Source organism: Pinus tabuliformis, chromosome X, assembly GCF_031772625.1.
Source record: "Pinus tabuliformis cultivar Carrire ecotype Pingquan chromosome X, CPIR1, whole genome shotgun sequence".
Taxonomy (NCBI): Eukaryota; Viridiplantae; Streptophyta; class Pinopsida; order Pinales; family Pinaceae; genus Pinus; species Pinus tabuliformis.
The window spans coordinates 1,646,346,396-1,646,490,574 of NC_142308.1; the positions used below are offsets into that span (position 1 = coordinate 1,646,346,396).

The 144,179-nt window shown below is 38.5% G+C and overlaps 1 protein-coding gene, 1 long non-coding RNA gene and 3 pseudogenes across 2 annotated transcripts; all 5 read right to left on the bottom strand.

The window, feature by feature from the left end:
• Nucleotides 1–13,592: 13,592 nt before the first annotated feature.
• On the bottom strand, nt 13,593–15,308 carry LOC149146346 (uncharacterized). The gene is made up of 2 exons (XR_016264231.1): nt 14,094–15,308; nt 13,593–13,836 (listed from the first exon to the last, which is right to left on the bottom strand). It is a non-coding gene; the product is annotated as an uncharacterized LOC149146346 (long non-coding RNA).
• Nucleotides 15,309–56,973: 41,665 nt separating this feature from the next.
• On the bottom strand, nt 56,974–102,459 carry LOC149146347 (uncharacterized; annotated as a pseudogene).
• Nucleotides 102,460–103,566: 1,107 nt separating this feature from the next.
• LOC149146348 (kinesin-like protein KIN-12E) lies at nt 103,567–104,858 on the bottom strand (annotated as a pseudogene).
• A 560-nt stretch (nt 104,859–105,418) lies between these two features.
• Nucleotides 105,419–112,304, bottom strand: LOC149146349 (kinesin-like protein KIN-12G; annotated as a pseudogene).
• Nucleotides 112,305–115,338: 3,034 nt separating this feature from the next.
• LOC149146350 (uncharacterized) lies at nt 115,339–116,181 on the bottom strand. Its single transcript, XM_089452731.1, has one exon. It carries the CDS (start codon nt 116,179–116,181, stop codon nt 115,339–115,341), a length of 843 nt encoding a protein of 280 aa, XP_089308857.1.
• Nucleotides 116,182–144,179: the final 27,998 nt, after the last annotated feature.

The following is a 144,179-nucleotide window of genomic DNA, read 5'->3' on the forward strand; positions in this document are numbered from 1 at the left end:
AGGAAAATTGTACCCCAAAGAGTCTTTTATGAATAGTTTAAATGTTAGTAAGGAGAACCAAAAGGACTTTGAAGTGGAGAACCATCCATCTCAAGAAAAAGGTATTATGGATTTATATAAAAAAATGTTTTGAGATTTTGTTCATGCTAAAGGCCTTTTCAAGAAGCAAGGGAGAGTGAACTATCAACCTTTCACAGTCATGGAAGGAGAAATAGTAGATACACGGTCATGTGACGTTCTAGTAGGTAGAGAACAAAAGAAGATATTGGATTTGTACAAGTTAGCCATCCAAAGGGGATTCATACCAGAGTCGAAGAAGACTCCAACAGGGGCAACCCACCTATTCGTAATCATGACCATATTATTCATTTGATTCTAGGAAGTTTTCCTCCAAACATCAAGCCTTACATATATCCCTATGCCCAAAAGAGTGAAATTAAACATATGGTTGTAGAAATGATAGAGGTTGGTATAATTCCACCTAATCAAAGTTCTTTCTCTGCTCCAGTAGTATTGGTGCACAAGAAGGATGGATCATGATGCATGTGTCCAGATTATAGGGAGCTCAACAAGCTCATTATTAAAGATAAATTTCTCATTCTAGCCATTGATGAATTATTAGATGAATTACATGGAGCAATTTACTTCACCAAGTTGGATCTTGGTTCTGGATATCATCAAATCAGAATTAAGACTGAAGACATTCTGAAAACAACATTTAGAACTCATGACGGTCATTATGAATTCTTGGTCATGCATTTTGGCCTTACCAATGCACCTTCTACATTTCAAGGTTTGATGAATTCCATTTTCAAATCCTTCCTTAGAAAATTTGTGTTAGTATTTTTTTGATGATATACTAATCTATAACAAGTCATGGAAGGATCATGTTCAACATGTTGATAGAGTGCTCAAACTATTGGACAAGAAACATTTATATGAAACACCTCCAAATGTTTCTTTGGAGTACAGGAGGTGGAATATCTAGGTCATAATGTATCTCATGAAGGTGTTAAGGTAGACCCTACCAAAATTAAAACCATTAAGAAATGGAAAATTCCCACATCCATAAAGAATTTGCGAGGATTTCTCGGGTTGACAAGGTATTATTGTAAGGTTGTTAATAATTATGGGAGAATAGTTGCACCAATAACAACAATACTGAAGAAAGATGCATTTTCTTGGACTCTATAAGCAACGATGGCCTTTGAACATCTTAAAGAGGCAATGTGCCAAGCATCGGTATTAGCTATACCAGACTTCAAAAAAACCTTTATTGTGGAATGTGATGCCTCAGGAAATGGAATTGGTTATGTTTTAATGCAAGAAGGAAGGCCCATTACTTTTGAAAGTCATCCAATCAAAGGAAAGTATTTACTGTAGAAATTTGAATAATATAACACTTATTCACAAAGATTATCCTGATTATACACTATTTGCGGAATGCATGCATAATACATAACCTCCTCTACCATTGATCATCAATTTGCAGAATTAAAAACAATCACATGCGCACATTGAAACATCAATCACACATATCAACATAGTATGTAATGGGGAAAGCATACAGCTGAAAACCCCCAACTATCTGTATATTATAATGATAGAGAACATGTAACAATACATAGTACAATACTCCTCACAAGTACTCAGTACTATCTCCACATGCTACACACAAACTAGCTCGGATCTGAACAAGTCACGGGTTCAAATCTCCTCCATTATTTGCCTTCCTCTATTGCGCAATCCAAGTTGAGAATAGATCAGATCCAAGTTTGAATTCCCTTGGTTTGTACTGCGCAATCCTCATTAGCAATCTCAATCAATGATTATGCAAATCTCATGCATAGCTATAGTCACAACTGATAATAGTCTCACCCTTTCACCCACCTCTAACACTTGTCTCCACTGAACTGTCCATGCACTGAGTTAACTGATGTATTCTTTAGTTGATTTATGAGTTAATAATTAGCGAATTAATTAATAATTAATTCACATCACTCATCATTAGTGTATTTGGTAGTTAGACTAAATACAACTAGTTCAACTAAGTCAAACTGAACACAACTCCACCAAACTCAATCACTTGAGTTCTAACTGAAGTCCATCATGCAATAGCTCAACTAACCCATAGGAAAAACGTATTTCCTTCTGGCAGTTGCATGTGCCACATCCATAGCTCGAAATGAAGTGCTGCAAGAGGATAAGATAATGTTTATAGTCCAAATATTATTAAGAGCTAATAATATTCGACTGTTCTATTTTTTTGACTGGCAGTCTAAAAATAGACTCCGCCCATATGTCTAAAAATAGAGGTCCATCTATTTTTTACCAACATGACCTATCATCCATAAATAGCATCCTGCAACTCATAGACCATGATCCATATGTCTAAAAATAGACTTTGCGACTTCTTTTCACTAAGATCCATCATCTTGTTGCATTTTCAACACTCCCTCTCAAAAAGATATGGATTATCTGCAACCCCTATCCTGCCTCTGTGGTATTCGAATTTGCTCTTGGTGAGCGCCTTCGTCAAGATATCAGCATCTTGATCCTCTGTGGGAATGTATGAAAGTAACATGATTCTCTGTTGCACACAATCTCTTATATGATGGTACCTAATGTCGATGTGCTTGGATTTATCATGAAATACTGGATTAGCCGAGAGTTTAATGCAACTCTGGTTATCACAATAAATCACAGTAGGCTCCAAGTGTGACCCGAACAACCCGACCAGGATCTTCCTCATCCATATAGCCTCGCATGCAGCCAAACTTGCTGCCATATACTCGGCCTCTGCTGAACTGAGTGCCACAGATCTCTGCTTCCTATTGTACCAAGAAACTGTTGTCGACTTGATACTGAAGATCCCTCCAGATGTGCTCTTTCTGTCCGTTGGGCTCCCTGCCCAATTTGCATCCGTGAAGCCACATAGCTTCACCTCATCCTCCTGTCTGTACCACAATCCATATCCCAATGTGCCTCTGAGATAACGCAATACATGCTTGCCTGCCTTCCAGAAAAACTTGGTTGGCTTAACCATAGCTTGTGAAAGCTGGTTAACAGCATAGCATATATCGAGTCGTGTATTGACCAGATACATAAGCGACCCCACCAACTGTCGATAAACAATGGCATCCACTACCTCCGCTGAAGTAGCATCCTCCTTCCTCCAACCTCCAAGAAGAGGAGTATCAACAGGCTTGCAACCATGCATGTTGAACTTCTCTAGTATCTCCCGGGCATACTTACCCTGAGAAACAAATAGTCCATCACTGCGCTGCCAAATTTCCAATCCCATGAAATAATGAAGGAGGCCCAAGTCCTTCAACTCAAACTCTCTAGCAAGATCCTCCTTGCATGAAAGTATCAACAGCTCATCTCTCGTCAAAATCAAATCATCTACATAAAGTACAATGATCAGCAACTTACCCTCCAGTCTTGGGACAATCTCCCATGCACTGTTTCTGACAATCGAATCATACTCTTCCACCATGGCATCTAACCATGCGGGATCCTCCATAACTTCCTTGAAAGAGGATGGCTCAATCACGACACATTTGCTCACAAGAGCCATGTATCCAGTGTACCGATCAGGTGACTGTCTCTATATGCGATGTGTTGTAGGTGGTCCTACAACCTTCTCTGCATCTTGAGCTAGTCGCTCAGCTTCTGTAGTGCGCTTTCACCCTCTGATGGTTGGCGTTGCATGAGTGGTCTCTTCCACTCCATGAACTTCATCTTGTGGCTGATCCACATCCTAAAGCTCATCCTTAGGAACTAATAGCTCCTCATCTGCATGCAAGTGTGGCTCCCTCTCAAGCGAACACTTCATGGCTTTCTCCTCTTGAAATTTGATATCCCGTCGCACAACAGTCTTGCGACTGTCTGGAAAATACACACAATGTTTGTGGGGCGTATCAGTGTACCCCACAAATATCCCAACCTCTGCGGTCGGCTCCATCTTCTTCCTGCCATCCTTCATCACATGCATGTAAACAGGAGAACCAAAAATCCTCAAATGGGAAATATCAGGCCTCTTACCAGAATAAGCCTCCTCAGGTGTACTCATGCCAAGTATCTTGTGAGGACAACGGTTCTACACATATACTGTAGTATTGCATGCCTCCGCCCACAAGTGAAGGGGTAGGCCCTGATCATGCAACATCGCCCGTGCAGCACCCACGATCGTTCTGTTCTTCCGCTCAGCAACCCCGTTTTGCTGTGGGTTATGGGGAGCTATGAGCTCTCTTCGAATCCCTTCTGCGCTGCATAAGTCCTTGAACTTGCCAGAGATGAATTCACCACCATTGTTGCTCCTAAGAGCCTTCACCTTCTTCCCCGATTCCTTCTCGACCAGTGCTTTGAACTCACAGAACTTTGAGTATGTCTCGCTCTTCTTCTGCATGAAGAAGATCCAGCACTTTCGAGAGAAATCATCAACAAAGATCACATAGTACTTGTGCTTTGCTGTCGAAGCTACTGCGAAAGGTCCACACACGTCTGTGTGAATTCTCTCAAGGATTGTCGTGGCGCGGCTATCCTTCTCGTAAAAGGTGGCTTTCACAAATTTTCCCAAAGTACACCCCTTGCGCTGATCTGACTGCGCAAGAGTGCCTTTAGGAATCCCAGTAGAAATCTGCTGCAGTATCTTCAAGGCTCCATGGTGAAGGTAGCCCAATCTCCGGTGCCACAGCTCACCATCATCCCGACTCACCAATCCTTCTACCTTGCATGCCATTGTTGTGCAGCCATCTACATGCAATTGATAAAGGTTCTTGACTCGAAACACTATCTTCCGGGTTTCTCCAGTTGTCTTACTGCGTAGGAAAGCCTTTCCCTCGTTGAAGACAAGATCATATCCCTTGTCTTCTAACATCGCCACAGAGATAAGATTCTTCTTCAATCCTGGAACATGCATCACTTCCTTCAATACGAAGGGTTTACCAAACTCCCTCTCAAAGGAAATGGTACTGATACCGATCGCACTGTATCTACCATCATCACCCATCTCGATGTGCACTCCAAGATCTTTCTCATCCAGATCTGAAAACAAATCTCGATCTCCTATCATGTGAAAAGACGCACCACTGTCCAAGAACCATACCGATCCCATCACACTTGATACCAAGCATGCGATCAGCGAAAAATCCAGCTCAAACTGCGAGGCTAAGGCCTCTCCCGCTGCAGATCCAACAGCTTGCTTATTTTTCTTCTTCTACGGACAATTTGTGGCATAATGTCCGTGCTGGTGACAGTGAAAGCACTTCACCTTGGACATGTCCTGCTTCTTGCCTTTCGCACCAGAATGAGAAGCTTTCTTGTTCTTCCCCTTCTTTGCTTTGGCAGCCAAAGCGCAATTTTCTTCATCAGATGCCTTTGATGAAGATCCGTCCCTGGTATTACGCCTGATCTCCTCTTGTACAAGATCAGACAAAGTCTCTCCCATCCTGGCAATTTCTCCCGACCATTGACAGAGTCCTGATAGGAATGCCAACTCTTCAGAAGACCAAGGAGAGCCAAGCTCACCAAGTCCTCATCATCGATAATCACCCACACACTTCCCAGCTCATCCCGACATTGGGTGAACTTCGTGAGATACTTGGGCATACTATCTCCTTTCTCACACTTAATGTTTCTGAGTTTATCCTTGAGCACCAACTTACTCTGGTCGCTCTTGCTTTGGAATAAATCTGTCAACGCTTTCCACATCAAGTATGGAGAAGCCCTTCCATGTAGGCTGGATACAATGTGATCCTTCACGCCCTCCAACAGAATCCTTTGACACTTTGCTGTCTTCTTTTGCCAAGCCTCAACTTGAGCAGCATCAGTAGGCTTTGGGACCTCAGCATCTATGAACTCCTTCAACCCATTGTCATCTAACACCACCTCCATCCTGTCTTTCCATGCAATATAATTCGAGCTGCCTTCAAGGGCATACTCCAATCGCAATCCGTTGAAAGACATTTCAACTTCGACACCAAGAAAACACTGCTGCAAATTCGAATTCCACCAGCTCAAAACTCAATCGCTTATGATCTAAAATTCGTGAGAACAAAGTATTTCTCATACAGAGATTGACTATATGGGCATTTATCGGATATCTCACCTTCCAAAATAAGGATGAATCCAGAGGCTACCTAGCCCGATTACATACTCTGCCTGAAGAAATAAAATGTAATCACTTTCTGAATAATAGATCTGATGATCAACTTCGCTCTGATACCATGTAGAAATTTGAATAATATAACACATATTCACAGAGATTATCCTGATTATACACTATTTGCGGAATGCATGCATAATACATAACCTCCTCTACCATTGATCATCAATTTGCAGAATTAAAAACAATCGCATGCGCACATTGAAACATCAATCACACATATCAACGCAGTATGTAATGGGGAAAGCATACAACTGAAAACCCCCAACTATCTGTATATTAAATGATAGAGAACATGTAACAATACATAGTACAATACTCCTCACAAGTACTCAGTACTATCTCCACATGCTACACACAAACTAGCTCAGATCTGAACAAGTCATGGGTTCAAATCTCCTCCATTGTTTGTCTGCCTCTACTGCGCAATCCAAGTTGAGAATAGATCAGATCCAAGTTCAAATTCCCTTGGCTTGTACTACGCAATCCTCATTGGAAATCTCAATCAATGATTGTGCAAATCTCATGCACAGATATAGTCACAACTGATAGTAGTCTCACCCTTTCACCCACCTCTAACACTTGTCTCCACTGAACTGTCCATGCACTGAGTTAACTGATGTATTCTTTAGTTGATTTATGAGTTAATAATTAGTGAATTAATTAATAATTAATTCACGTCACTCATCACTAGTGTATTTGGCAGTTAGACTAAATACAACTAGTTCAACTAAGTCAAACTGAACACAACTCCATCAACTCCTCAATCAACTCCACCAAACTCAATCACTTGAGTTCTGGCTGAAGTCCATCATGCAATAGCTCAACTAACCCATAGGAAAAGTGTATTTCCTTTTGGCAGTTGCATGTGCCACATCCGTAGCTCGAACTGAAGTGCTGCAAGAGGATAAGATAATGTTTATAGTCCAAATATTATTAAGAGCTAATAATATTCGACTGTTCTATTTTTTTGGCTGGCAGTCTAAAAATAAACTCCGCCCATATGTCTAAAAATAGAGGTCCATCTATTTTTTACCAACATGACCAATCATCCATAAATAGCATCCTGCAACTCATAGAACATGATCCATATGTCTAAAAATAGACATAGTCTAAAAATAGACTTTGCGCAAAAAATAGCCTGCGGGCCCACTTAGTGAAGGCGACTTCTTTTCACTAAGCTCCATCATCTTGTTGCATTTTCAACATTTACATAAAGCTATTTATGAGAAGGAAATGTTGGCAATACTACATGCACTTAAAAAATGGTGACCTTACCTAATGGGAAGACAGTTCAAGGTAAAAATGGATCATGATAGTCTTAAATAATTTTTAGAACAAAGATTATCCTTAGAAGAGCAACAAAAATGGGTTACAAAGATGTTGGGTTATAACTTTGAAATCATCTCCAAAAAAGGGAAGCAAAATGTTGTTGCAGATGCACTCTCAAGAAAGGATGAGGATGTGGAAGCATTGATTTGTGCCATTTCTATTATCCAACCAGATTGGATAAACGAAGCAAGGGATGAATGGAAGAATGAAAAAGAAGTGTGGGCACTCATTCCAAAGTTGCAGCAAGATCCTAGTACATCTGACACATTTAGCTGGAAAAATGATTCATTATGGTACACAGACCGCTTATACCTATGTAAGAATTCCAAACTCAAACAAAATATTCTTCTGGAATAGCACACCTCTCTGTTAGGAGGGCACTCAAGAATTTTAAAAATTTACCACAGGGTTAAAAAGGAATTTTTTTGGGATGACCTTAAATCTGATATTCAAAATTTTGTGGCGGATTGTTTGGTTTGCCAACAAAATAAAGTTGAAACAATTACCGAAATCTGACAACCTTTATCCATTCCAAATCAACATTGGGAGGAGGTTTCAATGCATTTTATCACAGGTCTACCCAAGTCCAAAGGAAAGAGTGTCATCTTGGTGGTAGTTGATAAACTTACCAAGTATGCGCACTTTTTTGCATTATCTCATCCATTTAAAGCTAGTACAGTTGCTACTAAATTTATGGAAATAAAACAAAAGCTACATGCAAACCCAAGGATTATTGTAAGCGATAGAGATCCCATTTTCACTGGAAATATTTTCACGGAATTATTTTCTTGTTTGGGTACTCAGTTAGCTCATAGATCATTTTAACATCCTCAATCTGATGGGAAAACTGAGATAGTGAATAAATGTTTGGAAGGATATCTTCATTGCTTTGTAACTAATAAACAAACACAATGGGTCAAGTGGTTGCCTCTGGCTGAATGGTGGTATAACACTTCCTTCCATACTGCAGCAAAAATGACCCCATTTATGGCACTTTACGGATATCATCCACCATCCATCACATCATCTTTAAGAGAAAATTCTAAGGTTCAAGCAGTGAAATATCACATTGAGCATCAACAACAAGTTCTTCAATTCTTAAAGATAACCTCACTTTGGCATAGAATAGAATGAAACAACAGGAATATCAACATCATAGCGAAAGAAGTTTTGATGTAGGTAACTGGGTATTTCTACAACTACAACCATACAAACAAATGTCCCTCGAGAAATCTAATAAGGATAATAAATTATCACAAAACTATTATGGTTTGTACAAGGTGTTGCAAAAGATTGGTACTATAGCATACAAATTGGAGCTTCCTGCATCTTCCTGAGTGCACCCAGTTTTCCATGTTTCATGCTTAAAGAAGGTTATAGGTGATAAGCTCATAGTTCAAACAATATTGCTAGAACTTGACAAGGAAGGAAAAATCATATGGGAACCTGAAGCAGTGACGGAAACAAGAACTCGACAACTACGAAATCGATCAATTTCAGAGTATCTCATCAAGTGGAAGAACTTACCCGCTGAAAATTCCACATGGGAGGATGAGAATTTTATACAAAAGCATCTAGAACTACTCAATCATTGAGGAAAAAACTTTTTTGAAGGAGAGGGGAATGTTAGGTCCCTATAATACTAGTGTATTCCCCCATTATTATTGTCATTGTAGCCCTTATTGTTATTTTTGTGCCCATGTTTTCCCCATATTGTTATTATTATGCCCCATATTGAAAATGATTTGTACATGATTTTAGTAGTTTCTTTGAGGAACACATAGTGAATGTTGAATGTAGATAATAAACATGTTTTCAAGCTTACTGGAATACTAATTGTGTTCTGATTCATTTATTTGCATTCATCATAGAGAATACACACATATACAAAGATTTGATATGAATTCCATGGTTGTGATGAGTTCTCCATATTATTTTATTTTCTTGTGACACTTTATAGGAGAAAATAAAGTACATGAACTTTGAACTTCAATTCAAAATTTGTAAGATTAACTAAGTTCAAGATAAAATTACATAATCATTTCACAACAACACATCTACAATAATAATATAAATATATGGTCTTACTTGCTTACAGCCTAAGTCATCTACATTCCCTTGGCTAGGCCAAGAACCAATGAACTGGAACATTGAGCCTAGAAGCTATAAAATACACTAAGCAATACTCAATAACAATAGATGGCCATATATGTTGATTTAAATAGAATATATTTAACGTAATAGAAAAGTATGATCACACTTAGATGTTCCCAGTCTCTGCACTACAACACAACGTAGTGTGACTATGGGCCCCCTACATAAAGAACAAAGGGCATCCCATTGGATAGGCCTGGAATTTCATTTTCCTTTGCTCTAGTTGCCCTTCGTCAAGTATAGGCCAATGTATGAGTTTTAAGAGACAAAACAATTTTGGGGAGTAGAGGTTAGGATGTTAGCAGGGTTCACGGCACCAACAGAAAATACACAAGAGGCTTATCAACTCAACACTTTGCATGAAACATATTCATGGGAAAATAAGGACCTCAATTGAAGTTGGCTACATCAGGACATGCAATCGATCAAGTTGGGGGGAGATGTTGAGCCCATGAATTGCACCCTTTGTTATCCATTTTCCTCATCTTGAAACTATCTTAATTGTCCTATGTTATCCTTTTCCTAATGATATTTTGTTTATAATTCATATTTTTGACCAAGAAACAACTTTGTCTAGAAATCATATTATTCAAGTAATAATATAAAATCATTAAGTATTTTCCACCTAATTTTGGATTACTTGTTATATGGTTTTCTAAAAAAATGCATTTGATTGATGAAGATGCTCAAAAAATCACATTATCTTGTTTTGATTAGTTGCAAATGCTCAAAAGATAATTTGATAATTTTTACTAACTCTAAGTAAATATCCCAAAAACAATATATAATTAATGTTTGATTCTGATTTTTAACAATTTAATACAACCCTAGTGAGTATCCCGAATTTGTTTTATATATTTAAGTTAAATAAAAATTATTGATGCAAATATCTATTAATTTTTTTTTTTAATATATTTAACTTGAATAAAAATGATTGATGCAAATATCTATTAAAAAAATAAAAAATTACCATTTTATATATGGAAAAAGGTGTCACAATGAAACACTAACCAGTAAAAGAGTATCTAGTCATTCAAACATTCCACGACTCGATAGCCCAAAGAGATATCTTATTACCTGCCATAATCGTACAATTCACAAGTTGGCAAGGTCCTTCAAGCATGCTTGTATTAGCCTCAGTGTTATCAAAAGTTAAAAGAAAATAAAGGAGTGGAAGAAGCTACTTAGTACACTAAAAAAATTCCTCACGCACCTATCCCAGGTTAGAAAATAGAAGTATGGTGTTCCCTCATTGCCATAATAATTCTAACACGAGTCCTTGAGACCAGCGGTCAAACCACTGTCATTATATCTTGAGATGTGCACCTTGATTGCGGCCATAAAAACTTCTCCATAGTAACCTATAAGATATAATAAGCGTAGTCTATTTGCTAGATTTAGATTTTTTTGAAGGGAGTTATTAAAATTACAAGTTTGAGTTGTTAATTTTTTTTAGGATAAGAGTCTTTTTTAAGTTTTTCATAATTAGAAAGTCTTAAAGTTAAAATTGTCATGAATTTAGTAATGATTTATTAAAATTACAAGTTTGAGTTGTTAATTTTTTTTGGATAAGAGTCTTTTTAAGTTTTTCATAATTAGAAAGTTAAAAATGTTCAATTAGTTAAATTTATATATATCAATTTTTTTTAAATAATAATAATAAAGATAAAAAATCACCAAATTTCAACTAAAAACTTCAAAAATTAACCACAACTATGTAATTGGCACGATTAAATTCTATCAGATCTACCTAAGTGCATCTCTTGCTACAACTACTGTTCTTGAAACATGCCAAAATCAGAATTCTGACCTTGCCCAAAATCTTCTTTACACATCCTAAATTAGGGTGTCTTTACTGATGTAATTAAAAACCAAAATAAGTACAAAACTTAATGCCTGAGATAGACTATAACGACCCTTAATTAAAGTACATCATGGAACCATATATCCTCAACAAATGTGCCATCAATCCACTAAACACGTGCCTCTTTATCCAGTCTTCTGCAATAAAGTTGCCTTCATTCTGCCAAATACCTCACTAGTGCAAGGAGTGCTAATTGTAATTGTACATGAAAAAGCCTAATTCAGAGTAAATTTTAACCAGGAGAATATCTGATTTGTCCTCTAGTGCTAATTGTAATTGTACATGAAAAAAGCCTAATTCAGAGTAAATTTTAACCAGGAGAATATCTGATTTGTCCTCTAGAATGGTAGCTAACAACAATTACAGGTTTAAAAGTGACCTTGGATTTTCTTTTATTCTCAACGTGTAAAATACTTAAAGCAAGTTTGATGATGAAATTTAGATGGCTGATTTTGGCATGCATATTTAGAATAAATAATAATGTTCATGGCAATGTTTTAATGTTAAATCACACTTAATGTTTAATGGACGTTTGATTTATATGTTAAATTAATAATATAATTAAATCTAAATTAATGGTTTTTTTAACTTTTTCGATTGTTTTATGTTTTATTGGTATGTTGAACTCAAATCACCAAAATTTTAGTATGATAATATATTGTGTTGTTTTCCATTGTTTATAAATAATTGATGTATAATTTATTTCAATCACAGATGCATGTTATTTTGTTTGAATAATTAAAGTACATATTTAATCCAAGCATAAATGTAGATAGAAGATATAAATTTATCTCCATTACAAGTTAATATTTCAATAAAGATAGTATTATATAGGCATTTAATTATTCATTTTTATTTTAAAGTATTTAATAATATTATTTAGATGCATTTATCACTTAATTATGATGATTAACATTTATATGATGTTTTGAACCATTGCTTAAGCTTAACCAATACATCATTTTACTTATTATGAAGAAGCATGTCTAATGAATGCAATTGGTAAAGAGAAATAATGAACTCCAAGAAAAATAAAAATAAGAACATCTAGGTAATAAAAGACACGTGCCTTGAGAAATGAAGAAATGGTTTGTGGAACAAAGCATTTCACTTTATATTGTAAACAAGAGAACAAAGGGACTTCTGCCCCCTCCCCCTAATATAAGCAAAAACCCATGTTCATCAATGCATTGAATTTTTTTATTCACTTGTATTTCTTCATTGCAGTTGTAGTAGCACTTGGAAGGAGAAAAGATGTGTCTGTGAAGGCTAACCACATAGTTGCAATTCATCTATTAACATCTAAAAACTTGTTCATGCATTTGTGCCATTAATCTAAGAAAGCCCATTTGGTTGTGTTTCAATCCAATAAGCCATAGAGCATGATAAAGAAAATTTTGGAAAACAATGTAGCAATCTAAACCTTCATCTAGCCATTGTGGATTGTTTATCCCATGTAGGCCATTTAAGGTTCACTAGCAGAAGAGAGATAAGATAATCAAAGACTAAGTAGCATTCAATTAGGGATCAAGTGAACAAGTGATAATATTAGTTAAAGAAGTGCAACCAGTACCTTGGCAAGGCCAAATTCACTTAGTACATAAATGCAACATTAAGCACATCAACACAAGCACTGATGCTCTTTTTTATGTGGAAATCCAAAATGTGTTGCAAGAATAACTGCAACATAGTTTCAACATACATTAGCACTTGGTTTTCCTTCACAAACCAAAACACAGTGAATGGGAAACTATATTTTTCTTTGGAAATCTAAAATACATTGGAAGAATAATTGCAACATAAACATTAACATTTTATTTTCCTTGACAAGCTAAAACACAATTAATAAAAAACTATAATAACAACTAAAAAAACATATTTTAAACCACAATAGTGAAATATTTTTTAACGCATTAAGATCTAAATTTCACATTACTCCGATATTAAGAAAAAATAGATCTTATTTTCAATAATATAATTAACACATTTTTTTAAAGATATGAAGGAAAAAATATTCCATTAAAAGATCTTCACAACACAACTGCAATAAATTATTTAAAATATGCAATAAAATGAATAAAATGAAGATAAGAATTTTAAGTATTAAAATGGTTTATATCACATAAATACCTCTCCAAACCTGGAGGCGTGACTGTAACCGATAATAACGTAACTACCAAACCATAAACCTATCTTGCATTTACGCGGAGTCATCCCACTAAATATCTCACTCGAAGGTGTGTCCCTACTATTACAGATGTACCAATCAGTGAATGGAATTTGGAATCACTATGCGCAGAATGCGTTACACAGTCCTCTGTTTTCAAATGTTTGAAATTATAAAACGATCATGAATCCGAAGAAGCAAAGCAAATTGCAGCACGAAGATCTATTTCTGTTAGCTATCTTCAGTGCAAACCATATACAGATCACAAATATTATAATTTCAAGAGTTTCTCACATACACTTCTTCAAATTTACAGTCCTGCAAGTCCTTGAAACCATGTGTATAATATGCTAAAAGTTATAGAAAATAGCTAAAAAAAGTTTAACCAGGCTTTCAATTCTGCTTACTCTACATCAGCCACGAGGGGGCATGGTCGAAGAGCGCTTGATTTCCAAATCAGAGGGTTCGACCGCGAGACCTCGCGGCGGATTGTTTATCAATCCACGCTGCTTCTGAGCCCAGAAATTACTGTGATTCGTTTCAGGGACGTCGAAGACCTGCTCGGCAAACATTTTCCCCTTTGCGCGACGGATCAAATCTAACAGCGTGTTATCCGGTCTGGTCGATTTCTCGGGCTTTGCGACGGGTAAACTTATGTGCCTTTTACTTGTCGAGCATGAAGACCCTGTGCAAGAGAAAATAGAAGGAAATTGAAACCACGTGGTGTTCTTCTTCTTATTATTATTTCCCCCTTCAGGCGCCTTTATACTAATTTTAGGATCAGTTTGCTGTTTTGTGCATTCTAACAGAGCCGCCATGAACGGATCCCCTTTGGATCCAGTCTCGACCTGGGCCACTTTCTTGGATTTGGGTCGAGGCCGAGCCGACTGGTAATTTCCCGCTGTTTCAGATGACCTCGAGAACAGGGGAGGCGGCCGGAGCTCATCATGATTTTCACCTCCAAAATTAATAGACAAATTACTGCGAGTGGCCCTAACAGAGGAGCCCTTATGTTTGGGAATTCCTGGTTGTTGCTCCCATGAAAAGGGAACCGTTGCATGCAACAGGGGAGAGGGACTTGACCATAAGGATGAATCATATGAATGGTTTCCAGACAAATTTTTCTCATATCTTAAGCTCATCTTACTAACCATAACCATCAATTCTCTGCTCAAATTCTACATAATTATTCGCTACAAACTACAAAATCAAAACCAATATGTAACGTCTGCACCAGGACAATCCCAACAACTATTTGAGGATGCAGAGTATGCACAGATTCCTATGAAGATCGGCCTACCAAAAAGAAAGACGAGGAGGAAACTGCCATGGGAATCAGAAAAGGTTTCTTTAGTCAGAAATAGAGCTGGAGAGGGATTTATGGTGGGATGTCAACTGTTAGCCATTCGAATACGTGAGGTAAGCGAATTAGATTAGGTTTCCTGACAAATGAAGGAAGAAAAATACATTAAACCTGAACTATCACAGGCCCCCCACAGCCGTGACTTCCACTACCTACCGTTATCAGGAAGAAAATTTGTGCGGCATGGCCTATGACCAGGTGGTAAGTTTCACGGAGTGAGAATCAACTTGGCTATTATTGTTATGGTCACTGAATGAAGTCTTAGTCTTCATGGTTATCCCCTGCCTATCATGAGGATAGGGTTGGAATTTCAAAATAGGGTTGGAATTTCAAAATAAATTTATTGGTTAAATTTATTTTTTATAATTTTTTGATTTGTTTGGAATGGTAATATTTGTAATCAAATTTGATGAAAATTTCAGGTCAAAATTTCATCTTAAAAAAAATTTTCAGGTCAAAATTTCATCTTAAAAAAATTTAAAGAAAATTATAATACTATTTCATAAATAAATCACCTTATAATAAACAACAATTTGTCCGTCAAATTCCATATCTGGAAAAACCCTAAGATTCAGCTTCTCGCTTCATCTCCTTTACGTGGTCGATGATGTGTGTGTGGGTTTTTTTTTTTTTCCACTTTCTAGCCGTCACGCAGAAGGTGCGAAGTCTGGTTTTATGATTTTCAAATTACATGGGCATGGCGTGATGACCACCACACAATACGAATGTTTGGTCCACACTGTAAAATCGTTTCAACCCATTTAACTTAAATAAGGGGACCAGCTCAGTCGTACCTGACATGTAGAATCCTCGACCATGTTCAGTACGACTATCACATTTTGTCACTCTCTCTACATAGAGAATGGTCAAAGAAAGACACATAACGTGGAAGGAAATTCCAAGATGCATATGTCACTATACTAAAATAGCTACGCCGAATTTGATGGCCTGAACCAAAATCCCCCTCCACTACTAAAATAGCCACGCCGATTTTGATGCCTGAATCAAGTTCGCCGAGATTGGTGGGCGAGAGTCTGAATAAAATTGGAATCCTACTAAATCGTAGAATCTTGTAATGGAATATCTTGCTTTTCATAAAATGATATTTATCTTGTAAGGGAATATCTTGCTTTTAATAAAATGATATTATAAATAGATTAATGAAGTGTGATTTTAATTACGGTACTTTAAAATTATGTTTTCTTTTTCCAAATTTATTTATTTATTTTTCTAAAAGTTATAGAAATTCCGGTTATATTTTGAAAAAAATTTGCAGAGATTTTTGCAAATCCAAGTAAAAGCTGTCAAAATTTATAATTTTAGGTGCCCTAAATGTTTTTGATGGTGCTGAATCCATCTCCACTATCAAAAACATGATTCAAACACTGCATCTACAAAAAATTTTGAAATTCATATGGGAATTCCTCCACCTCTGACTCCATTTTTATTAGAATGGCGGTAATTTTTCATGTAATCTTCCAATTTTAGGGGGGACTTGTAAAAAAAAGAAAAAAAAAAAGAGTTTTCTTAGGCATAAGCATATGTTATGAATTGTTCTAGAGGAAGATGTAAAAAGGTGCTTGTGATTTACCATGTGTTTATTTTGTTTTAAGTTAACAACTTAAAATACAAAAGCATGTAGAAGTGGAAGTATGTCTTTTTACATGATGAGTTATCTCATAGCCATGGATAGTATCTAATGATGATTGTCTTTACTATTAGATAACAACTAAGTTATGGTAGGTTTTGCCACCTTAAAATGAAAAAAGATTAGGTTATTACAATATATAGATATTTTTATTGCATTTTTTTTATAGTTTTCATTGAAATTTGGTGGTAGGTCATTGCTCTACCATCTCACGATTCATGGTTTGTGACCTTGCCATTACATGTTGGTTTGATCCAAATAAGGAGAAATCGGTATGCCAAATTACAACAATATTGGCTAGAAAAGGCACATCTTCATCAATGCACCAACAACACCTAAAGATAACAATCACAAACTGACATATTAAATAATTTTTCATATAGATAACAACCACAAGGCATCATAACACTTACAAATGAAGTGCATTCCCCCCATGTTGGATCCCTTACAAAGGGTGGCTAGCATTTATCCTCACTACAATTGGTTCTTTGCGTGAGCTAAACCAATGTGGATTCATTCCTCTAAGCTTGAAGCCATAGACAATTTATAGTTTATTTAGAGATTATTGGCCTCGTTAAGTGGAGACAATGGCAATGTTGTCTCTTCATAGTTGTTTCCAATAAATGTTTTAGAGTTGCTTTGATGCATTTCCCTTCTTCCCCTTTGAGGACAAGGAATCATTGTGGCCCTTCCCAACCTTAACAATGATCGAGGATGTGCATTGGCCCTCATGGAGCCTAGGGAGGTTATTTTATCATAGAAAAGGTCACTACATGCCCCCCTCTCATCATTCACTTCCTAATCCACATAAATATCATTGATTGTGAGAAGACGACACTTTTGCTATTTCAATGGTTTATTCATTTGTAAATTTTCATGGATATTCCACTAAATAGTTCACTACAGTAGATTTGATCAAATTAGATGAAAAATATATACTATAAGCGTTAATTTCCTTAAATTCTAGATTTGTTAATGATTGTTTTTCTACTTAAGCATGTAATGGATAAAATGTTGAAAATAGAGGACAATAAAATACATCATACACCAACCATAGTGAACACAATATATGCTCTAGGAAACCCTTACAGGAGAAAACCCAACCAGAAGGTGAGGCTACCATGCTCTCTCTTTCTCTATAATGGAAATAATCCATGTACAAAGGAGGAGGTACTCTCTGTGGAGTTTCCTAAAACCCATGGCCGATAGACTACTATAGATACTCAAACCCCTTCTATTATGCTCACTCACTCCTACTCTTTATTTCTCTTCTCCTTGTGAAACGAGATACAATTGAAAATGAAAGGAACTATTTTTCCTCCTAGTGGTCAGGTTATAACATAGTCTAATAACCAACTAGGCATCAAGTTTGACTACTTCAAGTCTCTATTAGAGTTACAACATTGACCCTTCTAGAATCTTTTCATAATCTTGACATGGCTAGCCCCTTTTCCATGAGTAATGGGGGTTGGCATGGCATCCTCTCAAATTATGGTGGCCAATCATGACATGAAAACTTAAGGGAGGCATAAATTTTCCATAAGAACTATTATTGATGGCTTTCTTGCATCATTAGAAACATTGTTGATTATATAATAGTGTCACAGGGCCTTATATTTAAGTGGGAAATTTTTACCCCAAAAAGAATTATTTAAGGCCTCAAAATGGCCATGGAAGATTTCAGACTTCAATTCTCCACTCCATACCCCATCAATAAAAAATACTCTTGTAAGTTTATTCCTCTAATTTTTCCACTCTAAAAGCATCGATATGGATAATGAATTATATAGTGATCAAATCTAGATCATACTTACTCATTTTGAGAGGATTTTGGTCCACAAAAGTTTTACTAAATGGGGTGAGGAAAATTTTCCTCTACCTTCTCCTTGAATTACCATTTTACTTTACTTGGAAGTTATCCTTTTGACCGAATTTGTGAAAGGTCATGTTGCCCCTATCTTATAGTTCTAGACCTATTTTGCAAAATTGCATCCTTCGTCCAACTCTGCATGGGCATCTAGAGCTAAGACATTTATGAAAGCTAGGAACTACTCCTATTCTCAATCCAATATGGAAGGCTCATAGAGTATGAGATTTTCCACATTCACCACTAAGTAAATGCACATGTATGGGGGTAGAATAAGTATCTAGGAATTATCTCCCACCTTTTTTGGCATCTCAAAATGACCATATCTGAAAAAGCATTGATTTTCTTACCAAGACTTTATAACCTCTCCTTATTCAACAAACCATACACTATCTCCCACTCTAAATCATTTCTTTGTTCTATGTTGATCATGCCTAGCCTTGTAATTTTCTTGTGACTTCTTCAATGTCTCTTGTACTTGAAAATGGATCAACCTGATTTTCTCAACAATTTTTTCTCCCCTTAAAGCATCCCCTTTGAGATCCTCCCTCACTCCTCCTTACTTCCCATATGCAATATCCAAATGTAATTATCCAAACTTATGCAAGAACACAACAAAATATATATATACACAAACACAAAGATGCACCATAAATAAAACTTCATTCCATTAGTATCAAAGAACTGAAATATGCTTACATACAGAAATGGAAATAAACTAGCTCAGGCGATGGTAGCTTATCTCTGAGAAGATATGTGGCGGCTACATGCCTCTGAACTGTGTTACAATGAGGTTCAAGGGACTTTTTATTATTGAACAACAAAGGAAAATCCTAAACAACCAAAACCCTAACCCTAGGAGATGGAATGCCAAGAGTTTGTGGGCCCCCTTGGGGATAGTTGGTCAGCCAACTTCCCAGGGTCATAACTTGGTCATATTATCTGTTTGGCGTGTACGATACATCATTGGAAATATCTCTCCAAGTATTATAGGATTTTCTATAGGCCCCGATCTACGACCATGGGCTTGTTGCAGACCTAAAAACAACGCCATTTATGTGGTCAAAATGATGTTATAAACAAGGAAACTGATGAAAGCGATTAGAGGTCTAGGTGGAATAAGCAAGTGGCCATCAAAATACACTTGGATCACTCCTCCCCCCTTAGGAATCAATGGTTCCCATTGTATGTAGAGCCTCCATGAGCTGAGGAAATATTTGTTGAACCTGGTCCCAGGTGAACCACTTTCCCTAGTGAAGGAGTTGGCCCACATTGACAACTCGATATAGTTGGATCCTCTGTTGGTGATTGTTCTTGATCTATGTGTCCATGATCCGATCAGTTGTGGCATGTTCCATGCAGTATGGGTTTAACTCCATTGGTGTGAGTTGTTCTGCAATTTCGGATGTGTCCAATAATGGTGGAAAGTATGACTAAAGGTGGTCCACATTGAATATTGGGTGCAGGCCAAGAATGTGGAATGATAAGCTCAAAGGCATTTTCCCATACAATCTTGGTGATGGCGTATGGCCCATATCGAAGAGTGCAAAGCTTTCAATGGGGCCCAACAAGGTGTTCCTTGTGTAGATGTAGCCAAACTTTGTCACCCACCTGGAACTTGTGTGGCACTCGATGTTGATCATGTCATCGCTTATACTTAGCATTGGCTCTATCCAATATGTCATAGAATTTCTAGCGGATGTGTTGAATGCACTCAATGAAGTTGTTATCCCTTTCAGCTTCGAACTGGACATGAGCTGAATTTTCCTGAGTAGTTGCAAATGGTATGGCCACATCAATGGGACATAGTGGTTGGAATCCCAATCCCACCTGAAAGGGGTTGTGGCTAGTTGAGCTATGGAGAGCTTTGTTGTAGCTGTGTTGGACATAAGGGATGCTTTCATCCCATGTGCGTGGATGCTTCGAGTTATACATGTGAAAAATGTGTATGATCATCTTGTTGTCGACCTCTATTTGCCTATCCATTTAGGGGTGGAAAGTCATGGACTTAGTGATCTTGGTATCCAACATTGACCAGAGACTTGACCAAAATGTACTTAGGAACCTATTGTCCCGATCTGAGATAATGGACTATGGGATCCCAAAGTGTACCCACACTCATTCAAAGAAGAGCTTAGTAGTGGCTTCTGTTGTGATACTCTTCTCGTAGGTCGCTAGAATGACCATCTTAGAGAATATGTCAACGACCATGAAAATGCAGTCATTTCCATGCTTAGTAGAAGGAAGGCCTAACATGTAATCAATGGAGATGGATTCACAAGGTCAACTAGGAGTAGGAAGAGGAGTATATAGGCCTTGCTTCTTGATGGTTAATTTGACAACGATGCAGGCAGTATAGGATCCGATGTATTTCCCAACATCATGTTGAAGGTTCGGCCAATAAAAATACTTTTGTAGCACTGCCACCATTTTCTCTGCCCTGAAATGTCCAATGGCCCAGCTATAGTGTGCCTCCAAAATAATCTTGGCACGCTCACTTAAAGGAATACAGAGGTGTCCAAGGTGGCATAACAGTGCATCTTGGAGGTGAAAATTTGGAACTCGCTTGCCTTCCAGGAGCATATGGTATGTGTTGTTGAATTCTAGATCGCTCTTGTAAATATGTGGCCACCCTACAGTCTTGTGCCCGTAAGAGTCGAGCACAGTGGTCAACGCCATGACCGATGGTTGACTAAGGCAATGTGAAACATTGTTGGCACTTCCCTTATTGTACTTAATGTTCAAATGGAAGTGTTGCAGGTATGTGGACCATTTCTGATGGTGATCATTATGTAACTTCCCCTGTATCTGTATGAACTGCAGGGCTCGATGGTTTGTGTGGATGATTGTTTCCTTCCCCATAATGTATCACTTACATTGTTGGCATGCCTGCAAAATGGAATACATCTCTTTGTCATAGGTGGGATACTTTCATACTATTTCTGAAAGTGTCTCACTGTAATATGCCACTGGATGCCCCTGTTGAGTAAGAAATGCACCAATAGCATAGTCAGAGGCATTTGCCTCAATCTCAAATGGTTCTTGCAGGTATGGTAATGTGAGCACTGGTGTAGAGCAGAGGTGATGCTTCAACTTAGGAAACACCTTCTGTTGGGATTCAAACCAAAATAACTTTGATTTTTCTCCTCCCTTGGTGACTTGATGCAAAACCCAAGTGATATGAGAGAACCCCAACACAAACCTGCAGTAGAATTTAGAAAGACCCATAAATTTGCAGAGCTCTGTTAGAGTGGTTAGGTTTGGCCAATCTCGAATGACTTGTATCATGGATGGGTCCATATTCACACCCCACTCATCAACGATGTACCCGAAATATTGAACCTCGGTCATACCACAAGTGCATTTCTCCAAATTCGCACACAGCTTGTGTTGCCACAGGGTTTGGAGGACTTGTTGAATATTGTGGAGGTTCTCTTCCAAACTCTGGTTGAAGATTAGAATGTCATCCAAATACACCACCACAAATGAGTTGGTGACGGGTCACAAGATGTTGTCCATCAGCCACATGAAGGTTGCAAGGGAATTCATCAACCCAAAAGGCATGACTAACCATTTGAAAAGGCCCTCCATGGATTTGAAGGTAGTCTTCCAGACATCAGAGGGTTTGATCGATACCTGGTGATAACTAGACTTCAAGCCAATCTTGATGAAATATTTGTCCCCCTTAAGCTAGTCCAAAAGGTCATCAATCCGTGGGATTGGATACATATTCTGGAAAGTGATCTTGTTTAGCGCCTGATAGCCAATACAAAGTCTCCAAGTACTGTCCTTCTTCTATACCAACACGATCGGGGTCCCACAGGGTGGTGTGTTTGGCTTGATGATCCCTTTCTGCAAAAACTCCTGAATCTGCCTCTTTATTTCATCATTCTTTAGAAAAGAGCATCGATAGATCGGTCCATTGGGTATCGATGCACCTGGGGTCAGATCGATGGAGTGCTTAACCTGACAGTGTAGAGGTACCCTTGTGGGTGAGGTGAAGATGTCCCTATAGTCCTCCAATACCTTTTCCATCTATTTTTTTGTGCAGAGGAGCCCAGTCTAGAGGCTGTGGCCACAATTTTCTCACTTCCTTGAGGGTGAATCATAAGGAAAAAAAAAATTCAGTCTGGAAACTTTCCTATACAAATTATTTCCCAAATTAATAATAACAGTGCGAGGCCTAGACTCATACTCAGCATTTCGCTTCCACAAGTATGAGTGGACTAATGATACATCACAATATTCAAGAGGAGAAAAATCACGCAATACCTCATTTGTGAAGGGCTTGATGTTGTAGGGAAGGTGGTATTATTTGCTGATGCAGAAATCTTTCCCTTGGTGAATCCACCCGATGGTGTACAATTGCAGGTGGGGTGAGGTCAGTAGGCCTAATCACTTCATGAACTCTATTTAAATGAGGTTATTTTGGCTCTTGTAGTTGACAATGAACTGCAACAAAGAACCCTTCACCCAAATTTGTGAGTGGAAGAGTCGCTCCCCCTCCTCTGGATATTCGGGCTCATCCTTCTGGATCTTGGTGTTGGCAACAGTTGCACTAGGCTCCACATCAATAATCTGCTTTCGTTTTGCATTCCTAAATGTTGGTTTCTAACTCAAAGTCAGAACATGCATCTAATTCGGAAGCCTCAAGCTCAGGCACCAATCACTGCTTGGCTCACCACTCACTTATGTTGTGAGTGGGGCTCTTATAGAACTCAAACCATTTCCATGTGTCCTTCTTTCCCTTCATGGTGTTGTTTTTTGCTTGCGGCTTTGGCGGGTTGTCTTGGGTCGCCTTGCCTTGGCTTTGTCCTTTATTCTGCAGTTTGGGGGCGCCTTTCCCTTGCTTCGGATTTGCAGATCAAAATTTGGCTTCTTCTATTTATGTTTTTGCTTGATCTTGACAGCGTATCGATAGGCCGTACCAAGTGATGAGATGTTCAGGAACTCCATCTCGTCCTAGATGTACTTGTGTAGACAGTTGCGGTACTTGAGTACCAAATGCTGCTCAGAATCCTTGATACCCAACTTTGTGTGAGGGGTATGGAAAACATTTGCGAACTCTGGCACATCTTGGTCTCTTCCCTGCCACAGTGTGGTCCACTTTATGTATTTATCTTCATAGCTCCCGACAGGGTAATATTGTTCCTTAATGGCATATTAGAAAGAATTCCAAGTGGATGCCATTGAAAACAATGAGGATTCCCTGTCATCCTTTTGTTCACAGTAGGTTTCCCACCAGTCCTTGACATGTGGGGCCGCTTTGAGGAGTGAAAAAGTAATATTTTCCTAATTGGAAAAGTGATGAATTGAAAAATATCCTTCCAATAGATTTAACCATCTATCTATTGTGTTTGCATCTATCTAGCCTTCAAATATGGGAATGTCAAAGTTGACTTGTACCTTAAAAGGAGTGGTGACACTAGAGTGGTTGCTGGTTGAAAATGTGTCACCTATGGGTAGTCGATGAAGGATCTGGGCAAAGTTATCCATCATCTCTTTCCTTTGTCACTTGGGGGCTTCCTCAAGCAATATTTTGAAAGGATCTCCTGCCCCCTTGTATTTATTTTCTTCTTCCATGGGAGGTTGTCGGGGTTTGCGAGGCTGGTCTTGAAAATGTTCAACCATTTCAAGCCCTAACTCCTTATACCCTGACCTCGTTGGGGACATGCAAAGAAAAATAGAGAAAGAGAAGACTGCGTTGATACCACTGATCTAAACTTATGTAGGAACGCAACAAAATATAGATATATAACTAAACACAAAGATGCAGTAGAAATAATACTTCATTCCATTAATATCAAAGAACTAACATATGCTTACATATAGAAATGGAAATAAACTAGCTCAAGCAATGGTAGCTTATTTCTGAGAAGAGATGTGGCAGCTACATACCTTTGAACTTGTAACAACCCCATAAAAAGTTCATGTAGTAAAAGTTAATAAAGGCAAAATAAGACCACGGTTAAGGGACACTTATTCCAAAATAAATGTTTGGCAAAGATATCCTAGTGGGCATCACTTGATGTGTGTTTTGGCTAAGGAAAGTTGGCAAAGGCTAAGGCAAAGGCATTAAAAGGAAAAAAGGCATTTTTGGCACATATATCTATGAAAATAAAGGAAATTAGGAGAAAAGTAAGGTGAAAGGTCACAGTTTGCATGTGGGGAGGAAATTGATGGAAAATAATGGAAAATGAAGAAATTAGAGGCCTCATGCATAAAAAGGCTTATCAAGATCAGTTCATGGCTTTTGTCAAGTTCGAGTTTGGAGTTCTCTCTATCTCTCTCTCTCTCTCTCTCTCTCTCTCTTGGTCACTTAAATTTTTCTTGGAGCACTCTAACTTTGGATCAAGGAAAAGAAGGTAGGATCAAGAAGCTTTAGCAGGAATACTTGCAGGTAACCTTTTGCATGTGTGATTTCCTAGCTAGTTTGGACATGCATGGCTTTTCATGTTGGTGTATGATTCTATTGCTGTTGATCACATGGTTTTTCTGGCTTATGACAGTGGTTTTCAGTGTAGCCTTGCCTTTTCTGGATGCATAGTATGCCGGGATGTTTATGTCAATTTTTGAGCTTTGGTTTGCCGTATGGATTTCAGAATCCGGGGTGGAGGTGGTCTCAAGTTCCATTCCCAAAGGCCTAGGAATCTCTTGACCAGTTTTGGTGGGATACACGGTAAAGCCTGAGGGAGATGTATTAGTTTAGGGCCTAGTGATGTGGGTTTGGATTGTGGTAAAGCCCGAGAAACAAGGAAACAAAAAGTTCCTCAAGGATAGTGATGGATTCTTGATGACGTTCCATGTTATATTCAATTTTTATCGGAGCACCAGTATTGGTGTGATCACGGTTTGATGAGGGCGGAGGTGGTTTAAGCTTTAGATTCCATTAGTTGTTCTTGGATTGATTGTTCTATGATATCCCACATTCATGCTTGGAATATGGCACGGGGGTGACTAGATGAAAGAGATTGTTGATTCAGCCATGTCTATGGTCAGGTGGTACGTGGAAGTCCCGAACTTAGTTGGATTTTCCTATGATTAATAAAAGTTAAGTTATCTTACTTTTGCACTAATTTATATGTGGATTTAATGGTTGTATTATCTCTGATATTTTCATGGTTTTATGCTGGTTATAAGCATAGTTAAATGATTGTTTCTTGTCATGGTTATTTCATGTATTTACTTGTAATTGTTAAATCGATGGATGCAAGACCTAATTGATGATGTAGTATTTCAATGGAGAAAGAGGCGATCCTTCTGGTTGTGTTTTGTAAGTTGTTTCATACATTTATGCTATGTCTTATATCTTAGTCTTGTAGGTTGCATTGATGCCAAGAGTTTGACAGAATGTTAGTCTTGGTTGGGGATGCTCAAGCCTAGTCTTGAGGTTGAATTTGATTGATCAACATTGTTATCATGTCTTTAATGAATTCTGAAGGTTGTAGCAAGTTTTGGGAAGAGGTTAGGATTATGAGCTAGAAAAGTGGCTTAAATCCCAGGGTCACTAGCACAAAACTAGAACTTTTGGTCCACAGTCACTATCAGGCAGGCCTATGAGAGTGACTTTAGGTTGTTGGTCGCTCCCTTGCCCATAGCATGAGATCAAATATGTCCTAAGAGATCCATAATAGTAGTGGGACCCAAGGATAAGGTTTCTGAGTGACTGACTTGTCTCCTGAGGGTTCTATTGATGATGTTGGATAACTATGTTTGATGTTCCATCAATTGCAATTCCTTAAGGTCACATAGGAGGTCGACTCTGATCATAGTAGCCTCTCCTCTCATGTTTACCCCAGTTGGCATCGTTACTTTGGGTAGACCTGGGAGGGGGTGTTACAAAGTGGTATCAGAGCATGGTTCACTCGTCGAATTGGATGGGTGACGTGTGCTAGTCATGCATGCATGTCAGTTGCATGTGTGTCTCTTACACAGTTTTCCACGTGCTTGTTGCATTGCATCATGTTTATCATGGTTGCAGTAAGGTTATCATGAGGAACTTGTTGTGATTTAGTGGAATGTAACATCAAAAGTATATGAATGGTTACTTGATTATATGCAACTTATATGTAGCTTGATTATATGCAGCTTATATGTAGCTTGATTATATGCAGCTTGATTACATCCTTGTATGTTGGGTTGTAATATTTATTTTTTTATTACATGTATCAGTCTTGTAGGTTGATTACAAGAATTGATTTCTTATGCTCGACTACGTGTGGTTATGCATATGTGTAGTTGATTAGGCATTGCTTATGCATGTTGATGGTTTCATGTAGCAATATGTATGATGGAATAATGGTTGTTGTCATGCATAAGTTCATAGCATTCATTATTCATATGGCCTTGCATTGATGTCTGGACCCTACCTAGAAGATTGTTTATCACACTGATTTGAAAATATTGCAGACAACCTATCCTCCCTGAATTAACGTTGGTTTATTGTGATTTGGTTTAGCTGACATAGTATGCCTTATAGAAAAGAGATCAAATGGATAGCAAGGAGGTAGACTACATAGAATCTCCCCATGCATCAGATGAGCAACGTGGTGTGGGGCATTCTTCTGATTTGGTAGACACATTGAGAAGCTTGCTGGAAGAAATAAGGAGTTGCAAAGCAGATAATGATAAAATGATGCAGGCACAAGAGAAACACGTAGAGGTGAATGCAATACTACTTCAGAGTTTGTTAGAATTGTAGTGATAGGGGTCACTTCGGATCAACCATGGGCAAGAGGAAAGAACTAATGGGGCATATGGCAGTAGGTCTCCTAGTAGACATAGGTCTTATGGTGGTCACAGGTCAGATAGATCTGACATGATCAGAGATGGCAGGTTGTTGGGCACTCCAGATATGAGAGGTGATTGACACATGTACTATTCTAGTTTTGTTTCTAACAAGCATCATGATCGTAATCATTATTACCCATACCAGAGGAGTGATAGGGGATTACTCGCTAGATGAGTTCAAGAAAGTGAAGTCACCTACCTTTAATGGAGAGATGAAGAAATCGCAGGATGTAGAGGCATGGTTTCTTGGCATGAGGAAATTATTTAGATTGTATGATTATTTAGAGAACATGAAAGAAAGGATAACCCTTTTCAATCTCAAAGGTAAAGAGAATATTGGTGGGAAGATGTGAAGAATTTTAAAGGTATTGATGAAGATGATTTGACTTAGCATTCATCTGAAAGGATCTTAAAGAAGAAGTACTTATTTGAGAGGTACTATGATGACAGAGCTAAGGATTTTTATGGGTTGTGGATGGTTTCCATGATAGATGATGAGTATAATAACAAGTTTTTAGAGCTATGAAGATATGTGCCTTACCTCAAGGAGGAGAAGGCCAAGGTTCACAGATTCATCAGTTGACTGCCAGTAGCATACAAATACTGTATTGAGTTCGATGAGCCTAGATTGTTGGAGGAGGCCATACTAAAGTTGAAGCATTGTTATGAGCAGTCAAAGTGAAAATTTGAGACGAAGCATGACTTGAAAGGAAATGAGAAAGCTAAAGGAAAATGGCCACCAAAGCAAGGAAGACCTCAAGATGCAGCTGAGAAAGAAAATGCAGTTCCTTATGAGAGATTCAATACAACTAGGAAAGGACATGGAGAGTAGCAAGCTAGAGGTGGTGGTAGGGAACCATTGCAGTGTTGGATATGTGGTAAGGATCATCGTAAGAAGGATTGTTCATAGTATCAGAGTGGTGGTAGATTCCATATCTACAGTGCGAAGGAGGCACATACAGTGGGCGATGTTGGTCACAACATTTCTCGGATCTATGCAGCTGTGGACGATAGGTAGGTGGATCATCAGGCATCGATCATAGAGATGGATGATAAGCTTTGTGATCAAGTTGTTTCTATTTTGATTGATCCTAGATCTAACTATAGTTATATTAATCCTGACTTGATGGATAAGTGTGGTTTGAGAAAAGAAATGCATGCAGAATCTTGGTTTGTACAGTTGGCTACAGGTACAAAGAAGCGAGTTCACCATTGAGTAAGAGATTGTGCATTTGAGGTAAATGGTATGCCTACAACAGCACACTTGAATGTGTTGCTATTGGGATCGTATAGCATGATTTTGGGTATGGATTGGCTATACCTTCATAGAACCAAAGTGGATTTCTTTGACAAGGCCATTAAGTGTGTGGATGATAGTGGTGAAAAAAGGACCTTGTAGGGAAAGAATAAGCCTACATCAGCAAGGATGGTTAGTGCTATGCAGGCTAAGCATAGTTGCAGAAAAGGTTGTGTGATGTTTGCAATGCACATTTCTAGTGACAAGGGTGAGAAGGTTGAGGATACAAAAGTGTTGAGTAGGTACGCGATTTTGCAGTAGTCTTAGGATGTATTGCCTGAGGACATTACAAAGTTTCCACCTCATAGGGAGGTAGATTTCTTTATTGATTTAGTGCCACGGGCGACTCTAACATCAAAAGCACCTTATAGGATGAGCACACCTGAGTTGGTAGTGTTGAAATTTCAATTAAAGGAAATGCTTGACAAGGGATACATTAGGCCAAGTGTATCACCTTGGGGTGCACCAGTGTTGCTTGTGAATAAGAAAGATGGTACTCTTCGATTGTGCATTAACTACAGGTAGCTGAACAAAGTAATGATTAAGAAAAAATACCCTTTGCCAAGGATTGATGATTTGTTTGATCAACTAAAATGAGCAACATTGTTCCCTAATATCGACTTGAGATTGGGATAGCATCAGGTACACATCAAGGAAGAGGACATCTTCAAGATGACATTTAGGACCAGGTATGGGCATTATGAGTTTGTTGTTTTTCCATTTGGTTTGATAAATGCTCCAACTACATTTATGTGTTTGATAAATAGTGTGTTGCATCCTTATTTGGACAAGTTTGCTATTGTATTCATTGATGACATATTAGTATATTCTAAAAATGAGGAAGAGCATGTCGAACATTTAGCAGCAGTGTTGACGTTGTTAAGAGAGCATTAGTTATATGCTAATCTCAGCAAGTGAAACTTTTTTCAGACTGAGGTACACTACTTGGGATATGTTGTCTTGAAGGAAGGAATTGTAGTAGATCTAGAAAAGATAAGGGTCATCATGGAGTGGGCAGCTCCTAAGAATGTAGATGATGTGAGATCATTTATGGGATTGGCATGTTACTACCGTATGTTCATTAGGAACTTCTCACACATTACATATCCTATCAAATCATTGCATATGAAAGGTAAGAAGTTTGAATGGACAAAGGAATGTGAGGATAGTTTTGAGAAGCTTAAGCAATTGTTAACACATGCACCAGTGCTAAATATGGTGGATCCGAACAAGAAGTTTATAGTGTGTATAGATGCTTACAAGAGAGGACTTGGTGGAGTTCTCATGCAAGAAGGACGAGTAGTGTGCTATGAGTCATGGAAACTAAATGAGCATGAGCAAAACTATCGAACGCATGATCTTGAGCTAGCAGCAACCATACATGCATTGAAGATGTGGAGGCATTATCTTCTTGGCAAGAGATTTGTATCGATGAGCGATCATAGTGGGTTGAGATATTTTTTTGACCAATCGAACATAAATGCCAATCAAGCTAGATGGTTAGCTACCCTTAGTGAGTTCGACTTCGAGATCAGATACATCAAAGGGAAGGAGAACCGGGTTGCAGATGCTCTTAGAAGGAAGGTACATGTAAATTATATAGCAGCTATGAGCTCTTATGGGACAAAGTTACATGATAGGATCTTGCAGGCAGGATAGAAAGATGAAAAATACATGGAGATCATGCACATGTTACAACAAAGTACAGGTATAGGTGCAGGTGCAACTATAGGTGATCGAGATGCATATTATCATCTCACGGAAGATGGCTTGGTGAGGTTTCAAGACAGGATCTATGTGTCAAATTGCAGTGAGCTCAAGAACCTTATCTTGAGGGATTTTCACATCAAGCCATACTCGGGTCATACAGGAAAAAGATGTTGACAACGATGAGAAGTTCTACTATTGGACGAATTTGAGGAAGGAAGTGGCAGATTTTGTGGCTAGATGTTCAGATTGTCAGTAGGTCAGGGCGGAATGTAAGCATCTAGGTAGTCTACTACAACCTATTGCGATTGTAGAATGGAAATGGGAGGTCATTTCCAGATATTTCATCCAGGTCTTCCAAGGATAGTAAAGCAGCATGATTCTATTATGGTCATGGTTGAAAGTTTGAGAAAGACAACTCACTTCACTCTAGTGAAGACTACATATTTAGCCAGTGAGGTAGCACATGTGTTCATTAGAGAGATAGTTATACTACATTGTGTTCCAAAGAAGATTGTGTTGGATGGGGATGAAAAGTTCACTTCCAAGTTTTGTAAGGATCTATTTGTAGGCTTGTGTACAGAGTTGGCCTTTAGTACAACTTATCATCCATGGACAGGTGGACAGACAGAGATGGTCAATAGGATTTTGGAGGATATGCTTAGGATGTACGTGATACACCCACATAGGAAATGGGAGGAGTATCTTCTTTTGGTTTAGTTCGCATACAACAATGGCTATCAAGAGTCATTGGGGATGAGTCCTTTCGAGGCATTGTATGGGAAGAGTTTTAATACTCCCATTAGATGTAGTGATCTAGTGAATAGGGTACTCATTGGACCGGATATGCTGGCAGACATGGAGCAGGAAATGCAGGTTATAAAGAATAATCTAAAGGCAGCACATGATAGGAAGAAGAGCTATGCAGATAAGGATAGGTTGTTCAAGGATTTTCAGGTTGGGGAGCATGTGTATTTGCGCATCAAGCTCAAGAAAAAATCTTTGAGGATTGGTTCATGTGCCAAGTTGGCACCACGGTATTGCAGGATTTTTGAGAACCTTGAGAGGATTGGACCAGTGGGATATCGACTTGCAATGCGTCCATCATTGAAAGTCCATGATGTTTTCCATATTTCATTTCATAAGAAGTATATAAATGATGTTGATCATGTTATTGATTGGTTTGTATTCCAGGTGGAGCAAGAAGGAGAGTTCAAGCCAGAGCCTCAGTGCATATTGCAGCGGAAACATCTCACGCTCAGGGACAGAGCCATAGAGCAAGTTAAAGTGTAGTGGAAGCACTTTTGGCTTGAAGAAGCTACATGGGATATGTCAGATCAGATGCGGGCCCTATATCCTTCATTGTTTACTGGTTGAGGAAAAACAATTTTGGTTTGATGTTGGTAAATGTTTGGAATATTTTTTTCTGATGTTTTGGTATATGTATGCATATGTATATGGATGTAAAAACCGCCATGAGCTAATTTATAAATCTCCAAAAAGCGGTATGGGTGTCATATTATTATGGTTGTTATATTGTCATGTTGTCATGATGTTTTGCGTTTGAGCAAGTCTTTCATTGTAAATACTACAATGAGCTAAGTTATAAAGCTCCATGAGCAGTATGTTTTATTTTCAACGGTTTTGCTAAGGTCTTGGTGTGGTTTAACACTGAGGACAGTGTTCCCCAAGGAGGAGGGTTCTGTAACAGGCCTAGTGAAAAGTTCATTTAATAAAAGGTAATAAAGGAAAAATAAGACCACGGTTAAGGGACACTTATCCAAGCTGAATCTTGGGCAAAGATATCCTAGTGGGTATCATTGGATGTGTGTTTTGGCTAAGGAAAATTGGCAAAGGTTAAGGAAAAGGCATTAAAAGGTAAAAATGATTTTTTGGAACATTTATTTATGAAAATAAAGGAAATTAGGAGAAAAGTAAGGTGAAAGGTCACTATTTGCAAGTGAGGAGGAAATTGAAGGAAAATAATGGAAAATGAAGAAATTAGAGGCCTCATACATAAAAAGGCTTATGAGGATCAATTCATGGCTTTTGTCAAGTTCAAGTTTGGAGCTCTCTCATTACTCTTTCTCTCTCTCTCTCTCTCTCTTGGTCACTTAGAGTTTTCTTGGAGCACTCTAACTTTGGATCAAGGAAGGAAAAGAAAGAAAAGGGAAAGGAAGGTAGGCAAGGATCAAGGAAAGGAAATCATGATCAAGCAACTTCAACATGAATATTTGAAGGTAACCTTTTGCATGTGTGATTTCCAAGATGGTTTGGACATGCATGAGTTTGCATGTTGGTGTATGATTCTCTTTCTGTCACTGGCATGGTTTTGCCGGGTCAGTAGTTTTCAGCCTCGCCTTGCCTTTTTCCATATGCCATAGTATGTTGGGATGCTTACATCCTTTTTTGAGCTTTGGTTTGCTAGATGGATTTCGAAATCTGGGGTGGAGGTGGTCTCAAGTTCCATTCCCAAAGGCCTAGGAATCCCTTGACTAGTTTTGGCGGGATACACGGTAAAGCCTGAGGGGCATGTCTTAGTTTAGGGTCTAGTGATTTAGGTTTAGATTGTGGTAAAGCTTGAGAGACAAGGAGACAGAAAATTCCTCAAGGATAGTGATGTATTCTGAATAGCATTCCAAGTTTTGTTCGGTTGTGATTGGAGCACCAATTTTGGTGTGATGATGGTTTGATGAGGGTGAAGGTGGTTTAACCTATGGATTCCCTTAGTTTTTCTTGGATTATTTGTTCTATGAGATCCTACATTCATGCTTGGAATATGGTATAGAGGTGACTAGCTTAAAGAGAGATTTGGTTTAGCCATGTCTATGGTCAGGTGGTATGTGGAAGTCCTGAACCTGGTCAGATTTGCCTATGATTAATAAAAGTTGAGTTCTATTACTTTTGCACTGATTTATATGCGGATTTAATGGTTGTCTTATCTCTGATATTTACATGGTTTTAATTATAACTTACAACTATTACAACTATTACAACTACATGCACTCGTTTATTTCCTTGAACAAATGGACATTACTGCATTATATATGTGTGTGTGTGTGTGTGTATGATTTTAATAGATATGATTATGACCGAAGGAATCATGTTTATTAACTTTTCAATGAATTTTATAAAATATACATTTCCAACAATGTCAAATTCACATTTTTGAGTTACACTTATTCATATAAAAAATTATAATATTTATTAAATCAAATTGATAAATTTTCTTATGTTTAATCAATTTATTATTTAAATTATATTTATAATATAATTATTATTTAAATTATAACATTGAAAATTTAAATCACATTAAAAACTAATATTTAGTTACCAAATTATAAATATAAGAATATTACAATTTCGATTGCAAGTGGGATAGAATCCTTTTTTCAAATTTATACACCAAAATGCTAGAAATGCAATGAGAAATTAATCCATACCATTGTTAATTACCTATTCAAATGTAACTAGTAATTTTTTTTAAACTATCAAATACTTACAATTTTAAAGTTTTCATATCATTATTGATATTTACATAAATTTTAAAATTTGTAGCTTTAAGGATCGATTGAGCTTTAGGGATTTAAAGCATGATCGAGCTCCTAACATGGGGTTGCACAAGAGCTTAATCAAGAGTTAGTTTTAATGCTTGACTGTGTTGTTTTTTATTGCTTTATGAGCTTGATCGAGCGCTTAAAAAAGGCTCGATCAAGTGCTTAAAAAAGGCTTGTTCGAGTGCTTAAATGGCTCGAGCAAACCAATGTTTTTGCCACCCAAACATGCCCTCTCTTGCCAAAAAGTGTAAGCCAACTCCATGTCTTCATGACAATATACATACCAATGTACATTGATGATTGTCTTCACTACATCAAAATGTCATGCGACCTTGGAGGTGTGATCCTCTTTGATTAAATGCAAACAGTCACCTTTGGGAACACATAGTGTATCTAGCTTGTAGAATAATCTAATCTAGAGATGATAGTCAACTATGCTATCTCCATTGGTTGCATGAATCTAGCTCTGCAATTGGTGAAACACCTTCTTAAAGTTCTCATCCTTTGTATAAGCCTCTATGTATGCATCATGGGTGAAAGGCTCCATGTGCATTCACTACAACAAAACCCTATGATTAACATCAATTTTTCTTCCTTTTTTGCATCTAGAGCCCATTTTTGGTGCTATTTGCATCCATTTATCAAATATGGTGCAAAATTTGATGCAAACTTTACATAGGTTCTTACACCAAGTTTTGCACCAACTTTAGCAACAGGAGTTGCACCAGGTTTTGCATGAGGTTTTGCCCCAAGTTTTTCTCCAAGTATTACACGACCCTTTGCACCAGGTTTTGCATTAAGTTTGCAACCTAATTTTTGTTTCACCTACTTTTTCATCCCCTATTGCATCCACTTTTTTGTGCCTACAAGTGAATCTCTTTTTCTTCCTTTTTTGCATCTAGAGCCCATTTTTGGTGCTATTTGCATCCATTTATCAAATATGGTGCAAAATTTTATGCAAAATTTACAAAGGTTTTTGCACCAAGTCTTGCACCAACTTTAGCACCAAGTGTGTTAGGCCCCTATACTACTAGTGTAACCCCTTATTGTTATTAGTACAACCCACTTATTATATTGATGTACCCATGTAGTGCCCATATTGTTACTATTGTGCCACATAGAAGCCCACTATTGTTATTATTGGCCCTTACATTATTATTGTTATGTTGGCTTTGATTATGTTATGACCCCTTAGACTCCTATATATAGAAAGGAGGTCTTTTCATTTGTATCATACAAGAATTGCTCATTTATGTAATGTAAAGGAGGTTGCGCCCTTGAAGAGGCTAAATTCTAAGGCGTGGATCTCTCTTTTCTATCTTTTTGTGCGCTGGTCTCATAACATTTGGTATCAGAGCTTTGGATTCAAGGGTTTCGCTGCTCCAAACAGGTCATCATGGAATTTTCACTATAAATTTGTTTCTGCGACATTTCAAAAGTTGCAAAAAGAACCCATTTTAGAAGAAATGGCGCTGAACCTCTGGTCCGAATTTCAGAGCTTTTCACACTACATTTGTAGAGATATGATCTGAGGAAATTGGTCTTTTTGCATACTCCTGAATTACATTCCAAACAGGCGACCTAGGGAAAATCGTCATAACTTTCTCTCTGGGGATCGGATTGAAATTTCATAAGAAGGTACAGAAATAGGACGGACTTTAGTTTCTTGTATGCACTTTTCAGATCCAAAGGTCGAAAGAGTGACTCGTGGAATGTCGTACAAGTTCGCTCTATTGAACTAGTCTATAATCAAGTCACTGTGGGAGATTTCACATAACTCTTCCTTGGAGAATCCAATTTGGGTCAGACTTGTGGCATTGGAAAGAGGACATAGAGGGCTAATATAGGTCACAAATTTAGAACTAGATGATTGGAAAGTACAAAGATACATCAGAGGCAATATCGAGCTCCTACAAAGTGAAAAAAGGTGGGTAGATTTTCTTAAATTTTTGCTTAAGCTTGGTTTGAAAATTTATTTTGAAGGAATTCAAAGGGCATAGTAGAGCATTATTATCAGTAACTGATGCCCCGAGGAAAGAAAATGCAAACACCTAGTAAGGAACCTGAAAGCTCTAGCATGACTCATGAAGAGGAGGAAGAAATGCTACATGATATATCAAAATTACAAGAACAAGTGCAACAAATGTCACTATCACAAAAGCTAACAGAAGCTAAGATAAATGGTGTGGAAGCTAAGATGAATGGCATGGAAGCTAAGATGGACAACTTGAAGATAGATTTGAATACAAATTTGAAGACAGGCATGGCAGATTTGAAGACAGATTTGACAAATTTTCTACAAGAAATACTTACCAATGGTGAAAAGGTAGTAAAGGAAACTCATGATGCAAACAAAGGAAATGTTAATCATGATTTCATAGAATCTAATGTTGGATCGAAGACGCACCATATTCCAAAAATCGATATGAGGAAGTTTGATGGAAAGGATCTCGCAACATGGATATTACAGATGGAACAATTTTTTGATCTCAATAATGTGCAAAACACACAAAAGGTATGTATTGCAACTTTGTATTCAGAACCAAATCAGTTTGTATGGTATCAATGGCTTTGCTCTTGAAACAATTTATCACTTGGGCAATTTTTACGGAAGAATTGACAGCACATTATGAGGATACAAAAAGCAACACTTTTTTTAGCAAATTGATAAGTCTCAAACAAAAGGGTTCAATAATGGAGCACATTGAGGAGTTCCAAAAATTGAACATAAGGGTAAAAGATATTCCAGAGGAGCATAGGATTGATGTGTTCATAGGGATTTTAAAGGAAAAAATCCAACATGATGTTCGCCTTTGGGAACTTGATTCATTAGAGAAGGCATTCAGGTTAGCAAGAAAAATGGAAAGCAAAATTATGGCAACCAGGAAGCATACCACTCACAACTATAAAGATGGAAGTGTGGTTGCTCCTAGTCTTCCACAACCTATAAGGTTGACACCACAACAATTGGAAGAAAAAAGAGAAAAAGGGCTTTGTTACAGTTGTGATAGCAAATACACTAGAGGTCATAAGTGTGCTGAGAAGAAATTATTCTACATAGATTGTGAAGAGGAAGAAGAAAAGGAGCAAGAAAGGTCAAAAGAAGGTCAAAAGAAGAGGATATACTCCAGGAACAAAGCCTAGATAAAGAAGAAATGAATCCGACCATATCTTGTAATGCCTTGGTGGGAATTACCACTCCTAAAACCATCAAGATAGAAGGACAAATCAAGAAGAAAAAGGTACTAGTGTTGATTGATTCAGGAAGTACCCACAATTTTATTCATTGTAAGGTAGCAAAAGAATTGAATTGCTTCTTATACCCAGCATCAGAGTGTCAAGTGATGGTTGCAAATGGAGGAACAATAAATTGCTCTGGAAAGTGCCATAATATCAAGCTATCGATGGGAGAATATGTATTGACTAGCCCAATGCTTTCCATTCCAATGGGAGGTGCTGATGTTGTACTAGGAGTACAATGGCTACAATCCTTGGGTACAATAGCTTTCAATTTTCAAGAACTTTTCATGAAATTTTCCATGGAAGGAAAGGAAGTTGAATTAAGGGGTATTGCAGGGAAACCAGGAAAGATAATTAGCTCTAATGGTATGACAAAGCTTCTAAAAAAGGAACAAAGGGGTGTAATTTCATAATTATGTTCGCTAGATGTTTCCACATTGCAATCATCTATTTCTCCAGATCTCCAAAAAGTCTTGGACAATCATTCCAAGGTATTTGAGACTCCCAAAGGTCTCCCATCTATTCGTGATCATGATCATGCTATTCATTTGATTCCAGGAAGTGTTCCTCCAAACATCAGGCCGTACATATATCCCTATGCCCAAAAAAGTGAAATTGAACGTATGGTTGCAGAAATGCTAGAGGCTGGTATAATTCAACCGAGTCAAAGTTCTTTCTCTGCTCCAATAGTATTAGTGCACAAGAAGGATGGATCATGGCACATGTGTTCGGATTATAGGGAGCTCAACAAGCTCACTATTAAAGATAAGTTTCCCATTCACGTCATTGATGAATTACTGGATGAATTGCATGGATCAACTTACTTCACCAAGTTGGATCTTCGTTAAGGATATCATCAAATTAGAATGAAGACTGAAGACATTCCGAAAACAACGTTTAGAACTCATGAGGGTCATTATGAATTTTTGGTCATGCCTTTTGGCCTTACCAATGCACCTTCAACATTTCAAGGTTTGATGAATTCCATTTTCAAACCATTCCTTAGAAAATTTGTGTTAGTATTTTTTGATGATATACTAATCTACAACAAGTCTTGGAAGGATCATGTTGAACATGTTGACAGGGTGCTACAACTATTGGAGGAGAAACAATTATATGCAAAAAGATCCAAATGTTTCTTTGGAGTACAAGAGGTGGAATATCTGGATCATATTGTATCTCATGAAGGAGTTAAGGTAGACCCTAGCAAAATTAAAGCCATTAAGGAATGGAAAATCCCCACATCCATAAAGCATCTGCGAGGATTTCTCGGGTTGACAGGGCATTATTGCAAGTTTGTTAAGAATTATGGCAGAATAGCAGCACCTCTAACAACATTATTTAAGAAAGATGCATTTTCATGGACTCCAGAAGCAACAAAGGCCTTCTAACATCTTAAAGAGGCAATGTGCCAAGCACCGGTCTTAGCTGCATCGGACTTCACAAAAACCTTTATTGTGGAATGTGATGCTTCAGGAAATGGAATTGGTGTTGTTTTAATGCAAGATGAAAGACCCATTGCTTTTGAAAGTCGTCCAATCAAGGGAAAGTTTTTACACAAAGCTATTTATGAGAAGGAAATGTTGGCAATACTCCATGCACTTAAGAAATGGCGACCCTGCCTAATGGGAAGACACTTCAAGGTAAAAATGGATCATGATAGCCTTAAATACTTTTTAGAACAAATATTATCCTTCGAAGAGCAACAAAAGTGGATCACAAAGATGTTGGGTTATGACTTTGAAATAATCTACAAAAAAGGAAAGCAAAATGTGGTGGCAGATGCACTCTCAAGAAAGGATGAGGATGTGGAAACATTGTTTTGTGTTATTTCTATTATCCAACCAGGTTGGATAAACGAAGCAAGGGATGAATGGAACAAGGATGAAGAAGTATGGCCACTTATTCAAAAGTTTCAAAAGATCCCAATTCAAACAATATTGCCAGAAATTGAAGAGGAAGGAAAAATCATATTGGAACCTGGAGCAGTCACAGAAAAAAGAACTCGACAGTTGCAAAATCGATCAATTTCAAAGTATGTCATCAAGTGGAAGAAATTACCCGCTGAAGATTCCACATGGGAGGACAATAATTTTATACAGAAGCATCAAGAACTACTCAAGCGTTGAGGACAACGCTTTTTGAAGGAGAGGGGCATGTTAGGCCCCTATACTACTAGTGTAACCCCTTATTGTTATTAGTACAACCCACTTATTATATTGATGTACCCATGTAGTGCCCATATTGTTACTATTGTGCCACATAGAAGCCCACTATTGTTATTATTGGCCCTTACATTATTATTGTTATGTCGGCTTTGATTATGTTATGACCCCTTAGACTCCTATATATAGAAATGAGGTCTTTTCATTTGTATCATCCAAGAATTGCTCATTTATGTAATGTAAAGGAGGTTTACCCCTTGAAGAGGCTGAATTCTAAGGCGTGGATCTCTCTTTTCTATCTTTTTGTGAGCTGGTCTCATAACAAAGTGTTGCACCAGGTTTTGCATGAGGTTTTGCTCCAAGTTTTTCTCCAAGTCTTACACCACCCTTTGCACTAGGTTTTGCATTATGTTTGGAAACTAATTTTTGTTTCACCTACTTTTTCATCCCCTATTGCATCCACTTTTTTGTGCCTACAAGTGAATCAACGTTTTCTTTGCATCCTCTTTTGAAACGTTTTTTGCATTCATTTTTGCATCCTTTTTTGCATCCCCTTTTGCACCAAGTTTTGTGTCTAGTTTTGAATATACTTATGTTGCACCCAATATTGCATCTTGTTTTTCATACACATTTGAATCCACTTTTTCATCCATTGTTGTGTCCACTATTGCATCCACTTTTGTTGTGCCACAATTTGTGCCTAGTTTGGCACCTACCTTTGCACCCACTTTTTCCTCTAATTTTTCATCCACGTTTGCATCCTCATTTGCATCTATGTTTGCAACAAATTTTGCATCTATTTTTTCATCCCTTTTTTAATCCATTTTTGCATCAAGTTTTGCATCATGTTTTAAGTGTCATTTTGCATCTACTTTTGCATCAACTTCTGTTGCATCCATTGTTGCACCCATGTTTATGTCCACTTTTGTATCCCTTTTTCCATTTTATTTTACATCAAAGTTTGCTACTTTTATTGCATCAACTATTACACCTACTGTTGAACCCATGTTTGTTTCCACTTTGCATCCATGTTTTGCATCCAAATTTTCATCAAATATAGCATCTCTTTTTTCATCCACTTTTGTGTTGGGTTTTGTATCTTTTTTTAGATCCACTTTTGCATATACTTATGTTCAATCCATTTTTGCATCCAATTTTTTTTCTGTTGTTGTGCCCACATTTGCATCCACTTTTGCTTCCACATTTGCTAAGCCACAATTTGTGCCATGTTTTGCATCTACTATTGCACCCACATTTTCTTCCACTTTTGCATCCCCATTTGAATTCTCTTTTGGGTCCAAGTTTTCATTAAATATTGTGTATTGCGTCCCCTTTTATATCCACTTTTACTTTAGGTTTTGCATCTCATTTTGCACCTACTTTTGCATCTACTTTTGTTGCATCCACTTTTGCATCTAATTTTGTGTCCACTATTTCACCCATGTTTGTGTCCATGTTTACATTCCTTTTTACATCTTATTATGCATCCAGGTTTGCATCCTTTTTGCTTCCAAGTTTGTGTCCATTGTTGCATCCACTTTTGTTTCACCACAATTTGTGCCAAGTTTTGCACCTATTATTGCACCCATGTTTGCTTCCACTTTTGAATCCGCATTTGCATCCAAGTTTGCATTGACTATTGCATCTATTTTTCATCTCATGGTCAAGTTTACCATTTCTTTGCATAACATAATGGTTGCAAGTGCATCCCCATTAGGAGGATGACCTACATTTCCCCCTTGTGGAGGTGCAATATTTGCAACAATCATGATTTGGCATTGTTGCTGAGGTGGGAAAGGATTGTTCAATACAACAGGTTGCATTGCAGGCTTTCACTAAGTATTGTTCTCATTGATCTCGTCCAAGCGTCAACAATGATGTGACATATGGCCCCTACCACAAATATTGCATGGGAACTTGAGATTTCACTTTTCTTTCCCCCAACATTGGCGTTTGGAGCTTGTGGTTCCTTTTGCTCATTTGAAGTAGTTTTCCTATTCTCATTATTTTTACCACACGGTTGTTATTGTCTACCTAGTCTTGTGGAGTGAACCAAGTTAATGGGTGGTAGTTTGGGTAGAAGTTTTAGTTGTCTTAGCTACACATGCAGTCAACGCAGGAATATGAGAAATAACTAACTACTTTAACCTCCCAACCAATAGAATATAACCCATTATTCAAACTTAGAAGAGTTTGGTGCTTCCACTACGATTAACTCTTTGCTACTACCCGATGCATGTCTTGGATATGAAGGAAGGCCCAAGCGATGTTCATTTCGATTCAAGTTTTTCTATAGGTTCTTCATGGAAATTTGTAACTCATCCAACATGAGGAAGACTTCCTCCTTGGCCTCATTGTGATTCAACAATACGCTACCCAATAGAATTTTCAAAAGCTAGTAGATATCAACAATATACATGTATTAGTTGCATCTTCCTCTAGTGTGTGTTTTGTTAAGCACCTAATTTTCTACCTCTCAAACAACTTTGATATCTATCAAATATATGTGCTTTCCTACAATGTCATGTTTCACTACCATTATTTTGTCATGAATATTCAATGAGTTTGGATGCAATACAAAGGTGTTGAAGTTTAAGCTTTCTATTGGGATCAAAAGCCTCCTTTTTTTATGTAGTGGGCCTGATCTGGATCTTGCGGGGAGGCCCCCAAGATCTAAAAGATTGAAATGGAACTTGGGGGGGAGGATCCCAAAATCTGAAAAATTGAAATGCCAAAAAAAGAGAGGAGAACACCCAGTAAACAAAACCACATTTTTTTTATTAAAACAAATAATAACTGTAAAGGCTACATTGTGGTGGACAATCCATCCTTTTACAAAATGCGACTTATTACTTATATTTTTTTTTGTTATAATACCATAGATAAATTCCATGGGTGGGTAAATACCATGGGTGAATGAATACCATGGGTGGGTGTCACAATACCATGGGAAAATGCCATGGGTGAATCAATACCATGTGTGGATGCCACTTTCCATTTAGATCATTCCTCCCTCCTTAAGAAGCAATGGTTCCCATTGTGTGAAGTTACCTCCTGCGAAGCCTTTGTTGAATATGAAGAGCCACTAAAGAGAAGGGTTTTGTATGGTTAACCCATAACCACGATGAGAAAAAAATCTGAGGATAGAGATACTCTATAATTCTTATGACCAACTATAATATTGACAGTGTGCGACCTAGAAAATGGACTTCGATAAAGTGTGGATTTGTTGATGACCCATAACCATGAAAAACGAAGATCCAAGAATAGAGATACCCTGTAACGCTTGTGACCAACTGTGATACTAACAGTGTATGACCTAGAAAATGGACTTCGATGACAAGGATTTTGTGTAGTTGATTCATAACCATGATGTTGACTATTGATAAAGTAGCGGGTGCCTACATAACCTGGGGTGGAAGGGAAAATATCCAAAGAACCCAAGCCAGATCCTGCTATGATGAAAGTGATGAATGTGAAGTAGGTTCCTACTAAAGCGGGGTGGGAGGGCATGTCTCCAAAGGGAACCCGCTCTAAATGCTACTCTAGATTTAAAATGGACATAACTCAGTTAATATAACTCAAAATATTTATTATAACATGTTTTTGGAAACAAAATGACCATTATGCATCTTCCCATGTGTTTCAAATTCCTATCTAGATACTTTGGAAACTCACATTCGTGCTGTAATTGTTCTGCCATCACAAAAGTTCTGAAAAAATAGCTGATTTTAAATCAACGATATCTCCCTTATCCGAAATCCAATTCGACCAATTTGTTTTTTGAAATTGGGTGATTTTTCGAGAGGAGCTCAGAAATATAATCATTTTTCTGAAATACTACACAAAAACTACAAAAAAATGATAGGAGAGCCACTGTCCACAAATTGTCATCGGAAAAATTTCTGCAATATAACTAATTTTAAGTCAACGATATCTCCCTCATCCAGACTCTGATTCTACCGATTTATTTTTTGCATTTGGGTAACTTTTCACAAAAAATCTAAATATGTTATTATTTTTGTAAAATTTGCACCAAAAGTTTTAGATCTGGTCTGCAAACTCACCACCCAAAAAAATTCTTGCAAAAGAATGAAAATAGAAAAATTCTTCTTGCTTTTCCCAAGAAAGTGCTCTGTGGAGGTCGTAGCACGTGCTTGAAGTTTTTTGAATATTGCTACCAAAATTTGAAATTGAAATATGCATCAAACCCTCATTCCCATGGAGCAGTTACCTGGCTCGGATACCATTGTTCCGGATCTTTGGGGGAGACCCCTAATATCTAAAAGATTGAAATAGATCTTGAGGGGGAGGCCCTCAAGATTTGAAAAATTGAAATGCCAAAAAATATAGAGGAGAACACCAAGTAAACAAAACCACAATTTTTTTATTTATTAAAGCAGATAATAGATGTAAAGGCTACATTGTGGTGGACAATCTGTCCTTTTACAAAAATCGACTTGTTACTTATATCCTTTTTTTGTTACAATACCACAAGTAAATTCCATGGGTGGGTAAATACCACGGGAGAATGAATACCATTCACAATGCCAGGGGTAAATTCCATGGGTGGATGAATAACATGGTTGGATGATTACCATGGTAGGATGTCATTTTCCATTTGGATCAGGGCCACTCATCGTCAACTTTGAGTGCATAAATGATGCATTGTAAGCTTGAATCAATCACTAGTAGAAATTGATGAAATTAGTGACCAGGTGACTAAAACATTTAGTCACCACAACTTTTCCAAGTGAAATACTACCAAAAATGAGCAATCTTAAGTCACTCAACTAAAAATGACTAACATAAATGACTAATTTAGTCTCGGGTTAAAATATACTACTAGATAATAAGTAATGCAACTAAAAATGACTAACATGAATGACTAATTTAGTTTAGGAAAAAAATTTGACTACTTAAAAAGTACTACAATAATACAAATTAGTCATTTATGTTAGTAATGTTAATTGTGTCACTTCAACAATCTGAACTTACAAGTGAAAATGGATTCAACATTTGTTATAAATTAGCTGAAAGGTTATACTTAAACATTTATTTATTGGATCAATAGATGATTAGAGTTATGAAGTAGTTTAGAACCTTCAAGGTTATATCCTCTGATCACATTCACAAGGAATTAAATTCAAAGGCTTACAACTGAGTCAAATACATTATGAAGAATGCCTGCAAAGAGAAGAATACATTATGGAGAATAGTAAAACAAACCATCTTCCTCAATATTACATTAACACCTAATTTAACATTGCAACAAAAAACAACAATAAAAACACCACCTATACATACATTTATAACTTATTTACCCTTTAATAATTATGAAAAGATTAAAATAAATATATAAATTTATCTATAATTTGTTCCCCACATTAATTATGAATCTTATTTGATCTCCATGTAGACTTATCAATATTTTCTTTGCTACACATCCCAATGTTATTACACATATGGTATTTTTCTAATCACATTATCCTTCGCTTTATTCTAGTTTGATTGTTACAACCATGTTTTTTGGATTGTGATTCCTTTCTCTTACATGTTGTTATAGTTTGTGATGTTATAAAAATATAGATGTAACCTTTGACTCAATTGAGGGTTAGAATAGGTTAAATAGGAGCTTTATGAGATGCTTGTTCTTCCATTACAGAGGCCTAGTTTGTTTGGGAAGTGCAAGTTCCCCAATCTTCCAAAAGGTATTTTGGTGTATGGCCCTTCTGGAACTAGGAAAACATGATTACTTGAAAAGGAAATAGCAAGATGATCCGAATGGAAAATGGCATCAACCCATGGTATTCATCCACCCATGTTATTCATCCACCCATGGAATTTACCCATGGTATTGTAAGTGACATCCACCCATGGTATTCATTCACCCATGGTATTGTGACATCCACCCATGGTATTCATTCACCCATGGAATTGACTCGTGGTATTGTGACATCCACCCATGGTATTCATTCACCCATGGAATTGACCTGTGGTATTGTGACATCCACCCATGGAATTGACCCATGGTATTGTAACTAAAAAAGAATATAAGTAACAAGTTGCATTTTGTAAAAAAAGAGTTTGTCTGCCACAATGTAGCTTTTACAGTTATTCTCCGTTTTAATAAAAATAATTCTTTGTGGTTTTATTTATTGTGTGTTATGTCATTTTCTTTCTAGCATTGCAATTCTTCAGATCTTGGGGGCCTCCCGCACAAGATCCATTTCAATATTTTAGATCTTGGGGGCCTCCCCAAAGATCCGGATCAGTGGTATCAGAGCAGGTTATGAATCCATGGGAACGATGGTTTGCTGCATATTTTAGTTTTAAATTTTGCAGAAATATTCACCAAACTTTAGGCATGTGCTATGTAGTCCACAAAGCATTTTCTTGTGCCAAGCGGGAATAATTTTTCTTTTTTCATTTTTTTGCAGGAATGTTTTTGGGCGACGAGTTTGCAGATCAGATCTGAAATTTTTGGTGCAAAAATTACAAAAACAAATAATAGATTTAGATTATTTGTGAAAAAATACCCAAATTCAAAAAAACAATCGGCCGAATCGGAGTCCGGATGAGGGAGATATCGTTGATTAAAATTAGCTATGTTGTAGAAATGTTTTTGACGACAATTCATGGATGACAACTCTCCTATCTTTGTTTTGAAATTTTGGTGCAGAATTTTAGAAAAGTTATTGTAGATCTGAGCTCCTCTCGAAAAATTTCTCCATTTAAAAAAAATGGGTTGAATCAGAGTTCGAATGTAGGATATATCGCTAATTTAAAATCAGCTATTGTTCAAAACTTTTGTGACGATGGAAAAGTTGCAGTGCGAATATGAGATTCTAAAGTGTCAAGATAAGGATTTCCAACACATGGAAAGATGAAAAATGGTCCTTCTGTTTCAAAAAACAGGTTATAATAAATATTCTGAGTTATATTGACTGAGTTAAGTCCATTTTAATTTTGGATTAGCATTCAGAGCGGGTTCCCTTTGGAGACGTGCCCTCCCACCTCGCTTTAGTAGGCACTTGCTTCACATTCATCAGTTTCATCATAGAAGAATTCGGCTTAGGTTCTTTGGAGAAGTTCCCTCCCACCCCAAGCTATGTAGGCACCTGCTACTTCATCAATAACCAACATCACAGTTATGGGTCAACTACACAAAATCCTTGTCATCGAAGTCCATTTGCTAGGCTACACACTGTTAGCATCATAGTTGGTCACAAGCATTACAGGGTATCTCTATCCTCGGATCTTCGTTTGTCATGGTTATGGGTCATCCACAAACCCACACTTCTTCAAAGTCCATTTGCTAGGCCGCACACAGTCAGTGTTGTAGTTGGCCACAAGCATTATAGGGTATCTCTATCGTCGGATCTTCGTTCATCATGGTTATGGGTCATCCACAAACCCACACTTCATCGAAGTCCATTTTCTAGGTCACACATTGTTAGTATCACAGTTGGTCACAAGCATTATAGGGTATCTCTATCCTCAGATCTTTGTTCATCATGGTTATGGGTTAACCACATAAAACCCTTCTCTTCAATGGCTCTTCATATTCAACAAAGGCTTTGTAAGAGGGAACTTCACGCAATGGGGACCATTGATTCTTAAGGAGGGAGGAATGATCCGAATAGAAAATGGCATCAACCCATGGTATTCATCCACCCATGGAATTTACCCATGGTATTGTAAGTGACATCCAACCATGGTATTCATTCACCCATGGTATTGTGACATCCACCCATGGTATTCATTCATCCATGGAATTGACCCATGGTATTGTAACCGAAAAATAATATAAGTAACAAGTTGCATTTTGTAAAAAGAGAGTTTGTCTGCCACAATGTAGCTTTTACAGTTATTCTCCGTTTTAGTAAAAAAAATATTTGTTTTTATTTTTATTGGGAATTCTCTTCTTTTTCTTCTAGCATTTCAATTTTTCAGATCTTAGGGCCTCTCCCCCAAGATCCATTTCAATCTTTTAGATCTTGGGGCCCTCCCCCAAGGTTCGGATCACAAGAGAATCAGGGGTTGTTTTTAGCAATGTAAAGCTAACAAATCTAATGAGCAAATGGTTTGGTAATGCTTAGAATATTGGTATGTTAACATCTCTACCTTAGTTTTGTTTGAAGTCTTACAAGCACTTTCTTGGATTGGAAATATATTTTTCTATTACTTTTCTCTTTCATAATTATAATTTGATATCCGCTGGGTCATTTTTGGCCTATTCTGATAATTTTTGTTTTAGTAGATATTGTTAGGATGGTAACTATATGCCGTGATTTATGATATGTATAGCTTTACTTAAATTCTCGTACATGATCGAAAATATATTTCTCGGGGTGCTACAATTTAAGGATGCAAAATGATATCACTATAGCTTTATTAAAATGTTTGAGCTAAACACAATGCTTGTTGATATGGAACCAATCACCTTAGCAACAAATCCTCTCATTTTTTATTATTTATTGAATCCTGGGGGTATTCCAATGCACAAATTTATAAGGTCGTTTATGTGACTAGATCATTAGCATTGAAAACCATCTTTACATTGGATGGTTCAACATCTTTATGATCCATATCCTATTGAATGCAAATTTTGTATTCAATATTTCTTTCATCATAGCACCTCCAATAGATATTGATGGTGTTCATGAGCCTATTTTTGGTTCTCTTATTTATGAAAACAATATTACCTCTGACGCCATTATTCCTACCTTTGCAACTATCAATTTTGACTTATATCCCATCGAGGAAGTAGCTTTTGTCGATGAATGACTACACAACAAGGACCTTATGAGCCAATCGTTCATGTCGTTGATGTAGTTCCCACATGACATAAACATTTGATGGTCTATCCTAGCCAGACACTCTATGATGTTTTTCATAGATGCCAAACCTATATTAATGAGTTGCATTCTATTGCCAAAGCTTGTAAAGAATGAAAGGATTATATTCAATCCTACTATGGCATGTTGCACTCACATGCTTATCTGAGTGTTGAGAATCATACTTTATTTACACTTTCTTTAATCCTCTCCTTAAATTATCACCTCAAAGTAATGCTTCAATTATGTCTGTGAGGTGTGAGTTTGATATCCTTCTACCAAATACCAAAGACATCTTTTATATCCTAGTTAGATTTATATTTTCCCTAATTTTTCTCATTTCCTTTTGTTATATGTATGTGTGGAGATGCGAATACCTCTGGTATACTTTATAGGAGGATCACAACATTGTAGGTGAGTAAGGAGGCCTAACCTTTTGATTTGTTTGCATGTTATTTGATCTCTTTTGGCATATTCTAATAACATTGCTCATCATTGATGTCACATAATCATTGCCTCTTTTGCTCCTATGGGGTTAATCATTCTTTATTCTATTACATTAACTTGAACACTAAATAGAATTGAAAATATCCCTGAAATGCATGAACATTAAATAATATTGGCAATATACTCCATCCAAGATCCACTTTGATTTTCTTGATAAATATTAAAAATACTTTTAATTTGAAAACATAAACTAAAATGATTTTTAATTGATTAAATATTATAATTTTTTAATATAAAAAATGGAATAACTATTAAAAATCCAAATATCCTAAAAAAAATGAAAATTAAATTCCCACCAAGCAACTTTTAACTAATTGGTCGTGGTTGGCGCAAGAAAGCCATCAGATTAACCCAAGTGGAGTGATGTTTAGACTGGTTCTCATGATGGCTATGCAGGTAGTTGAAGTGTAATCAAGAGGGGTGGAATATGCAGGGTAATGGGGGATCGGTGTGACAGGAATAGCGGGCATCCATTTTACTGATAATATTGTGGGAGGAAAGCTTGAAGAAATCCATGAGGGTTGCAATGGATTTGTGATTTCGAGCTGATTCGAACCATGTGTGATCTACCTTGTGCCGTTGAGTGTCATGTATTGGATCAAGAAGTCCATGTGTTCAATGTTTGAATCGGCCTGAGGCTCAACAGCTTTAAAAAATCATGGCAGCATTGTCAGATCATGGTACACAACTCTGTTCTTGGTGTTCATTCCAGTTTCCATGGCGATACCTACAAGATTTGCTTCTAGGTCTGTGAGTTTCTTGCAATTCGTTTTGAGTTCAAATACTTTGTGGTTTGAATCCCAGAATAGAATCCTTTGTGTGTGGATAGTGGAAGGTGCACAACCCTTTTGTTGCATAATAGACAAATATTACGTTAATTTCTAGGAGTTCTGCAGGGGATAAAGTAGAGTTTATAAAGGTAGACATTAAGTTTAACTTTAACCAACTTCTATTCTTTATTTTCCATAAACTTTGTGCGAATATTTCCTTTCTCGTCTTTCTTGCAAATTTTTTTTTTAAACATCGAAAAAGCTTTGATTTTCAAATATTCTATGTTCTAAATTGTCTCCATGGGAGTAATAACAAGAATATATAAGACTTTCTACCAAGTAGTATGGCTTGAGTGATCCTATATATACACATTTTCTATGAGAGTCGATGCATATTAAACATAGGACATCAGTAACACACTCTGGAGAGTTTTGTCAGGATATGTATAGACTATAGCGTATGGAAAATGGTTAATCCAAGCTACATAATACACTATGTCGTAGATACGTGGGCAAACCTTAGCTCCACAAACTCCCAATTTCATTTAAATCATTGCTTGAAAACCAATTGACCATGCCTCAGAGGAGCATAAGGATAAGTTTAATTTTAACCAACTTCTATTCCATATTTTCCATGAACTTTGTGCGAATATTTCCTTTCTTGTCTTTGCTGTAGTTTTTTTTTTTTAAACATAAAAAAATATTTGATTTTCAAATATTCTATGTTCTAAATTTTCTCCATGGGAGTAATAACAAGCATATCTAAGAATTTATACCACACAGTATGGATTGAGTGATCCTATATATACACATTTTCTATGAGATTCGATGCATCTTAAACATAAGACATCAGTAACACACTCTGGAGAGTTCTGTCAGAACAAATATAGACTATAGAATATAGAAAATGGTTAATCCAAGCTACATAGTACACTATGTCGTAGAGACATGGACAAACCTTAGCTCCACAAACTCCCAATTTCATTTAAATCATTGCTTGAAATACCAATCGACCATGCCTCAGAGGAGCATAAGTACTCAGTAGAATCATGGACTGGTTCTTTGATATGCATTATGACTTTGACCAAATATTAAGATCATAAGAGAAGGAATTGATATCATGGCAAACAGAGGGGTCAAGTTTGTGCATGTCTTGAAAATTTTCCGCCCCTTTTCGACTTATACACTTGAAATTCTCTGTTATGCTCTTAACCTGCAAAAAGATACCCAAATACAAAATATGCGGAGAGAAGATACCCAGAACACATAACAACAATGATTTTATTATTCAGAGAGTAATGTTCACTTGCCTCTTCGAGGGGGAAACCTCCGATAGAGCAGAGCTCGATTACAAAATAAGACACGATACTCCTCGCAGGGAGTCTCTATCCTTTATATATGACTCATACATGCAATACCATGGATCAATATCGTGGGTTTTATTAATACCATCTATCTAATACTACGACCCATTTGCAACTAACTGTGGTCCCATCATTAATTGCGGGTTAACCACTTACAATTATTAGTATGGGCTTTATTGACTCTTGACTATGACGTGATCCCATTACATAAATAAGGGGGTTAGGGTGGGACCCTAACATGCCCTCCCCCTTAAGACTAGCCTTGTCCTCAAGGCTGAAGCTGCGGAAACTGCTGAAGAATAGTGGGTGGTTCCCAAGTTGCATATTCCGGAGAGGTGTCTTTCCATTTGACGAGGACTTCCTTAATCATGCGGTCGCGCAGTTGCTTGTCTCGTGTGTCTAGGACCTGTTCGGGTTGAAGCCAGATGGACCCTTCTTCGTCCAATTCAGGTAGACTGGTCTGAATTCTGCAATTGTTCCCAATCACTTTCTTGAGGCATGAGACATGGAAAACTGGATGGATTTTTGCAGTAGGTGGCAAGGCCAACTTGTAAACCACTTCTCCAATGCGCTGAAGTACTTGATATGGTCCGTAGAATTTGGGAGATAGTTTCTGACACCCCTTGTCTTTGAGTGATGTTTGCTTATATGGTTGTAGCCGTAAAAAGACCTGATCCCCTTCTTGAAATTGGCACTCTGAGCGATGCTGGTCTACCTGTTGCTTCATGCGGTTCTGAGCTTGATGAAGATTCTCTCTAAGATGGGCGAGCATGGTTGCGCGGTGTTGTAGGAGTTGATCCACTGCTTGTACTTTTGAGCACCCCTTGAGATACGAAGTAGGTAGAGGCAGGAGTTGACCATATACTGCTTCATAGGGAGTCATTTTGGTGGTGGCATGATAGTTGGTGTTATACCACCATTCAGCCAGAGGTAACCACTGTACCCAAAGGTGTTGCTTTTCTGAAGTGAAACACCTAAGGTAGGTTTCTAGACATTTGTTGATGGCTTCGGTTTGACCATCCATTTGCGGATGATAGGAAGTACTGAGTTTTAGTTGAGTGCCTTGTATCCTGAAGAGTTCCTGCCAAAAATTACTAGTGAAGATCGGGTCGCGGTCGGACACAATAGAATTGGGCATGCCATGCAATTTAAAGATCTGATCCATGAAAGATTGAGCGACCAAAGTTGGTGTAAACGGGTGGGGTAGGGCGCAGAAATGAGCATACTTCGACAGTCGGTCCACAACCACCATGATGACTGACTTGTTCCCTGACTTTGGAAGACCTGTAATGAAATCCATAGAAACCTCCGTCCAAATTGATGTCGGAATGGGCAATGGTTGTAATGTGCCTGGTGTGTTGACGGTTTCCCCTTTGTGGCATTGACAGACATCGCATTCTACTACGAAAGTAAGGATGTCCTTTTTCATGCCTGTCCAAAAAAATGATCTTCTGGTGCGAGAATACGTATTCTGAAAGCCCGAATGTCCTGCAATGGGAGATGAGTGCAATTCTGCTAAAATGCGACTTTTGAGGGTGGATGTTGGTGATATTACGACTCTGTCCCTGTAGCGAAGAATATCATCTTGCCACGAGTAGCCCTTGGTGGAATTTGGATCTACTTGCAATTGAGAAATGAGTTGGGAGAGCCCGAGGTGTGAAAACCATTCCCTGCAAGCCTCTTCAATCCATTCTGGAATGGGGAGGGAAATTGCTAGCAGAGTACTTTCCTCCTCAAATTGGCGAGATAATGCATCTGCTACACTATTGTCTTTCCCTTTCTTGTAAATGATCTCATAATCATATCCCAGCATTTTGGCGAGCCATTTATTTTGCTGTGGGGAGGATAGGCATTGCTCCAAAAAATATTTAAGTAGGTGATGATCTGTGCGGATTTGGAAACTTCGCCCCAATAAGTAAGGTCGCCAAGTCTCGACTGCATGTAAGATGGCCATCATTTCCTTCTCGTAGGTAGATTGGCCTAGATTCCTCCCACTTAGTTGTTGGCTTGTGAAGACCAAAGGTCGCCCTTCCTGCATTAAGACCGCCCCAATACCTGTACCCGAAGCATCACATTCAATGACAAAAGATTTGGTGAAGTCAGGTAGTGCTAAGACTGGAGTGGAACACATGGCATTTTTTAGAGCTGTAAAGGCCTGTTGTGCTTCCTCATTCCAGAAGAATGAATTTTTCTTTAGGAGTTGGGTGAGGGGCTTCGCTATGCGACCATAGTTGCGGACAAATTTACGATAATAGCCTGTGAGACCCAAAAATCCTCTCAAGCTCTTCAAGGTCTTAGGTTGAGGCCATTCCTGCATTGCCTGGATCTTTTTGGGGTACCTGCACACCCCACAATGTGGCTCAAATACTCAACTTCTGCCATGCCAAACAAACACTTGGACATCTTGACAAATAATTTATGCTTGCGGAGCAGTTGGAAGAGTAGATCTACATACTGAAGATGTGCGGCCCAAGTGCAACTATAGAGGAGGATGTCATCGAAGAAGACAAGGACAAATTTCCTGAGATATGGTTTGAGAATGTGGTTCATAAGGCTCTGAAAAGTAGAGGGGGCATTACAAAGACAAAATGGCATGACCAGGAACTCATAATGGCCTTCATGAGTTCTGAAAGCAGTCTTGGGAATGTCGACTTCCTTCATGCGAATTTGGTGGTAGCCTAAGCGAAGATCCAGCTTAGTGAAGAATTGAGCCCCATTGAGTTCATCCAGCAAATCGTCAACCACCGGGATGGGAAATTTATCTTTGACTGTCAACTTATTGAGGGCCCTGAAGTAGGGACACATCCGCCACTCCCCATCTTTCTTGAGCACCATGACCACTGGGGATGAATAAGGACTAATGCTGGGACGAATGACACCTGCTTCCAAAAGTTCCTTGATTATTTTTTCTATTTCATTCTTTTGGGTGAATGGATATCTGTATGGGTGCACATTTGGGGGTTGGGCCCCTCGAACCAAGGTGATGCTATGATCATGTTCCCCTTGCAAGGGTGGAAGCTCATGAGGCTTGTCAAAGATCGGCAGATGGTTATTTAAAATCTGTTGCATCTCAGGATGAATTGGCAGAGGCTTGGTTTGGACTGCCTGGATGGCATTAAATTGAGCTACAACTCCATGATTGCCCTTTTCTAACAATTTTTCCATCCTATGCGAGCTGATGATAGAGGGGGCTCCCGCCTGGAGTCCACGGAGGGTATGTGTGTAGTTGTTTTTCTTAAAACTCATATATAACTCCTGGAAATCCATTGTGATTGGCCCAAGAATGTGGAGCCATTCAGCGCTGAGGACAATGTCGCAACCCCCCATGTGTATGGAAAACATGTGGGTTTTCAACTGATAATCCCCCATTTGAAGTTTGACATTTTCACAGCGGCCTTCACATTTCATTGTGCCTCCATCCGCAATTTGGACTTGGAAGTTAGAAACTTCTCGTACAAAACAATGCACTGCTTCTGCGACTTTTTGATGGATGAAATTATGTGTACTTCCACTATCAATCAAGACTACTACTGGGCAATGTTTAATAAATCCTCTGATTTTGAGAGTTTGAGGGGAAGAAATCCCTGCCAAAGCATGCAGCGAAATAACTGGTTCGTCAGAGACATTGTCCTTTTGGTTGTCTTCTTCTAGCGGCTCATGTTCCTCAAGTGGTGGATCTTCCTCTGTTGAGCTATAGTCAGTGGCATCAATTTGAAAAAATTTGTGCTCCTTGCATTTATGACCTGGGGAGTATTTTTCATCAAAGTAGTAACATAGGCCTTGCTTTCTTCTTTCAGCCATTTCCGCAGGTGACACCTTTTGGACCTTAAGTGTTTGAGTCGTGTTGTGAGCCTGTGGGGGGCGACCTTTAGCGGAGAAATTTTGGAGACTGTATTGGGCTGCTAATGCACATTCCATGTTACGAGCTACCTTGCAAGCCTCCGTCCATGTGGGAGGGTGGTGCAGTAGGACTTGGGCTTTGCTAGCTTCTTTAAGACCGCTGATAAAACATTCCGTGTAGAACACATTTGAGAGACCCCAAGTGCAGAAGGCTAAGGCTTCAAAAGCTGTAATATATTCATCCACTATACCAGTCTGTCGGAGCTTAGTAAGACGACCCAAAAAAGAAGATTCCTGGTCAAAGCAGTCTTGAAGAGCTTTTGTGAATTTGGGCCAAGTCCTAAAAGGTCCATTGCAATGTTGATGCCATTCCCACCATTGCCACCTTTCATTGTCCAAGTACATGCTCCCCACCATAAGCTGAGTCTCATCATCTAAGATGCGATTCATATTGAAATACTGCTCCATTTGGGCTATCCATGTTGACGGGTGAGAACCGTCAAATTTATGCATATCCAACTTGGGAGGTCGCTGACGAGGTTGTTAGTGGGTGTGCCAGACGTGAGGAGAGTGGCTAGACTCACCCTCATTGTGTCCATTGCCACTATACACCTCCTCGTGGGCTTGCTCCTTGCCCTTCTGGATCATGCCCTCGACCAGGCTATTTAGTCGGTTAAGCTGAACGTGGACGGTTTGCATGGATTCTTCAAGTTTGTCCATCCTTTCATTGGCCATCGCTTGAGCTCTAGTTTCTAACATACACCAACCTGATTTTTTTGGAAAGTTGGGACTGCCTAAAAAATTTTCACTAAGATTTGAATGGTACCACTGTGCTCAGCTCGTCATCCTGATTCTGATGGGCTAGATCACCAATAAGCGCCCCGGAAGATCTCAGACTCTTTTTTTTTTTGAAAACTCCTAACGGAGTTTTACTCCTTCCTTATCAATACTGCAGTTGCCAATTCCTCAAAATGTCAATGCGGCCAAAAGTCCTGCGAAAATTATACCCCGGTATAGGAACCCTTCACAACGATTCCGATCTGGTGGATCTGAGATATCTGAATGGCGGATCGGATAGCTCTGGGCGGCGGAACAGACTGCTGCTGCGGATCTGATGGATCTAATAGATCGGAATGGCTGATCTGCGAACTCGAGACTGCGGGACTGATGTCTGCTGCTGCTGCACCCCTTTGCACAAGCGGATCTGGAAGAGATGATGTGTGATCCCCTGATAGAAAAGGGAACTATGGTCTTGAGGAGTGTCAGGTGCTACAGATCGCAATATACATAAGGGTCTGGCAGTAGTACTCGGCCCAATGTTTTAGGGCTCTAACTAAGGAGGATCGACCGTACCCTTAGCCGTACAACTCGACTACCCTATCGTACGGGCGAGTAATCTCTCCGAGTGCTGTTCTCGGTGTACTGTAGCCGCAAGACGGCCGACGATTTATCTATGGTGAGGTTTCAAGGGAGACTAGGGGGCTTCTGATATACCCAGAGGGTACGTGGAAGACAATCTGTGCGCGGTTCTGTCTAATGTGCTACTACTCGAAGGGGTACCCACAGGGGTTACAAGGGAGTCCAACAGACGTGACCACCTCTTGTATTTCTTGCGTGCATGCCTCCCCAAATCTGCAGGTTTATGTGCTCAACGACAGATCCCATGGTTTAAAGACGCTGGAACACGTCTCTCGCCAAATTTTTTTTTTTGCTAAGAAATGGAGATCCCACCGGCCCTGGAAAGTGCTCTGATACCACTTGTTATGCTCTTAACCTGCAAAACGATACCCAAATACGGAATATGCGAGGAGAAGATACCCAGAACACAGAACAACAATGATTTTATTATTCAGAGAGTAATGTTCACTTGCCTCTTCGAGGGGGAAACCTCCGATAGAGCAGAGCTCGATTACAAAATAAGACACGATACTCCTCGCAGGGAGTCTCTATCCTTTATATATGACTCATACATGCAATACCATGGATCAATACCGTGGGTTTTATTAATACCATCTATCTAATACTACGACCCATTTGCAACTAACTGTGGTCCCGTCATTAATTGCGGGTTAACCACTTACAATTATTAATATGGGCTTTATTGACTCTTGACTATGACGTGATCCCATTACATAAATAAGAGGGTTAGGGTGGGACCCTAACATTCTCTTGCCAATGTAATCCTACGTTATTCTTTATTATATTCACTGACTTCTTAATGTTGCATGCAATAGGAGCATGATCACAAGAAGTTCGGGTTGGGATTTAAATCCAAAGAAAAAATCATCATTAGTATTATTTTACTACAACATACAATTATTATATCCAACATTTACGTATCAAGTTCCCTGGATGCTTCATTTTGTGCAACTTGTAGAGAGCCCAATGAAGTGTCTGCTTCCCAAACGAATGCGTGAATATCCTTTAGCTTGCTTAGAACTAGTTGAGTGAAAGAGCAGTGATCAGGTTCAATCTATTCTTTCATTTTCTCATCATAGATATTTCTTCCTTCCAATTCAACTAGTCTACTAATTAGATCTTGAAGACCCCTTCCTGTTACTCTTCAATTCTTCCTCTTTCCTTTAACTTCAAACTCAAGAGATTGAAGCTCTAATATCAAAGCATCCATTTCTCGACTTGCTTCTTCATGGGAATCAATTAGAATTTGTTTTTCATTGAGAATCCACTATAAGGAAAGCTCTGCTTCCTTTAAAGCATCAAAGCCTGCCTCTATCTGAGACTCCAACTGCTGAATTGAAGATTTTGTTAGCTTCAAATGTGCCTCCAGCTTCTTAATATTTTCTCTGTGATCCTTTACTTGATCTAAGGATTTTTTCAAGGCAGTAAAAAGCTTATTTCTTTCTTCTTCACCTTTTAACAAGGTTGCAACCTTGCCAAAATGTGTAGAAACTTGTTTTGAAGATGATATTTTTTTTTTCTAGTTAAGACTAACCTAAGTACCCACGGGGGATTTGAACCGGTGACCTATCGCAAAGGAGTGCCTTAACAGCGCACCCATTCACCGCCAATCCAAAGCCCCATGGGATTGAAGATGATATTAAATCTGGTGATGAAACAAATTGCTTTTCTAATTGAACTACCTGTTACACAACGTTTTGTCACTGTCCTTGTACTCCCCGTTCCTTGATCCTCGAGGACCTCTACAGTGAACCCCATATTCTTTGCCTTCATGAAGAAACTCCCATTTTGTCCCTCTTCATGAGCAGATAAATTCCCTTTTGCACCATTTCCCCTGAAACTTCTATTTTGCCCAGTTTACAATACCGATGCTAATGGCCTTTGTCTCCCCCACACCGATGTACAGAGATTAGCACTACTCCTCGCGCCGACCAGAGAGACTGGGTTGTGTCTCAGTCGCACCAGTCCTATTACGGAAAGTTTTTTAAATTAGAGCCGAAGCTTCCAGCTCTAGAAGCTCCGTAACGGAAGTCTAGTAAATGGTTTGGCTGGATGGGGTCGAGGATGACAATTTGGGCTTCTTTCCCCTATAATGATGGAACTACCTCAAGGGATAAGTCCTTCTCCCATGAGAAGAGGATCCATCTCCCATTCATATTTCCTATATAAACCTCCCTTCTTCCCAAGCACAAATTAGTCATAGTTGATAGTTTTGGCTGAGTGTGAGTGTTATAGTTGCAAAGTGTTGATGCTATTTTGGAGTAGACAAGCAAGCTATTACTAGTTGTAGCTATCTAGTTGTGTGAGGGAGAAGTGTGTTTTGGTTTGGAGTGAAGCCTAAAGGGAAGAGATTTAAAACTATTGTTGTTTGAAGCCATCGTGGAATGCTAGCAGAAGTGTGTGGGAACCTGGTCTTGTCAGAGGAAGACTGCAACATCAAGACGAATGGTTGTAATCTCTCTTTGATATTAATATATGCAACTATTGATTGATTTCCTACATGTTTTGTAATATTACATATCCATGTCTTAATGTTTCTTGACTTGTTAAGTAGGTTGAATTGTAATTTGTTTATTATTATGTTTGTATGTTGTTGTTGTTTACTTGTTTCAGGAGCTTGAAGAAGGAAGCAAGAGATTGCTGGAGTGAGAAAGCGAGGACATCATCAAGAAGGATAAGAGACCAAGAGGTAGGCCCTCTTGATTGATTCTAAACTAAGTAAATCTTCCATAGAATGTGTCTGTTGCGGCTAGACCCATTATCAGGCTAGAGGAATTCGTTCGTGTCCGCACTTATAATTTTACTTCACCACAAATTAGTGACTCCAATGGGGATCCCAATACTTTTTTTTTGTTTTTGATTTCATGATTTCGAGACAACTTTTCTATTACATGTTTTTCCTTTGGTTCTGTTTCTTTTCTCCTACTTATTGGCCTAATTCTAAAATTCATAGTAGCAAATCTGGTCCCTATTTTGATTTTTTTTTTTGTTTCTCCTTAGTTACCTTGGCCAACGCACTTAATCTGTTGACAATTGTGCCGACCGGTGTGAATTGCTGAGGAACAGTCGTGCCGACCAACGCGAATTGCTGAGGAACAGTCGTGCCGACCAGCTCAAATTGCTGAGGAACAGTCGCGTCGACCAGCCTCTGGCGCTTTTTTTCAGTTAGGCAGTCGCGCTGATGCTTGTAAGTGAAGATTAGGTCTTGTCCCCAATCTTGGCCAGTGTATTCTGCTCTTGTATTTTGACCTCATAGGATTTTTGGATTTTTTTCTCCCTGATTACAAAGTTACTTTTCATTTGGTTTTGCTTGCTTGTTGGCTTGTCATCTTTCTATTTGATTGATTGAGTCATTGAGTGGCCAACAACACTAGGGCATTTAGTTTGTTGCCCATTCAGCAGTTTGTGAACTCACTAAGTTGGGTTGTAGGTGTGTTTACTCACATTTGTTTTTGGTCCTTTTTACGACTTTGACCTCTTTTTGCACAAGTTTGAAAAAGTTTTTTTTACTAGCTTGAATGTCTCTTTCTGGCATAGATTACATTGTTGGCCTTGTGCTTGGTAAATTCAGTGTTTCATTGATTTGAATGAACTTCTCTTTTCATGTTTTCATCTGCTTGAAGAGCTCAATGTCTCGAAAACTTTTTCATTGAAAGATTGTACGCGAAAAGTTTGTTTCGTTATTCCATGAGAAAGTATGAAATTATAGCTTACATCATTATGTTATGATAATTTGCATATTTTTAAAGATTAGAATTGCATCAACATTTGAGACAGGAAGAGAATTTTTCATTTCAAAAGGACTAATAGATAAGTGCTTGTGAGGAAATTAGGAATTGGAATGCATTTTTCATTAATTTATTTTTTGAAAAAGTAAGGTAGTGTAAGATCATTTCATTTTCAGTTGCTTTATTATTTGCATTTGATTGAGTAGTTTCTACCCTCTCTAGTGTAGGCATTTCATCGAATTGAAAGGGTCTTGTCTCATTTAGTTTCATTTGCGGTTTTTTGAGTAGCATCGCTAAGACTTGAAATTTGAAACTTAACTCAAGATCAACTCTAAAATGAATTCAATTAACCTAAGGCACATTTGACATTAACGATAATATCTAGAAGGTCATGGCTAGAGACATGTTCCGACGTCTTTAAACCTAGCAGCTGTCGTTAGCTTCAGCATTAGAGAACGCTAGCACGGATTTGTGCTCCCCGTACCGTCAAGTATATAATGGGAGACCCCACTAGGCTACAATCCTTTTATCCTTAGGAAGCCGAGTCGGCCACCTTGCGAACGTGATACAACGAACACAACATTCGGGGAGATTTCCTACTCATACTTCTTGGTTCGCCAGGAGGTATTTTGCAGTTCATGGTTTCTTGGTAATCCTATTTACCTAGATCATCCAAAGTAGTCATTTGATCTTTTTGACTCATTAAATTTAAAATATCATCTGAGCACTTGTCCTTTCGAGCTCGTTTCCAATCGAAAGTGATAGAGTCATCTTTGTTTCTTTCTTGACTCTTAAAAAATGAAATACCATCAGTCTTTTATGCGTCTTAATAATTGATTACCCATGATCCAAAACATCTTGTTAATCTTTTTGACCAAATCGTGAGTTTCCTTAAAAGGACATTTTAAAGCCTTAAATTTATTTTTTTTGACGACTAAGACAAGGTCATCATGGTTGAACCATCTAGTTCACCCAGTTCCTCTTCCTCTCCTCCGTTTGAAAGGTTGTCTGAGGAGCCGTTTCCTGAGTTATCAAAGTCACTCGAGGACCAAAATATTGAACTCAAAATTGTCTAGAGCATTCAACCATTGTCATCTCATCCTGCACCTACTTTCGATACAGGGTCATCTATTGATCTTGGCCCGAATTCTCTGGACAATCCCGTTCAAACTCCAGAAAACTCGCCGACCACTGACGGTCAGCTTGAACTGCTTATCTATCCTCTGAACCCTTTGTTTGAAGTTGTTGAGATATCACCACAACGTCCTTATAGTCTGTATGACCAGTGGGGTGTTCCTTTGGAACTATCCCCCAGTACACGCTCGGCCATTCGTCGTCGTGTGTTTTCAAACATGGAACTTGAAGGCGACACCCCAGTCACATCTCTGGATGATTCCAAAGTTTCTACTCCACACGTTGTTGAGGGGAAAGAATTGCAATTGTAGTTTCCTCCCGAGGGCTTCCATTTTTCGGAAGGTATTCCCACCAGCTTGCCACCCAACTATCTGTCTTTGGGGCACTTAGTTTCAGGCACACCTAGTGCCTCATCACTCTACCATAATCCTGCATGGGCATCATGTGTCAGGCCTACGTCAGGTCCTCTCGACACGAACACGACTTCCAAACAGGCTATTACTTCAGTCTCGATGAAACCCACTGTTCCAAATACTCTTGTATCATCGATCCCAGTTACATGTCAGTCACAACCAGCAGTTTGAAAAATTGTCTCTGTCAGTTCCTCTGCCCCATTGGTCAGTGGCCAGATTGTGCCACTGCTTGGGGGACATAACCTAAATGTTTCTATGGTGTCAAGTGCCACTAATGTGAGCGTCTCACAAGCTCACATGCTTGGTATAAACCATCCCTCTTCTGGTATTATTTATAACCCTGTTGATCCCACTAGATCAAGAAATGTCCAGTACCGACAAGTTTAGAATCCCATTGGTCTGTCTGGATCGAGCAATGTTCAGTATCAGTAGCCCTATGGGGATTAGGTCCAATACCATAATCCTTATGTTCCATATGGTTCTCAAGGATTGGTTAATCAACCTTACACCTTCCAATCTGTGCAGTACATCTAGCCTGGCTATAGACAGATTCAGTTCGGCAATTTCCCGGGCACTGTTTAAGTACCCTTGCAACAACAAGGACAACCAGGATAACCTTTGTTCTTGCAAGGGCAACCTTTTTTGCATCAAGGCTCTCCATGCAACAGCAAGGGAAAATTATATCGCAGCAAGGTCACCTACAACAACCACAAGGTCAATCCTTACAACAGTTGTAGTAAGCTGCGCAGTAATAGATGTAATATGCTCCCCACACCTCTCAACCCATACCCTCGGAGGGCCAACCTCTACAACCCCAGGGAAAATTTTTGCAACCGCAAGGTCAACCCTTGCAACAACAAAACCAACTAGGGCAGCAACAACCCTTGTATACATACCAACAAGGTCAACCCTTGCAATGGTAAAGTCAAGGTCAAGTCCTGCAGTAACAGGCCCAAAACCCTCTTTGTATAAAATCTATGATAGGTTAACCCAATAATGCAATATAAATCAAAGAAGAATACTATAACCTACTTTTGCTATCAATTTGTGGAGGCTTAAATATCGAGTTGAACAATGTAACTAGAAGAAGAAGAATCAATGGCACAGTACACATGAAAATACTTTGGGGAAAGTCTCAGATAAAAACCCCACACAATTGTATTATTATACATGGTGGAAATACATAGGAATTATACAAAGCCTTAGCTCTCACAACTAGCCAACTCTCAATACAATCCTCACAGATTCTTATAGACAATCTTGGCTTCTCTCCAGCCTTCCTCTCTGCCCTCCAAGCTCCTATTTCCTTGCGTTGTTTCTTGTGGATGATTAGCCTTCAAAACTGCGCAATCCTCAAGGATGAATCCTTGAAAGCATGCATGAGTTTTCTCCATGAGAAAACACATGCAACTAATAGTACACTATCCTTGAACATTAATCTCAACTGGGTCTTTCTCAGAATATACATGCATGAGTTTCTGATGAGGGAATATTTAGTTAACTGGAGTAGCACTAGTTGAGTGCATTAATGCATCAATTGACTGTTAACTCACTATTAGTTCCTCAAACAGTTTGGAACTAATTTAACTGGACTTAACTCAGTAAACTGAGTTAACTAATTACAACACAAATATAACTCAATCTTATCTCATTGATTTAAGGGATAAATCTTGCATGACTTTAGAAAGACTTCTAACTTGAATTTATCCAACTAATTAATTTAAAATAAATAAATTAATTATTTCCAAGCAGCTGTTAAGACTAAATTTGATTTTAATTCGCAATTGAATTCAAGGAAAAATTAAATTGGAATATTCTTGTTGCCATATTTCAACACTCCCTCTCAACAAGAAAGGGATTATCTGCCACCCTGATCCTGTCTTTATGGAACTCGAATTTACACTTTGACAATTCCTATGTCAAAATGTCAGCATCTTGCTCCTTTGTCAAAATATATTGCAGCAACATGATCCTCCTCGCTACACAGTCTCCAAGATGATGATACCGGATGTTGATGTGCTTGGACATATCATGAAATACTGGATTCTCAAAGAGTTTGATACAACTCCGATTATCACAATAGATCACAGTTGGATCCATCCTCTGATCAAACAAACCAACTAGGGTTTTCCGCATCTAGATGGCCTCACATGCTACCTGACTTGCAGCCATGTATTATGCCTCTGCCGAGCTGAGTGCAACCGACCTCCTTTTCCTGCTATATTAAGAAACTTCTGCTGACCCAAGGTTGAAAATCCTTCTTGATGTGCTCTTTCGATCTCATGGACTCCCTGCCCAATCTGCATCAGTGAAGCCCTATAGCTACACTCCCTCTATCCATTTGCACCATAATCCGTACTTAGATGTGCCTTTGAGGTATCTCAATACATGATTTGCCACCTTCCAAAGCATCTTGGTAGGTTGAATCATTGCTTGACTCAGCTGGTTCACCACATAGCACAAATCTAGTCGTGTGTTCATTAAGTACATCAGTGAATCCACAAGCTGCCTGTACACAGTAGCCTCTACCACTTCTCTTGAAGTAGCAACCTCCTTCCTCCAGTTACCTGCTAGAGGAGTCTGCATGGGCTTGCACTTCTCCATGAGGAATCTCCTGAGTATCTTGTTGGCATAATTTCCCTAAGAAACAAACAACTCCCCATCCTTGTGCCACACTTCCATGCCAAGGAAGTAATGCATGAGACCCATGTATTTCATCTCGAATTCTCTTACAAGGTCCTCCTTGTAAGACACGATCAACTGATCATCACAAGTCAATATGAGATCATCAACATAAAGTATGATGATCAACAACTTACCTTTCACCACGATGTGGTACAAGTTCGCAACCGCTTCACTCTTTGTGAAGCCCAACCCAGTGAAGTAGTTGTCTATCCTGGTGTACCAAGCACGAGGTGCTTGCTTCAGCCCGTACAACACTCTCTTTAGTCAGCACACATGTGACTCATGATTGAAGGTCTCCAAACCTTCCGGCTAGTCTATGTACACCTCTTCCTCAATCTGGCCATTAAGGAATGCAGTCTTCACATCCATTTGATGGATCTTCCAACCCATCTATGCTGATAGTGCCAACATAGATCTGATAAATGAGTACCTTGCGACAGGAACAAAATTCTCATCATAGTCAATCCCCTTGACCTGTGAAAAGCCACGAGTAAAAAATCTTGCCTTATGCTTCTCCACACTACCATCAATAGCTTGCTTTACCTTTTAAAGCCAACGAGAACTAACAACGGACTTGTTCTTCGGTCTTAGAGCCACATCCCAAACACTGTTATGAACTATGGAGTCATACTCCTGCACCATAGCATCGACCGAAATCAGCTACTGCATTGCTTCCTCAAAGGAAGATGGCTTGGTCTCAACACATTCCCTAGTAAGGGCCATGTATCTAGTGTACCTCTTAGGTGACCTCCTCTATTTGTGCTGAGAAGATGGTGCTCCCACATTCTCTCTCGCATCCTCCAACAATCTTTCAGCTTCTCTTGTGCACTTCCATCCATCTCTGGAAGACTCTGCTTGGGTGGATGTCTCCACTCCTAGAACCTCTACATGTGGCTGCTTCGCATCAGTCTGAGGCTCCTCCTCCTTAGGAACCAATAGTTCCTCCATAGCCTATAGTTTGAGCTCCCTCTCAAGGGAAACTCACATGGCCTTCTACTCATCAAACTTGAGATATCTGTGAACCACTGTCCTCTGACTCGTAGGCAAGTACACCCGATAGTTGTGAGGTGTATCATTGTACCCCACAAATATCCCCAACTCTACTATTGGCTCAAGCTTCTTCCGTGCATCCTTTGTCACATGGAAATATACGATGAGCCAAAGATCCTGAAGTGACCCACATCTGGTCTCTTATCAGAGAAATTTTACTCTAGTGTCTTCATCCCAAGTATGCAATGCGGGCTTCTATTCTGCAAATAGACCGCTGTGTCGCATGCCTCAACCCACAAGTGAAGTGGTAGGCCTTGGTCATGCAACATTGCCTATGTTGCCCCTACAATAGTTTTGTTCTTCCTCTCAACCACAACAGTCTACTGTGGGTTATGAGGTGTTGTCAACTCTCGTTTAATTCCTTCCGCTACACAGAAGTCATTAAACTATTGAGAGACATATTCTCCACCATTGTCACTTCTCAAGGACTTGATCTTCTTCCCTGACTCTTTCTCGACCAAAGATTTGAACTCACAAAACTTTGTGAAAGTTTGTTCCTTGTTTTGCATGAAATAAATCCAGCATTTGCGAGAATAGTCATCAACGAAAATCACATAATACCTTTGCTTCACTATGGATGCCATCGAGAATAGTCCAGACAAATCAATATGAACTCGCTCTAAGATAGTCTCTACTTGACTGTCTCAATCATGAAAGGAAGACTTGGTGTACTTTCCCAAGGCACAACCTTTGCATGTGTCAACTTGCTCAAGTTTACCTTTGGGAAGTCTATAGATATCTACTGCATTATCTTGAAAGCCCCATGATGCAAATGGCCTAACTGCTTGTGCCACAACTCGCCAATGTCTTGGCTTTGCACCAATTCTGCTTTCGTACTCAATGTTGCACAATCATCTACCTCCAGTTTATAGAGATTCTTCACCCGAATCCCTATCCTCTTGGTCTGACCCATGGCTATGTGTCTTAGGAATGCCTTTACTTTACTGAAGACGACATTGTAGCCTTTGTCCTCCAACATCGCGACCGATACCAAGTTCTTCTTCAGTCCAGGCACACACATCACATCTGTCAAGGTGAGAGGAGCTCCATGCTCCCTCTGAAAAGCAACCATGCCCACTCCTAAAACACTATACCTTCTTTCATCACCCATCTCTATGTGCATCTTGAGGTCTTTCTCCTCCAAGGCACTGAATAAATTTTTGTCACCGGTCATGTGGAATAAGGCTCCATTGTCAACATACCAGACACAACCCATAATCGATGACACCATGCATGCGATGAGGGTAAAGTCCATTTTGAATTGAGAGGCTAATGCCTCACCTTACGATCCTTCCGAGGATCCCTTCTTGGACTTCTTCGATGTGAAATTAGTCACATAATGTCCCATCTTCTGAATATTATAGCATCTTACTTTAGACATGTCACCCTTCTTCCCTCCATGAGAAGAATTCGATTTGAAATGGGAAGCCTTCCCCTTCCCTTTCCTTGCCTTACTTTCTAAGGCTAGATTTTCTTCATCATCATTCTTGGATGAAGAAGCATCTTGTGTGCTCCTCTTGATCTCCTCCTGCATAAGATCTGACCACAATCATTCCCAATCCGACAGTTTCTCCCTTCCATTCACAGAGTCCTGGTAGCTATTCCAACTCTTTGGAAGGCCAAAGAGAGCAAGGATCACCATATCATCATCGACAGTAGTTATTCCCACACTGACAAGCTCATCTCTGCAGGTGGTGAGCTTGTTCAGATATGTGGAAATAGTATCACCCTTCTCCATCTTGATTCTTCGAGGCTTATCCTTGAGCACCAATTTCCTCTGGTCGCTACTATTTTGATAGAGGTCTTTCAATGTCTTCCACATTGAAAATGGAGTATCCTTCCCATGGAGACTCGAGACAATATGGTCTCAAACTCCCTCAAGGATGATCTGTCTCACCTTCGCCACACACTTCTTCCACTCAGCCAACTCTTGTGCATTAGTTGAAGCTAGCTTTGGGATTTCTTGATCAATGAATTCCTTCAAGCCATTGTCTTCTAATACAACCTCCATTCTATCTTTCCATGTTGTGTAATTCGAGCTACCTTCCAAGGCATACTTTAGTCTCAAGCCATAGAACACCATTGGCCAACCTTGAAGTATGATAGGAATTCCATTTTCACCTACAAGCCCAAACTTCAAACTTTGAATTCTCTTCTCAATATACCGTTCACATCTCTGATACCATGTAGAAAATCTGTGATAGGTTAACCCGATAATGCAATATAAATCAAAGCAGAATACTATAACCTACTTCTACTTTCAATTTGTGGAAGCTTAAAGATCAAGCTGAACAATATAACCAGAAGAAGAAGATCAATGGAACAATACACATGAAAATACTTTGGGGAAAGTCTCAAATAAAAACCCCACACTATTGTATTATCATACATGGTGGAAATACATAGGAATTATACAAAGCCTTAGCTCTCATAGCTAGCCAGCTCTCAGTACAATCCTCACAGATGCTCACAGGCAATCTTGGCTTCTCTCCAGCCTTCCTCTCTGCCCTCCAAGCTCCTATTTCCTTGCGCTATTCCTTGTAGATGATTAGCCTTCAAAATTGCACAATCCTCAAGGATGAATCCTTGACTGCATGCATGAGTTTTGTCCATGAGAAAAGACATGCAACTGATAATAAACTTTCCTTGAACATTAATCTCAACTTGGTCTTTCTCAGAAAATACATGCATGAGTTTCTGATGAGGGAATCTTCAGTTAGCTGGAGTAGCACTAGTTGAGTGCATTAATGCATCAACTGATTGTTAACTCATTATTAGTTACTCAAATAGTTTGGAACTAATTTAACTGGACTTAACTCGGTAAAATGAGTTAACTAATTACAACTCAAATATAACTTAATCTTATCTCCTTAGTTTAAGGGATAACTCTTGTATGAATTCAGAAAGACTTCTAACTTGAATTTCTCCAACTAATTAATTTAAAATAAATTAATTAATTATTTCCAAGTAGCTGTTAAGACTAAATTCGATTTTAATTTAAAATTTAATTCAAGGACAAACTAATTGGAATATTCTTGTTGCCATATTTCAACATTCTTGTCTTAGGTCAACAAGTTTAGAATCCTGTTAGCCAAGGGCAACAAGTGTATCAAACTTATGCCCAAGGGCTGCAGGTCCAGAATCCTCTTGTTTAGGGACAATAGGTTCATCAGCCCTATGTTCTAGGACAACAATCCCATATCCATATGTCCAAGGTCAACATGCTCAACAACCTTTTAACCAATACGTTTCTTATTAGCAACCTATGCCTGGACAGTTTCAAGGTATTCAGGGTCAAAATCCTCCCTATGGTCAAGGTAATCCACAATGGGGGTAGCCTCAGATGCCGTATGGCCAAAATCCCCCACTATTGTTGTGGGGAAAAATGCCTATGCAGGACGATCCTATCCACCTAAGGTGTGACAGTGCCTTAGCAACAAACAGAAACAACTATTCTAGTATTCTTCCTTTATGAATTAAGAATGAAGAGAGATGGATGGACTAACTGGTGTCTTCCGTTTGTCCCTCGATCCAGTTTCTCTTCTCTTTGAGGGTTCCCAGCTACTTGCGTTCTCGCTCGCCCAGCTTCAACAGGTTCCTGCAAGATCACAAGAAGAGGAAACTACACAAAGACATAGATTCATATTCATAACTAGTTCAGGATTAGAAATAAACTAAACATACTAATGCAATCATACATCAAAGATACATCAGTATATAGGAGAAACCAAGATAACTTTATTGATGAATAACAAGGTTCAGGAAGAGATACAACCAAGAAGGCTCCAATCCAGCATCTCCTTCCCAGCAAATGAAATTCCTATCTTCACCTCCCCTCAAAGCATTAAGCACCCAATGATTCCAATCTCAAACCAACAACAATTCTTTGCAATAACAAAATTCCAGCCTCTAGATCTCATGGAGGAGAGATCCATATATAGATGTTTGGAGAGAGGATGAGTTAGCTTGAGATCTGACTAGTGTCCTCTCCCTCTGTCAGTTCTTGCTTCCACTTGGAGGTTCTTGCTTTCACTTGGAGATTGAGAACCTCTTACTCATCACTAGTCGAATTCACTGAGGCAAGTGTCATTGAGGAAGATTTTGGAAGCTTCCAGGGTCTTGACACCTTGTTGGATGAACTTGCCATTTGTCAATTCCTGCTCAGCGCACCCTGGTAGTGATTCTACCTACGTTGCAGTGCAGGTAGCCAGTGCAGACTTTGCATTTCAGCGCAGACAGCTAGTGGAACCTCTGAATTGATCCTGAATTGACTTGTTTTTGAGCAGTTTCTGGTGGAGAACTTCTGTGAATTGCTGTGGTTTGTTAGCCTTGTTCCTCTAGGGGTAGGAACAACATGTTTAGGGACTTTGGATCCCTTGGATTATGGACATTTCATGCTCAATGCTGCAAGGCACAAAAATGTCTATAACAGTTGCCCCCTAAAGTATGAGGCCGTTTATCGGGTGAAATGCTTTATCAGGAGGATCCGAAGTTCATTCATTGCTGGGAGGAGACCTGTAATAAGATACAATACAATACATTATTTTTCATACTGCTTTCATGATCTAGCTGAGGCGGGCATTCCCATGCTCAGCTTTATAAATTAATTTTTCTGTACATAGAACAGACAATTGTCTGATGGTAGACTGATAATTTTGATGAAATTATCATCCTTTGGGTAGGATGATTATCTGCTGCAATGATGTACATGTCAATGTCTTTATCTTTCCTGAATATATATCGCAGCCCGGATGGATGAAACTAGATCCGGGTCTTCAATCTCGTCCGATCTTCACTCTAAGTACAAGTCGATCCATGTGAGAATTGTTCTGAAGTCGAACATGGAAAGACATCACTTGATTACCGGTCAATGAGGTAAACCGTTAACAAGCGCGAGAGGAATCACCGATAATGATAATGACCCTCAAGGTATTGTAGTACAATTCATGTGGTGTGAATAAAGGACTTGGCGTCGAACACCACGCAAAATCTTTCGGTCGAAGGTCATTGATGTATACCTGTCGCCGGAAGTGAGAAACTTGCCATTGAGGCATGCAAGCTTCAATGTACTGAAGGGGTGTTCCTAGATCAACTTCTTGGATAATGAGCTGATGTTGACAAGAAGTGATCTGTCAAAGGAGGGCCTTAATGTATCCCACATCAGTGACATGGAACGGAGCAAATGATTTTGATGGAGGTGAAAACGATCTGATGACATACGATTCAGGGTGGCGGTCATGAAAGGATGAAGGATAATGTATGGCAGTGGATGGGACACGGTTGACTTCTCTGAACGACTTCTCTTGAACATATGGCGACACTTATGCGATGGATCGGTAGCATTACCCCAAATATGGATGGTATGGTGAGACCATGGTGATGTGACCGGTGAATGAAACAACCCAACCCGATTGTGGTACGGAGGAAAAGTGTCATGTTCAAGAGCGACTTGCTACCATCAAAGTTTTCTTGAGTTTCTCCCAATTTTTCCCCAGTCATTGCTGACCAGTACCTCTTTATTTTTGTCAAGCTTGAGGAGGATAACATATGCTTGTTCTATAACTTGCCCTTCGGGAAAGCCCATCGCTATGTTTTAACGAGCCTAGCGATAGTGAAACTCGTTCTCGTCTAAAGACAAGTTTGTCGCTATTTAATGATTTTAACGAGTCTAACGACAAAGATAACTCAGTCCTTTTCATTTTTAGAGAGTCTGAAAAGGTACGTAAAGTCAACTCCGAAAGTCCTTTTTCGTCATCTAATCCCTTAAGTCCGAAAAAGTGTAAAACAATACAGAAGGGATGAGTTTTCGATAGTTTTAACGAGCCGAACAAAACAAACGCTCGATCTTTTTGTGCAATAATCCCTCAGGTCCAAAAAGATTAAAATCTAGAGGAGGGATAGCTCTTCCGGTCGCTTTAACGAGCTGGAAGGCCAAAACTCGACAATCTTTTCATATTTTACGAGTCAGATGGAAAGATCTTAAAGAAGACTCGTCTTTTGAGGAACAAGTGATAAAATGGGTTAGCAGCTGATTCCAGGTAAGGCTTGGAATTTTCCAATCACGGCAGTGTCACAAGGATGGCTAGTGAAATCACTCTTCGCAGCTGTTCCTCAAAATGGGTAAACAATCATATGGAGGTGAACGATCGGCCAATGGAAAAGTGGAGGTGACGGTGCAAACACGACCAAGGATTTAATGGCTGATGATATTACATTCACTGTGGTTATTTACCGGGTAGTTCATTTTTTAACGAGCTTAAACGCGGATTGAAACACTTGCTTGATCTTATGTTTATTTTTTAACGAGCATGAACTATGCGCTAAAACTGCTCGGATCTTGCATTTATTTTTTAACGAGCATGAACTGTGTGCTAAAACTGCTCGATTCTTACGTTTATTTTTTAACGAGCATGAACTGTGTGCTAAAACTGCTCGATGATAAGTTTGCATGCCCCCAGCATAATAACGCAAATCGAGGTGCATGCCCCCCAAGCTTCATTGCATTCAACTCGGTGGTTGGAATGAAGGTTTACCTTTGAGATTTGAAAAGGGGATTTGTTTCATTTTTTAATGAGGTTGACACAGTAAAAGAACTATCCTCATGACTCCTTGTTTCATTTTTTAACGAGGTTGACACAAGATAAGAACCGTCCTCGGAATCCACCGTATTTACAGTATTTGATAGAAAATAAAAAACTGATGGGTGATTAAGGTCGTCGGAATAACCTTCGTGGTAATCCAGAAGATGGGAGCGATGGTGGTAATCTTCCCATGGTGCCTCTCCTATGATCCCTTTGTCTGTAGAATGTACATGCGACCAAGGATTTGTAGAGGTGCCATATTCCTTAGACCTATCTACCCAAACATTCGATGAGCGTTGATTTGGGTTTTCCCCCCAAGCCAAGAAAATTGATTGCTACAATATTTCTATTAGGGCGATGATCCATGCTGACAAAATGTTAAGGAATCTTCCGAATCCATTAGATATAGAAGATTTCATATTGTAGGTTTCCACTGTGGCCACTTTCGCCAGATTTCTCGGAGGCGGTAGGGAAAAAGTACCCATTAAGGCAGGGTCTTTTAGGAGACCTACTCCGATATTTTGGAGCAAATGATTGCTTCCATGGATCATTGGAATGCTTCCTGTAACTTGTGAACTATTGGGGAGAAATGTTTGTTGGTCAACGATTGTAATTCCTCCTTGGAAGGGAAATGCAATCTTCCTGAAGTAGGTCGACACAACTGCGGCCATGGCATATATCCAGGGACTTCCCAGTAGGATGTTGTAATCAAGGTTTCCATCAATTACTTCAACATCAATTTCTACTGTTTTGCCCCCCAGTTCAACTTGCAAGTTACTTAAAATCCCGTATGGAGTGTATGATCGTCCATCAAATGCTTTTAACGTCGTTGACGATCTCGACAAGGGTGGTGAGCCTAAATTTTTCCAGCAACTCATCGACATAATACATGTAGATGCCCCCTCATCAATAATTGTTCGATGAACAGTTTTGTTGAGGGCTTTCACTTGAATAAGGAAAGCTAGTTGAGCTGGTAACTGAGGGTCATATCCTTTATGATCAAAGGCCACAAGATTAGAATCCATTGGGCCAATCCCACCTATTCCTGATAATAAAGCTTGCTCTTGGGAGGGGCAATTTTGCGGTACCTCAAGTGTCGACATAGCGGACGGCGATTGGGCTAGGTCCTCTACTATATTATAATTCCGTGCTACTTTGGCACGAGGATTAAATGTCGATTTGTGTACTACTCCCTTTGGTGACTTTATCATTGGTTCAGGAATGATAGGTGGCACAACTTCGGTCAAAGTTGTCGTCGAACTACTAGGTTGTTCGTTAGCCTTGTTATTCGACAGCTGTGGATTCCCGTAATCTTTATTCCTTGTCAAAGCATCATTTTTCTGCTTTGAGACAGACAACATAAGCACTTGGGATCGAGAAGCATTTTGATTAGCAACCAGTTTGGTTCCCAGGTTTGGAAACGGATCAGTCAATACTGCTGAGGTTTTTGAACTCTTAAAGAGTTTCTTAACTTCAGGTATATGTGGACAATCTCTCGTCCAATGATCCTCATCGCATATATGACACCCCGTAGGGGGTTTCCTTTTTCTCCCTTTCTTTTTCTTCTTGCCCCCTAGTTGCTTCAGTTGTTTGCCCTTGTCAATCGACGCGACATTTACTTCCGAGGCAAGAAGTTCGTCTTTTGCATTTTGATCTGAAATCTTACGAGCTTTCTTGGAAGTAGCCTTTGTCGATTTCGCATTTGTCGTGCCAATCACGCCATCGCCGGCGTGAGAGTCATTGTTTGATTTAGGAGGAGGAGGAATTGAGAATTCCGGTCTAGGGGCGTCAGGTATTTTGTCGTAGAGTGTGCCAGACTGGGTATAGACCAAGTCCAGATATTGTGCACGAGCGATAACTTGCTCTTCCGTTACGACTCCCCCTTTTGCCACATCTTCCGTGATGGTAGGAAGTAATGACTTGATAAACCATTCAGCTAATAGATGATCGGGAACGTACGTTTTTACCATCCTACGACGACGTCGCCACTCATGCATATGATCAGATATGTGAGTGGCCGTTGTCTGTTTGAAGTTGGTAAGGATTTCCGTTCCCGTTTCATACCGTATTGGTAATTGAAAATGGGTTAAGAAGGTTGTGGCTAAGGTACTGAAGTTGTCGAACGAAGCTCTAGGTAATTCAATATACCATTTTGCCGCTAGACCCGTTAACGTCCTCTGACGAACACCATAGATGAAATGTCATCACATGATTCGACGGATCTTCACACGGATCTCCATTAAATTTAGGAATATCTGACGGAAGTTTATGCGGAATCACTGGCCACCAAGGGGCATAAGAAATTGGATCATTCGTCAGCCGGTTTAGATCTGGTAATTCTAGAGTTGCTACAAAGGGCAACTGTTGATTCAGGTTAGGCGAAGCATACCCAGGATAAGGTGGGATCGCTTGAGCAATGGGTCTTTGCAAACCAGCATAATGTTGGCAACTTTGACAAGGTTGATGGGCATAACCATTATAGTATGGTTGCCCATTACTTACAAAGACTTGTTGCTTAGGTCCTTGATATGATTGCTAGAATGGCGGTTGTTGAGATCGAACTAGCTCTGGTTGTTGGACCATTCGCTGTTTTCCAATACTAGATGATTGACCAAGATGAGGAGTCATAGTACTTGTTTGAGCCTGAGTCGCACCAAATAAGGAGGCACTAACCTGAGGTTGTGATTGAGTCGTTGAGACAAGAGGCTGTTGTATTGCAACCTGAGGCTGTTGGGGTTGACATACAACAGGTAGCGCTTGTACTTGCGACGCAGTCACCGTAGCAGGTATAGTGGGAATATTCGACACAGGGTGGACTGGTTGCATTGAATATACAACCCTTGGTTGCTGAGGCAGTATTGGCACCCAACCGCTGGATGTAATTCCAGTTTGACCTGAACTTTGTTGTAAACTCCCATATGGTTGTTCTCCAGTAGGGAACAATGAAAAGGCATACTGCCCTCCATATGGTGGAAATCCAGTACTTAAAGGGTAAATTGGCCTTTGAAGACACATTGGATCAATTTGTTGAGTTTCAACATAAGAAATACCAGATGATAATCCAGATGAAGAAATAGGAACTAACCATGTCGTCGAAACAGTCCCTGATTGGACTCCAGCTTGTTGTTGACAACTTGCCGGGACAGATGGTATGCCGGCAAACATCGTTGGAGTAGTAGTAGGAGGCTCTGCTGTCGCTGTGTTAGTCGACACAGTCCTAGATGTTGACGGTTGTTCAGACATTTTGAGTCTATCCAAAAGATTACCTAGCAATTCTACAGGAACTTTCACTGGTGGTAGACTAACTTCTGATGTCGAAGGAAATAGAGTGACCCCGACTCCAAAATGTGTTGGAGTACTTGCTTGCAGATCTTCTACAATTTTCTCTATCGCAATCAAACCAGGTGGAAGGGGAAGACCGTTAGGTCCATAAAATATTTCTGGTGCCGAAGAAGGGGTTGAATCGACAGCGACAGATGTTTGAAGAGCAAGACTCTCCGAACCGGTTGCAGATGGAACTGGTTTAGTAACACAAGTGTTTACTCTCAGACTAGGATCAGTATCACTCTCCCTCTGTGGCTGTTGAACTTCTTTTGTAGAGGCAGGGTTTCCAGAAATGTTTGGAGTAACCGGAACCTCAGATGTTGTTGGAACACTTGTTCTAACTTTAATAGGAGATTTCGAACCGGTTAAACGAGTTCGCTTTGTCCGTATTGTTTTCGATTCCGGAGACAAAGACGGTTGACTCGTAAGCCTCCGCGAACGACGGGGTTTCAATTGACTTTCTTCCACGATTGCGGATTACTCGATCAACTAAAATACAAAAGGGGAAAAATGTTTCCGAATTAAATGAATTTTAGACGCTTTAGACACAACTTGCTTTTTCAATTTTAAAGAGTCAAGAAAAAGCAAAAGATGACTCTAGTCTCCTTCGATGTTTTAACGAGCCCGAAGTGACAAATGCTCGGATGGACTTTTTCCGTTATAGAGTCTGAAAAAGGCCAAAAGGAATTGCTCTGGAGTTCTAGGTAGAGGGTGTGCCAAACTTTTCACAAAACCGCAGAACACTTTTTAAGGTACGGGCGGTCAATCTTCCTGAATGCTGTGTTCAGTGCATTGCGATCAGTAGGGCGGCCGACACGGCTTCCTAAGGATAAAGGTTTTATGCCTATAGGGGTCTCCCAATATATACTCGATGGTACGTGGGAGCACAATCCGTACTGGCGCTATCGTCCCTCAGGAGGAATCACCCACCATCAGCGAGATCGACAGTCACCAGGCTTTACAACGCCGGAACATGTCTCTAGCCTAGACCTCTATGTTGTGCGTTATGTTACAAAGCGTTATTAAGTTCATTCAGTTTATTTGTTGATCTTTCTTAGAAGTTTGCCTCTTGAGGTTCACCACGAGATGTATAGACAACTTCCTAAATGCAATCTAAAAGATGATAAGCAAATTTTATCTCTTTTTCAACAATGAAAATCCTAGCTACAAAGGGAAAAGAAAGACACCATCTTTTCTCAGAGAGCAATCAGCACACTCTAATGCACTTTTCCTAAATCAATCATGCAAACTATCAAAATGCAAGTGCACAATGCAAGTGTTTGTTTTCCGCTTTCTTAATATTGATGCCTAAAAAGAAAGCTTTTTGCACAACTTTGAATTTGCTTTTAAATGACAAATACAAACAAGTTCACTTTTTCGAAATCAGAAAGGGTAGAAGAGATTACAACACTTAACGATTTTCGAAATGAATACTTGTTTTGACACTCAAAAGAGACAAACTCAAACCAAAAGCAAAAGTAAATGTATAATCAACTGTAAACAGCCAATGAACTCTCTCCTAAGATCACAATCAACAGATCTGAATCAAGGGCTACAGGATGGCTATTTCACTCTTGCAAAGGAAAACTGTAAATGACGCCACAAACATATAAAAACACTCACAGTCTTTTTGTACAAAAGGAGGCGGAATTTAAGTAGAGAAAAGGAGTTATCAGACAGGTACCTATGCTGGTTACAGGCTGCAAAAATCAGAGATCAAAACAAGGCAAAATAGAGCAGAGAACCCCAGCTGCACAAGGTCTAACTGGATCAACGCACCCTTAACACAGAGGTTTTGACATTCAGCGTAGGTAGCCTTCACGGGACCTGCGTTGAAATGCAGAACCTCTTCACAGGGTCTACGCTGAAGGAGAAACAAGAGTTTCTCACTGGGTTCTGGGTCACAGTTTGCTGATTAATCTACGGTTTCAGGCCAAATAAAAGCAACAAGCAAGGTACAATCAAAGGGATGGTTTGAGGGAGGGCTAAGATCTATCACAAAGGATCATCAAATCATTTGTGAGTCCATTGTTCAGATAGACAAATCCAGTGATTGGATCAAAGCAGCAGCTGTCTACTTTGCATCTGAGAAGAGCAGATGCAGTTCGATTGTTGCTGTTGAGTCTATGAAACAAACAATGATAGAAACACAAATAAAATGACTAAACAAATCTCCCCAGTGGAGTCGCCAATTTGTTGTGGGGAAAAATGCCTATGCAGGACGATCCTGTCCACCTAAGGTGTGGCAGTGCCTTAGCAACAAACAGAAACATCTATTCTAGTATTCTTCCTTTATGAATTAAGAATGAAGAGAGATGGATGGACTAACCGGTGTCTTCCGTTTGTCCCTCGATCCAGTTTCTCTTCTCTTTGAGGGTTCCCAGCTACTTGCCTTCTCGCTCACCCAGCTTCAACAGGTTCCTGCAAGATCACAAGAAGAGAACACTACACAAAGACATAGATTCATATTCATAACTAGTTCAGGATTAGAAATAAACTAAACATACTAATGCAATCATACATCAAAGATACATCAGTATATAGGAGAAACCAAGATAACTTTATTGATTAATAACAAGGTTCAGGAAGAGATACAACCAAGAAGGCTCCAATCCAGCATCTCCTTCCCAGCAAATGAAATTCCTATCTTCACCTCCCCTCAAAGCATTAAGCACCCAATGATTCCAATCTCAAACCAACAACAATTCTTTGCAATAACAAAATTCCAGCCTCTAGATCTCATGGAGGAGAGATCCATATATAGATGTTTGGAGAGAGGATGAGTCAGCTTGAGATCTGACTAGTGTCCTCTCCCTCTGTTAGTTCTTACTTCCACTTGGAGGTTCTTGCTTCCACTTGGAGATTGAGAACCTCTTACTCATCACTAGTCGAATTCACTGAGGCAAGTGTCATTGAGGAAGATTCTGGAAGCTTCCAGGGTCTTGACACCTTGTTGGATGAACTTGCCATTTGTCAATTCCCGCTCAGCGCACCCTGGTAGTGCTTCTACCTGCATTGCAGTGCAGGTAGCCAGTGCAGACTTTGCATTTCAGCGCAGACAGCTAGTGGAGCCTCTGAATTGATCCTGAATTGACTTATTTTTGAGCAGTTTCTGGTGGAGAACTTCTGTGAATTGCTGTGGTTTGTTAGCCTTGTTCCTCTAGGGGTAGGAACAACATGTTTAGGGACTTTGGATCCCTTGGATTATGGACATTTCATGCTCAATGCTGCAAGGCACAAAAATGTCTATAACAACTATGGGGCCAAAATCCTTACCAGCAGGGATGGGCTCCTCCGTTTGGGCCCGCTTATCGACCTCCCATGCCTTTTAACACTCAATTACCTTTCTTAGCTACACTTGAGTTGTTGGATGTATCGCGCCTTATGAATGATATGATTCTTCATTCGCCGTACTAGCCTCCGGTGTCGTCCAAGATACCAAGTGATTGCCCAAAATTCGATGGAAAAACTAAAGAAGATCCTCAGGCCCATGTGATGACATATCACCTCTGATGTTCGTCAAACTCATACGTGGACGATTCCATTCATCTTCGCCTTTTCCAACGAACCCTCATGGGTGCCACAGCGAAATGGTACATCGAGTTACCTCGAAGTACTTACCATGACTTTAATTCGTTAGCCATGGATTTCCTCACGCATTTTTAGTTGTTAGTTCACTATGAAATTGACACCTATTTGCTCACATTGTTTAAGCAAGATACTACGACACAAATCTTTGATCACATCCATGAATGGAGACTTAGGTGTCGCCTGATCAAATTTGAGATAGCTGATTAATTGCTCACTGAATGGTTTACTAAATCATTTGTACCCCCAATTTCTCGCGATATAGATATGGGTGGATGCGTCACTAAATAGCAAGCCATAGTTCATGCTCAATACTTGGATCTGGTTTACTCCCAGTCTGGAACTTTATATTATTTGTTACCCAATGCTCTGCGGCCATCATCCAATCCCACAACATCAAAGTCACCAGTGGTTCCTCCCATTTATGGAGTTATTGGTTCAGTATCCCAAACCCCTACTAAAACTTCTTCCAAACAGAAGTCGGTCTCGAATGCTGCTCCTACCAATTCATCTCAGAATCCACCTGGCCCTAGTAAAACCTCAAAGGTCCACATTGTCTAGTTTACTGCAGTGGAAAAATCCTCGAAAGGAAAAAATAAAGGCAAAGGTAAAGCTAAAGCCGATGCCTCGAAACAAGGTCCTCCCAAATTGTTTTCTAGCGAATCTTCGCAACGGAAACCTAAGTATCCCTACCTCATTTGCAAAGGATCACTACACTAGGGATTTCCCTCGACGATCTGAAGTTAGTCACCTGCTCAAAGGGACCCCTGTTATCCTTAAAGAGCCATTTCCGTCTCAGCAGACCCAAATGGTAGAGCAACCCCAATTTGCTTCCTCCAGATATCAAGTGTTCATGATGAGCACGCCTATTAATGTGGCTACCCGATCGAAATATTATCAAACTCTAACTCCGACAGCTGGGAAAGAAAAAGAAGCTGCACCTTCTTCTTCTACCCCGAGTTCTAGCCCTCTGCAAATTGAGCGCCCTAACCCTGATTCCGCTACGCGGCCACCCTCTCGAGGTGTGCTGTGGAAATCCTCATATAATCCCAACACCCGAGCTGCTCAACACTACAATATTGTTGAGGACTTGGCTCAGGCATCGTCAGCCATTTTGGCTCTCGAGGTACTCCAAAGCTGCCCATCGTAGCGGAAATATTTGTTGTCAGCTATCGGGGGCATCGATCCCACTGATTCTAATTTGATATGTTTCAATCTGGAGAACCATGTTCCATGGTTCCCTCATCAGATTGCATTTCTTATTCAGGTATTCATTAATGAGAAGACCATCCACCATACTATCATCGATGAAGGTGCTTCCACCTGCATCGTGTCAACTGCATGTTGGAAGGCCATTGGTTCCCTTACACTAAACCAGTCTTCAAACACTTTGGAAGCTTTTGATGGGCACGATTCGTGACCCTTTCGGTGTCTTACCTAACCTTGTCATCACCCTGGAAGGAAAGATAGTGAAAGTCGAAGTAGAAATTGTTGACGCCAATCTCAATTATAATCTTCTACTTGGCTGAAGTTAGACTCATGCCATGCATGCCGTGACCTCCTCCTTGTTCCGCGTGATCTGTTTTCCCCATCAAGGGAAAATTGTCATTGTCGATAAGCTGTCTTTCTTTGCCTCTTCCTCCTCGGATGGCAATGTTCCATACATTAAGCAATCTGGTGCTCCAAATCATTGGTGATAAGCATATAGAGGTTATTGTACACCAAATGACATCGAAAGTCTGGTTATACACTGTTCGAATTTGAACAGGAATCAATTTAATGAAAGATCTTGGCTTTCATGGTTTTGTTGGGGTTGTCCAAGATCATTTCGATGACCGGGGGCAGGTCTCTTCAAAGATTCTGCCTTAATGGGAACTTTTCCACTCCCTCGTCCTCATGTTGCCTCTGTTAACATGATCTCGGTCAAATCTGATCCCTGGGTCATCCCTGCACTAGATCTTGTTGATACTTGGGGCGAGGTTATGCCGCTTAGTCCCGCCGAAGTCAATTACATGGAAATTGTTTTGGCTTCGAAATATGCATCCAGTGATTCTCATATGTCAAAGACCTCTCTTGATATGTACTCTCAATCCCCCTGGCTTGGCACTTTGGAATCGTCTGATCCCTTAGCCGAGACCTTCCCCACTGATAAAGGTATCATGGAAATCATGTCTCTCGAGGAACCACCATGGATCGATACTCATCATCACTCCTCATTCCTACCTCGCCCGACGGTCATGTCTACTACTTTTGAAGAGTCCTCTTCTCCTTTTCCACCACCGACTATTACTCATGAATTATGGTTGGAAGAAAATTTGGGTAATATTACCCAAACGATGTCTATTGACATTTCTGTCAAACCTGGTGTCATTGAACATGTTCATATTGGGGTATCTTGTTCTTCGGATACTTGTCTATTTCTGGAATTCCATTATGTGTTTGCATGGTCTTATGAAGAAATTCCTGGCATAGATCCTAGCATTGTGGTGCATGAAATACCAACATATCCACACACAAAGTCCGTTCGCCAACGGCTTTTCCCAGTGCACCACAGGAAGGCCGCTGCTATTAAGGGTGAAGTCAAAAAGCTTCTCAAGGCTGGGTTCATTTATCCCATCCCCCTTATAGGCTGGGTATCCAATATTGTCCCTGTGACTAAAAAACAATGCACGATCCACATTTGCATGGATTATCGAGATCTTAATCATGCCTGTCCTAAAGACAACTATCCTACTCCCTTCATTGATCAAATCATTGATGAATGTGTTGGGAGTGAGATATTTTCCTTTATGGATGGTTTTTTTTGGTTATAAATAGATTAACATCACACTGGTCGATTAAGAAAAGACAACCTTTATCTGTCCATGGGGTACATTCATGTATAAGAAGCTCCCTTCCGCCCTCAAAAATGCTGGGGCCACGTTTCAACAGGAAATGTCTTACGCGTTTCATGATATTCGTAACATTGTCCAGCCTTACCTGGATCACCTTCCCGCTCATTCTCGTAAGTGCCAAGATCACCCAGACCATATTTGACATATTTTTCTATGCTGTAGACACTATAAAATTCAGTTAAATCCACACAAATGCGTTTTCTGTGTGGAATCAGGACAACTCCTTGGCTTTATCGTTTCCAAGGACGGTATTTGCCTAGATCCGATAAAGTTGATGTCATTGTAAATTTACCCCCTCCTTATTCACTGCACCAACTGCAGAGCCTGCAAGGAAAGGTCAACTTTCTCTGTCATTTTATACCCAACTATGTTGGGCTAGCCACAGGATTTACCCAGTTACTCAAACAAGGAATGCCCTTTGCATGGGACGAGGTGGCCCAAAAATATTTTGATGATCTTAAGGTGGTCCTCATAAATGCTCCTCTGTTGCATTCACCGGACTATTATCGAGATTACTTCCTTTACCTAGCCGTGACCCCTAGCACCATTGCTATGGTTTTGGTCAAAGACAACGACGAAGGCAGCGAACATGTAATATACCACCTTAGTCGGAGTTATGCACATGTCGAGAAGTTGGATTTGGCTACAGTTCAAGCAGTTAAACACTTTCGGCACTATATCCTTTTACGTACGTCTATAGTGATTTATGAATGCAACCCTATGACCTATATCCTGACTCGTTAGTTGTTGGGGGGCAAGTATTCTAAATGGATCATTATCCTGTAAGAATTTTATTTGGTCTTCACTATGGCCAAATCTAAGAAGTCACTTGCTTTTGATAAATTGATTTGTTCCCTCCCCTCCAAGGCTCTCCCTACTAGTGTAGATGAACAACTTCTAGATGAGACCCTTTTCCTGATTAGCACCCTTGGTCCATGGTACAGTGATATCATCGTGTATCTCCAAATCTCCACGTTTTGGTCCGCGTTGACCAAGGATGATCGTCGAAGGATTCGCCATCATTCCCAACCCTAACATATTATTGGTGATACTTTATACCATGTTGGTGTCGATTTTGTTCTTCGCCGATGCCTCACGATTGAGGAAGCTGAAAGAGCTCTTAGTGATTGCCACTTTGGGGCATGTGGTGGTCATATCTCTGGTTACACTACAACTCAAAAAATCCTTCACGTTGGTTATTTCTAGCCATCTATCTTCAATTACTACATTCTTGCTCTCCGTAAGTGCCACGAATGCCAAATTTACCAACACAAGATGTGCGCCCCACTCGCTCACCTACACCCCTTCATTACCATTGGTCCCTTTGCCAAATGGGGCATCTATTATATGACATGTAGCCCTCGTTTGGCTGGGGGGCATGGCTATATTATCGTCGCTGTGGATTATTTCACCAAATGGGCCAAAGAGATGCCTACATATTCTGCAGATAGTAAGAAAATGACTCAATTCCTTTTTAACCATGTTATTTCCAGGTTCAGTGTACCCCAAGCCATTGTCACACACCATGGATCCCATTTCAGAGATTACATGATGGAAGAGCTTACTTCTGCATTGGGTTTGCGCCACGATGGCTCAACCCCATATTTCCCTCAGTCCAACAGCTAAGTTGAAGCTGTGAACAAGGTTTTGGTCACAATGCTTCAACTTACTATTGGAATGCATAAGTCAAATTGTCATCTCATGCTCTTTTCAGCTTTGTGGGCCTACCGAATTTTAACCAAATATGCAACTGGTTTCACACCATTCTAGTTGTTCTATGGTCTAGAAGCAACATTGCCGATCAAATGCAAGATTCCTTCACTCAAGTTAGTTGTTGAACTCCTCCCCAAAACATCACCTCAAGAGGAATGCCTCCAATATTTAGAACGACTGGATGAGACTCGCTGTCTCGCTGCCTTGGTTATCGAAGCACAAAAGAAACGGGTCAAATCCCATTTCGATCAGTCGGTCTCCCCTCGTGCATTCTCTAAGGGTGATTTGGTCCTATTATATGACCAAGCTAACGATAAGCTGGGGGCAGGAAAGTTCGAACATATGTGGCATGGGCCCTATATTATAAAATGCGTTTTGCAGAAAGGAGCCTATGAGCTTATTGATTATGAAATAAATCCCCTCGATAAGACCTGAAACGGGCTTTACCTCAAAAAGTACCATGCGTAGGTCATCTTGAATGGTTACTTATGTACATTAGTGTGTGATTCATTTGTGTACAACGTGGTTTTGTGTGATATTTTTCAAATAGCTTTCTTGTTTACTATGCTTTTCTTGCTTTGCAGATGTTTGCGACTCCTCACGTTGGTTTCGCCGATGGTGCTTGCCGTAGTACCCAGAACCTATCATTCATGGCATGGGCTATCTATGACCCTAATGGTGATTTCATTGACCTTCAAGGTATCTGCCTAGGTCATACAACCAACAACATTACTGAATACAGTGCGGTCATCGAACTGTTGTCAGAAGCCATCACTCTGCGCATCAGAGAATTGGTTGTCAACTTGGATTCACAGCTTGTCATCCTTCAACTCAACGGGAAATATTCCATCAGGAACCCTCAAATATTACAAATTTATCTCTGTATCTATCTATTGGAAAGACATTTGATTATATTACATATCATCATATTCTTAGACGTATGAATACATTGGCAAATGCATTAGCTAATTACGTGTTGGATAGACATTTGTGAAACATGTAAAAGATAAGACAAACCATTTGTAGCATAATAGATAGGAAAATACAACATACATACATATATATATATATATATATATATATATGGTGAGAATGTTTGATACATCAGAACCCAAAAAAATAATATGTGTGTCTATAATAACATCAACGGCTCGCATGTCTCATACATCTGTGGCACGCAAGCCTAAAAAAATATGTAAGTTATGGACCTAGGAACTAATTAGCATGGTGGTCATTGTAGCATGAGACAACTCATGCAACGTGACTTAGCAGTCGGCGGATCCAATCTGAGACTCCCACCATGTGCCTCTGGTACTAACGGGGCATGTCTCCTATCTGAGCATACTCCGGGATACCATGAGTTAACCCCTTAAGGTTCCTCGTGATCTCCTCCTTGTTGTCACTCCCTTCCTGATAAGGGGTGACAACATCAATAGGGTGGGGGATGCACCTGGCTATTGGGGACATCCCGGTTGGCCACTCTAGTCCAACATCTGCATAAACAAGAGAAATGTTATAAGCACACATATACCAAAAACAATTAAAAAATATCAAAATTAAAAATTTGATTTTTTACCTTTTTCATCAAAATCCTCTCCATCTGGTAAGGTCATATCTAGATCTCCACGGAAATTAGTGCCAATGTATGGAAAATCCTCCATGACGATCTTCTTTCATCGTATCTGTTAACACCCAGGTTGTTCCCTATGACTCCCAAGGGAATACGGCCGGGGTAACCACTAACCAATCTTTGGATCACTGTTTCTAGCCAAACGGTGATCAGAGAGGGCTCTCTCTTTATGATTTGTATCTGTTTATGATAGGGTTTTAGGCTAGCTATTATGCACAGGTTCGTTTATGTTTTGGTTGAAGAGTTTCTTTTAGGTCTTATGATGTAGTATTCAAAGAGTCAAATATCATTGGGCAATGGAGTCTATGGCTGTATAGGTGTCTAGGAACCTTGAGGTGAACTGGTGAAACTTACAGGGCCATTTGGATACTTCATACAACAAAATTTTTGATTTATAACACGAACAGGTGAAAAAACCAGTGAAAGCAATTAAGAATTTTCACTAAAGTATTCGAGTATTTCCACCAAACTAGGTATGAGAAACAGATAGATGCGTCGGGAGCAACACTTGAATCCCTGGGGATGTCTATCACTGTAGAAGATATAGTTTTAAAGTGCAGCAATTAAGAATTACACTTCATTCACTGTATCTGAAGAAAACATGGATAATAGCTCAGATTGAGTTCAGGGTAATCAGTGATTAAATCCTGGAACTATTCTTCTACCTTGCTATTAAGTGTAAAACATTTAAACAATGAAAGAGAACAAAAGACTCGAAAACATGTAACACAGAGATTTAAGAAAGACTTATTGTTTTATGAAACACTCTGGAATCCTGCAACATTCACCATTCATCACAATGCATCAAGGTACACCAAGCTTCGGAAATTCCATTCACCCTTTGTATTATTTCTCTGAGAGTTTTACAGCAAATGAGATGCCTCAAATGAAAATAACAACAACCTCTTAAGCTTCAGTGAGAGGCGAATATATACATACGATTTTACAAAAATATCTGAGTTCTAAGTTATCTCAGACTTTAATATTCTCACCAACTTTTGAGATATTTTTATCAAAATTTATTACAGCATTGAATACAAAATGAAGGCGTCTTGATGTTCTGTCAGAAGATATTTGGCCTTTGAGAGCTGCTGAGTCGGTTGGGGACGCGCTGTTCAAAATGTGGTGAGCTGTCATCATTAGTGATGAATCATTTTTTGGATGCTTTTCAAACATTAACTCTTTTGCACTTGTCTTCTGGTGATCTGAGCTGGCAGTGGCCGAATGTCTTTACAACTACCGTGGCAGAATTTGGAGCATGGCCTGCCACCAGTCCTCCTTAGGCATTTGGTGCCTCCGAATTTTAATTAGAGTCTCGTCAAGCTCTGTATATCTAAAAAAACTAGGAGGAGTTTCAAATAAATGATTTACCTCATTTTCAACAAAAAATGAGCTTTCGAGCTTAGTGTACAAGCTCTGTCCTGTTGGAGGAACTGTTTCCTCAGAAGTACTGCTGGATGCAGTGATTTGATTTTCAATGTAAGCGGCCACCCTGTTTGTAAATTGATCTCTGCTGATCAGTTTTCCTGAGCTGCTCAACAGGCTAGGCAGTCCTCTTGCTTGTAGCATTCCCATTCTGAGTTTATAATCTTCAACTTCAGTCTGTATCTCATAACTTCTTCTTTCTGCCGTCTGTACATAACCTCTGAGAGTTAGCACCTTTTTAGCCATGAGGATGGCCTCTGTTCTGTTGGTGATTCCAATAGCTGCCAGCTCATCTTTGTCTTGCCTGTTCAAAAAGTCTATCAATTGGCTAGCTTGCTCAGGTCTGTTTCCTAACACTGTCTTGGCCCTCTGGACATCTGTCTGGGCTTGTACAATTAAATCCATATGCTCATGCATTGTTTTAATGGATTTCCACTGTTTGATAACGGCTTGGGTAATTTTATTCCACAAGATTCTTTTGATTTCTGCCATAGTATTTTCCAGATTGAGCTCCTTCTCTAGGGCCTTTATTTTATCTTTTTGAGTCTTAATCTGTCTGCCCTGTTCTGCCACCGTTATCTTTGATTGATCATATTTGGCATCTATCTCTGCCAGTTTTTCTTTTGCTTTCCTTATTTCATCCGCTTGTAGCTCCATTGCCTTGACAGCTTTGGTCAGTTCTTCTACACTGGGGTGGGCATCTGGAGCTGTTGCTGTACCTGCTGCTTCAGTTGTGGGGGCCACTGCTGCCCCAAAAGTTGTTGCTGTTGTGGAATCTGTTGGAGGAGCTTGGAGTGTAGGTCCTCCCTGTTTGTCTTGCAATGCTCCCTCCAGCTCTTTCTCTAGTTCTTGAATCCTTTGATCTTGCTGTAATAAGAGGTCAAGTTGTTCATTAACTTGCTTTTCCTTTTGCAATTCAGCTGTCTGAGGGTGTTCTGTAGGTAACAGCTTCAACCTCTTCTTCATGGCATTTAGATCATCATCCTTTTTCTTTATGAGGGCTTTTACCCCGGTTGGGTCACTAGGGTCATGCCCTAGATCAGCAATAATCTCCTCAAGAGATTTTATCCTATTGTCCTTGGCCTTAGAGGACAACCTCTCAAAATCTAGTTGAGTGTTTGTATTTTTCAAAGATTCTTTCAGCTCATGAGCTAATGTGGCCTTGTCTACCAAGGTGGCATAGACCATCTCCCCAGTCTGCTTGTGGAGCTCAATTTGGTCCATAGGATGTATGTCTTTGGCCAGGACCTCCACCCTTGTTTTGATGAAATCTGCAGTTGTCATTGGGTGCGGCCCCTTGGGTTTGAAATGGCTGAATATCATTTTTTCCTCTTTGAAGTCGTAGACTGACATCAACCTTTCTTGCTGGGCTGGAGTGGCATCTATAAATTGTTTGTAAACCTCAGCCCTCAATAACTCATTTGCTGCCTTGATTTCTTTGAAGGTAGCCTTAGCACTTTTAAGCTTCTGGCTTTGCTGAGAAGAGGATGACACCTCCAAACCAAGCTGTAAATTCTGCTCCTGCTGAAAGGAGCTTGTCCCTGTATGTTGGCTGCCTTCCCTGTCCTTTGCTGTATCGTTCAAGACATCTTCAGTAATGTCTTCCACCTCTGGGGAATCTGCCCTTTGCCTTTTGGCTTCTGGCTGGTGGGAGGATCCACTGAGGGGAGTGGACTCTTCTCTTTGCCTTTTAGTACCCCTTTCTTCATGTGCTGGGGTCTGCAAAACTGAGGTAGTTAGTGGCTCAATTTGAGGTGGTGGTGTTTGCAATAGGGGGGTTTCTGGCAGCCCAGTTTGTGGCAGAATAGTTTGTTCTTGTTGCTGCTCTGTTTGTTGATCTTTCTGCTGTGACTGTTGCTCTGACTGTTCCTTTGACTGTTCCTTTTTTGCTTCATCCTCTGCATCCATTTTTCCTTTTCCTTTATCTAAGCCTGGTGCTGCTGTTTGTGGCGCTGTCCTGGTAACTGAGGTCCCTTCTCCCACTGTTTGAGGCAGTCTGAAAGGTACCTGGAGCACATAGTCCAGGTCAATAGTCTTCTCAAGTTCTTTCATATTTTTAAGCATTCTCTCTTCTTCAGTTAAGCTCTCAACTAAAGTGTCCAGCTGCCATTCTTGTAAGTTGGCATACTTTTCTATGTGTGGGTAGTGGCAGTGTTTAATCCCTAGGAGTCTGTACTTAGTTCTCCTAGCAGTGATGAAACCTTGAGGGTCATAAGGGACCCATCGAAAACTGTATGACAATTTGTATTTGTCCTTGAGGATCAGGTCTGCAGATTCCCATCCTTCCTTCTTGTTCATGATGAAAGGGCCCAACTCATTTTTGTAGTTAAGGTGTGCCTTTTTCTTGGAGCTGTGGAAATGGGTAAGGTCTGACTGAATCAATTGCCTGTAATACTCCAAGGCAAATAATCTCATAGGAACATACTTGGGTAGCCTATATGGACAGAGCTCACACCCATATACTCTGAACACAGTATGGTGTTCATATAGGTACCAATCACCTATTTTGTACTTCTTAGATAGCTGCAAAGCTTTCTTGATCTCATTAGATACTCTAGGTGGAGGGGACTTCATAAGTATGCAGGAGACTGGGTACACAAACTGGTCAACAAATTCACAATAGGTGTAGGGTGAATTTGTGATTTCATGATAGACTGAGGTCCAGAAAATGACAGATCTTCTCTCTCCTTTATTATCCAGCCTTCTGATGTAGCATGGGAAAGCTTCAGAATGATAAAACATGAACAGGTGGTAGATGTAAGCTGAGTACCTGAAGACCCCCTGTCTGTCCAATTTGCTCAATTGATCATGAATCCTATTGGCTATGAACTTAGCAAAGTTATACTTTCGGGCAGGGGGTTTACGTGGGCTGTAAGCAGACAGCAATACGAGCATGGCTTGATCCACATGCTTACTGTTTTGGTAACCTAGCACATAGGCTATCATGTCCAGCAGCAGCCTGCCTGAGTCATTGAAATGTTCATGCAGATAAGGGGGTGGCCCTGTAGGCTGGCACTCAGTCCACATGTAGTTCCTGGTGACCTTCTGCAGCTCCTCACTGGTCATCTTATCACCAGCTTCCAGTAAATACCTCATGGAGAATGGGACTAGCAACTCCGTTTGATCAAACTGTAACATCTTGTTGATGGAGTCAGCATTTATATAAAAAAGGATCCTCCCTGATGGAGTATTTACAGCTCTGTGCTCCAGATCATAGTTTTGAGCACATAAGTGAATGATTTCAGGGAAAACATTCACAGCTGGGAGACAGTAATAGGGCAGGTTTGACTCCCATATTCCATCTGTACCAAGTCCAGCCTTATGGTCTTCCCTCAGTGTAGTGAAGGTCTTTAAGAAGTCCCTGCTTCCCTCAAAGTCATTGATGAGACAATCCTTGTCAATAAATGGCAAGGCCTCCAGTTCCTTATTGGTTTGATTTAGTGGAGTAACACTGAGGGAGGAGGATGCAGATGCTGCCATGATATAGTCTGACTGTGTGCAGGAAGAGGTAATAGTTTGATAAGTCTTTAAAGACTTAAGCAACAGGTAAACTGTATTCAGTGTGATGTCCTCTTCTAGAGTAGAATTGTAAGCAAGCTGGTAAAGTGCTGTAATTTCTCAGGGATGTGGATGGCCTAAGGGGATGTTTGCAGAGGTAGTGATAATTCTTTAGGAAGAGTGCAGGTAACCTGTACTTGGCAAAAGGGAACAATGCCGGGTACCTCGGGGCCAATTTTGCAGTTTTAACCCGCGAACTGATTTCTCCAGTGTCAAATTGTGGCTAAGGGATGGGGCAGGTTGCTTGGGTTTGGTTTAGGTGCTCAGGTGGAGCTGAATTAAGTGATTTTACCAGTCTTTAATGGTGAATTCTACAGAAAATTGGACTTCACGGGCAAAGTGGAAGGAAATGGCAAAATACCTGGAAAATCGGCTTGGAAGCTCGCGGGCCGGGTTGTGGAGACTTAGTGCCGCCGAATCCTGAACTTTTGAACGGTCGGATTGTCGAATTTGATGGCTGAGTGAGAGGTTTCGCGGCAGCTGTTGGCAACGGCTAGTTTCTCTTTTGCATGCAAATGAGCGAAAACGACTCATTTAGTCGTTTAAATCGTTAAATTTGGCAAAAGTGTGCATTTGGCGCTTTTCCGCCGATGACGTCAGCATGACGTCATGGCGGGGCCCAGGTACGGAGGTGACGTGGCTGCCGAGGTGTTCGCCAGGGTGGCAGGACACGGTGGCGGGCGGGTACAGTGGCGGGTCCGCGTGGAGGGCCACGGGACGCTGGGGCGGGCGCCGGCGAAGTGACATCAGGGTGACGTACAGATGACGTGGGGGGAGAGTGGTATTAGGGGTGGCGGTAAGCGGGTTCCCCGCACCACCTTTGGGCAAAGGCGGTAACGGGGAGGGGGGCTCCGAACAACCCCACCGCCTGCCACGCGTCCCCTGTACGGGATAGGCAAAACCACTTTTCCCGGACGCTAAAGGTCGGCAGGTCGGGGAGTGAAAATGACCGCCCACCTTTAGATCCGGGCGACGGAAATCTGACGGCTGGCGGGCCTTCCGACAGGTCGAGCATGTTGGGGAGGGGTCCTGCCAGCGCAATAAAATATTCAATTTAATTTTTGGGCGGAGGACTATAGGCAAGTGGGTTTTTTCGCAGTTTTTGGGTTTTTTGGGCCTTTTCAGGGGTTTATATAGGCAAAGGGGGTTTTGTGCGTTTTCAGCAAAGAGACGGTAAGGGCTTGAGGGACAGGATTTCTGCTCATAACCAGAGGTCAGAGCACATCCAAGACAAAGTTGACCATAGTCCCAGGTGGACTGAAGTCTCCTTAGACCATTTACTTGGCTATAATGCCAAAAGGAGGATATGTAGATAATGCTGGGATTTATACACCTTGGTGTTAGTAATATTAGGGTAAAGGGTGATATAAGGGATTTATACAATAGGGTTAGTGTTAGTTATGGAGGAGGGGGTAAGTGGATGTGGAAACCATTGAGTTTATATGAAACAAGCTTGGTTTCAAGAGTAGATCAAAATGAAAAGAGCTTTAGATAAGAAATGTGGCTTTAAAAGATCAAGAACCGCCATGAAAACTTAGTCTTTTCCATGAATCTCAGGCTAGTGAGGGAATGTTAGAAATGAAATTGGAGGGGAGTGAGGGAAATTAGTCATGCTTCCAGCTGTAATCTTTGCCTTGCTGCCCACCATCACCAACCTTGCAATGATAGGGATACCTTTCTGCAACCCCTGCTACCTACCCAGCTACTCGCCTAGCATTTTATTTCTTCTTGGAGGGTGCATTTGGACTTGCAGACCCTTACTTGCCTTTTCTTTTCTTTGGCTTTTTCTTTATTCTTTTCTATCTACTTCTACCCTTATCTCTTCCAAGGTCCTAGATTAAGCTGTTGGGATCCTTTTCTTCTCTACCTAAACTAGTTGTCTGCCAAGATTAAACAGTTTGGACAGACTTCTTTCTCTATTCTATAACTCAAAATTGAAACATGGCATGATCCAGGTTAAACTGTTGAATCATCCACAAAATTGAAACAAGGTCCTCAATATTTGAAACAGATTACACACCTCTTGTTCTCTAGGAAATATGGGATCTTTGTTATACCAAAGCAGAGCATATTTGGACTTTCCTTGGCCAATCATGAAATATGAAACCTATTAGTATAGGTATCCAACAGTATCCATAAGAAGAATGCAGGTCGGTATGACATGTGCTGACCCCTAGTGATCATGGGCATCAAACGACTCTAGCAGGCCAGCCGCGAATCATGTGGCACAGGAAGATCTACCTCAGTCAACTGATACTAGAACAGTGGCACTCGTTCTAGGAAGAAGGTCACAAGTACAAATACGAAGCTAAATTGCTTCATATTCCCCGCCTTGGCCTTGGACAACTAGCGCTTGATGTTCATCTTCATGGCCTCTGCCTAGTTGAAGATCGTAGGAGTTGTGTAGTCAATAGCATAAAGGAACTTCGACTTGTTAGTCTCATGTTCCACCTGGGACCCCACCACTCTGTTGATAGTCAACAAAAGCACCCTCAGTGTCAAATCCCGCACACTGGAAATCTCTATCTTCCCACTCTTGGATTTCAGGGCCTCAGGGCAGTGTTTGGCAAGCAGGGAAGATATGCTTGCCCCGATCAGACATGACCCATACAAGTTCATTGGCTCACCTCTGCAAGACAGTCCAGTGATGAAGTAGATATCTAAAGTTGTCAACTCCATCTCCTAGTCACCAATGAAAAAAATCTCCCGATTAATGTCCCAAAGGCTTATCAAATATTGAAGCAACTTAGGTTGGGCCCGCATCCTTAGTTTAAGGAAGAATTTGAGGAGCCCGCAAGCCCTCAAAACCTCCAAGCAATTTGGATCATTCATTGACTAGGTGTCAACATCTTCATGTTCCCTTTCCTTCCAATCCACCATTTTTGGCGATTCTCTCCTGCAAAAGCCATTAATTTGAGTCAATAAACATCCTTGGCACATAAAATTCAACATTAAGTGGTCAGTTTTTGAGAACAAAGGGTTTTTCCCTATCCACGGTGCTGACGCGCCTGTTTTAAAAATAGTTGTACCGATTGGCCTGGATGGCTTTGCAAATCACCCTCGGCCAGCGTGACTCCGTTCCTAGAAATCGCACCAACCGAGGGCGAAAAAGATTTTCAAAAACCTCCCTAAAAATTTAAAAAAAAAGGCTAAAAACAGAAATAAATAGCATGAAAATGGAGCTTAGGCCTTCGGCTGTTACCTGGGATTGACGGTTCATCGATTGACTTTTCGGATCTCACGCAATCTACTACGGAAAAATTAGGGCAAAAGTGAGTAAAAAGTCTTCACAAAAAAGGTAAAATGGTAAATGGTAAAAATATATTTGCTTTCCCCTTTTTATTCATTTTTCATGAAAATATCAAGTTTTGTAAATATTTTTGACCTATTTTGCCTCAAGGACTCGATAATACACTTTGCCTTATTTGTGCAACAATAGGTGATGGATGCTCGAAGATGACAATGAGTCATGTTTTAACTCTTTTCTTGACTCATTAAACTCATATGAAAAGATAGACGAGTATTTTTTCCCTTTTTTAGTCGTTAAAGAGAATAAAAATGGGGGGTTCACTTTCAGCTCTTTTTCGACCCTTTAAAAGTGAAAACATGGCTGAGCCCTTGTCATTTTGAGCTCGTTAATGGATGCGAAATGTCGTGTGCCCAGTATAAGTTTATCCCTTTTTGGGGCTAGGGGGCACTATTTACGAAAAAGGTACTCCTTGACTGAAATGGTCAAGCGGTTCTCTCAAGTATTGTTTTCTACATTTTCGGGCTCAAGAGACATAAATGTACGAAAAGGGACCATGTGGAGTTTTCTTTTACGTGTCTTTTTTCAAACTCTCTAAACATGAAAAAGATACCAAGTTACTCCTTTTTCAGACTCGTTCAAATATTAAACGACATCGGATTTGTCACCATGACAAACGTGAGATTCTCCTTCCTAGGGCTTGTTAAACTTACTAGGTTGGATTCATCCGAAGGATGAACTTACAGTGCAAGCATATGCTATCCCCTTCAAGCTTTCGATGAAAAACTAATTTGGGTAGTCGCCAGAAATGGTGGGGGAAAAATTTGGAAATCTATCAGTCGTGTCGGTAGCTAACTCTTGAACATGACACTCTTTGCTTCATGTCGGGTTGGGACATCCTCCTCTGTATCGTTGACCTTCCTGGGTTTGGGCCATTCATTTTTTCCTTCCATATGATCTCTACCACATCATCATGACCACCGATTCCATGGATCCAAAAGCTACTAAACTTTTAGTTGTGTCGCCGATATGTTCAAGAGTTGTCCTTCTACAGTTACACTTACCTCTGATTCTCTATATCATCCAAAATCATTTTGCATCCTCTAGTGTTGCATCGATGATGTGGGATTCGTTATGGCCCTCCTTCGACATAGTCACTTTCCATCGAATTCAACTAATTATTCAAAAAGTTTACCGAGAGACTCCCTTCCAGTACCTTAGAGCTTGCATGCCCTAATGGCAAGTTCTTCACACTCGACGACAAGTTCAAATCATTGGCTTTTGATGGAGTGATTTCACGGGTGTTTGACTTTAGTTCCTGTATTCACATTCCGTGAATTGCGATGATAGTACCTTAAGGACCATTTTCATTATTGGTGGTTTCTCTCATGCTTGTTAACAATTTACGTCAATGACTGGTAATCAAGTGACTTTCTAGCATGTTCAACGTCAACACATCTATTCGCATGCTAGAATCTGTACTTGGATCAGGTCGTGTTGGAGCACAAGACCCTGGGCTTAGATCACAAAAGTCCAGGTTGGAAAGTCATGTGACATGGTTATGATGATATGCATGTCTCTTTCAGATGGCTAGTTGATCCAAAATGGACCCAAAAAAATCCTCTAAGTCTTCAAAAATAAAAAACTATCGCAAAAGGATGAACCTTTAAAAATGGCGGAAAACATTATCAAGAGAGAAAAACATGAAGAAAAAGAGAAAACAGAGCCTATCAGAGGTCAAAAGAATGATGTACAGGAGCCATCGAATCTGGCCAATCAACGGTCTAGATCTGATCGACATATCGCAATCTACGGTGGCAGCCGAAGTTAATCGAGTGTAGCCTTATGGAAATTGCGATGGCAGTCAAGAGCGATTAGACGAGGACCGTCGATCAAGTGTGCAAATATGACAGTCCAGGTCTATCTGCGCTGTATCGCATCACTTATATACATGTACAAAGGGACTTAACTACAGCCCGAGGGATTAGCGATATGTGATTGCGATATCGCGATATCACATTGCAACTATATAAAGGGGTGATGCCAAGAGGCTAGTGACCATGTGATGCGCCGATAGCCGATAAGGCCGATCGATGCAATCGACGATTGGAAGCCAAAAGGGATATGTGATAGCGATATATAGTCGGACCTGAAAGGGTTATGAATGCGAGATTATAACATTTCAAGTCCGATTATAACATTTCAAGTCCGATATGGAGCATTTTTGCGGGTTTTCTGTGTATTTGGGATTTTTCATAATAAACCCAAATACAAAGGAAACCATGACCAAGCGACTTACGATAGCGATATGAAGGCGGACCCGATGGAGTTTAGGGCAGATTCCATAACATTTCAAGTTCGATAAAAGGCATTTTACAGTGTTTTACGTGTATTTCTCTATGTAAATAGAGAACAACTGTTTTGGGATTTCTAATGCACCGATGGTCCCTTTCGTTACAAAATAGGTGGCCACCATCCGTGTAGACGTTTAACAATGATTTTTTAACTCTCAGAGGGGATTTGAGCGGACAGAGGCTGGGAGCCAAAGGGCCTGAAGAGGAAAATGAATGGACCAATGCCGATTGGCTTAAAAGACACTAAATGACAGAGACAAGAGCAGGCAGTGCTGAGGCAGAGAGAAGACAGAGACAGAAAGCGAGAGGGAGAGTCTGTGTACTTAGAGAGACTTGATGGATTCAAGTAAACTCCTGCTTTTGTGTATCTATTGTGTTGAGACTCAAATTGAGCTCACTTTTGTAAAACTCTGCTCTTCAAGACATAATAGAGAGGTCACAACTGAAGGCTAGACCAGGAGATGTAGCCCAGGAGTTTTGGGTGAACTCCTTTATTATTTTGCTGTGTTATGTGTGTATGTCTATTATGTTTCTTTAACTGCTCATTGTCTATATTATTCGCAATCTTATCAATCCATTGCACTAAGTGATATAGGCAAATCCATGCACATGAGTCTGTAACACCTTAAAAGTAATCTAAGATCTCATTATTAGATCAAGTGGTATTAGAGCTTTAGGTTTGCTAAGGTTAGACAAGCTTGTGTTGTATTTTTGTATGCTAATAAGGTCAAAGATCAAACTGGGAAAAGGGGAACTTGTTGAGGCTAATCCCGAGATTGGGAGAGTCTATTCTCAGAAGATAACGGCAGAAGAAACTCCATGAGAATCATAAGCCCAATTCATGGAAAGTTTTATGGCCATGCGAGCCATGATGGAAGAGATGTATCGGGAGTTTAAGAGAGGTCGAGGTGAAAGAACTTCAGCACCTCAACCAGATAAAGGAGCAGAGGAGCCTCTTCTAGTTTCCCATCTAGAAGGCAAGGGAAAAGAAGAGAGGCCTTCTCCACCATCTACTCCATCATCACCATCCTCATCATCTTCTTCACATAAAACTAGCCCTAAAAAGAAAAAGAAGAAAAATTCTTTGATTAAATCAGATGTAAAGTTTGATTTGCCAATTTATGATGGAGAATTAAATGCAGAAAAGCTAGATAACTGGATTAGACAGATTGATGTATATTGTAGGGTGCAGAACATTGATTCAGAAAGGAGAAAGATTCAGCTAGCTAGCCTTCACCTTGGAGGAACTGCACTAGTGTGCTAGGAAGGCAAGACACAAGTTGATATGAAGAAGCATGGTAAAATTCTTTCTACCTGGAATGAATTTGTTTCTGCCATTAAAAATAAATTCTATCCACTAGCTTATATGCAACAAGAAATGATGAATTGGCAAACTCTTCGCCAATTAAAGGTCCAAAGTGTACAAAGTTATACCTAGGAATTTAAAAAAAGAACTTTAACTCTAGGCGTTTCTCTAGACTCACCTGAAACTTTGTTGAAGTATATAGGTGGTCTACATAGCTGTTTGAAGCACACCATTCTCATGTTTAATCCCACTAGCCTAGATGATATATCAATTCAGGCTACACATCTAGAGGCTAGAGGCAAGAATGTGAACCCAGAGATTGAGGGATCATCAAAACCCTCTGCAAGAAAAAAGAAGCTGAAATGGAAAGAAGGAAGAAAAACGCTGCACAGAAAGAAAACCTTCATGCACTCATTGCAAGAAGGATGGACACGATGATGAACACTGCGGGTCTTTGCATCTGGAGTTGAAACCTAAGAAGTTCGGTGGTAAGAAGAAGAAGGCTACTGTTGCTGTTCAGAGGGACTTGGGGTTAGACTCAGGTGATGAAAAAACAGTCACAACCACAGGTATAAAAGGTAAAGATTCTGAAGCATCTACAAGTAATCCTGCACAATCTATTGATAATGAAGATAATGAGAGGAAAAAACATGAGCTTTTTCATATTAGAGTTATTTCCAAGCATCAAAATATTGATACTTTATTTGATAGTGGATCACAAGTAAACTTGATTTATGAAACATTGTAAAGAAGTTGGGATTGCTAACAACACCTTACAAGAAGCCATATCCATTAGGTTGGGTATGTGATAAAGCAAAGCTACAAGTGACAAGACAATGTAAACTTAGGTTTGCTATTGGGTCAACATTTTTAGATGAGGTTGAGTTAGATATAGTTCCCTTGGATATATGTGGTATTGTTTTAGGAAGTCCTTACTTTTATGATAGAAAAGCCATTTTCTATAGCTCTGAAAATAAGTATCAACTCACTAAAGATGGAATAAAATATATTGTAAGAGCTCATAAACTCAAAAATAACTATTCTCTCATAAACTCAGGGCAGATGAAAATAATTTTAAATTCATGCAAGCAATTTTTACTAATGGTTGTAAAGGAAAAGAACCCTGATAAAACCAATGTATTTGAAGGCTGTGATGCTGAAAAGAAAGCTAATTTAGATAAATTTGTTTCAGAATATGATATCATATTTGAAGAACCTAAAGGTCTGCCACCCAAAAGGGAAATAGTACATGATATTCATTTGCAACAAGATGCTCCATTGCCTAACATCAGAATGTACAGGTTATCCGCTTTAGAGAATGTAGAGATCAAGAAGCAGGTACAGGAGCTACTCGATAAAGGGTTCATAAGACCAAGCAACTCACCATGTGGATCTCCAATCGTACTGGTGAGAAAGAAAGATGGTTCGTGGAGGATGTGCATTAATTACAGAGCACTGAATAAGATAAGGATCAAGAATCATTATCCTCTTCCTTGCATTGATGATCTATTAGATCAGCTGAAAGAAGCAGTTTACTTTTCCAAGTTGGACTTACATAGTGGCTATAATCAGGTCATAGTTGCAGAACAAGATGCATGGAAGACTACTTTCAAAACAAAGCAAGGGCTATATGAATGGCTGGTTATGCCTTTTGGCTTAACTAATGCTCCTGCCACTTTCATGAGAGTTATGAATGATGTACTCCGACCTTTTATTGATGATTTTGTAATTGTATATTTAGATGACATACTTGTTTTTCGTAAAACATGGGAAGAACATTTGAAGCATGTAAAGCAGACTTTAGATATTTTGAAAAGAGAAAAAATCTATGTGAAGTTATCAAAATGTGAATTTGGCAAAACATGTTTAAATTATTTGGGTCATATTGTAGGGGGTGGTGAATTGAAGATAGATCCCTCTAAGGTTGAAGTCATTGTGAATTGGTCTAAACCCAAATCTGCTACAGAAGTTAGGAGTCTCCTAGGAGCAGCACAATATTGGAGAAAGTTTATTGCTAACTTTTCCTTGATTGCAACTCCCTTAAATGCTTTAACAGGATTGAACAAGGTGTTTCAGTGGGGAGGCAAACAACAGAAAGCCTTCAACACCTTAAAAGAAAATATTAGTACAACACCAGTACTAGCACTGCCAGATCTTCAACGACCATTTGAGATTGAAATAGATGCCAGTGACTATGCCATGGGAGCAGTGTTGATGCAACACAGTAAACCCATAAGCTATCATTCTGAGACATTTAATTCTGCAGTAGTTAATTATCCCACATATGATAAAGACTTGTATGCATTAGTGCAGAGTGTGAAAAAGTGGAAACATTACCTAATGGGCAAAGAAACATTTATACATGCATATCATCAACCACTTCAATATTTGCACTCACAAACTAAACTGCAACAGTCAAGACACTATAGGTGGATGGGTTTTCTACTGCAGTTTCATCTTGACATCAGATATAAGTAGGGCATACACAATAAGGTTGCAGATATGTTATTCAGACCAATCATAAATTCATCTACTATACTTAAGCATAACTTAGTAATGCATGAAAGCTACATTGAACAATATGCTCAAGATGTAGATTTTAAAGATGTATATGCAACTTTAAGTCATGGCAAAAAAGTAGAAGAATTGGATTATTATGTTAAGGACCAACTCTTGTATCATTTGGGAAAGCTATGCATTCCACAAACTGAAAGAGTTAACATAATCCGAGAAGAACATACTTCTCTTATATCAGGTCATTTTGGGGTAAGTAAGATAGTTGCACAGTTGCAAAGGTTCTGTTATTGGCCAAGAATGCATGAAACAATTTCTAGATATATTAAAGGGTGTACTATGTGTGCTAAAAGAAAGCCCAGTAATAGAAAAATAGGCTTGTACACTCCACTTCTAGTTCCTTCTCGTCCTTGGGAAAGTCTTTCCATGGAATTTGTTGGGGGATTGCCAAAATCTAGAAAAGGTCATGAATATTTATATGTTATTGTGGATAGGTTAAGAAAAATGTGTAATTTACTACCTTGTAACAAGCAGATTACAGTTGAACAAACAACGAAGTTGTTCTTTCAACATGTATGGGTTCATTTTGGGTTACCCAATTCCATTGTATCTGATCGAGATTCCCGATTTGTTGGGAAGTTTTGGTCAAGTTTGTGGGAATTGATGGACACTAGATTGAAGAAGAGCACAACATTTCATCCACAAACATATGGCCAAATAGAGGTAGTCAACAGGATAGTGATCCAGTTGCTTAGGGGCTATTGCAGCAAGCATCCCAAGCTTTGGGATGAAAATTTGTGTTATGTGCAACATGCTTACAACTGTGCCAAGCACTCTTCTACTCAGAGATCTCCTTTTCAGACTTGTTTTGGTTTTACACAAGTCTCCCTTAGATTTTGTCTTTAGTAAAGACATAGCAGTTGATGGACACAGTGATGTGGACAAAGCAACCAAGTTCATTGAATAGATCCAAGAAATTCACCAGGAAGTGCAGGAATAGCTGGAAAGAAGCCAGGCCAAGTACAAGCAAGGCATGACAAGCATCAAATTGAGCATAGCTTCCAAGTTGGTGATTAAGTCTAGTTATACATCAACAAAGACATAATGCAAGATGAAGGTAAGAAGCTGAAGCCAATAAGGTATGGGCCTTTCAAGATATTTGAGAAAATTGGTGAAAATGATTATTGCCTTGATTTGCCAGCTTACATGCACATTTATTCAGTCGTTAATGCAAAAAACTTGAGACTATTTGAACCTTCATTAATTGAAGATCCCGAAGAGCAAAGTCAGTTGCCTTCTATTGATGATCTGTTGCTTGAATATCTCAATGAGTTGCAGGTAGAAATAGTTCTGGACAGAAAGGTGAGAACTACGCGCAATGGGGATGTTGAGTACCTCAGAATCGGACTCAAAGGTTCAAAACCAAGTAGTGCACGATGGATAGAGATTGGACAAGTGAGGAAGTTGTATCCTCACTTGATCGATGCTTAAAAGCCAACTTTTGGTGGTCTAAAAGCTTTTCAGTGGGAAGGCATGATCCAAAATGGATCCAAAAGAACACTCTAAGTCTTCAAAAATAAAAAACTATTGCAAAAGGATGAACCTTTAAAAATGGCAGAAAACACTATCGAGAGAGAAAAACATGAAGAAAAAGAGAAAACAAACCTATCAGAGGTCAAAAGAACGATGCATAGGAGCCATCGGATCTGGCCGATCAACGGTCCAGATCTAATCGGCATATTATAATTGGCGATGGAAGGTGGAGTTAATCGGGCGTGGCCTTATGGAAATCGCGATGGCGGTCAAGCGTGATTAGACGAGGACCATTGATCAAGCGCACATATTCGACGGTCCAAATCTATCCACGCTGTATCACATCGCTTATATGCATGTACAAAGGGAATTAACTACGGCTCGAGGGATTAGCGATATGCGATTGCGATATTGCAATATCGCCTCACAACTGTATAAAGGGGTGATGCCAAGAGGCCAGCGACCATGCAATGCACCAATAGCCGATAAGGTCGATTGGCGCAATCGACAATCGGAAGCCAAAAGGAATATGTGATAGCAATATATAGCCAGACTCGAAAGGGCTATGAATGCGATATTATAACATTTCAAGTCCGATATGGATAATTTTTGTGGGTTTTCTGTGTATCTGGGATTTTTCATAATAAAACCAAATACAAAGGAAACCATGACCAAGCAACTTGCGATAGCAATACGAAGGTGGACCCGATGGAGTTTAGGGCGGATTCCATAACATTTCAATTACGATAAAAGGCATTTGACAGTGTTTTACGTGCATTTCTCTGTGTAAACAAAGAACGAATGTGTTGGGATTTCTAATGCGTCGATGGTCCCTTCCGTTACAAAAAAGGTGGCCACCATCCTTGCAGACGTTTAACAATGATTGATTAACGCTCGTAGGGGATTTTAGAGGATAGAGGCTGGGAGCCAGAGAGCCCGAAGGGGAAAATGAATGGACCAATGCTGATTGGCTTAAAAGCCACTGAATGATAGAGACAAGAGCAGGCAATGCTGAGGTAGAGAAAAGACAGAGACAGAAAGTGAGAGGGAGAGTCTGTGTACTCAGAGAGACTTGAGGGATTCAAGTAAACTCCTAATGTTGTGTATCTATTGTGTTGAGACTCAAATTGAGCTCACTTTTGTAAAACTCTGCTCTTGAAGACATAATAGAGAGGTCACCACTGAACGCTGGACCAGGAGACATAGCCCAGGAGTTTTGGGTGAACTCCTTTATTATTTTGCTGTGTTATGTGTGTATGTATATTATGTTTCTCTAACTGCTCATTGTCTATATTATTCGCAATCTTATCGATCCATTGCACTAAGTGATATAGGCAAATCCATGCACATGAGTCTGTAATACCTTAAAAGTAATCTAAGATCTCATTATCAGATCACTAGCTGCGACCAGACCATGAGTTATCATATGTGATCCTTCTCATTATTGGATGGTTGTGACCATACCTTGGTTTCATTATGATCCTCTTTGATGGATGGTTGTGCCCATACCTGGGTCCATTTACATGATTATTCTCTGGATGGCTGCATCCATGCCACGATTCATGTATCATTTGGCAAAGATCTTAGTCTATATATATGTATCTGTACTTGCTTGTAGGTTTTCTGACGGTAGACTACGATTCCCCACACTGATTTATAAAGCATTTCATCCCCCACTCCATCTCGGACTTCACGCTTTATGGGGCTTCTGCTACACAACATTGTGTCACTGTCCCTGTACTCCCCATTCCTTGATCCTGGAGGACCTCTACAGTGAACCCCGCATGCTTTGCCTTCATAATGAAACTCCCATTGTGTCCCTCTTCATGAGAAAATCAATTCCCTTTTGCACCATTTCCCCTGAAACTTATGTTTTTCCCAGTTTACAAGACCGACGCTAATGGCCTTTATCTCCCCTGCGCTGATGTGCAGAGACTATCACTACTACTCGGGCTGACCAGAGAGACTAGGCTATGTCTTAGTCGCGCCGATCCTGTTATGGAAATTTTTTTAAATTAGAGCCGAAGCTTCCAGCTCTAGAAGCTTTGTAACAGAAGTCTGGTAAATGGTTTGGTCAGATGGGGTCGAGGATGATAGTTTGGGCTCCTTTCCCCTATAATTATGGAACTACCTCAAGGGATAAGTCCTTCTCCCATGAGAAGAGGGTCCATCTCCCATTCATATTTCCTATATAAACCTCCCTTCTTCCCAAGCACAAACTAGTCACAGTTGATAGTTTGGCTGAGTGTGAGTGTTAGAGTTGCGAAGTGTTGATGCTATTTTGGAGTAGACAAGCAAGGTATTACTAGTTGTAGCTATCTAGTTGTGTGAGGGAGAAGTCTATTTTGGTTTGGAGTGAAGCCTAAAGGGAAGATATTTAAAACTATTGTTGTTTGAAGCCATCGTGGAATGCTAGTAGAAGTGTGTGGGAACCTGGTCTTATTAGAGGAAGACTACAACATCAAGACGAATGGTTGTAATCTCTATTTAATATTAATATTTGCAACTATTGATTGATTTCCAACATGTTTTGTAATATCACATATCCATGTCTTAATGTTTCTTGACTTGTTAAGTAGGTTGAATTGCAATTTGTCTATTATTATGTTTGTATGTTGTTGTTGTTGACTTGTTTCAGGAGCTCGAAGAAGGAAGCGAGAGATTGCTGGAGCGAGCAAGTGAGGACATCATCAAGCAGGATAAGTAACCAAGATGTAGGCCCTATTGATTGATTCTAACCTAAGGAAATCTTCCATAGAATGTATATATTGTGGCTAGACCCATTATCAGGGTAGAGGAATTCTTCATGTCCGCACTTATAATTTTACTTCACCACACTACCACTGTCTTGTCAACATCAATTCTCTGCTGCTCAATAAGTTGAACCTTCTCTATCAAATCACATACCTCAGCTTGTGTAATTGCCTCAATCACCATAGTCATCTTTAACACAGTTTCTAAGGCCTTCTTATCAACTTGCAGAAGAGACATTTCCTCCATCTTTTCCCTCACAAGATATCCAAATGTTTCTACTTTTTCATTTTCCCTTGATTCTCGAGATTTCCAGTACTCTTCAAATGCAGAAAAATCAGACAACAGTGTCTCAAGAGCACTGAATTTGTTATAGATCCTAAATTTCTTTGCCTGCATTTGATTAGAACACTTTTGCATTATGCCAATCTCCTATTTTTGGTGAGCAATTTCTTGTTTCAGAGACTCTGATTCCTTTCTAAAAACTCCATCTCATCGTCAAATATCTCTATCAAGCCCAAGCTGTCAACTACTCGAGTAATATCTATTATCCTCTCTTATGCAAAAGCCAACTTGGATCTTGCTAAATTTATTTCCCGTTGAAGCATTTTCTCCCGATTGACAATTAGATCTTTGTCCCCCGATAGTTTAGAACCATTTTCAGCCGATTTTCATCTTTCATCACTTGAGAGATGACTTAAATCTTCTTTACTATGTTCAGATTCTTTAAGTCTCATTTCCAGACATTCATGCTCAAACTGCATAGCCTGAAGCTTTTTCTCATTTACTGCAATGATAAAGAGAAGTTTTGTAACTTATCCCTAAATTAAATCCATATCAATTTCAAACTTCTTTCTAAGAATGTCAAGGTTATCCATTGACATTCCACATTTTCCAAGCTTGACATCCATCTCTTCAAATAGTTTTTGCACCTATTGTTCATATTCTTTCAAGGCTTTAAGCTTCTCTCCAATCCATGCATGCAAGTTAGGAACAAGTGCATCAAACTTCCCTATATTTTCTGCAGAAATTGCCACTTTGATTGCTTCCCTTGAGTTACGGACATATGTGCCTGACTCATTTTCAAATGTCAATGATTGAAGTTCATCAGATTGGTTTATTACAAAACGAACATCAACATTATTTGATGAGTCCTTGCTTATGTTTAATTCATCCTCTTGTTGAACAACTTTCTCATTCCCCTTGACCATATCTTCATTATTGTCTATCAGGTTCTTTAGCTTGGACTTGAGATCCTCTATCTCCCTGGAGAAAAGTGTCCTCTCTTGTGTGGAATTTTCCAGTTCTTGACTAGTTTTCTGCAATATTTTCCTTATCTTATCATTATCATTTGCAGTTTTCTCATACATTACTAGTAGTTTCTCATATTCAACTGTAATTTCTTCATTTTCAAGTGGAGTTCATCTTCCTCTTTTGTCAACAAACCAAAGATTCTATCAAGATCTAAATTGTCATCCTTGTTTTTCCCACAGTCAGACCACTCCTAAACACCCACTGCACCTCCCTTATGGGAAAAACATATCCATGATGACTTTCAGAAATATGAATGTCCTTTCCTTCTCCTTGCTTCTTCATTTCCTCATGACCTTCAGTTTCGTTTGTGATAGGGGAAGAAATGGGGCTCCCCGATACAATATGAAGACTTATGTCAATGTTATGGAATCTATCTCCTTTCAAAAGATCTATATTCTTAGGATGCTTTATAGCATCTGCTGCCTTCCGCCACAACTTCACTAATAGTTCTCTCAAATATAGCTTTCTCATTTATATTAAATAATTTTCCATTCTCTTGAGACATCCTCTTGAGATCTGTCTAAATATTTTGAATCTCATCAATCATTTCTTGTTGCCAAAATTCTAAGTTCTTGTCCGGATGCTCTGATTTAACATCAGAGAACGCAAACACAAATTATGTATGTGGCATATTTCCATTATTTGGTGCTCCTAGTGCTCCTCTTCTCTCCTCCTGATGTCCATCATCTTTCATGCCAGATTTCAGATATCTTTTAACATCTCCCAACTCTATCCTCAGTTCATCAGAAGCCTTTCTAGGCAAAATCCCCATTTTTAGTTGTTCAGTCTCATTTCTCGATTCTTGAGATTCTATAATGCCCCTTATAGTTGCATTTAATTCAATGGAAGCCCTATTTTGTACAATGTCTTGCCATAGTTTCCTAATGCCATCCTTTTCTTGCATTGCCTTCTCATACATGTCAATTAATATTTCATTCTCTTCAGTTATCTCCTTTAATTTCATTTGACACTCCTCAACCTCCATTCTCATATGGATCACCTCCAGTTCTACTTTTCCATCCCCGTTGATACTAGCATGTTCCTGCAATAATGTAGTTTCAACACTGCCTTGAATTTATTCTTCATGCCCTTGAATTAAGGTTTCACGACCTCCTGCATTTACCCCCATTCCATCCTCCATGTCTGGCACATGCTCTCCACAAATTCTCTTACCTCCAGAATTCCACCACATTATTCTTGCATCATCTCTTTCTCGCATTTCTTTTTCATAGAGCTCTAGCAGTCTTTCATTCTCTTCTGATGTATCCTGCAATTTCACTAGAAGTTTTGCAATCTCTTTTCGAAGATGAAGAACTATATGTTCTACTTCAGCATTCATAGCGCTTGTTCCATTTGGCCAGATATTTGGGCAATCATCCTTTCCATACATGTATCGCTTTCTTAAAAATTTATGATTCCTGTTTGTCAACTTGATTCCTGAAAAAATTAACTAGTTCTTTGAATTTTTCATTCATTTCACCTTCATCTTCCTCAGATTTCCTTATTTCATCCAGTTCTTGCATGGCTTTCTCATACATGATAATCAGTCTTTCATTATCTCAACTGAATCCTTTATTTTTTTTTGCATAAATCATCAACTTCCCTAGCCAAAAAAATGGCAGTTCCTTGAGCTTCTGCTTCACGTTGACTGGCTGCACTAATTGCTTCAACTAAATCTTTAAGCTCCCTTTCCACTGATAAACCATCTCTAAATGATGTCTCCTCTTTCAACTTTGGAGCATGCATTACAGAGTTCAACTGTACTACTCCATCAACATCTGAAACCTTCATCTTATCAAAATGGATCATCAAATCATCAACATGCCTTTCCAACTTTTCTTTGGCTTCTAGGTAGAAGCACAAGTTATTATGAAGAGCTTCTGCTTCCCTTCAGTACAGATCAACTTGTCAGTGAAACAAATCGTTCTCCTCACTGATGGTAGAAAGATCTGCTTCTGATGATTCCTTCTGGTTCACAAGGTTCGAGTCCTGCTCATGCATAAGCTTCTAGTCCAAAGCTTCGAGCAACTGATCTCGTAATACCACTATTTGTTTCAACATTTTCTCCAGCTCTCCACCCTCATAAGATTCTTGGTACCTTCTCAGTTGTTCCATCAACCTTATATTTTCCATTCCAAACCTCATCACCTTAGGATTGCGATGGAGATGGTTACGTAGAATTTGCAGCTCCTCCATTAATAAATTCTTCTCTTCTAAAAGGTGTGCTTCTGCAGACATCTTGTTAGAAGAAACAACCTCTAGTCTCTTAATTTTCTCTTCTAAAAAATGGAGCATCATCTTTCCACATTGTGCATCTTCCTCGCGTTGTTTGACCAAAAGTTTTAGTTGTTTATTTTCAGTAGCCATTGCCGTCATTGTTTTTTCTAAATATTCCTCTCTTTTTAGGGTTCTTACAAGTGCAGATTCTGAATCTCTTTTACAAAGAGCCTTCTTATGACCATGCAGTGGGTTTGCTAAAGCTTTCATATCCCATGCATATGGTCCTAGAGAGTTCAGCAGGGCCATGCTTCCATAGTCATCTTCTTGAGTGGGTGACACTCCTTTGAGATGACCAAGCAAGTGAATAACTTCTTCCTTCAACTGTTGAATTTGCATCTTCAAAGTTATAACATCTCCTGTAGCATATTCATTTACATATGCATTATTTGGTATAAACTTTGCTCGTTGTGCAAATTTTAAAATGCTAAGTATCTCCATTGTACATCAATTAAAAGGGATGACATTGGCAATGATAGTCGTTTTAGAGTTTCCACCAAGAGAATCCTGGAGAGAAAATGTAAGTTTGGAGTCACGATATGGTACATGTTGTGCTTTCCCATTGTCAATATTTACAAGATTCATGATTACGAGCCTGAGAGTTGAGAGTGATTTGTTGATGTTTGAGGCCTCTTTCAAGTGATCACCTTCAACACCTGAACTCTTTTGTCTCTCTGAACTTTCCAGATCAACTAAGTTTAGGCGTGCAAATATAAGATGAGTCACCCACTGACTCTCCTAGTTGCTTTCAATTATACAAGTAAATACATTATGCAAGTGGCTACTAGCACAATTCATATTAGTTGCTACAAATTTCCTGTTGGCCACTCCCTGTAGGAGTCTTTCCTGCAGTTTTACAAACGCTTTTCAAACATTTTAATGGATGTACCTGATTGTCCAAAGGTAAATCCTGTCGATAATTACTGGTACTCAAGTTTCTTATTTGAACTCTTCATTATGTTAATGATACATACCTTTGTAACCAAAAAACTTGATGCAATCCCAGTTTCTCTTATATTGCCATTACTCCATGTTCTAAAAATTCTCTTATATTTCCATTACTCCATGTTCTAAAAATTATGTTCTTGGATTGGAAACAAGATTTTATATGGAGTAGAGGTACTGTGAAGCAGGAAAGTGTTCCCTCTGCGGATAGAGGCAACCCCTCTAGCCCTAGAGTGGGTCTAGTCACAAACAAGGACAAATCAACAACAATTCTCCTTAAATAGTTCGAGTTGGAGGCCTACCTCAACCGGTGGTCGATGAAGTTCCGTTGCGCTGCTCCAGCTTTCGCTTCCTTCTCCTAATGAGTAATCAACCTAAAACAAAGCAAGGAAATACAACAAAGCACATAACCGGATACAACAAAGAACTATTTACCCATAAAGTCAAGAAATCATGAGCTATCTAGTACACTGCATACGAGACATAGGAAAACATTATTGATTGTATTAAATATGAAATAGAGTAAGCTTACAACCCAGGTCTTGACGTCACAAGCCTTCTCAGAAGGGTCCAGCCAGCATGTTCCTCAAGCATTCACCCTTGAATATAGATCTCCCAAAACAAGTCTCTCTCACTCACAAGTTTCACACAAGATCAAAAGCACTTTACAACCTTCCTCAAGCTCTCAAACAATCCCACACTTGTCACACCAGCTACCTATCAAGCTCACAACACTATCAGCAACACTCCAAAGACTAAGAATTCCAAAAAACTAGCAGCTCATAGCAATGGTGAAAGCTTAAATAGGAGAAGGAGTCCCCATGAATGATGGGAAGATGAGCTTATCTCCAAGGAAGGTAGCACAAATGACAGAACAACCATGACAGAGAAGGGAGGGCGACATAAACAAGGCCAACAACCAGGTCTGGAGTCATCTGGAAGGCTAGCTGTTAGAACAAACTCGCCCAAACTGGATCATCATGGGTACATAACTGTTCTGGAGCGCTGACATCGCTACTGCATAACGGAGAAGGTTATGTCATCACGGGAAAATAAAAGCAATAGTCGCGCTGTCTCATAAAATCCGACCATCGTGAGAATCACGTGTACTTCCGCGATGGCAGTGCGTATGGTCTGTTTTGGAGTGCTCATCAGTGCGTTTATTTGGAAAACAGTCGCGATGATGCAGAAACTTTGGCAAAGTGGGTCATTTGGCAACATCAGAGAGCATGAGCATGAATGACGTTGGACTCATGACACAGACAGTGACAAATTACTGTGTAACAGGTACCCTACAAGCACTATAATACAAGTTTTACATGAAGTTACTTATGTAATGAAACTTATGTACTAAACTATTCAACAAGTGGAAGCAATGCTTAGTAATGAAAGTGTTTTAATTGTAGATTGTGCAACTTGACAATCCAATATCTGAAGAACATCACCATTTAACTTCTTCAAGATATGAAAAAGCTTCTTTTAATGTCTCGCTTCATGGTTTATGAAGTCTCTGTAATCCTTCTCTTTTCAATCTGTTGATTTTATGACTTGTCTTCTCAATTCCTCTCTTTCAAGCCATATAGTGAAATTTACTTTTTTGACCTTCTAATTTTTGCAGAACCTTGCAACACAGTTTTAAGGAGTAAGAAAACTACTTTCCATATGAAATATATTTCAAAAGGATAAAGATGCCAATTAACCTAGCATTTATAGAAAACCTGGTTAAGAGTGGTTGATAGCATATACCATATCATTCTCATTGGGGTTTTGGTTAGACAATTTAGCAAGGATGTTGTTATTCGTCCAAGGTTCAAAGTCCCCAAAGACATCTTTGTCCCTTGTGGGCCAAGTGGACCGTTCCATCTACTTGGTATCAAGTGGGAGTACTAAGTGACTTTAGTGAAATAAAGATTCTCCACTCACAATTACTTAGCTAAAGGATTTTTCTATTATAAGTTAGATACACTTCATTGAGCCTAGAGGCTCATTCTACAACTTAGTATGATGTGTAACCCTATCCTTCCATTAGGAAAGTTGAAATTTTGCTCAAATCACCAAAATAAAGATTTAAAAAAAATAAATTAAAAATTAAATAACTATACAAAATATTTAAATAGTGTTTTCTCAAAAAAATATTTATACGTGAAAAAATTGAATTGAATTGGATCTCTCTCGACTTATGTTAAATCCATATTTAAAATTAATCTATTTTGATACTAATTTTTCTCTTTTTTTTTTATAAAAGACTTCTTAGTCTAAACAGTGGAACTGCCCCAAAAAAAAACCAAAAAAGTTATAAAGAATCACTACTATCTGAACTGTCTAGTTATTGAACGCTTACGGTCTGCTAATTTCCAAAGTAGCAATGATTATAGTGCCATTTTCATAGAACACTCTGAAGTATTACAACGATAGAATTTTTTTCAACGTTTGCTAATTTCCACAGTGGCAATTATTATAGTGTCATTTTGAAAGAACACTATGAGGTATTACGGCAATAGAACACTCATAACATTGTGCATGCAGATGGGAATAACACCAATCTGGATTGTATAGCACGGAAATTTAAAGCCAAACTTTAAAGCTTTACCTTGTGAAATCATAATCTCGGTTTAAAAGGGACTAAAAAGAATATTTAAAGCTTTACGTTGTGAAATCATAATCTCGGTTTAAAAGTGACTAAAAAGAATGTCCTTCAGTGTGGTAAGTTTGGAAAATTACTTTTCCAAAACCAAAATACTCCCTCCCCGGAATTTATTAAGATAAATGTTCCTCTGAATGTTATGAATCTTTAGCAGTACTCCCTTTCCGGAATTTATTAAGGTAAATTTTCTTCTAAATATTATTATTATTTAGCAGGTTCAATTAAGTGTATGTACATTTAATTTGTCTATTCGTGCCTTAAGATAACACTATATTTATTGTTAAGCTTAAGCGTCAGATTATTATAACACTATATATTTATGGGTTAAGCTTAAGCCTCAGATTATTATAACACTATATTTATGTGTTAAGCTTAAACTTTTTTTTTTTCTCAGTAAAAAACTATACTATTATATTATGTACAGGAGTCAAAAATTACATCATGATAAATCAAGAGAACCAGGATCTGGGTATGTCACGTGAGAGCAGTTGAGGCCAACCAGGAATCTAGCCCACACAGGGGCACCAACCGTTTTATCCCACGCAGGGGAGACTAACCTTACCCATCCCATTAACAAAGTTTCAGAAACATATACAGCTAAACAAACAACAAAAGAGACCAGAAGAATTGATGCTAGAACTAAGCCAAAACAAGATAGCTAAAGAGACCAGAGGACCAGACAGAAGAGCCAAAAGAACCTTGTGCTCGGGCGTCATCAATCGTCCATTTGCACTTCCTCTACCCGGCACCAACCGTAGGCTTCCCTTTCAGCAGCAGTGGGAAAAGTATCTTCCTCTTCGCCGGTCCCCTCCCTCTGATCGTGCTTGCTTTGCGATGCATTTTCCAGGTCTGAGGCAGGACCTTTAACCTCCTGCTCCGGATCAGCTTCAGGAACCTGTGCTTCGTGCATCTTGTTATCAGTCTTCCTCTGCCCATGCTCACCCAGAGAATCATTGTCTTCCTGGGCATTTTCAATGAACAGGACCGAGACATGCGCACTAATCCGCGGGTTATTCATGGAACTGCTAAAATTGAAGATAGCAGAGCCGAAGGCAGGCAAGGCAGCCGAGCTCGAAGCCCTTGCATCCATGAATTGACTGGAGTGGAGGGGATTAGCTCTAGTGGAGCGTGCAATATTGCAATGGCAGCAATGGACAACATTATCAGCCTCATGACTGCAAGAGGTTTCCCCTCTGGAAGTGCCTCGACGGCTAAGCAGACGCTGTCGAGGTCTCACCATTCTCACAGGGGGCAAGGGGAGGAAATTCCAACAGACCACGGGGTAATCCAAACACCCAGCTACCGGAACTGACTGTGGAATGAGCCAGACATACAGAGAGGATATCCCGGCGGAGACGGAGAGGCAGGGCAACCGGAGTTGCAGAGACTTGCTTGAAGGAGGAGCCACCAACATTCCTTGACCATACGCTGCAACATCACTTATAATCTCACCTGCTTTGCCTTGGAGCTCACCCGCCATAACTGCAACCTCCGCTTGAGCCGAATTGCCGTGCCAGGCATTAACTATTCTCTGCAGCTTCACCTTATACCAGCTGCGTCCCTTTCCTGCGTTTTCGACGTCTGCCACGTGATGGCCAGTGGCCGGCATGTGGCCATCTGCCCACGCCTGTCCCATCTTATCTAGCACCCGCATCCGGGGGAACTGCATCTTTTTGGACCAGTCGAGAGCATTCTTGAGCTTTGTCATGTGTTAAAACAGTATTCAACTGCCCTGTGATTAGAGAGTGGTCATTCTCCACCCCCACATTGGCCATGAAGTCTGCAACCTTGTTGCCCTCCCGTCTTGTGTGTGTGAAGGTGATTGCTCTATTTCTGTGGAGCTCAAGTTCTATGGCTTCCAGTCTTGCTTCAAGCCTCCCGCTGGTGGCTATTTTCCTGGCCTGAGATCCATTTAGGATTTTTTTGGCCATGTTTATGAGGATCTGAGAATCTCCTTCCACCTCCAGAGGGTGAAAGTTGTGTTCCCCAGCAAGTAGAAGTCCCTGCCATAGTCCCTCTAACTCAGCTGAGTTGTTGGTGTCCCATCCAATGTTTCCGAAATACAGTATCAGGGGAGCACCTTCATGATTCCTTATTATTCCTCCAAAGCCTGCGAGTCCGGGATTCCCTTTGGAGGCACCATCAAAGTTGAGTTTGAATGTATGCTTTGGTGGGGGCTTCCATGTGATCTGATTTTTAGTACTGGTTTCAGAATGGTCCTGCTTGTGAGATCCTTGAGTAAGATGAATTTGCCGGTTTTCCATAATGGTTTTCTCATTGTCTAGCGTAGGCTAGTCCTCCTTCTTCCAAGATCTTAGCATAAGAGTCTCTTGAATATTTCTGCAGAGTAGGTTCCAAATATTTTCTATCGAAGAGCGCTGATTTTTAAATATGCGCTTATTTCGCTCCTTCCATATGCTCCATAGAACTATCCCGGGAACTAGTCTCCATAGATGATTGAGGATTTCACTCTTGTAAGGGTCCCGTTGCCACTGACGTATAGAGTTCGTGATTTCATTCTCAAGTCTGCATCTTCTTTGACATCTAAAGCTTGCCTTTTCCCATAGCTGATTAGCCAAGGGACAAGAGTCCAACAGATGTTGGAGAGTTTCCTCATGGGCACTACAGTTGAAACATATGGAGGGGCCATGAAAGTTTCTTCTTCTAAGCTTGTCCCAGGTTAGAATTCTCTGATGTCCTACCAACCAGAGAAAATGACAGATTTTAGGCCAGGAGCCAGAGCTCCAGATTTTGCTCCAGATTGGGTCCTGGGGATCAGAATCATTGCAGATGATTTTGTAGGCCTCGGACGTGGTGAAGGCTCCTTTTGGCTGATATCCCCATCTTAGAATGTCTCTGCTTTCGTCGTACCTGATTTTTCTTTTGCTTAGTTCCCTTTCCAGATCCATGGAGATTTGGTGATCTTCATTTGTGAGTACTTGGTTGCCCGGTTTCCAAATCCGGAAGCCCTTCTCAGTTTCCTGGGTCCAATACTACCTAATCTTTTCTTGCTGTGTCTCCTCCCTAATGATGTCCGGTGGCAGGTTAAGAACATGGCTGAGAATAGGCATTTGATTCCAGGCGTCTGTCCAGAATCTAGTGGTGTAGCCGTTTCTTACCTCCCAGAAACTGTGCTGCTGGATCATTTGATAGTGTTCTTTGGCTGCATTCCAAATTAGCGATCCTTTATCGTTGGGCTTTAATCTGATGAGTTCTTCCTGGGGTCGGTGATTGGCATACTTGGCCATCCATAATGTGACCCAAGGTTTACCTGGACTGGTGAGCCATTGCCACCATATTTTGGCTCCCATGATGGCGTTGCTATGCTCGGGATCTCTTAGGCCGATGCCTCCTTTTGCTTTTGGTTTGCAAACTGTGCTCCACTTTACCAGTGCCCATTTGCGATTAGTTGCATTGCTTCCCCATAGGAATCCTCTCTGAATGTTCCTTAGTCTTTTTAGGACCCACTTTGGCGCAGCCAGGATGGAGAATAAGTACAACGACATTGCTTGAAGAACGGCCTTTATGAGCACTGCGCGGCTGACTAAGTTCAGAGCTCTGTGCGTCCATTGGTTGAGACGGGATTCGAGCTTTTCAATAAGGTTGCGCCATGAGGAGTGCTTGATGGCAGAGACAGTGAGGGGGGCTCCAAGGTATTTGGAGGGAAGGGTGGTGATAGGGAACCCCAAAATGCAGACTATAGCAGACTTGACAACGGGAGGGGTATTAAAGAAGAAGATCTACGATTTTGAACAGTTGATGCTAGTTGCAGAGGCTTCGGCAAAGTCATTGAGCACGACTTTAAATCTGGAGGCTTCTTGAACGGAGGGGTAACCAAAGAGCATAGTGTCATCAACAAATTGCTGATGGGAGATGGCAGGCAACTGATGAATGGAGAGACCTCTAAGCTGATGAGAGTGAAGGGCATTTTTAATGTGACGTCCCAGTCCTTCAGCCATTAATACAAAGAGGAAGGGGGATAGAGGGTCACCTTGCCTTATACCTCGGGAGGGGGAGAAGGGGCAAGAGGGGATCCCATTCACGAGAATGGAGAAGCTAGTGGAGGAAATTAGGCTCATAATCCAGCGGATCCATGTGGGACTGAATCCGAAAGCAATTAGCATTTGCTGTATGTAATTCCAGCTGAGCTTATCAAATGCTTTGGAAAGATCAAGTTTTAGGAGCATACCTGCCTATTTTGAATGCTTGAGAGTGTGTGTGATCTCATGCGAGAGGATGATGCCGTCCATAATCTGTCTCCCTTCCACATATCCTGACTGTTCCGGAGAAATGAGCATTGGCAAGAGGGGCTTTAGCCTGTTTGCAATGACTTTAGAGATGACTTTGTATATTATGTTGCAGAGAGCAATCGGCCTGAATTTATCCGGTTTGATTGAGTCCTCCTCTTTTGGGATTAGGGTTATAAAAGTGGAGTTAAGTGAGGGAAGCAGCCAGTGATATGCTCATGATTCCTCTACCACTTCCCAGACTTCCAACTTTATCAATTCCCAGAACTTGTGAAAGAAAGTGGTGGTGAAGCCGTCTGGGCCGGGAGCTTTTCCTTCTTTAAGCTGAGCCATAGCAATGTCCACTTCCTGTATTTGAATTGGCCGGAGGAGGATTTCATTGTGCTCCGCTGTGATTAATTTTGGCATATTGTGTGTGATTCTTTAAATTGCAGGACGTTTGTTGATTTCAGGCTCTTGATGGACTTGCTTGAAGTGATTGAGGAATTCCCTCTCAATTTCATCATGTTGTTCCACCCTTTCTCCTCCTGATTTTTGAATGTAAGGGATATTATTGCACATTCTACGTTGAACAATGGTTCTGTGGAAGAATTTGGTGTTTCGTTCTCCCTCTTTCAACCATCTGATTCTGGACTTTTGCTTCCAGTATATCTCCTCCTGCTTTCTTCTCTCCTCAAGCTGATTGTGGATGCGCTGCTCCTGCTCAAGGGTTCTTTCTGTGTGGCCTCCTGTACTTATTTCTTGCTGCAGATCCGCCAGGGCTTTTTGAAGATCATGTTGCGCCTTGAAGATGTTTCCGAAGGTCTCTCTGTTCCATCGCTTAAGGCAGAATTTTAGATGTTTGAGTTTCTGTTGGAACTGGAACATCTTGGAGCCTTCTGGAGGGCTGAAGGATGTCCATGTAGAGTGAACAAAGTCTTTGAGGGAGGGATGGGTGAACCAAAATTCCTCGAAGCGAAAAGGTCTTCTTGTGGTGCTGCCAGGACGTTGCCATTGAAGGGCAATAGGCCAGTGATCGGATCCTGAGTGTGGAAGAATGGCTGCCGAGAAGTCTCCCCCTAGGTGAATCGAGTTGTCTGAAATTAGAAACCGATCCAGCTTGGAGGCTATTTGATGCTTGCCTGCTCTTCGGTTGCTCCACGTAAAAGTACCATTGCAGAAATGCAGATCTATCAGAGATGCGTTCTGGATGAAGTATTTAAAATGGGTGTTTTCCTGTTCCAGCCTGTTTCTGCCCCCAATCTTTTCCTCCAATTTTGTTATCATGTTAAAATCCCCCCCGACAATCCAGAGTGGGTACCTTCTATTGAAGTTTAGAGCTTCTAGGGTGTGGAGGAGAGCAAGTTTTTCCTTTGCTTCCTGAGGGAAGTATACATTCGAGAGATTCCCATGAATATTCGTGCCTACTATGTGGAATGTGGCCTAGATTAAACTATGAGAAGCGTGAAAGTCCGAGAGGGTAAGTGCTTGAGAGTTCCACGCAATGGCTAGCCCTCCAGATGCGCCAGATGCATCCACAGCCACTGATTGACATCCTGGCCAAGCCTTGGAGAGGATAGTTTCTAGAGTTGAGCTGTTACATTTTGTCTCTTGGAGAAAGCATATTTGCGGCTTTTCCATTTTTAACATATTTTTTAACATTCTGAGTTTTCCTGGGCTATTGAGCCCTCTTAGGTTCCATTAAGTGAGCTTCATGATTCACTATTGGTGGAGGGCTTATAGTACTTCGTAAGCTTAGCATACCTGCGTGAGTCCAGCAGGATCTTCCCTACCGCTATTGTTCTTTGGAGATCAATTCTTATTCCCCTTTTTTTGGAGTCTTTTGGAGTGGGGCCTAAATCCCATTGACTTCCTGATTGGATGCCGAGCTGATACTGTTGGTAGGCTCGGGAAATGACCATTTCCAGTTTGTTAAGCTGAAGCTCTGGGATGCTTTCATAGGCTTTCTTTTTGCATGCTACTTCTAGTTCTAATATGTCTAGTCCATTCAGATCTATGCTTTCTGGTTCTTCCTCCATTCGTTGCACCTGGTTATTTTCTTCTGAGGGCATGTCTGGGCTTTGGAGGGGGTCTGAGGATCCGTCAACCTCCATTTCATTGTATTTTTCCACCTGCTTCTCCTTGCTTTCCGTGAGGTTACCTGGGGTGTCTTTGGTAGGAGGGGATTCAGAGGAGGGGGCTGAAGGAGGTGGCTGGGTGGAGGAGGAGGGGAGAGCAGAGTTGGGTAATGAGGATGTGTTTTGCTCTTCCGTAGATTGATCTAGGATCCCAAAGCTATTTCTGACTGCAGGGTCAGAGGTGTTATTTTGCTGGGGTTTCTTCCCTGTTGTTGGTTTTTTATGAGCTCGTTTGCGGGTAGGGGCCTTGGTGAAGCCATCATGGGTTAGAGAGTCAGTGGGGGCAGGGGCAGTAGCTTTAACATTTAGGGAACAATCTCTGAAAAGATGCCATATGGCATGGAATTTACGGCATCGAAACATGACATGTTCATAGTCTAATGGTTGAATCCATTCATAGTCACGGTGAGAGAGACTTATCGATTTTGGCAGAGCTTTGTCCAGGCGCATGAAGACAGATGCGGGCGTAAGATGTGTATCTACGCACTTTCGTTTCTTCTGCAGCCATTATGTATTCCCCCAAACCATTCCCAATATTTCTCAGAATATCTTCATCCCAGTACTCATCTGGCAGTGAGTACAATCTTATCTAGTCCGGTGCCCAGGTGAGGTCCTCCTTATCCGGGTTGAATCTGGGTGCCCAGTCCCTTAAGTATAGGCTAGCTGAGTTGAAGAAGTAGGGTCCTTCAACCAGGATTCTATATTTGTCTTCCAGGAAAAAGAAGATCGCTGTAAAGAATCCTTTTGGGCCTAGCTGCAGAGTCACATCGCCTTTAGGCTTCCACTTCGTTGCGATCCAACTGTATAGGGCTTTTTTCGTCAGCCAGAACCCTATAAATTTTCCGATGAGTGCATGATCTGTCATAAATTGGATTTGTTCTTCTATTTTTTCTCCCGGCAGTTCGATTTTGGGTCGATCTGTTGCTATTGGTTTGCAGGTGGTTGAGGAGACCTTCGGGGTTCCGTCTGGTCGGTTATTCCATCCTGTTTCTTCTTCCGTCTTATTTTCTGGTTTGTCTTTTCCAGTGCGCTCATGCCGGCACGGGATTTCCTGGTTGATCACATCCTCACTGACCGATCCAAATAGTATCGTTCTTTCAGATTGGTGCTGCAGATTATTTGCCTTGGGGGAGGGCGCAGAAGCCCCCCCCTGGGGGTTGTCCATTTGCCCTTCGATCCTTCACAGTGCAGTTAGGTATTTTCTGGGCGTAAGGTCAGGTCTGTGATGGCTGTCTGAGCAGATCAGACTGCGCCGTCTGAGGAGAGTTCAGAACCCTAGCAGTCGAGTTCCAGCGCTCCCATATCGTCCTCAAAGTTCTTGTTGATCCTTGTTTCCTGCATTTACTTTTGCATGTGTTAAGCTTAAACTTAAAGGTTTAAGTTTGGAGAATTGCTTTCGCATAAACACAAGTATTCCCTTTCTAGAATATATTAAATTTTATTAATACCTTCTTTAATTTATTAAGGTCTTTCTTCATTGAATGTTTTTTAGCATTAAATTTTATTAATACCTTCTTTAATTTATTAAGGTCTTTCTTCATTGAATGTTATTTAGCAACTTCAGCGTCTCTATTTGTATTTAATTTGACCGCTCATGTCTCAGATTACTATAACACTATAGTTGTGTGTTAAGCTTGATTGTTCAAGTTACATCCTTCTATAAAATATGTTTTCCCAAAAGCACTAGTATTCCTTTCCCAAAATATATTAATGTTTTTTTGAATGTTGTTATTATTATTTAGCAAGTTCAATCCCAAAATATATTAATGTCTTTTTTGAATATTATTAGTATTTAGCAGGTTCAATTTTGTGTATATGTAATTAATTTTCTGGTTCAAAATACTTTTCTCAAAAATACTAGTATTCCCTTCCCATAATATATTAATGTTTTTTTGAATGTTATTATTATTTAGCAAGTTTAATTTTGTGTGTATGTAATTAATTTTCCCGTTCATGTCTCAAATTATTGAGCATTCTACAACCCATTATGATGTGTAAGGATATCCGACCATCATCAAAGTTGAAATTTTGTTCATTTCGACCAAAATAAAAAAATTAAATAACTATACAAAACATTTAAATAATGTTAGATCATAAAAAAATTTGCATGTGAAGAAATTGGATCCCTCTCGGCTCATGTTAAATCCGTATTTAAGATGGATCTATGTTGGTTGTAATTCTTTTCAGTTTAAGGTTGGGCATGTTGACCTTGTTCTGATAAAAGAAAGTTGTGTCTTGAGAAAAAAAACATCATTATCATTTTCCTCATAAGAGAGAGCGATTGAATTCTTTCGCAAAAAAACGAGAGTTATCATATGATGTAATAGATGTGTATGAAGATGAAATGGTAGATCAACCATAACATGCCATTTGAAATTGGTTTTTGTAAGAAAAAATATGCTTTACAACTTCAATAAGATTAATTATGTAATTTAATTTATATCAAATGCACTCACGCGATAAAATGTTACTTAGAAAGTATGGTAATATTTGGAAAGCCCTACATTACATTAGAAGAAAGGATAGATACAAAGTATACATAAATAATTCTAGTGTCACCAAACTCCCCTCTAACGACTAATTAAAACTGCTAAGTAGACTAATTTGCAACAACAGACATTAGTTTACTAAAAATTGGAGGGAAACTATAAGATAAGGAAATTGGCAAGACAAATGAGCATGTAATAATAAAATATGGGTTCAAGCACAAATTTGCTATGACTTGATTTCTAACACTTAGATAAGCAAGGTCAACACTCATGAAAACCTGAAAGGTAGCTTGGAAAGAGAACCACAATCACCATCTGCTTACATTCAACTTGGTTGTGTAGTGAGTATTACACACCCAAGTGGATAACCTCTACGAGAAAAAAATCTCCCATTTTATTTGCTCACATAACCTAGTGAGTGTTATTCACTGGCATGTATTTTGTAAAGGCCTCGACCTAGTTCCAATTCAACTCCATCCAGCAAGTTGTAGAGGATTGCAAGCCTAATTTCATGAAGAGTAAGTTAGGGATAATCACCTTGACCTGCTCGATGACATGTCTATGAATATTGGATACCTTGAACTTTTTTTCTATCTAGGGAAAGACACACATTCCCATGTCTGAGCATAAAAATGTCTTTGATATTGTTAATGCCTCTTTTGAAAAATGAAAGGACTAATAACCATGACATCTTTCCGTTTATTTCATAAAATAGAATGAAGACACCATAAAGAGTGATCATTTAAGATAAGCCAACTTCAAAGCCTTGGCATTTCTAGTTCAATCTTCAAGGAAACCTTCAAGGCCCTCCGAATGCTCCAAGCAGTAAAAGTGCCTTTCACATTCACAATGGTTGGGTTAACAAATAGTCTGTAAATTTATTTTCCATGGGTATGATCTTCGTTGTTTTGCCTCTGTAGCAACTTGTAGGACTGGAAGCAGCCAGGCACCAACTTCGTGTAAGGGTTATGGTGGTAGAGCTACTCTTATTATAGGCTCACTAGATGAAGGGCCTTCAAAACTCAAATAAAGAAGAACGAAACTGGATCTATATCAAATATGTCAAACATTCACACAACTAGGACTCCAAAGTTGTACATGTTTCTTGCTTGACAAATCTTCTGCAAATATTTATGACTAAGATCCACTATATTTATGGATACATTTGCGGAAACAATTTTTGTACCATGCAATTAGCCTACTTGACAAATATCCAATTTCTTTTTACAAAAATATAAAATCTTTTAATATTATTTTCTGCAAATATTTATGAATATCTGTACCATGCAATTAACATGTTTGAAAAATCCCCATTTTTTTCTACAAACATATAAATCTTTTGTTTGAATGTTATCGGACTTTGGTGTGGAAAGATTACAAGAAATGGGATTGAAAAAAGGATGGGGAGACAATGCAGAGAATATCTTGGATATGATTCATTTGTTGTTGGAGATCCTTTAGGCACCTGATCCATCGACTTTGGAAATGTTTCTAGGAAGGATTCCTATGTCTTTTAATTTTGTGATTATTTCACCTTGTGGTAATTTTGGGCAAGGAATTTTAGGAATGCCAGACACTCATGGATAGGTAAAAAAACTTTTTATAGTTGCAATGCCCATTCCATGATATCTTCTCTCTATTGTTTGATTGTATTTTGAACTTTTACTTTGATTTTGTATTGTCTTTTAACTATAAAATTGAACATACTTGGTATCATATCCATTTAAACAACATCCAAAACTTGAATATAATATTAGTATTATAGTTGTTTTGTGTTAAAATATTTTTAGATTCAATGTTTATATATATAAAAGATAAAAACAAATGTCAATGCCTTTGCTTGATTGTTACTTGACTCTGGTGTGGGCAGGTTATAGGAAATGTGTTTGGAAAAAGGATGGGGAGACAATGTAGAGCATGACTTGGATATGATTCATTTGTTGTTGGAGATCCTTCAGGAACTTGATCCATCGACTTTAGAAATGTTTCTAGTAGGGATTCCTATGGTTTTTAATGTTGTTATTCTTTCACCTCATTGGTTATTTTGGGCAAGAAAATGTTTTAGGAATGCCAAATAAGACATCGATGGATAGGTGAACAATTTTTTTATAATTGCAATATCCATTCCATGATATCTTCTCTTTATTACTTGATTATATTTTGAACATTTCTTTTGATTTTTTTGTCTTTTAACTATAAAATTGAAAATACTTGGTATCATGTCCATTTAAACAACAACCGAAGATTGAAGATGAAATAAATATTACACGATATTGTATGAAATCCTTTTAGTTGTTTTGTGTTAAACAATTTTCATGACTATTAGAAAAGTCTACTTTCATGTTGTTATTTGAGCACATGTTGTTTTTATACTTGACCAAGTTCATGCATTAGAGAATGAAATTTTGTTGCGAATAAAATGACAAGGATTAGACTTTATATCTTAGATTATTTGTTTTCACAAGTTATCTACAAATTGAGCATTTTAACATGTAACTTGGTTGACATGATTGTGCCTAAGCTTTCCTTAAAGATTGAATTTTAAGTTATTAAGGTGTTCTTTTCTATGGTGACAATTTATTTGCTCTGTTTATATAGGTGATCTGGCCACATAGTGGCCACTATTTCTCAATTGAAGAAAACTTGTTCAAATTTCTTGCTTCTATGGGGAAAAATGGCTTTGACATTGCTGATGTTGAGGTATATGTTGTATAAATCGTTTATAGTCTATTTTAGGCTATATTATAATGTTCATCATCTTTCATGGCTTACACTCTACACTGTATCTTCTTTTGTTTTTAGAAAATGAGCTCAATATTGATGGTAAGAAGCAAGAATTGAAGAAATAGGAGAACAATAACATTGGAGCGACGAACACAAAAAGAGAGAGAGAGAAGAGAATCGGTCTAGTGATACCCTTAGAGCCAATATTCCGTATAAGACACACACATAGAGACTAATGGTAAAGTCTTCAGGAGTTGATGAATTCCCCTGTAATGCCCTAGAAACACAATGATAATGTTTTGAAGTAATGAGACAACATTTATGTGTAAATTTAGTCCAAATAATATTAAGTTGAAAACTCATTGTAATACTTGACATTTCATATAATATAATTTATGTGGTTGAAATTATTTACAGTTGCACTTGATATTATTTAGTATTGTAATTAACATATGTAACTTTGCGTTTTTATATTAGATAAACATGCACATTGTATGATTTTTTTTTTTTTTTTCAATTTAGTCACAAAATCATACTAATTAATTTATGTTGATTAATAATGAACACATAAAATCAATCTAAAACTACTAAATTAGTAGTTTATATTGACTAATGATGAACACAAATAAAATGAATACGACTAAATTAGTTGTTTATAATGATTATTAATGAAAGTAAATGAAATAAATATAAACTATTAAATTAGTCGTTTATATAATGAATATGAAACTACCAAAAAAGATAAATGACAATTATAAAAGATAAATTTGTGATTACAAATGATGACTAAATGTTGCATATATATGACTATTAGTAGCTAATTTACAATATCTTATAACACGACCAAAATTTAGTCATATTTCTTTGGTCATTAATTGGTTTCAAATGATGACTAAAATTTGCATATATATATATATATATATATATATATATATATATATATATATATATATATATATATATATATATATGACTATTGGTAGCTAAATTATAGTATCTTATAACACGACCAACATTTTGGTCATATATTTTGTTGTATATTTGGTCACTAATTATGGAAATTAATGACTAAATCAATGATTAAATTAATGACCAAATTTATGATCAAATATACTACTAGATGATGAAATTGAGACAAAAAATTAATGACTAAGCTTAAAATGACTAAAAATTGGCCGTGTTATAAGATACTGTAAATTAGCTACTACTGGTCACCGACTGAAAAATGGTCATTTATATGTAAATTTTAGCTATTTTTTTAATAACTAATTAGCCATTTTGTACTAGTAAATAATAACACAAACTTCCTAAAATATGAACGTTTGCTCAAGAGATGGAAGTGAAGGGTAGTGGAAGCCAAGGAGGAGAGGAACTTGGGAGATGAGGGATTTTCTCAAGGATGGATTCAGAGAAGAACTTAAAGGAGAAAGACCATTCATGACTTGAAAAATATATCCAAAGTGAAGGATAAACCCAATCAAACTTGACTATAATAGTCTAAGTGAGGGGTTGAGAGTTGAAACGACAAAAAAGAAAAGAGAAAATACTGTAACCAATTCTCGGAGATGCATTGGGAGAGAACACTAGAAATAAAGGAAACAACAAAGGGCAAGAAATTATCTACTATACAAAGTTAAAGTAGTAACCCTAGAGGAAACCTCCTATGGCATTATTGTAGTTGAAGAACAATAACTCATGAATGCTAATAATTGACCACATTACAAGGCCTCCTTGCCTGAATTAAGATTTGCCTCATGCGAATTATGATTGATTCTTGGAGGAAATGGACACACCTACAAATTATAAGTGTCTGCATAGGAATGTATGGTAATAATGAAACCAATTATGGTTCTAAAAATACATACCCCAATATTATAACTACTGTTAATTTCAACTTAGTTTCAACCATTAAAGAAATACTAGTTCTAGAGGGATCTGACACTAAATTGGAGTGATGTCAAATGATCCTCCATGCAACTTCATGATGACTTGTTAATGATAGTAAGGAGGGTGCATGTCCAAATCCTCATCTGTGAGTGCTTAATGGGATGATGTCCATGCACTCTCCCACCTGACATGTCTTAGTCATTCCATCGAGGGAAGATTCATATTTGTAAGTATAGCATTTCAAAACTTTATATTTAAATTTAGTTAATAAACATATAATAACCTAATACTTACAATAAACTATTTTTCTAAGCATGTGCACACTCCCTCTCTATATATACTCTATGCTATGCATATTACATTAAAAAAATAAATAAAAATAATAACAAAACATGTCTAAAAAAATTCCCTTTACATGTATGTAGTTATATATATTATGAGGATTATAATAAAATTAATAATAATAATTTTTATAGATAGAGATGTGAAATTTATATATAATATAAATAATATTATAAAGAACAAGCATATGCCCATCTTAATTACGAATATATTAAGTGTCTAGAGGGATCACATCTTTCAACATTTACTCAATTTTTCACTCAAAATGAATTTGTATTTCGAGAGATTTGATCCCTATTAGCATTTGATAAAGCCAAGAAAGATCTATCTTAATTCAAAATGTAAGTGTCGAGAGATATCAAATTTCTCAAGGTGCAAATATTTTCTTAAGTTTTGCACTTAAAAAGAGGTTTACATCACTAGAAATTCAATCCTTCTATGTGATTGGTAGATTCAGAGTAAAGATAGATATTTTAATCAATACAATCTCCTTTTGTATTTTACAAATTTATAATAACCTAAATTAATATTAATTTTACATTACTCTACTTCTATATTTTAGAAAATAGAATATACCTTCAACGTAAATTAATATATGAAAAATCATGCAGACATCAAAATTAAATATTAATATAATCCAAAATATTTCTTAAGTGATTTACTTCTTCATGATTAATCACAACAATATTTTTGGGGTCAACATTTCAAAGTCATCCTCATGATATAGATGGAGGACCTAGTCTAACCATAAATAAATAATGGGGAAATGCTTAAAAAAATCAAAGAAAAAGGAAAGTCAACATTAATTAGTCAAAAAATTATAAAATAAGAAATTGTATTTAAACATATAAAAACATAATAGAGCCAAGATTAGAACGAACTCTCATGAGCTCCATAGTGAAACAGGGCGTTTGGCAGTCCTGAAACACCATGGATGGAAAGGATCTGCCATCTCTGTGAGAATATGAACATCGAGGATGAAAATCACTTCCTCTTAGAGTGACCCGCGTACAACCACATTAGATCTCAGTTTCATAATCTTTGTCGCAATACTAACCTTCCTAGCCTTTTACGATGTCAAAATTATAGTGAGTTTGGGAGGCTTCTCTCCAAGCTTTTTGAGCATAGGAATAAAATCTTAAATCAAACTAAATAATTCGTATCTTTAGGTCTGATAGACCAAAGTTTGGTCTCGGTGGACGTTAACCATCATCATCATCATCAAAATGATAAAATACAACCTAAAGAAAAATAAATATTTATAAATATGAATATATTAAAAGTATATTATTAAAAACAAGAACATTTTTTTAATTTAAATGAAAATAAGCTATGAAAAATCCTATAAATAAGGCTAAGTTGTGTGGCTAATGGTATTAAATTAGATATTATGTATAAAAACACAAAAAGAAATGTCAACTTTAATTAGTCAAAAAACGAATAAAATAATAAATTATTTAAACACATATAAATATTAAATATAAATATTTATCACCATAAATATAATAAATCATTAGAAATCATTATTATTATAAATGCTGCTTATCCATAATTTAACATTGAGAATTCAATTTTCGTTATTTATTATTATTATTATTTAAATTTATTTATTTGCATTGTGATTGGTTGAGGTCTTATTATTGGCTGATTATTAACTTCCATTTATATTAGTTGCTATTTTTTTGTTTTAGTTATATTTCATTTTTATTTAACTTATTGATTTTTTTAATTTTTTCTACTATTTCCATTTTCATGAATTATAGTTTTTTCTCCATATTTCCAATTTAAATTACTTATTACTATATTAAAAACATATTTTAATAAATTTAATTATAAAAAAAATATAACTTCCATTTCTATTAGTTGCTAATTTTAGCTATATTTCCTTTTTATTTAACTTATTGATTTTTTTATTTTTATTTTTATTTTTTCTACTATTTCCATTTTCATGAATTAAAGGTTTTTCTCCATATTTCCAATTTAAAATGACTTATTATTGTATTAAAAGTAAATTTTAATATATATATATATATATATATATATACAAGGGCTACATAGTAGCTAGTACCTGACACTTAGCTTAAATATAATTTAATTAGACAAAAAGTAACAAAGACAAAAAATTTATTAGAAAAATAAAACAACTAAAATATTGTGTTGTTGAATGTCATCACCAAAAATTAAGAGATACGATTAACTAATATTGTCTATATTAACACACATATATTTATGTGTGTTTTTTTATTTTTATTAATATATATATAATTATTATAATTAAATTTATTAAAATATATTTTTAATATAATAATAAGTAATTTTAAATTGAAAATATTGTGAAAAGATTATAATTCATGAAAATAGAAATAATAGAAAAAAAGAAAAAGCAAAAATAAAAAAGAAATAAATCTGAAAACAAAAAACTAGTAACTAATAGAAATGGAAGTTACTAAACAACTCACCTCAACCAATCACCTTAAAAATAAATAAATTTAAATAATAATAAAAAATAACAAAAATTGAATTACTAATGTTAAACTATACATAAGGGTCATAAAGTTTTGGTCAAACACAAACTAATATCGAGTCAAAGGCCAATAAAACACATAAATATATATAAAAAAATAAACATATATATTAAACTTTATATATGTTAATATAAACAATATTAGTTAATCATATTTCTTATTTTTGGGTGATGGCATTCAATAATACAGTATGCTATTAGTTTTTATTTTTTATTTTTGTGATGAAATCTTTGTCTTTATTATTTTTTAGTTTAATTAAGTCATATTTAATAATCATTTTATAAATTGAATAAAAATAAGGTTATGAATAATCTTATAAATAAGGCTAAATCCTCAAGCTAAAATATAACTAAATTGGAAATAAAATAGTTTTAAATTAGATATTATGTATTAAAAATAGAAATAAATAATTTTTTTTGAATTAAATAATTAATAATTGAATTTTTTCCATATTCTCTTTTTTTTCCCTATTTTTTAATTTATTTTTGAATTTCCTTAGATTATGGTTTTTTCCTCATTATTATTGTTAAATTTCCTTGCTACTCTCTTTTTTCCCTCCTTATCAATCTATATACTCTGTTGATTTATCTATTTATTTTTTCTTATAACAATTGCATAACTAAGAAGTAGAAGAAGCATATGAGATTCTAGTATGTTACACTTATTCCATATACTTTTAAGATTATATGGTTTTATTGTTGTGGAATGCGTATATCCATTGCTACATCTAGTTCTGTCAATACAAGGTTTGATAGATCCAATTTTCTAATATAGACATTTGCTAGTGTTGATACAAGTGATTTCTATATCTAGTTTGTTGACATAGGGGATTTAGCTAGAGGATTTTTATTGTTCTGGAATGCATATATCCATAGCTAATACAGGGGTTTTAGATAGAATATTTTTATTGTTCTAGAATACATATATCCACAGCTAGATCTATTTCCCTGATACATAGGTTTTGATAATGCAGGTCTACTTGCAAGACTACATGGGTTTTGATAAAAATATTTTATTGTCGTGAGATTCGTATGTCCATAGCTATATTTACTACTATGATACATGGGTTTTGATAATGTAGGTCTAACAAGGACAAGAGCTCCATAACTCAGAAGTAGAAGAAGAATTAAGGTTTAAGCACCAAGTTTTCTCAACTTGTTCTAGTTAATTCGAAGAATAGAGTGTTTTTATTGTTGTGAAATGTAGTATGTCCGTAGTAGATATAATTCTGTAATACAAGTGTTTTAATAAAAAAGGTTTTCATCTGTGGAGTTGTAGCCACATTGACTAATTAATCGATGTTTTTTCCACATTCTAAACATATAACATCCTTTCCCAAATTCTTCCTCCACAAGGATGGTGTGGCATTTACCTTGGCCATTTTATTCACTCGATGGCCTTTTCAATCATGAGATATTTAGACTTATATTGAATTTGTTGTTTTTTATTTATAATGAATCCACTTAAATCATTCACTAGAAAATATGGAATCATGGCAACTATATTGAATGGTTAGCGATTTGTTATCAACATAGCATATGGTAATCCATATCGTTTTCATTGAATATTAATTTATATTGAATTTAGATTTAATCTTAACCTTTTAAGTCATGGTATATTTTGATTAATATTTAATTTTTTGTTTTTTACATTTAATGAATCTTATTAACCCATTCACTAGATAATATGGAATCATCGCAACTATATTGAATGGTTAGATATCAGTGATTATAACTATCGTCATAGTATATGGTAATCCATATCGTTTTTATCTAACCATTAATAAAGGTGTTTTAATAATGTAGGTCCATCCAATGGGTTCACACATGAGAAAAATGGATTCACAACATTGAGAAAGGCACACATAATTTTAATGTTTGCTTTTTCATTTCCACTGTTCGAGGCTGCATTGTTAGATTTTGCGAGTGGCCACTCCTGCTGTGCAAGGATATGTGCATGTGGAGGCCTTTCTCGATCCCGCCCTCTCCATATCTCTAGTATACATCATGTCCATTCCCCCCGTATATGCCATGTTTCACATCTCCTCCTTTGGTTTCTAGTCCTCCGTTGGTTCTCCTCTAGCTCTTGTATTTGAGGCCTCAATACCAATGGTAGTAATAGAAAGAACCTCATATCTTATACTTGAGGCTTCACCACCATTGGAAATAGTAGAAGCAACCTCAATTCATACGCCTAAGGCTTCACCACCACCGAAAATAGTAGAAACATTCGTAGCACCTACAGCCAGTCTTTGTCACTAGTTTCTACTTTTGAAATGTTAGGCATCACTTGTAGACCATCTAAAGAATATGGAAACCTTTGAACTCTTCTCCACGTCTTAGCTATTTTAAAATACCTCTAACCTTATTTATGTGATACTGTTTAAATCATATGGAAACCTTTGGATTTTTCTCCATATCTCAGCTATTTTAAAAGGTCGTTAACCTTATGTATATGATACCAACAACGTTTGGTTATAAAATTGATGTATATGATACCAATGACATTTGGTTACAAAATTTATGAATATGATACTCCCACTTGTATGTTCAAGCTTTCATTTGTTGAATAATGGTGTGATCAAGGCTCACAGCCTCACTGCATGCTCTACTCACCACATATCACTGCATTATAAGATTAAATTTTATATGCCTTATGTATATTTTGAAAATTATCAACATTATTTTTATGGAGAATTATTATGTATGATGATATTATTATCTTTGGATGGATGTTTTGAATTTACCTTAGAATAATGTTATTCATGAAATATTTTGATCTAGTAATCACACATTTGAATTTTAGTTGATTTGATTAAAGATGACGATGATGTTATTAATATCATCTTGTTACTTTCTATATGTTTTGAAATTTGTCAATGTTTTTTTATGGAGAATTATTATCTGTGATGTCATTACTATTTTTGGACGGATGTGAATTTACGTTAGAATAATGTTATTTACGATAGGTGTTGATTTGGTAGTAATATATGTATATTGAAAATTGTCAATGAATTTTTGATGGAGAATTATTATATATGATGATACTACTATTTCTTGGATGGATGTTTTCAATTTCCTTTAAATTTATTTACAAACATTATGTTATCAATTTGAGTTGTGGTATCTTATTTAATGATATTTAGAAATTGTAATATATTTCACTATGTAATTGAAATCAATAAAATGAACCCATAAAGGGGGTCGTAAATGGGAAAAAAATTTACACTCTAAACAAGAAGCCAAATTTGGATATAATCATGGATGCAAAACTGTAAGTAGAATTGGATGTTAAACTATGCATCAAGACAAGCTGCAAATAAGGGCAAAAAAATGGTTTTAAACTAGAAGTAAAAAAAGGTGCAACATTAGATACAAAAAGGAAATAAACATAGCATAAAAAAGGATATAGATGAGGTGCAAATAATAATGTAAAAATGGACATGAAACTAGATGCAAAAAAAGAAAAACAACTAGACATAAATTTGTATGCAAAAGGGGATGCCAAGTTGGGTGCTAAAAGAAAATGATGCAAATTTAGACGCCAAATGAGGATGCAAATCCTTGGTGTAAAATTGGCATTAAAAAAGGGTGAAACCAAGGACACCATATTGGATTCCAAAAATGATTCATAACTAGATGCAAATTTAGACTCAAACCTAGGCGCAAAATGAGATGCAAATGTGGAGACAAAATGAGAAAGTAAAAAGGATGAAAATTTGGATGCTGAAAAGGATGAAAAATTAAACACTAAATAGGATGCAAATTTTGATGCCAAAAATGGTGCAAAAATAGGCACAAAAATTGGAGCAAAACCAAATGCAAAAGTAGGTACAAAATTAGAAGCAAAAATTGGTGTAAGACTAGAGGTAAAAAATGGCACAAATTAGATGCAAAAAAAGGCATTAAATTGCATGCAAAAGATGGTGTAAAAATTTATGCAAATTATGGAATAAAATTGAAAGCAAAGAATGACACAAAATAAGAAGAAAAAAACGATGAAAAAATAGTTGTGAAAAATGGTGTGAAACTAGAAGCAAAACTTGTCATAGAACTAGATGCAAATCTCGATGTAAAATATGATGTAAAAAATGATTCAAAATATGGTGTTAAAAAGGATGCAAAATCTGTCACAAAAAAGGATGCTTTAAAAAATGTACAATAGAGACAGGTTTAGCGCTAGGCTATTCATACTAATTGGAAAAAAAATGCACTAAAATCTAGAGACAAATATGACACAAATTTCCTATTTTGTTGTAGTGATTAGAGTTCCCAAAGCTATAATTTTTTATTTGGAAAACCTTAAAAGTTGTATGTTGTCAAACTTGTATGTGCTACCCTTCTTATAGCTAATCAATAAATGAAACTATTGTAAGAACCCAATCCACATGTAGTTTTTGTTTTGTTGTAACTTACTCTCAACCTATGGGTTCTATAACATCTGAAAATCAATGTGGATGATGAAATCCTTACCCATCAAATAGGGATTCCATTTTTTGATAACTTATACCAAAGCATAAAGGTCCTTGTTGTAGGTAGGGTAGTTGAGAAACTCTCCATGAAATATGTCAGAATGGTAGCATATAGGCCTTCCTCCCCACATCAATATTTCTCCCATAACATAGCTACTTTCAACCATTTCAACTTCGAAGGACCATTGCAAGTTTGGTAATGCGAGAATCAATGCTTGGATGATTTTATTTTCCAATTCTATAAAGGGATTTGATGACCCTTATGCACTTGAAACTCTTGCTACTTCTTATTTTAGCATGGAGTGGTGTAACTACTATTGAAAATGAAGCTATGAATTTCCTTAGGTACTATGCTACTCCAAAAAAACTCTTGATTTCAAAACCATTTGTAGTCACTTCCTACTCCATGATGGCTTTTATCTTTGGAGAATATATCTTAAGCTCCCCTCCACCAATAATATAGCCTAAATACACCAATGAATGTTGCGAAAACACACATTTTTTTATAATTTCTAGTAGTTGATGGTTCTTCAAATTCTCTGTCACTCGCATCAGGTGTGAGATGTGCTTCTCCGAGGTAGCACTATAAACCAATATATCATCCAAATAAATAATAACAAATGAATATAGATAAGGGCATAGTATATCATTCGTTAGTCTCATGAAATTAGTTGGTGTATTGGATAGACCAAATGGCATGACTAACCACTCACACAAAACATAATTTTGTTTTGAAGATGGTCTTATAGGTGTCTTCTTCCTTGAATCTCACCTAGAGATAGACTTATTTCAAATCTAGCTTGCTAAAGTATTTCACTTGCCACAACTAATCTAATATATCAAAAATCTTGGGTAGGGGTACATATTCTTAAGCATAATCTTGTTTAACACTTTGTAATCGATGCAAATACACCAAGTACCATCCTTTTTTGGAACAATTATGATGGGTAACCCACAAGGTGAGGTACTTGATTGAATCGCCCCCTGCTCCAACAACTACTGCCACTAGTTCTTCACTTTACCTGCTTACATGATGGACTATTTGTATAGCCCAATGTTTGGCAATGGAGAGTCCAACAATAATTGTATCTTGTGCTCCACTTCCCTCTTGGGTGGTAGACCTTTAAGCTCCTGTAACACTCCCCTATATGCCTATAACAACCCTTCTATTTGTATTTTTTTCTTTAGTACACCCCTCTAGGGTTGTGTATACCTTTATTAACTCTTCAATAGATTCTTGTTCTCTTAAAGATAATAAAACATAATTTTTGCTAGAATTGATTAATTTCTTGGCTTGGTTGACACTAACTAGTGAAATTTTAGACTTGCCTTTATGATGTTGAATGATTTCCAATATTTTATGAGATGATATTGGTTAGATATTCACATGAAGATTACATACTATGTCTACAAATAGGGACTCCTAAGAAAAACTTCACATACTTCAAGTGGAGATACATCCAATTCTACCTTGACATTAATAAAATCAATATTGATAGAAAATTTTATCCTACACTATATTTGTTACCCTATTTTCTTCATCCTTATTTACCATCCCAATGGATATGGGCTAGAATGATCTCGAACCTACAATCCAATTCTATTGATCTAGGTGGATATCAATCGCCACCCATCTCTTCCACTGACTCAATAGTTCTATTTATTCTTGTTATTTTTTCTATGATTTTTTATGTCCCAAAGTTTCGAGGCCATTTGAGGCCCTAAACAATGTTTTTTGGCAATCTAATCCTTTTTGTATCTTGTTGCATGTCCTTGACAAACTCAAGTTATAGAGTGTTGGGTCTCAAGCAAGTTTCACTTAGAGATGATCACTCTCACTAATACAAGAAACCTCCCATGTCTAAATAAAAGATAGATGACAAAGTAGGAGATTATATCAAGTTGTTTCTTGAGGATTCACTTACACAACCAAGAAATGAGATGATGCGAAGATTTTCCCAGATCCTTCAATGACTTCTAATAATGATTGAAAAACTTTCAACTAGCGATAATTATTGATGTGCGATGCCCTTTGAGGTACAAGTAAAATTTTGTATTCCCTTATTTCAAGGCCAATTAGATGCATATGCTTTAGAGAAATGGTTACATTGTTAGAGGTTATACTCTATCTAAAAAAAATTTAATAATAAAAGGATAACCTTTGCATTATTGAAAGCCCTTTTCGATGTCAAAGATTGGTAGGAAGGTTAATAGGAGGGAAAAAACAAAGATGAGTTTGTGATATTCAAGGGAGGACCCACTTGGGAATATCTTTTTGATTTATTTAAGTAGGAATTATACCTTGTAAGGGACTATGATGACTAGTACATCGGATAAAAAACCTTGTGATAGGAGAGAGACCATATAGTGCTGTAATACACCAATAATTTCCATTGTTGTGCTCAAAGATGGTTATCAAAGGCTCTGAGTGGCACTTGGTTCTAAAGTAACATAGTGTTATACATAGGTATATCAAAAGGGACATGGATTTCTTGGACATCTCCTCACTAGGATCTTCTTATCAACATGCTATTAGAGTTGAAAAAAGCTTGAAGGATATGAATAAGAGGGAGTTCGAATCTACAAATCCACTACAATAGAATCCTGGAAAATGTAGAACAAAATCACATAACAAGGGATAGAGCAAGGAGAGAGAACATCAAGACAACCAACCTAAGTCACAAAAAAATAAGGGTAATGGGATGTCAAATAAGGACACTCAAAAGTGGTCCGAGTTCCATAAAAGCCCCTAGAACAACACTGATGAATGCTACTTAAAACAATAATTATTGGTGGAGCTTAAGGAAAAGGAAATAAACTATATCTATATTTTTTATTCAAAATAGGATAAAGGAAAGAAAATCATCAATGTAGAACCTATTTCTACCATCACAACCACAAATATTCAACTATAGGAGCCATAGGATTTGGAAGAGGTGGAGCATCTTTTCCATTCGTAGATGTGAGTGAATGGGACCCCACTACATTTCATCATTGACAACAAGAGCCAAAAGAACCTGATCTCAACTGAGGTCATCAAGAAACTTAGGCTACGATAGTGCCACACCCTCAACCATACAACATTGGTTAGTTGAGATATGGATGAGACATATGTGGTAGCCATTGATGATGCCTATCCTATGGTATAAATCCCTTCAAATATGATGTACTACATGATGTTCCCCCACTTCAAGTTTATTATTTTATTTTAGGAAAAACTTATATGTGGAAATATCAAGTTTTTGATGTGTTTCCTCCCCATAGTGTTATTGTTACTCTAGGAGGTTAATTATATAGGGTACAAAAGGTAGTTCCAACTACTACAATTTCATTGATCTTAGAAAAATAGTGCCAAACGTTAATCTCTTAGACTAGAAATGTTTTCCTTTTCATGATTTAGTTAGAACATGAAAGGAAGGTCACTAAGACCACCAAAATCTTAGCAATGGACCTCTTTACACAACATAAGTAGGTAGACAAGATTGTAGAGACATATAGTTATATCTCCTCTCCACTTGTGGGGGTGCCTATGCACTACCAAATAAAACCCTCAATTGAATTGATGTCTAGCACTCCTTTACCTACTGGAAATATATAGATGATATCTCTTGGAGAATGAGTAAATAAAATGTTAGATTCATGAGTTCATCTAAAAGGGCCACTTCTGATCAAGCTTCTCACCTTGTGGTAGTCCAATTATGTTGGTGCAAAATGATGAAGGGACATGGAGAATTTATATTTATTATAGAGCCTTCAAGAAAATAATTGTCAATAACATATACTAAATCCACTATATTGATGATTTTATTGACCAGCTTAAGGGTGCCAAGTTATTCAGTAAGACTGATCTAAAGTCAGGCTACCACTGGGTTCCAATTGAAAAAATTGATGTATGGAAGACATCCTTCACATCTAAAGAAGGAATTTTTGAGTGGTTAGTCATGCCATTTTGATTGAATAATGCTCCAAAAATATTCATGAGATAATGGATGATATCCTATGGCGAGTCAAAAACTTTTTTTTTTTGTATTCAGATGACATCCTCGTCTTTAGTAGAACCTAGGTAGAACATTTGCAACACATTCATCATGTCTTGAGCACCTTGTTACAACACAATTTGTATGCCAATATGGAGAAATGATCATTTGGCATGGAAATAATTCAATATTTTGTATACATTGTGGATGAACATGGGGTGCATGTGGACCCAAACAAGCTCTAATTCATTTAATATTGGCCATCTCCAATCACTCTAATAGAGCTCTATAGCTTCTTATGCCTTGCTAACTTCTAGTGAAGGTTCATGTTGGGGTTCTCTCATATCACTTGGAACTTAAATAGAAGTGACCAAAGGGAGCTAAAGAAACGTTTTATTGGTTGGAGTCACAATAGAAAGAATTTGAGGCTCTAAAACAACACCTTTTATGTGCACTAGTCCTCACTCTACCATACTTGGACACACAATTGAGATTAATATAGATGCCTCCAACTATGCTCTCAGTATAGTCCTCACTAAACAAGGAAACCTATTTGGATATCAAAATGAAACACTTTATTATACTATCTAGAGATACCCCACCTATGACAAGGAGATGTACTCCATCATGTAGGTGTGCCGACAGTGGAAGAATTATATTTTGGGGAAGGAGACGATCATCCACATTGATCACAAGCCTCAACAATTCCTATGGACACAGGTAAATTTTTATAATGATCACCATCAAACATGGTCCACATTGTTATAACCCTATTTTCCACTCCACAATAGTGAGAGGGACCCAAGTTCAAAATACCTCAGTCACTAGCTACAATTCATCCCCTTTCACCCTTGTTTTTACTTATGTGGGTCTTACAAGGGAGTTATTTCATGTCAAAATGGTGAAATTACATAATTGAGTAATTTCCAATAATTATTTTGTCACAAATTCATAACTATGAAATAATAATTATTTCATAATCGAGAAACCTATTCTAGAGTTTATCATTCCTAAAAAGATCAACTTGGACTGATTTAGTTTATGAGTTCACTAGGGGCCAATGATTGTAGAAATTTCATAACTTTTCTTACCACTAAGAATATAGATACATTCTCCCAAGGAGGCCAAAATTCCCATATATATTAAATGTGTCAAGGGGAAAGCTAGATCTAGAGAGACTGTTATAGCAAAAGAGCTTCGCTAGTTTGTGAGACTATCCTTCTTAGAGGAAGATACTAGGAATACATGTTGCAAAGGAGGCTCTTATTTCCTTGAGGTATATCATCCTATTTATATTCCATTTTATTATTATAACAAATTCAATTCCCTTCCTTTATTGTTGAATTCCTTTGATGTTTATATGCTGTTCTTGGATTATCAATGGCTATTATTATTCTGACATACTTTTACAGGAATATTGTTGGTTGGATTTATGCAGATATTCGGTTTGGAATTTAGGATCTAGGAGTTTTGCTAACCCTCAAGATGGTTGCTCCAACCATCTATTGCTTCTTTTTCGAAAAGGTATGAGCTACCCTCTTCCTTCACATTCTATATTATTATTTGCATGAAATTGGATTGTTTTAATTGTACATTGTTTCACACACATTTATTTGGTGAGTCTCAGGTAAGACTCATGGAGAAATATATCCTTGTGATTGAGAGTTTTTTTATCACAACACACATACCTACAACAATTGCACTTTGAAATCAAATACAAGAAGGGTAGCACCAATTATGTTGCAAAATTCCTCAACTATTCTCTGGCTATGGTGTAACCACAATTCTTAACTTTTTTGGGCACAAGATCTCTGAGTATCCATAATTATACCAAAATGACTCTAACTTCACTACCACATACTAGAAATTGATCACAAGCAAACAAGTTCCATACTTCCACCTCTAAGATGTGATCTTATGCTACTTGGGCCACCTTTTCTTTCCTTCAGGTGAGCATGGAAAACTGATATGAGGGACACATTGTAGTTAGGTGGAAGGGAACTTTGGTATGGAGAATAAAATAACAACATTTCAAAAGTATTTCTTATGTACAAAGCTTCGATAGCATATCCACCAGTATATTAGATTGTGCACTTCCTGTGCCATTGCTAAACCATTAAGAGAAATTTTGAAGTCTGAAATGGGCCTCCATAGGAATATTATAAAATAATACTGGAAATAATAAAATAATATTAGATTACATCATCAAATTTTAGAGGGAAAAAAGAAAAAACTATTTTTTCAACTCGTATTTTCAACTTATCTCCCTATGGTTTTACTCAAATTTCGGGCGAGAGAACTAGTTGGATGCATAACTTAATTCCCCATTGAAGAAGTACCCATGTTTCATACTTTCAATGGAACCTACAACAAAAAAAGTGAGAAATGCATGAAAAACCGTGATTGTAATCACACTTTTCATGTATTTCTAATTTTTCAAGTAGCAAGTGTTATCACTCCTCTAGATATCCAAGGCTGAGGAAGAGTCCAACTGAGGTAAACACAGACCAACCTTTTAGCTTGGTAGCTAGCCCTACCAGGTCGGAGAGGGCTCTCTCCAAAGAATCACAGCCAAGAGGGTTGGATGGATTAGGGTTTTAGGCTAGGTATAAAGTGCATAGGTTGTTTTGATTTGCTTTGGTGGGGTTATTGCTGGATGAGGGTATTAGGTCAAAGAGGCTAGGTCATGGCAAATCAGATATAATTGCAGACATTCAAAGGGGCAAGGTAGTAAGAAGGTTTAGCACTTAAAAGGTGATTTAATGATATGGTTTAAGACTTATGAGGAGTTAGGAAGAGCATAGGAGATGTATTCTTCCTAAACTGGAGAAAAATGGATAAATTATGATAAATTTCCCAAAACAGAGCATGAGTAAACATGTATTCTGCCTATAAACTTGAAAATTACCATATAAAAGACATGAAATGGTTTATGAGCATACAAAAAATTCATACAAATTATCACAAAGAAGAAAAAATTCTAAACATCCATACCACATGTATCCCAAAGAAATTGCTGCAACTCATCTATTAATACTGGCCAAAATCTGATACAATAGTGTCTTTGATCACTAGTACAACATCCAACTGAGTCCAACATTTGAAAAGATTAAAAATTACAAGCTATAGACCTCAAAAAAACTCCTCCCAACCATTAGTGGTTGAATACATGAGAGGAGGAGCAGTTCCACCAAAATCTGAACTGATAGCTAGAGTGTAGGGTGGTCAAAGTGACTCATCCCTAATTACAATGAACTGATTCATTACACCTCATAGAGTCTATTTACCTAATGTATTTACCCTAGGTAATAGTAAAAAGACCATAATTACATTTACATGATCAATTACATCAGTAAAAATTTGATTTCCCAAGAGGAAAATCAAATCTGGAGAAAAACAGTGAAAAATTAGGCAACTGGTCAAACGCGCAGCGTCAGTGTAAAACGTGCAGCGCCATCTTCAAATCCACTTTTTCCTGCCTTTGTTGGAAATTTTATCTGGTATAGTTTCTAGATATACCTTTATTTTGCAAAATGTACTTGATTTGAACCTCCCAAAATTGATTCTCACAAGACTGGTCAAACGCGTAGCGTCAGTGTCAAACACGCAGCGCCAGTGTCAAACGTGCAGCTCCATCTTCAAACCCATTTTTTCCTGCCTTCCCGATATCCAAATTGAGCCTAGGATAGCTCTCTTGGCTACATAGTGGACCTATCAAGCACCGAAAATGATTAAGTGTAGTCCCTCAAAAATCAATTCTCCCAAGACTGGTCAAAAAATGCAGAATGAGGGTGGAAATATGAAGTGTCCTCTTGGAGGAAACGTTTGGAGGTCTTCCTCAACTCCAAATGAAGCTCATAATATCTCATTGGAAATATATTTATGTCTAGTTATCATTTGACTCATCCAGAAAGTCATTTGGACACTCTAGCTAGGAGAGAAATTGATTTTCCCAAGGTCACTCTAGAAGTACAACAACTCTCTTGTAACAACTTTATTTTTGAAATTTCTCCAAAACCATGACACTTGTGTACAAATGGAAGGATTTTTTTCATTATTGGCCTACGATGGACAAAAAAAATCTCTCACTTTTTTCAAATTCATTTATGTTTGGTCAGTTTCATAGTTTGAAGAAAAATTGGCCCTGTGTGTGGCCAATGATTTGTTCCTTAGAATGACTTGTTGAAAAATGATGGAGACATGATGTTTATGAGTTGGAATGGCCTCATACTTGTTGATATGACCTCCTTTATGCCTCCTATGCTCAGATGTCTCTGATTCCATAGAAAAACCTAGCTCAATGGGAGAGAAAATTAGGGTTTAGTGTAGGCAAAACAAGGGATTTGGGAAATTTATAGGAATGAAGGGAAATAAAGGGGATAGGGGGCTTCTAAATTCTTAGGAAAATTTTGGGAGGTAGGGAGGGATGTTAGGAAGTAAGGGAGACTGGAATTTACAGGATTGAGTGAGGGGAAGGGGTCCAAAAGGGAAAAACACAAGAATAGTCTAGAAAAGTGTCAAAAGCGTAGCAATAGGCTAGGGTTTGTAGAAAAATGATGATTTTGAGGGACAGGAGTGATGGGAAGTGTTTAGGAAGGCATATTAAGGATAGGGGAATTGTAAGAGCATCAAGATACAAGTTTTTTTTTTTATGATTTAACCATGGAGGTAGATGGAGTGTAGATGAGTGAGATATTGATGGATAAGACTGCCAATGAGCCTTCTCTTGGTCTTGATTGCCTTTATACGTTGTTTAAATTTTCAAAATTGATCTTGGGACCCACTTTCTTCCTTTTTTCATTCACCTTACTCTTAAGCTATACCTTTACACATGACTTTTTCTTTAACAAATTGATCACTTGATATACATTGAGAACACTTTGACCTTTAACTTTTTGGTCCTTTTCCATTTTGGAACTCTAAATTAGCAGCTTGGAAATCATGCGCTTATTACATTTGATTGACATAAAATTACATAGTGAAAAATAAAATTACATCTTTGGAATGAAAGTGATACTTGAAATCAAAATTACAACTTTGGAGATCATCTTTACATGTTTTCAAATCCTCTTTAAATGAAAAAGAGATATTATTTTGTTCACTCTCATACTTTTGTTGACCTTATGCAGTGAAATGGTGTTTTATTGGACCTTGAAAAAAAGAAACCTAGAGACCTAATGAAAACCTTGAGTGAGCATATTTCATGGTGACTTGACTGACATAGAGACATGATGAAATAAAGTTTCATAATTGATGTATGCTCAGCAAGACATGAAGGTAAGTATAGATTTTTGAGGGAGAGTGAGCTTTTTGACTAGGGCTACAATCAGTGAGTAAATTTTTGAATGAGGACCTAGGTGGAATGACAAAAGTTTCTGAGTGAGACCCTAATATGAATATGAAAAGAGGAGTTTTGATCATTGATGACAGTATGCAAATACTGACACTAACAACAAGTTCCATCAAAATTATGCAACATAGTTACTCCTTGGATGAGGAATTAAATTTTGCATCCAAAAAGTACTCCTCCTCGAGATTTTAGTAAAACTGTGGGGAGATAAGTGGAAAATACAAGTTGAAAAAGTAGTTTTTTTTCTTTTTTTAAATCTTTTTACCTTTTTACCCTAAAAATGGTGAATCATCTCCCATGGTTGATATCATCATCCTGAATCCTATTGGTTCTTTGTTATGCTCTTAACCTAAAAGATGATACCAGAATGCCAAATATGTGAAGAAATATACCTAGAACATAGAAAAATGAGAAATAACAACAAGTATTTTATTATTCAGAAAGCAATGTTCACTTGCCTCTTTGAGGGGGCAACCTCCAATAGAGCTAAGATCAATTACAAAATAAGACACGATGCTCGTCGAGGGGAGTCTCTATCCTTTATATAGGATTCATACATGCAATACCATGGGGCGATACCATGGTTCTTATTAATACCATCTATCTAATACCATGGCCCATTTGCAACTAACTGTGGTCCCTTCATTAAATGTAGGTTAACCACTTACAATTATTAATATGGGCTTTATTGACTCTTTACTTAACTATAACTATGACTCGATACTATTACATAAATAAGGGGGTTAGGGTTGGACCCTAACATGCCCTCCCCCATAAGAATAGCCTTGTCCTCAAGGCCGAAGCTGCGAAAACTGCTAAAGGATAGTGGCTGGTTCCCAGGTTGCATCTTTCGGAGAGGTGTCTTTCCACTTAACAAGGAATTCCTTGATCGTGTGGTCATGCAGGTGTCGTTCTCGTGTGTCAAGAACCTGTTTAGGTTGGAGCCAGATTGACCCTTCTTCATCCACTTCAGGTAGACTGGTTTTATTTATGCAATGGTTCCCAATCACTTTCTTGAGGCATGAGACATGGAAGACTGGATGGATTTTTGTAGTGGGTGGCGAAGCTAACTTGTAGGCGACTTCTCCAATGCACTGGGGTACTTGATATGGTCCGTAGAATTTTAGAGATAAGGTCTCCAGACATTTGTTGACTGCTTCAATTTGACCATCAGTTTGTGGATGATAGGAAGTACTGAGTTTTAGTTGGGTACCTTGAAGCCAGAAGAGTTCCTGCCAAAAGTTACTGGTGAAGATCAGGTCACGATCAGACACAATGGAAGTGGGCATGCCATGCAATTTGAAGATCTGATCCATGAAAGATTGAGTGACCAAATTCAGTGTAAAAGGGTTGGGTAGGGCACAAAAATGAGCATAATTAGAAAGTCTGTCCACAACCACCATGATGACTGACTTGTTTCCTGACTTTGGAAGACCCATAATGAAATCCATAGAGACCTCCATCTAGATTGAGGCCGGGATGGGCAATGGTTGTAATGTGCCTGGGGATTTGACTGTCTCTCCTTTGTGGCGTTGACCGATGTCGCATTTATCTACAAAAGTAATAATGTCCTTTTTCATGCCTATCCAAAAAAATGATCTTCGAGTGCGAGCATACGTCTTCTGAAATCCTGAATGTCCTACAGTGGGAGATGAGTGCAACTCCACCAAAATGCGGCTTTTGAGGGTGGATGTTGGTGATATTGCAACTTTGTCCTTGTAGTGAAGAATCTCATCCTGCCACGAGTATCCCGATGTGGAATGTGGATCCGTCTACAATTGATTAATGAGTTGGGAGAGCTAGGGATGTGAAAACCATTCCTTGCGAGCCTCTTCAATCCATTCTAGAATGGGAGGGGAAATTGCGAGCAAGGTACTTTCCTCTTCAACTTGGTGGGATAATGCATCTGCTACAATATTTTCACGCCCTTTCTTGTAAATTATCTCATAATCATATCCTAGCATTTTGGCAAACCATTTATTTTTTTGTGGTGAGGATAAGCGTTGCTCCAAAAAATATTTAAGGCTTTGATGGTCTGTGCGGATTTGGAAACGTTGCCCCAATAAGTATGGTCACTAGGTATCTACTGCATGTAAGATGGCCATCATCTCCTTCTCATAGGTAGATTGTCCCAGATTCTTCCCACTTAGTTGTTGGCTTGTGAAGGCAAAGGGTCAACCTTCCTGGATGAAGACTGTCCCAATACCTGTACCAGAAGCATCACATTCAATCACAAAATATTTGGTGAAGTCGGGTAGTGCTAAGACTGGAGTGGAACACATGGCATGTTTGAGAGCTGTAAAGGCCTGTTGTGCTTAATCATTCTAGAGGAATGAATTTTTATTAAGGAGTTGAGTGAGACCCAAAAATCCTCTCAAGCTCTTCAAGGTCTTTGGTTGAGGCCAATCCTGCATTGCTTGGATCTTTTTGGGGTCCACCCTGACACCTTCACGCCCCACAATGTGGTCCAAATACTCAACTTCTTCCATGCCAAAAGAGCACTTGGACATCTTGACAAATAATTTATGCTTGCGGAGCAGTTGCAAGAGCAGATCTACATGCTGAAGATGTGTGGCCTAGGTGCGACTGTAGATGAGGATGTCATCAAAGAAAACAAGGACAAATTTTCTGAGATATGGTTTGAGCAGGTGGTTCATAAAGCTGTAAAAAGTGGATGGAGCATTACAAAGACCGAATGGCATGACCAGGAAATTATAATGGCCTTCATGAGTTCGGAAAGCAGTCTTTGGAATGTCTACTTCTTTCATGCGAATTTTGTGGTAGCCCGAGCGAAGGTCGAGCTTAGTAAAGAATTGAGCCCCATTTAGTTCATCCAACAAATCATTGACCACCAGGATGGGAAATTTATCTTTGACTGTCAACTTATTGAGGGCCCTGAAGTCTGGACACATACGCCATTCCCCATATTTCTTGAGCACCATGACCACCGACGATGAATAAGGACTAATGCCGGGATGAATGACACCTGCTTCCAAGTGTTCCTTGATTATTTTTCAATTTCATTCTTTTGGGCGAACATATATCTATATGGGCACACATTTGGTGGTTGGGCCCCTGAGACCAAAGTAATGCTATGATCATGTTCCCATCTTGAGGGTGGAAGCTCATGAGGCTTGTCAAAGACTGGCAGATGGTTATTTAAGATTTGTTTCATCTCAGGATGAATATGAAGAGAATTGTGTTCGAAGGCCTGGATGGCATTAAATTGGGCTATAACTCCACGGTGGACCTTTTTTAACAATTTTTCCATCCGATGTGAGCTGATGATAAAGGGAGCTCCCGCCTAGAGTCTGCTGAGGGTATGTATGTGGTTGTTCTCAGGGAAAATTTTAAGAACCCCCCCTAAATTTACATGTATAAT

Excerpts from the sequence above, each read along its gene's own strand:
- LOC149146350 (XM_089452731.1), bottom strand. The coding sequence starts at position 116,181 with ATGATAACAAAATTGGAGGAAAAGATTGGGGGCAGAAACAGGCTGGAA.